Below are 117,717 nucleotides of genomic sequence, written 5' to 3'. Positions count from 1 at the left end.
AAAACATAACCCCATATTTAACAACTGTCAAACAATTATTTGACAACAAAGCCAGGGTCATTCAACATACACTTTACATAAGGAATCACTTGTTGCAAAAAAGATCCTCGCCAAGGTCAGAGTCATTCCATGAAATATTGAATGATTAAGTTATATAGCTTATACAAAACAAGGACATAACAGTGTAATTATAACAATATCCTAAGCGTAAAAAAATAAAGTCTTTGGTGGCCATTATTGTAAATTATAATCTGTATTAGCATCCCACGAAAGTTAAGAGTTAATAATCGTTCCTAGATCTTGGTACTTTTCTTCATTATCCATAAAAAAGCGGATTTAATTTGGATCATCTTGTTTTGACCACAAATCCATTACGCCTCTTATGCTAACAAACAGTTGACCATAATACTAAAAAAAGGACCCTTGGCGTTTACGGTAAAGTATGTAGAGCAGGAAAATATCTACATCAATCCGTTCCATAAGATCTCTGCACAGAAATCATAAGGCCTCGAAGCCCTGCTACGTACCTGGCAATGCCAATCGCCTTTCCAAATACTGTTGACTTCCGCGTTGTGGATGGCTGAGAGGAACTTCGGCCGGCATTTCCGTAGTGGAGGTGAATGAGAACAATGTATCGATACACGAGGTAAGCTTATCGTAATCAAGAATCACAGTGTATATCGATACACGAGGTTTGTTTACATCCATGTTCTAAAATGGCGCCCTGGACCGTAGGGGAATATGGGTAAAATGGCTTGTTCCGGGTTAACACTAAGCTGGGCCCCGTCTCTAATATCACATTATTGTTTGGCGCAAGTTGACGACGCGCATAGGGAGCCGGGAACCAGGTTAACACGACATAAGCTGGTCCCCGGCTCTCTATGCGCGTCGTCAACTTGCGCCAAGTTATATTAGAGACGAGGCCCAGCTTATACACTGAACACGATCGGTCATTTCGTCAAAACTGGCCAAATATTGAGATTGCAGCTGAGGTCATGCTGGCAGCTGAAGTGACACATTAAGGTAAGGAATATGTGAATATTACAATGATCACGTATTAAAGTAATTTACCACATGTAAGCCTGTCACATGTGACACATTAACTTTTATAGCCAACATGTAAGTAAATGTATAATTATATTTTTATATGACAAGTAGCCTGTCTATCATATGTTAGTATTTGCTTATGTATATAATGTAGAAATATGTTTACTTTAACTGGATAATTTGTATGCTAATGTGACTCACTGTATTATTTCATATACTCCCTGTACTCTGTGAGAATGATTAATAGCCTCAACATATTTTTCCAGATGTGAAGAATCAAGAACAGCTTTAATAACAGGGAAGTTTTGCATCAGAGATCATCGTGAAGTGGAAGAAAAGACATTTTAAGGGTATGAACATTTTCACTTGAACTAGTTGAACAATAACCATGATGACAACTTTATCATGGGGGAATTTTTGGTGGTGGGGTAGCCTAGCGGTTGAAGCGTTCACTCTTCGTGCTGAAGACCCAGGTTTGATTCCTGCCACATAGCTGCGATATTGCTGAGTGTGGCGTTAAACATCAAACAAAGCTAACAGCCGCATACTTACTCACGTGGGGATTCCAGGTTGAAGTTAGTCCCCATAAACATGATCAACCTATGCTAGTTGTGACAGATAACTTAATGGATCGGGTGATCAGGCTCCCTGACTTGGTTGATCCATGTCATTGTATCCCAATTGTGTGGATCGATGCTCATGATGTCAATCACTGGATAGACTGGTCCAGACTTGATTATTTACAGACCGCCGTCATATAGCTGGAATATGGCTGAGTGCAGAGTTAAACAACAAACACCAACATGATTCTACAACATGCTCTTGTGGATACCATTTTGAAGATCTTACACATAACTTCTTTTCGGGTCTTAACTATTGCAATATGTTCTACATGTGTTTTAAACATATATTTTTTTTATAGTGAACTGGATTTGCAAACAAGCCGATGGCTTATCTAAATGATGCTGAAATACAAAATAAGTATTAATAAAATACTAATTCTATACTATTGCAAACTATCAGTTGAGCAATAATGTAATCATCTGATTATAAGTAGATAATGAAGGAGAAGTCCATATTGATTAAATGTACCAGATTCTGAGATAAATGCACGTATTGATTGATTTATTTCAATGTTTTCCTGTACATAATTTTCAACAATTCCATATAAAGCTTTCTTATATCATATCCATGCTGTATCATAATACCTATTATTTCTAATAATAGCATAATTTGGACGCACAAATAAGTAATGAATGGTATTTTTATAACAGGTCCCACACATGCGGGATAGGTCATTTGACATGAATCAGTTTTATGTGAATTTAAATCACTACAAGCTGATCTGAGTCATGAAAGGATATGCCTTCGATTCTGTGAAAATGGAAATGCTAAAACATCTCCCAATATTAACCATGCTATTACAGAATCTGTTCACTTGTTTTTGTATGTAAAATATTTTTGAAAGATTACATCCATCTAATGATTGTTTGTATGTGTGATATGCCAGTAGAGGTATATGTGTACAAGCATGTGCATACACATAAAAAAAATTATGTTTGTTTGGCTAGGTACCAGTATATGAATAGGTTGTTTAGTGCGACTTGTATATAAGCATCATCATAGTTTCAACAGACAGTTTATGTATATCAAATGTTAAATGTCTTTGTAGGGAGAATTGCATATCAAAACTGTCATTATTTTATTACTTATGAGTAGAACTTTTTAAGTATCTGGCATGGTACATTTCCTTGGTCCACAGACACATGTTACCATACTTACTTACTTTGGAGATTTAACGTGCGCTTTCCGACTGATGCGTATTTCGCACACGGGCCCGGCCAGGCCATTTAATGTGTTTCCGAAAGGGGCGAAGGTGGTTACCATGTTACCAGTAAACTGGCTTGATAAGTAGCATAACAGTCAGTGTGGTTGGAAACTAATTAAGCCGTCACTACTCAATTAAGTAATTAACAGACAATTGCAAGTGATAATACCCACCTGACACTAATTGCCCTGTTAATCCCTAATCCACCATGAGTTGACATTGAGCTCATCTTGCTAATGAGCTGTTGTGAGCGTAACGTGATGATAAACATCAAAGGTGGGGCAGGCTTTGATCAAGTGTTCTGTAGAAGAGATTATGTCACTTGTTTAATGTTTATTTAGGATTAGCTACATCCCTTGATGCGACCAAGACCATACTTGAGGTTATCAGACAGTTTGTCTGGATACAGCCTGATGTCTCAACTGTACTTATTGGATTCTGCCTTGTAGCAAACTATGTGTGTGACAAGGACTTTGACCACTCTGTGCAGATGCATAACAATGCATAATGAACTTGGGGTATGATTCAATTATGTCACACAAGTCAAAGATAGGTTCCAATGTATTTAGAAACAGACGATAGATGCAATACTGTGTAACTTTATAACAATCAAATGATTTACAATTACCCTTGAAAAGTTCCAAAACCAAATAGAACTACTTAAATTATGATTACACTTGACCAATATATTTGGCAGTTTTTGCCGTTATTGTTAATCTGAATTAAAGATAGGATAAATGATAAAAATATGATAATGCATATCACACACAAGTGTGTATTAAACGCAAATAAATAAGTCTTGTATACATTGATTAATTGGAAAGGGTCCTAATTGGGATTGTTCACTAGCCAATATATTAGCAAATATTCCCATGGGCGCTTATTAGAGCGAGGCGCTTATTACGTCAAATACTTTAGTTCTGTTTTTATGTATAAGAACCTATTTTATGCAATTTGCATTGCCTTGTTTACCTTTCCTTATGTTTTGATGTAATGCAAACATTTGAGAAAAATTCAGGTGAGCCTGCCTTATGGCACTACAGGAATTGTTTTCAGAAGATCAATTACAATTTTGTATTTTCTGTACAATTTACTGTTTGCTATGGCTTTTTTACATTGGTTAACATGGTTTGGTTAACAGTTGCTTGATAAATTGTCATTACCTTACTCATTGAGAAACCAAATTTTTACCCAAGTATTGATACAGTTCCAAAATAAACTTTTAATCTCACCAGGAACAAAGGCCCAAGTGAGCACATAGCCAATGACTTTCATTTTTTTGTCAGAGTGAGTATGGTGTCATGCCACTTTATGAGCAAAATTCAAACAATATTATGATGGGTGACACCAAGCAATGTACCGATGTGGTGAATCGAATGCTTCAACCACTAGGCTAAAACAAACTGGGAATATGAAGATGATATGTAAGGATACCATCATACCAGGACTGAATGCTTTTCATTTAATACGCTGAACATCTAAATTGAAATATATATGAACTTGAAAAATGTTTTCACCAAAAGTACATGCCCATAGATCTCAACTTCAAGGGGCTATTTACAACTAAAATAACACAGAATATTACTACAGCTATCTGCTATGCCCAGGCTAACATTATTTGTTAGGAGAAAGACATCTCGAAAAATTGCATCCGGATACCTGCCGGATACCTGCCGGATACCTTCAGCAATGTTCAATTTTCATGGTTAGTTTCCAATATATTTTTAGGTGTTTCACACTTAATTGAACAAAATGCACCCCCCAAATTGTGACATGTTTTTGGAAACTCGGAATGAGGTATCCAGTGCCGGATCCCTGGACACCCAGATTGAGGTATCCGGTGAGGTATCCGGTGCCGGATACCCGGATTCCAGGTGACATACTTTCCGGTGAGGTGTCCATGCCGGATACCACAGATCTGGTATCCGGCAAGGTATCTGCCACCGGATACCCGGACGCGTTTTGGGTAAGTGTCCGGTGGTATCCGGCAGGTATCCGGATACCGGAAACTGCATTTTTTTTGCTGTGATATTTCGTGACACCGGCACTTTTTATGAAAACGCTATCCACTTTACCTATAATACTTGGTAAAACGTTCACATTTAGTGTATTATATATTCCATTGTCTACGTTTATGTTTACATTAAAGCGTTGTATCGGAAAGATATGTACCTAGTCCTGTCGTTTATACCGGTCAAGAGTCAAGCTTTCATGTTCGATAAAGACACCAAATAATGTAAACTTTTCGGCACGATATATTCGTTATGGTCTCTTTAGTTGCCGTATAGGCCTCGCCAATATTTTTCTGCCAACCTTATATGACACCGTAAACGGATGACTGATAAGCAGTGATGACACCAGGTTTTCGCAAACAAGTCACATACAGCTGTCACATGCGGGATATATGCAGCAATATCGATCATGGATCAAGTATTTTCAGAAGGATTAGAGTTATATAGAACACACCCAAACCATCAAACCAGTGACATATTTATAGTTACAGAAGATCAATAGAACTGAGACTGTATAGTAACCTCATTTATATGAATTGCGTTTGTATAAAATAATACAGTTACTATTTCAGAGAAACCTTTATTGTGAACGAGGTAAGTTATGTTTTGTTTTAGCTAGTTTTTGTTTTCTCAGTACCTTCTTAATGGTAAATGTTAGCAAGTGTGTGCAGTTGATATGTCTTGTTTTGGGATTGTAGTAAAACATTCCACACATTCAAAGTCAAGCTGAATAATAATGTGAATATGTATTGATATTGAATTTGCTTTTAAGATGAAACACAGACAGGCTAACTAGGGACTGAAAATTTAGTTGGCCCAATTAAGCGCGGATCTAATCAAGTTTACCACACAGTTATATAATTTGTTTCATGGCACTTAATGCATGCCAGTGTACATGTAGTAATATGTCTAATAGATAGACTAAATTCGTTGCACTTACACTTTCCAATAGTATAGTACTTAATAGCGGTTAATTTCGAATTCCACGTCTGACAATGGCCAATTGCACTGTAACGATAGTTCGATTATTGAGTAGACTCCATGTAGATGGACACCTGAGGTAAGTCAAGAATTTATTCTATCTGTCCATACTTTCATCACAATTTCAGGTAGATTTAAACTTAAAGAATACATCAAACTCTCACATATAATAAATATCTATCTTGTGTACATTATGTAGTACTGTATACTACGAATAACCCCATAATTCTGCCTATCAAAACTGGACACTGCTAGTCATGCTTGATAACTGACAACCGAGGTATTTTTGTGCAAATATGTGTAAACACCTTGACCGTTTTTGTTACCTGATTTTTATGTAGGGAGAGGTATTCAAATGAGCGCTGTCTTGGTTACTGATGCCAATTTTCAGTTGAAATAAAAATATGTTAAACCGTAGCTGGACATCGTTTCAGAGCACTAAATGCATACCAATGTACATGTAGTAATATGATTATGTATAGATAGATTAAATTCGTTGTACTTAAACTAAATATTCAGACGTTGTATCTGTTGATACTCCACTCCTGATGCAATGCTGCTTCCAATTGGCGTAAATCTTGTAAAGAAAGGATCTCGTGCCTGTATGCGCCGCCCAAGAATATCCCAAACATGATCAAGGGGGTTTACCTCTGGGCCCATTGCTGGCAAGGGTAGAGTTGTTTTTGCACTGACTCTCATGTAATCCACGACTGCATGCGAACGATGAGGCCTGTCATTGTCATACATGTACTGAGGTCGTGTAGCAAGAGGGTGGTTGTCAAAACGAGGAACGACGACTGGTCGCAAAACGTCCCGGATGTATTAATCTCCTGTTAAGTTGCTCCTTATGGTGACCAAATCCAAAATGCAATCATGAGAGATACACCCACAAACCATTACTGAGCCCACGCCGTATGCAACAGTCGGTTTAATGTTCCTGGGGCTGTAGGCCGTGTTCCGGTGCCTCCAAACTATTGTTTTCCTTCTTTGAGTGGCATTTAGAAGTTGGAATGGTAACTAAGACAAAATTGTTATGGCTGAGCAACTTCTTTATTACAATTGGGCGACGTTTCGGTGTAGATTCTAACACCGTTATCAAGCAAATGACGTACAAACTAGTAGTAGTATTATGGATTTTACGGAGTATTGGCCGTGCGCGTGGGAGCTGAGCTTGGGTTGGTGGCTGGTTAAACGGTCATGTTTATTATAGTATGGATATGAGCGAATTTGTCGCGCGGACGTCGGAGAAGTCGGTCCGCGCTGATAATTTGGATCCCGATCCCGATGTACAAACTAGGTATGAGCATGATATATATACATAACAATAGATAGATGTTTATATAACAGATAAGGTTGATGTACACTGATTGATAGGTGGTTATGATAAACAAGTTTATACAAGAGATAGGGTTGATGCAAGTGATTGATGGGTATGGGATTAACACAAGGATTACTAAGAAGGAATGTATGGGAAGCCAGTGGGAGATAATAGTTCAGTGTTGTTTTGGCGAACTGATGAGATCATGGTAAGCTGGAGGGATGTAGTATCCTTGGTCTCTGTTTATGGCTGGCTGAATAGAATTCCATTTGATCATTCTACTTTGTATGTGAAGGTATCTACCCTGACTACATTCCAAATAGCTGGCATTCCTAAAGAATTCCACATTTCTTCATGAAAGGGTGACATTCCGTTTGATGACGACATTTCTACTATGTATCTGAAGGAATCTACCCTGACTACATACCAAATAGCTGGCATTCCTCAGCTAAGACATTGTAACAAAGGCCGCATTCTTCACATTCTTAAAAATCCATGCATAGTGACTCTGTTCTCGGTGTGACGTCATGCAGACAGACAGACAATAGTTTATTAACGTCTCACTCCTGTACATACATAAAACAGCTTTATACAACCTGACATAGATAAAATGTACAGAACCATTCAATAGAATTATGAGAGACGAATTATCACAGAATTTATACATAAATGATATAAAGATGATATAGTAAAAAGTTATCCATATAAAAGATGTTTTCTACGATTAAGAATTAAAAAGCAGACTTTGGCAAGTATAAAACACCCACTGGAGTCACTGAAAATTAAACAAAGTTTGTCGATATCAGGTATATCTAAAACATTATAAGATTTAGCAATACATTCATTAAAAAGAGTTGCCCTGATATCATCATATAATACGCAGTGAAACAAAACATGGACCTCGTCTTCTACGCTGTCATTACAGTGAAAACATGTTCTGTTGTTGACAGGTACACCTTCGTATCGACCGGTTTCCACACGAATAGGAGCCACGCCACATCTAAACTTGGCTAGTGCCGATCTATAGTTTCTGGGCATCTTATTTGAAACATAGTATTCTGTCCCAAATACATTGTACTTGTTTGTAACATCGATACATTCTCAATTTATTAAGCCCATTTCGCCCCTCTTCCTTTCTTAACATATCACTCCAACGGGTAACATATTCATTTTTACACCATTGTTCCACCTGTGTACAAACATAAAATTTATCAATAAAACCTGTAGCGTTTAATAGATGTCCTAAATCCATATTAGTAAACTTCTTTCTTACCCTACCATTCCAATTTTTACAACCATTTACAGCGTATCTATCAGCCCAGTGAAACACGTGTTTGTTTAACTTACTAGACATATTCTTAAGGCGACACCATTGTCGTGCTACACTTTTCCACTGTCTGACAACAGGCGGTATCCATCCCATGTCCCCATTGATAGCGACGTTAGGGGCGTATTTGCCGAGTCCCAAATAAAATCTAATGGCTCTATAGTGTACAGCATTTATTGCTGACACATCATAATTACACCAGATAGCCGCCCCGTAGTCAAGAACAGACCACACCACACTATCGTACAATTTGGAATAGGTTTGGAAATGCATACCGCCTATTGTCTTAAATTTGGATATCAACAGGCCCAAGGCCCTATTAGCATAGCAGACTTCGCTGCTGCACGTGCCATTGCAGTAAAATCTAAGTGGTCTGTTAACAGTAGACCACGATAATAATACTTAGCAGCAATGTCATTTAAATCATATTTCCAACATTAAAAACATGTTTCGTCTGTATGACAGACGGATTTCTAAAATGGACAATTTTAGACTTTTCCTTATTGATCTCTATCTTATTTGTGCAACACCAAGTATGTAAAACATTTACAGTAGACTGAGATCAGCTTCATTTTCACTGCATTTAACGCCCTTGTATAATGATTGCAAGGCAGGTAACATTTTGCCTCCAATACCATGGTGAGAAAGTTTATCCCATAAAATGTTTCTATTAACACAGTCGTAAGCTTTCTTAAAACCTATGAATGCAACAAATGTAGATTTCTTTTTAACTTTTCTGTTTTCTATAATTGCTGTTAGCGTTTGGACGTGATCGATAGTAGATCTTTTTTGTCTGAATCCGTTCTGTGAATCGTGGAGTACGTCGTTAGCTTCTGTCCACAGTTGTAGTCTTCTGTTAAGGATACTACAATACAGTTTATAAATGGACGTAGTGATACCCCTGTATGAGAGGGGGTCCCTAGGGTCCAGGGTTGAGCACTTTGGAATGGGACTAATTATGCCTTTCGACCATATTTGAGGAATCTTTCCTGTATTAAAACAATTATTAAAAATATAGTGGAGCGTTTTAGCGATAGCATCAGACTTCAGCACCTCGTCGGGGATTTCGTCAATACCTGTTGCTTTTCCTGCATGAGCCTTATGGATAGCAGTCTTTACTTCAAATAGACTTATGCTGTCGTTGAAAAGAACATGGTCATTAGCGCTCTCACCGTCTCTCCTAGAAGCTAACTTCGTGTCACTGTCTCCATTTAGCAAACCGCTAAAGACATTTTTCCACCTTTCCAACATTATGTCCTTGCCCACACCCACATTCCCATCCTCCATAACTACTGCCATTGGTATTGTCTTGTGCCTCTCCGACCCTACACCTACACGTCCTATCTGTCTCCAGAACTCACTATCACGAGCCGTACATAATTCATCTAGACTGTTCACGGTCTCCTTTACATATGCACGTTTAGCCTGTTGTACACTTTTATCAAACTTCTTACGTAAAGTCACAAAGCAGTGTTTCAGAAACTGTTTATCTGACTTAGTCCTGCATTTACACCATTTCTTTTCGGCTTCACACATCTCGTTCCAAAAAGTCGTCAGTGAATCCGTCGTTTATTCGTTTACTCCATGCATGTCTATAGGCATAACACTAGGCTCAGTATTCGTGATAGGACGCCTTTCACGGAACGCTGAATATGTGCTGCAGAGAGGATCAGTTACTGAACATCAGCAGGTTGTTCAAGCAAGAGATCTCACGAAGCCCGGAGGACGCCACTTATTGCCTTGCCAGTAGTATCTGGTGAACATGTTGTGACAGCACAGTACAACGTAACGATCGATATATGTTTGCAGCAGTGTGGACACTGTACATTATCCGCTCTATTGTCTCCTCAGTGGCCTATCGTGTTTCGTGGAACATATTGTGTGTTTGTTGTATAACGACGCACTCAACACAAATTCTGTCAGTAATTAATCAATTCATCGACTTAATCATCGCATTAATCACTGCTCGATCTTCGCACTGAACACTGCATTAAATGCAGAGGAATTCAGAGGACTACACAGTCACAGATATATTGGATTATTAACGCAGGAAAAGGTGAGTCGTGCTTTGTCAGCTTGATCGATAGGATTCCACGATAACAAATTCTCGTTATATCTGGACCACACAACTGAGGTATGATGACACGTTATTAACAAAGTAACCTGGATGACCATCCGGTCAACTGGCAATATGTTAACATTGGTGGTATCTGTATAAACAGTACTATTTAACATCCGGGAGCAGTAAGTCAATAAAACATGTCTTTCTCAGTTTTGATTGATCGTGAAAATATCCACTTGCGTACAAATAAACAGAACACACGTCAAAACAAAAACAGGCAAAAATAAGTACGGTAAGAAAGGTAAAAAATATTTGTTTACCTAGCACGTTTTATACTTGTTGTTAAACCCATCATCTATGCCCCTGTATAAACAGTACTATTTAACATCCGGGAGCAGTAAGTCAATAAAAGAGAGAGAGAGAGAGAATATTGTTTATTAAAGTGTCACATGTTATATACACTTCGTAATACGATATATACAAAACAGTAAAATATAACATCCGGCCAAATATGACCTACGAGACACTATAAAACATATCAATCATAAAACTATTCAGTTGAAACAGAATAAAAAATACATACCTCGTGATGCAGGCGCGGAGCACGGCCGTGGGCGGTTTCAGTGAAGAGCGCACCAGTATGCCAGGATACAGGGCAACTGACTTCGAAAGTCCTTAGTTAAACAGTGCGCTCCCCCTTAACTCCCCCCACCGCGTTGCGCCGCCCACACACCACGTCATACATACATACATACATACATACATACATACATACATACATACATACATACATACATACATACATACATACATACATACATACATACATACAAGTCATACATACATACTTGGCTTAAAATGAAATTGCCTTCTTTTAACCATGTAAATTGATTTGGCTAAAATACATTGGAGCGATTCTTCGTTCATAATAAAAATAAACTTTTCTAAACTACTCATATAATGAAATGTTTTATCTACAGAAGTTGCTTCTTTAGCTAAGTTGTATCTTAAATCATCATAAAATGGACATTCTATTAAAAAGTGACATTCATCTTCAACATAATTTACATGATCATTAGTAGGATTGGCGTGACAATATTTACAAGTCCTATCCAACAGTGGGGTAGGTGGCTTGGCGTAGCGGCCGGTCTCAACATGTAAAGGTAAAATACCACATCGAAAGGATGCTAAAAGTCTTCGATGATCTCTAAAACGTACATGACATAAATAAGGCTCAGCAGTAGGTGATGAATAAAACATGTCTTTCTCAGTTTTCATTGATCGTGAAAATATCCACTTGCGTACAAATAAACAGAACACACGTCAAAACAAAAACAGGCAAAAATAAGTACGGGAAGAAAGGTAAAAAATATTTGTTTACCTAGCACGTTTTATACTTGTTGTTAAACCCATCATCTATGCCCCTCCCTACGCCTACCCCCCCCCCCCCCCCCACCCCCCCCCCCCCCACCCCCCACAGTTTCAGCTTTCGCCTCCTCTTTTGTTGAATGAGGTTTCACAATTGTAACAAGATCTCTCCTGTCTGTACCATCAACTTAACTGCCCCCACCCCCTGCAGTTTTCCGTCACAAGGAGGAATACGGCTGCCGTTAAGCAAGGGGAAGGGTTGCCAAACATGTTGTAACAACTTGGCAAACTTTGATATGTAAACAGCAAATATGATACAGTTTAATTTCATCTTAATATATTAGTTGAATCCCACTTGAACTGTGAAGATCCGGGTTAGAATAGGTCTTCAGCAACTGATGCGACTATGCTTGTCGAAAGAAGCGACTAAGGGGATCGGGTAGTCAGGCTCGCTGACATGGTTGATGCATGTCATCGTATCCCAATTGCGTGAATCGATGCTCGTGATATCAATCACTGGATTGTCTGGTCCAGACACTATTATTTACAGACCACCGTCATATTGCTGGAATATTGCTGCGTGCTGCGTGAGAGTAGCCTTGCAAATATCACTGTAGACTCACATTCCATAATGAAGTATTGACTGATAGACGTTTGACCGAATGATATCATTTGCTAATATAACTTCAACTTTTGATCTAATTTCCATTAATGTATGTTACATAGTTAATATGTTCATGGGCGTCTTCACTGAATACATAGTGTGAAGGACTGCTACGGTTGAGGATTAGTAACATAAATAATGATGATATTAGGATGAAATTATTGCCATTATTATTCCTTCAGATTATTCCCAAAAAGGTTATAATGTTTTCATATTGAACATAGAGAAAGCGGAATGGAGATTGTGGAGATTATTTCCTAGCATCGGCATTGTTAAGATATTATGTTCTGTTTGTTTGTTGTTTAATGCTGAACTCAGCAACATAAGGATATTACGGTTTACATATATTTAGGTTCTGTAATATTACATTTGTATTATTTTTCAAATTTTACAGAGACCAGATAAAGTGATAGAAAAATGTTAAATCGATATTTTTAAAAGTAAGCATATGATAGATTTGTCAACCAGAAATATTGCACACTAAAGGATAATCATTATATCATGACGCTATTCTACGTCGAGGTCAACGATATTGTCTATGATATTGCTACACGACTGGTTATTACACGGATACGTCATGATAAAGCGATTAGAAATTGCCATTTGAATATATAAAATAGCTACGCGATAAATCGCAAAGAACAAAGATGAAGAAAGCGTTATTTATTTCACGATAAAACATTGTTCTATCATGACGTCATTTCTGGAGATTCGAACATTCAGGTTCTATTCAGGGAGTCATCATTATTTAAGAACAGGTAAATAATATTAAAGCGTGTACCTTTAACTAATTGAACACCCTTAAAGAGGTTGTACGTTATGTTGATGTCTCATTTAATAAATAAACTAGTCGTGGTCGCTGTTTATCGTGCAACAAACAACTCTCCCACTCGCCATCTGTTTCTTAATTACATGAACATATACACTGACATTATCTCTTTTTATCAGTTAACAAAAGTGACATAAGCCTTTACATTATCATAAGAAACCCTTGACAAAAGTAGAGCCAACTGCACGATTCCGACAACACCAGGAGCATGTGTCATGATTCACCAACAAACAATGATGACACTGGGCGCTCGCAAAGAGACGTGCTCATCCCGATCCACTGGTGGCACCCGCCACAAACACATGCAAAGGCAAGCCAATGGTTCACACGAAAAGGCACGGGAACATGCGGTACATGTCAAAATAGAGCATTGCACCAGACATCATTTTGGTCATTGCTACGTCAAACCTGGAAATGCCGTCTACATGTCCAACGCAAAGCCCAAGCCAGTACCCAAATCCTTTAAGGCCGACCAAACAACCCCCTGAGCACGACGCTTGCCGAAATCCAAAGTTCTGGATAACATACATTTTCCCCTAACCTAAAGTAATCTGTACTAGTTCTGAAGTACATCGTATTTGCCCGTATGAATCGTCTTATGTCATTTATTGCTGATAAACAGAGTATGCACGTACCAAACCTATACTCTCGATATACATGTTGCTCTTACTTTAAAATTATTGGGTTAACAAGATATGTGTATTAAAGTGCCATGCTTTCCTGCTGTGCTATCATTCTAATTTGAAATAATGATATAAATAGTTACAACTCATCTTTTAATATTTTTTCAAGGTTGGGTTAATCAGAAATGTATTCAACAACTATACTTACTCATCTTTAATTTGATGACTTGATCATTTCTAAATAAAAGGCCCTGCTAATTTTTTTGAACTATTAACAAAGCTGACCCATCCCATGCATGTTTGAAAGGACATTTTTATAATTCAGCACACTTTGATCAGGACATTGTGTGAAAGATGGCTATCATTAGAAAATGTTATATGAAGAATGTGTTTCAACGAACTTTACTCAGTCATTCAACTTAAAGGCATCAGGTTTGTCTGGCATGCAGACCCAGAAACAAGAAGATCAGAGATTAGATGTTATTCTAGCATCAGATCTGTGGTACGTTCACTGCATCAGTGTTGATATTAAAATGATATTTACATATTTAAATACATACAGAGGAAATGCTTAGCATTCATCTTTAAGGGAGAGTGTAAGACTTGCTTAATACATATGTATGTGGACATATATGTATGGACATTTGGATAAATATAGATATACCTCCTTATAGATAGTGACCGTAGAAGATTGTAGAACGTGCATAAAGAAAATGGAATAATTATGAGAGCAATCGAGTCAAAACCACGTTTAGCAATATTCAGCCATATTGCGATATTGGTTTCCAACATACAAAACATAGCATGAAATCATGACTTGAATTTGGACCTGGCTTTCTAGTGTGATGTAACACCCCATAATCTCCTGTAGGAAAAGAGCTAAAAGCACAAATGAAGATCAGAAGATGAAACTGATGTATACATCTGGACATATATTTGTGTAGTATTACTACATTAATTCATCAGTATATGTGTATTTTGCGCAAAAGGATAGTGTAGCATCGACGCTGACATGCTCATATAACTATTCACCAGTGCTGTAAAACAAATAGGAGAAACTGTTGAAATTGATATTTTTAGCAAGCCGCTAGATTAACATAGACACTTTGAATTTATATTTTAAAAAAAGAGTTGTCTTTTGATTTATATCGATAGGAACATTGATATTCTGTCTGAAGAAATATAGATTGACTAAAACTAGAACTATATTTAAATTTGAAAGGAGTCCCACTGGGATGGAAATTTCAGCCTGAACCTGATGAACCTGTTTCATTTGGGGGTATAGCATTACAGTAAGGTCTTGGCGGAAGGGAAAATATTATGGTTCAGGGAATGTGAGACAAACTACTTCACGGTCTGAATCGCCGTCGTCATCTTAAGAGCTAAGAAATGTGAGCCATTTGAGACAGCGACTCGACGCCTGTTTGCACCCATCAGACACCAGCCGGTACTGTCACTACTTCTCTCTCCAAACGAAAAAAATACAATGTCGGAAGTGTATATTTTTAATCCTTCTAATGCACTATTTAGATACATGTTTTAACATGTAATCGCATTTATCTCATGTCGGAAGTGTATATTTTTAATCCTTCTAATGCACTATTTAGATACATGTTTTAACATGTAATCGCATTTATCTCATGTTCACAAATGTATCTGTGATGCTGGTACCGTTTTTGTCGCCATTGTGTAGCTTTTGTGAAGTAATTACGAAAATCAAATACATGTGTTGAAATATGGACTTGTAAAAGAGCTCACCATCGAGCCATATGCAATCTATAGCTAACCCATTTAATTGCCGTGAATGGAAATATTATCAATGTACTTATACACACTTATTCTGGACATAAATTCATTGTACCTTATTATTTAAAAAAATACCCGTGAAGATCCTTGTCAGAATAGGCCTTGAACAACCAATGCTTGTGCGGAGGCGACTTACATAATCAGGCTCGCTGACTTGGTTCATGCATGTCATCGTATCCGCATTGCGTAGATGCAACGTGTTATTGTATTGTCGTATGGTAATATAAGGTATTATTCTTTTTATATCGAAACTAGAATGATTTTGTTGCTATATTAGTATCAAAATAATTTAGATATAAGTATCAAAAATAATTTAAATGTAATGAAGACTCATTTAATCACAAATCTCCTGGTGTTTATAAATATAAGATAACTAACATAGGAAATCCTAAATGTGTCATATATACAATAAAGAATGTCACCAATTGTAAAATCATAATTAAAGTAAGCATCAGTTCTAAAAATTGGAAATAATATACATTCGAGCATAAAAAGTTTAGTATCTTCAAATGGGACTCCACATGGACAAGACGGATCGGGGAAGATTTGCCATTAGTATCGCCGTACCTTATTTCCCAATTGCAAGTCGTCTGTTAAGATACTTAAATTATATGAACTATATGATCGTTTATGATACTGTGTCATAGACTACATGAACACACAACAAATGTTAAGTAATTATATGAAGGTGATTTCATGAACATCATTTTATCCACAGCTTATTCTGTTCAGTTAGTTTAATTCCAACGGAAATGTTCATGCATCAATGTTTTATAAATATGTACAAACGTAGATTTGTACCCTTGGTAAATGCATATAGCTATCGTCCATATTTGCAAACAGACAAAACGATTACTTGTTACACCTGAAGCAGATGACATCTTTACTACCTTTGCGTTACAAAAGAAACTGAGCATATTCTTTCCCAGTAGATGGAGAAGAGGATAATCCCATTGTTGTTTGGTCAGTTAAGAGAACTGTTAAATGAGAATCATTTGCCAGACATTCTCATGCACAACAAACCAAACACGAATTTAAATATTATATTTACTTAATAATGCAGCCATTATATATGATAAATACACATAAACCACATAAAGGCATATTATTTTATTATGTCGGATACATTGCCACCAGCCTACTCTAATTGGCATTTAAAAGTCAGCCAAGCATCATCTACGTAGATTATAGTTTCATCGATCGCGACGTCGATGTTACGTTCATCTACGTAGATGATACATTTTCTTAGACCGTGGCCCTAATACGCTTCCTCAAGGTAGCAAACATGTATGAGATAAATATATCAAATCAATACCTTGCATACTTGATATGCGTGTTTTAGTGCTGACATTGATTTAATTTTGTTGATATGACTCATGTCATTTGAATTGTTAGTGCTGTAAATAAACATAGTAACAGTTTGTGGTGTTCTTTCCTTACTGGCTGACAAATGGGTGAAGAAAGGGCTGAGTCCACTTAAACCGTAGGTAACATTTTAGGCCTGTCATACAGTTCCTGAAACAAATATATCCAATACAGCCGATGCAAGTCAATCATATTTGGCAAGACTAGATTACTGCAGTTATATATTTTATTAATATAATCAAACAATTGTTTTTATTTTTGTAAAATATGTTCATTTCAGAAACTAGATGTTAGTCTAGCCAGCGGCCTAAACTGGCATTAATTTGGTTACACGTTTCATGATTTACAGTATTCGTGAAGAATATATAACAATTAGCCACAATTAGAGCCTTTGGTAGGAGTAGAGGGAATGATAAGCATAGACTTGCTAAGTATTTTATTATATTCATGCTAGCTCAAAAGAAACTTTGATTTATGTTTGTAGTACACCCCAAAAAGAGGTATTACACAAGTGATATATTAAGATGACATACAACTTATACATACTTACGTGTATAAACTACTATCAAACAGTGAGGATAACAGGTGTTTGCATAGAGGTGAGCGTATCCTGCACCACCGGTGGAACAAACACATGCAAAAGCAATTTAGTTTGTTAAACCCGAAAAACACGGAAACGTTTGGCACAAATCAAAACAGAGAATTTCATCGGACATAACTCCATTTGCTACTTCTGTGGTAGTCACCAGTCAACCCATTTTTACTTCCAAAAATAGCTTTAACCCTTTTAAAGCTTTTGAGAAATTCAACAGTATGGGTTTGGTCTGACAAAGCAAGAAGCACAAATGGGACATGTTTCGGCCAATGATTAGAGTATTCTTGCAAGTCTAAGGGTCCAACAGGAGTTATTTCTGCGACATGCTATTTCAAAACACAAAATTCAGAGTGATATTTATGAAAAGAAAAATTTAAATAATACAAATATAAATTCCTTCCAGGTGAAGGCTATCACTTGAAATCAAATTAACAAAGCAGATTTTAGTCAATGACACATCTCTTGGACTAGAAGTTCATCTCTGTCACCATTCTATGGTATTTCTGGAAAGGAAAGTTAACTTGCCAAGTTGTAATATACGTGAAAGGCTTAATGTTGCTGATTAAGCGCAAAGATATAAACTCTAACTGACTGCTCAGTAACATTCATGTAATATTAGTAATATTCAAATAAGTGTACTTGTTCTAGGTGTGTGTGTGTGACGTGGATACATATATATAAGCGTATAGAAGAAACGTCAACAAACTTGTAACTATGTATAAAATAATAAATAAGCAATGTCCTTCATATGGAACTGATCTTATACCACCAGCTGTGTCACAGAAGATCAATTATAATCTCAGAAACCGCCATGATTTTGTAGTTTCATTTGCACGGACATCTACGTTTAAAAGGTCTTATATTATAGATACATTAGGCCAATGGAATAATCTATCATCAGGAATCAGGGATAGTCCGTCAATATCTTATTTTAAAGCTGTCGCATCTGAGCAGCCTACATCACCACCTATGCACTATAATTCTACCGAGGCATATGTGAAATGAATGGCAAAAATATGATTTATGAAGGATCGACCAATTACTAATAAAATACATTGTGCTGTACAGACCTACGCAGCATGCTGTGACAGCGCACTGCATTATTGAAACGGCTGAAGAAATGCATATGTAGCCTAGTTTAGACTATGCACTTGTTTTGTGTAAATATACGACGGCGAGGTTGGGGCAACCTGACACACATGAGCATTAATAGCCATGTTTACCTGTACTACTTGAGTGCCAAGGTTCAAATCATTCATGTGTAAAAAATACTGTCGAGGCATCTGTACATCTTCTTTGTCGAATTGCATTATTAAAGTACATCAAGATGAGACATCATATACATTCATATATATTTGTTGAGCACGAAACCATGAATTGTAGCTAGGACATTTCCTCGAAACTATATGGGCGGCCATGTAGCTTCAATATCTTAATAAATTATATCACTGAACATTGGTCAAGGTGTATTCAGTAAACAAAGATCTGAAGGGCTGTATTTCCTTCATCGAACACACTATGCGTTCATCACAGATTGTGACGGATTACGGATAGGAACGAACTAGCACTTGTTTGGCAGGCAGGTTATGTTAAGATTTGTTATCTTGTTCTCTCTCTACCCTCTACTTCCTTAATTACAATTTAAATCCCAAATAGACTTTCGGGCCTAACACTGTGGCAATTTTAGACCCTCTGTTTCTCATCATCTCATAAGACTAAGTCATCAACGATGTCATAGCTGTCTGACATGTTTCTTATGAACAGTTTATGAAGTCCAAGTGACTTAAGCCAAAAATACGCGCTATCCATTTGATCGTCGTTTGTATGTGATTTTTGGGGAGAGGAGGTGCTAACTAGATTACTAATGAGATGGTGATAAGGCTCAGGTTATGAAACAATCTGAACTCACAGTCTTGAATTACTACACAATACACTGCCTGGGACCCCAGCTTCAATGGCTACAGTGTGCAAAGATTGTTTGTGAATGAGATAAGCTATATTGTTAGATTTAGTTCTCAGGATATAAGTTCTTGAAATGCATGACGTAGCAGTCCCCTTATGTACTCAATATATGCTATTTCAGTATCCAAGTATCTAAGTGGCAATAAGTATGGCACTTGTGCCCCATCCCTTTGTCTCCTTGGACAATAAAATATATTTGGAACAAATTAAAAAAATCACACACATCATACCATATTACATGTCTCTTATTCCTGTGTGTAGTATATTAGATACACTTAAAAAAACAGAACAAGTATGTGTGTAGACATATGGTCAAGTGCAGAGAGCGGATTAACAGTGACAGTGACAAGTGACAAATTCTTTATTTTTGTCTCATCGGAGATACAGGTAGTAGGCATATACATTTAAGTACACTATAAAGTATCTCTGCTTCCCACGATGTGGGTTATAAGAGACCAATGCATACATAATGCATAGTAAAACAAACTGAGTTAAAACATATAAAAAGCAGTATAAATATATATGGTGTTATTGGTAGTGAGATTTTCTTCGAACAGCCATTTTGTAGCACATACTACCTAGTGTTGAAATAATATTATAATCATTTAGAATATATACAAGCTCAATATTATCACTTAAGTTGCCATTTGTGGGGATAAATACTTGTGGAAGGTGGGTAACACGAATATCATCATAAAGTGAGCAGCGGAGAAGAAAGAGATTTGCATCTTCTACAAATCCAGGTCAATATTTACAAAAACGTTGGTTAACTGGCACAGGAGGATTAGAATAACGTCCCAATTCAATCTCGAGCTTCATAGAACCGACCTTTTATAACAGGGAAGGAGGACATAAGGCTCTGTATTAATAGCTGCTTTAAATGTTCTATAGGTTCTCATTTTCAGTCGGGGGTGATTGCATTGCATTCTTTATTATAATCACTTGAAAGTGTTGAAATCGATTTGTGCTGAGCTCAGATTGGTTTGTACGGGATGCCGCGAAGTGATTGGTAACATGCTCTCGTGCGCATAGCAGATTAGCCAACTGAGTGGATTGCACAGAGGATGAAAGCTATATCATTATTACTTAAAAGTGTTGAATTTGGTTTGTACGGTTTAATTGTACGGTATACATTGTTATAATGTAAAATCTCCGCGGAAAATCGCGTTTTTTAAAACAGTAGTCCTCGGAAAAATACATACATACATATATACATATATACATTCTGAATACCAATTATGCTCATCTAACGCTAATAACTTATATTTTAGACGGGTAAAATCGAATTGGGTTAAATGCAGACCGTCAGAGACAGTTAGATCTAAACTAATAAGCAAATCCAAATCATTGTTTACCCAGGGTTTACGGAATTTTGTAGACCATTTTCTAATCCAACAAAGAAGTCTATTTGGATCGACCGCTTGAATTCGCCGCCAAAAACGAAATATTTTAATATGCTGTTTTGTAAGTGGGCTTGTCCATCCTAATTCGCCACGGACTGATAGATTTGGAGTTTTGTTAATAACCGCAAGCAAGAAACAAGCAGCTCTGTTTTGAACAGAATTAATACAGCTGAATTGCTTGAGGCCCCTGATTGCCGAACCGTTCGAAAGTATAGGCTGAACATACAGTTTATCAAAAACTGAAGATAACATACCACCCGCTAATGTAAATTTACAGATAAGAACACCAAGAGCTCTATTTGCTGATGTTGCCAATTCCTTAACAGAATAAGTAATATCCAAATATTTTAGCCTGCACCTTGTTGCCTTTGAGAGAGTCTGTGTCTGTAGAGCTGGTTTTGTCCTTGTCTATTTGGTATTCACTCGCTGGAACACAAATATTGGATATTAGCATTGGATTGTGATTTTGAGCATCCGGGGGCATATATGACATGTAAATTTGTTTCCGATTATAGTACTTGTTGTTCATGCATATGTTCTAGCAATCATCAATTTCATAAATATTCGGTTTGCTTAATTTCTACTTTGAAAAGCTTCGTTGGTCTGTATAATTTAGCACGCGCATGGTTGGGTGCAAACCAAATTATATTTATTTCTCATAAATTAAACCACCAGCGGCGGTACTGGAGCATATATCTAATACAGAATAGTACATCAAGGATGCAATTTCCATTTGAAGATTATGTATTTCTGAAGCTTGAGTACATGAATTGGTTGAGTGGCGTATTTTACGTGATTTACATCATTAAAATATAAAAGAATCTACACATTGATACAGGTATAAATGGCGAGTTGTGATTTATTCAAGAACGAAGTCAGTAATTGGGGATTTAACTTGCGCTTTCCGACATTGTGCGTATTTCGCACACTGTTAAGAACGAATTGTAATTCATCTATTCATCTACCCGTGTCAAAGCAACATGAATACGTAATTCGTATTAAATCAAAAATTGACTTATAGGTTATAACATGAATATCATTGCGCTTTTTAGGATAAAAGTGCAACTTTTGTTTTGGGATGAAAGTACCCCAAAAATACCCTTAAAAAGACATGATTAAAGAATTTAAGAATCAACTGTATTTATGCACGACTTCAAACAAACTGAAAAAGTATACATATGTTTATAAAGCTATATTTACATGCATGGCACAAAGATTAACATGAAATAATAATGTTGGTCATGTTTGTTAATTTCTACATTTCATTGTTATTGGTATTCCTAGGATGTTGTAATTATACAAGGGTTCTGGTCTTCTTTGACGTAGAATACATGAACTGGTTGAGTGACTTCTGCCATCAACTTGAGAGGATTACCAACACATATAATCACAATCCTTTGACAAAGAGAAAAAAAGGGACATAAATCGTACAGATATCATATCTACCTGGTACTAAAAGTTCACTATCCATCTCCTCTGATAACAAACTGTTACATTTTATATCCCCAAGCACCAATACTCAGTATGCTCATGGAGTAATTGTCAAAATCAGAAACCTGAATGAAATCCTGTTTACATGGTCACACCCGGAGATAGTTAAGATCTACAGATCTACTCAGACAACATGGCAGTCTGTATTCATTCATCCCAAAAGTCCCCCACCAAACTTCCTCTTATTAATTCTTACAAAAACTAAAAAGAGGTATTTTGGGAGATGTCCTACTGTGAATGGGAAATTGTTCATGCTTTTAACATATTTTGTATTCAGTAAATGAATCGGGATTGCTAAAAACTGCCCCAGAAACAAAATTATATTTATCAAGTAATATTGATATGTGTTGGTTAATAATATATATACATACATATTATAAAACATAATACATATATACATTAAAACAGAACACAAACGAGTGGCCAACAGTTTGGTGCGGTTGATGGAAAAATATTCAATTATTAAGAAAAGCTATTTAAGTCTTTAATACTTAGTACATATCTTAAAATATGAATTAATTCTTAAGAACGTAGGACTGAATTCAAACTCTAACCTTTCGAATAGAAAGATGAATCGTTTCTTAAAATATTGTAGATAGGGCATGTGAAAAAATGCAGTATATGGGATAGCCACAAGAGCATGCATGATGCGTTATCTGAGATGTGTCTTTCAAGCCGATGGAAGTTTATCACTACAACCGAGTCCGGGGCGATAAATGATTATGTGACAAAATCTGGTATAACTGAATATAAGTAACATTGTCCAATTATAATAATAGTTTAATAATCCTCTATATCAGGTGACTATTCCAATTATTAATGGTATCAGGAAGGAATGACTTTGCATAGCATTCTGTTCAGCAACTTGTAGCCTGTAAATTGGTTCGATTTCTTTAAAAGTAATCACTTACAGAACAGATGTTTTAAATCTTGTGAAATAGTGTTTTCTTTTGGCTATGTTAGTTTCTCTGTAAAGTTCCTCATGACTTGTACCCCTTGTCGCCCCACAAATAGTCCGTAATGAATCTAAGTGTAAACTTTCTAGGATTGATTCTTCTTCTTTGGTACAATTATCCCAGATATGGGAGCAAACACATGGGCAATATATGCTTGTACATAACTTCTAACGACTTTAACTTGAAACTGAATAGTTTCTGTTTCCTTTGGATTAAATTTTACTTGCTTTAATCCAATTGGTAATTTTCTCCAAATTGGCATTACTATTTTACGCAGTAGTATTTTGAGTTGTCCATTTGGGGAATTGTCTGGACCCCATCGCAAACACAGTAAACATAAATTCTAAGGGTGAAAATATATACAATAGTTTGTTGGCTCGACATGCTAAGCTCCATCGTTTTAGTTATAATGTAAAAATAATAGTGATTTTGAATTATATTAAAACTTTTTAAACATTTATGTATTTGAGGTGAGAGGGATAGCGACACACATATATAAACATGCCCTATTTTATGATAATGATTGTACAATTTGGATTCCTTTTAATCTGTTTCGTCAAACAAATATAGGATTTGATGTTGTCATATCGTGAATCAATTTTTTTAATATTCACTTGATGACTTTGTTGTGTACTTGTCTTGTAAGTAAATTTCATTTCTTCCAAATGTTCTATTGCGAACACATATAGAGTCAGCGCTCATGATTGTCATATCTATTGCACGAATGAATGAACATATCATCATTAATAAACTTCACTGTGTGTTCTGAAGTCAAATCTCTGTAAGGCATCCTGCACTGCTTCGTTCATGTTTACCCTCAAATGTACGATAGAAAAATCTGTGTGTCTTTCGCGCGTCAATCTTCTGCTGTCACAATCGTTATATCAAACTTATGTTTGAGGTCTTGGTGAAATTAAATCAAAATGCAATTAAATCAAGCGTATCAGAAGAGAAATGTCGATCGTTTAGTGACACCATTAACGACTGTAAGTGATCAATCACATATACTTACTAGATAATATCGAAGTAAGGATAAGAATTTATGGATGAACAACTTCTTAATTACAATTAAGAGCGACGTTTCGATGTAGGTTCTAACACCGTTATCAAGCAAGTGATTTAAGAATGGATGTATTTGTTCTCAAGGTTGTTGAGTCGGTTGATGGTTGAGATTGCCACGTCTCCATGAAGACGACGAATAACTTCTTTGATAGGCATTTAGAAGTTGGAGTACTAAGTAAGGATAAGAATTTATGGATGAACAACTTTTTTATTACAATTAAGAGCGAATTTTCGGTGTAGGTTCTAACACCGTTATCAAGCAAGTGATTTAAGAATGGATGTATTTGTTCTCAAGGTTGTTGAGTCGGTTGATGGTTGAGATTGCCACGTCTCCATGAAGACGACGAATATCTTCTTTGCCTATCAAAGCAAGTGATTTAACCTATCGGTTAAATGTGAGCCATAATTCTTGGGAACAATCGACGCGAATAGCTAGACGATTGTTGGTGCGGCGTTAAACAACAATCACTCAATCACTCAAAAGAAATAGATATGTTTCATTTTGTAACACCCTAAACAATACAAATATAAACCATGTCATAATTACTTATAAGCACCGCGCCAGGAAAAGCACCAGACGCCTCAATCTCTTACCCGTCAATATCATTGCGAGGAGAGAAAGGACTCCCGCTAACAGTGAGGAGTACTAATTAAACATTCCAGTAATGTTACACGCCACTATATCAGTTTTATTTGTAACTTGCTAATAATTTTGATCGGCTTTTTGCACATACAAAACAATTAAAGAATAATACATAGCAATATCCCCCTTTACCAACATTTACAAAGCAACACAGTACTCAACTTAAAACTCTTCATTTTGCACATATACAATAATTATACACGAATACATAACAATTATCTCCCTTTACTGATGTATATACAAAGAAAAACAATTTTGGATACATCATATATACAAAATTGTATATTTTTGTATATCTCATCATTCCAAACTTGTATATGCTTTGGATATATCATCTTTCCAAAGCATATACAAGCTTGTATATGTGGATTTTTTTTGCAGTGATCGATGCTTTTGATGTCAATAACTGGATTGTCTGGTCCAGACTCGATTATTTACAAACCACCCTCATATAGCTGGTATATAGCTGCGTGCGACTTTTAATGACAAACAATCAAACAAAAACTATTATTAAACACCTTCCAACCATGAGAAATTAAACTTTTATTTTCTATCTATTTAGTTTTATTTATAAAATAATTGGATTAATAATTTAATCATTGTATTGCCTTCTTGTCTGTCATGCAATGCACATGTTCAAACCCCTAAACTTTGAATATTTGATTTTTCACAAATTTTATTGTTAGTGAGTTGCCTCGATCTCTGGTTACCTACTCACATGAACAGGTCATAAGGATTTGGTTGTACTATCATGCTATGATATTTCAGTTGATTTAATTCATAATAAAAAATAAATAATTCACTTATCACAGTAAGAATCATATATTCGTTTATATCACTATCTGATGTTAAGGTTTTATTTCAGAAATGATAATGAATTCAAAATGCAGAAAGATGCACAATTTGCCATTATTTTAAATGCAATATTTCTCAATTTTTATAATGTACATAGTATAATATAATGATTAGAATGCATGTAACGGGCAGTATTAAAGAAAGAAATATTTGTCAATTAGTCCTATTTTTCAGAAATGCGCTTCAGTAGTATTATTGTATCTCCAGAAAGATGTTTACATTAAAGATCTCATTATTTGTGGATAATTCAAAAAGCAACAAAAAAAATATATATTTAACCATGACGAAAGAAAACAGAGTATACAATAACTTGCAATTGTTCAAAAAAAGATTACAAATCACAATAACATATCTGATATAAACAGACTTGTGTGAGGTGGTAATGCTTTAATCTCAACATTGTACCCTTGTTCGTGAACCCTTGTTCTATTTACCAAACACCCCAAACCCGAAACTCCACAATATATCCTATTACACTGATCCAGGATGGCCCTAGCAGGATTCTCCGTACACGTCAGTTCGCCATGCGATCCTGACACCCTTCTATGTCTCCAAGACCATAGAGAACAAACTTGTCACCTCACTTCTATCCCTGAAAGTAAGCATCGTTCTGTGCTCCTTTACATTATAATTTGTAGCTACATAGTTTTAACTACGTAAATTTTACTGACAACAGTACTGCCCCTGTTGAAGCTATGTATAGCTGGAATAAGAATGTCGAATTGTCGTCCATTGTTCGATGTCAATACTTCGATGACAAGTGACGAGATCATATAGTATTCGTTGATGCCGTGCAACACTATAATATCAATTATAATATCAAGTTGACTAGTATGTACATTACTACAGTGAACATGTACATGATCATTCACTTCGTAATATCAAATACTTATATCATATTGTGTGATAAATTCAACTGGATCAGTTATTAATGTATTATTAATGTTCCATCAATTTCTTGCCTGGTTGGTCTATCCATGTATACAAAAAAAAAAAATTTTAAATTAAAAAGGAGCACAGACCAATTTATTAATTTCAGGCTAGAACTGTGGGAACCTAGACTTTCCCAAACATTGTAGACTTGAGTTGGTCTCCTTTGTTACTTCTCTTGGGTCTACGTCACAGCTCATACCACACAATAACAAGATCAGTTTGCCCCGCCGGAGCTCCTTGATTTTAGTTATGTCATCTAACATGGCCAACTCTGCTCTTAAGTAAACAAGAACCTAATAAAGTGAGGGGTCCTTAATCATCCCTATTTGACTGCTTATACAAATCTGATATCTCTCCTCCCAGCTAAATAATATATATTTCTGCTAAATATTCGAAACAGAGTGAGTGAGTTGGTACTACATTTGTATATGGTCCTATTTTAAATGATTGCAGCGCTCCAATATGAAAACAAATTGTGTGTGTTGTTTAACGCCATTCTCGGAAGTATTCCAGTGATATATGACGGTGGTCTGTTATATACGAAATAAATGCAACTTGAATCTTTCATCACATGCAGTACACGGTATATCAATTGCAATATACAGTACACAACATGCAGTTTACAGTGTGTCGCGAGCTCTCCGCTGAGCATGCAGGAGCACACGTTTCTACAACTACATGTTTGGAACTGTGAGTTGAACAGTATACAGAATATGGCACTATAAATGTACATTTCTTTTTCATAAGGAAAATTACATGGTATCATTCAAAGACTAAGTTAGGACCATCGCGTCAGTTCGAATAAAAAAAAAACATATTTGGTTCGCAAAAAGAATAGTGGTGTATGTGAAATTTTCTTGTTATGTGTTATGTTTTCGATATTTGTTTTAGTCGAAATTTAACTTTAGATCTCACCCCTTTTCTCAATGCTTTTGAGATTTGTGTTTGTTTTGGGATTCAGACAGGCAACGAGACTCGTGTCCCGGAGGGCGGAAGGTCTGGGGCTCGAGCCCCGGCCGTTTCATACCAACAGACGTTAAAATATGGTACTTGTTGTTACCCTGTCTGGCGCTCGGCATTAAGGGGCTAAAACAAGGACTGGTCGGCTGGGAGTCAGTATACTGTGTCTGAGTGGGGTATTCATGTTAAACTGTGGCATGCTGATATCTCGGTGAGCTAGCACTATGAATCGACATCAGTCCGGACTAGTACAAGCAGCCATACACACGACCACGTGCATGCACGTCGCTATGTAAGTGCAATAAAATTGCGACGTTAAACCCAATTTCACCTCACCTCACCTGTTGAAGTACGCATGTGTAGTGTGGGAGTATGTGCATGGTGTAGTAGAAGAGCGATATACCCTGTGTTTGTGCGTATGGAATGCGCCATTATATATCTGGCTTGTCTGCTTGTTATGTTTTCCTCAAGGCTTAAACTCATGTTCGATCACAGGTCCTATCCCTGATTGAAAGATCGGAAAAGACAGGTAACCAAGCGGGAAAAGTATGGAGTATTTCATGAGAAATAGGAACAAACAGATATTTGCGGGTAGGTCCTTCTCTTTTGGTTTCTAAATCATCTTACCTAACCTAAAAACTGATATTTTAACATTTGTCATTATATGCCCCCTGTCCTTCTCATTTTTTCATATATTTGAATACAACTCCTCATTTATTCAAAACTCTGTTTACAATATTTTTTCTTATCAAATAAGGCTCGGTTTAAACAGGGTCTGTTTATGCTGACGTATTATCATTAACCACATGGCTGAGGTTTCAACCCCTTTGTTACTGACACGACAGAACTTGTAAATATCGAAAATGCACCCAGCGTTGTTACGTTGTCAGGTATTGTCATGCAGTCCAACGATGTGTACACACAGCGATATTGGCATCATACTGGCTGTGCAACACTGAGACATGTTCAGTGTCGATGTACTGGGCTCCATCTCAGTCAGCTGAAAATCAAGCAATATACACGTTCCATCCTTAGTTTCCAAAATTCCTCAACGTGAGTGAGTGAGTATGGTTTTACGCCGCTTTTAGCAATATTCCAGCAATATCACGGCGGGGACACCAATATGGGTTTCACACATTGTACCCATTTCGGGAATCGAACCCGGGTCTTCGGCGTGACGAGCGAACGCTTTAACCACTAGTCAGGGCATTTTGAGCGGATGCCTTTGCAACAAAAATCATTCACATGTGAAATACTTAATGGACAACACATGTAAAAGTCCTCTACTTTTCAAAATCACAAAACTTGCTGCTAAAAATCACATTCATATTTTGTCCAGGATCATTTTTATGTTTCTTTGATCAGGTTATGATAAAACGTCGGATTGTCTTCACCATCAGAAATGTAAAACAGTTTGAGAAGAAAGGACAATTTTAAATGTGGATATATTTTTGCACCAATTCACATGAAAGCGGCATCACACGAACAGAATTTATCGTACGATTCCGACTATACCATACGGATGCGGTTATGGAACACTGTTGATGATACCAGGTGTTCATCGATAAATGGCTCATGAAGCAGCGTGTGTTTATGTAAAAGAAACACGTAAACTGTATCTTTATTGTAGATCCGTTTGGTACATAATCAAATATGTTTCAAAGGCAAACGACACTGTCTATGTATTGATGTATTGTTGACTGACATGGTCGTATGATGCCGCTTTCAGGTAAATTGGTGCAAAAATATATCCACATTTAAAATTGTTGTACATTTTTTATGATGAAGACAATCAGACGTTTCATCATAACCTACCCTAAGAAACATAAAAATGAGCCTAGACAAAATACTAATGTTATTGTTTATATATGTTTTGAATCTTTAAAAAAAACACGGGTTCCCTATTCAGCCCGAGGGGACATCAGGTGAAGGAGTAAGCATATACTCCGAAACATTGTGTTGTTTATCATAAAGAAGTTGACATCCATACATTCTCTTCCTTATGCGTTTCACTTCTAAATGCCTAATGTGCTTGCCGTTGAAAATAACACTATGTAACTAATACTTTGACAGCATATTGAAGGTACATACATATAAAACATTTTAATTACTTATATTAAAGCAACACAATTGTCTTCATTTTAGTCTACGGTCTACAGTGTTCAAGGAATCATCTAGGTCCTTTTTTTGGTAGCTTCACTGTTGTTTTTGAGAGAATGAACAGTAAAGGCAGTAATGTTGCAGGTGCCGTTATTTTAACGGTGTGTCTGATCCTGGGAGTTACAGTCAAATGGGGTTCACGTGAAGGAGTGCCAGAAAGTAAGTGATACTGTAATATGATTCTCTTACATCACTGTAATATACATGGCATCAGTGTAAAATAACTGACAGTGTCAAGTAACTGACATCAGTGTAAAGTAACTGACAGTGTAAAGTAACTGACAGTGTACAGTAACTGACATCGGTACAATTTAACTGACATCAGTGTAAAGTAACTGACAGTATAAAGTAACTGACATCGGTGTAAAGTAACTGACAGTGTGAAGTAACTGACATCAGTGTAAAGTAACTGACAGTGTAAAGTAAATGACAATGTACAGTAACTGACATCAGTGTAAAGCAGCTGACATCATTGTAAAGTAACTGACAGTGTAAAATAATTGACAGTGTAATGTAACTGACATCAGTGTAAAGTAACCGACAGTGTAAAGTAACTGACAGTTTACAATAACTGACAGTGTAAAGTAACTGACATCAGTGTAAAGTAACTGACATCGGTGTAAAGAAACTGACAGTATACAGTAACTCACAGTGTAAAGTAACTGACAGTGTGAAGTAACTGACATCAGTGTAAAGTAACTGATATCAGTGTAAAGTAACTGACATCAGTGTAAAGTAACCGACAATGTAAAGTAACTGACATCGGTGTAAAGTAACTGACAGTGTAAAGTAACTGACAGTGTAAAGTAACTGACAGTGTGGAGTAACTGACATCAGTGGAAAGTAGATGACATCGGTGTAATGTAACTGACAGTGTAAAGTAACTGACATCAGTGTAAAGTAACTTACATCGGTGTAAGGTAACTGACAGTATACAGTAACTCACAGTGTAAAGTAACTGACAGTGTGAAGTAACTGACATCATTGTAAAGTACCTGATATCAGTGTAAAGTAACTGACATCAGTGTAAAGTAACCGACAGCGTAAAGTAACTGACATCGGTGTAAAGTAACTGAGAGTGTAAAGTAACTGACATCAGTGTAAAGTAACTGATATCAGTGTAAAGTAACCGACAGTGTAAAGTAACTGACATCAGTGTAAAGTAACTGATATCAGTGTAAAGTAACCGACAGTGTAAAGTAACTGATATCAGTGTAAAGTAACTGACATCAATGTGAAGTAACTGACATCAGTATAAAGTAACTGACATCAGTGTAAAGTAACTGATATCAGTGTAAAGTAACCGACAGTGTAAAGTAACTGATATGAGTGTAAAGTAACTGACATCAATGTGAAGTAACTGACATCAGTATAAAGTAACTGACATCGGTGTAAAGTAACTGACAGTGTAAAGTAGCTGACATCAGTGTGAAGTAACTAACATCAGTGTTAAGAAAATGACATTAGTGTAAAGTAACTGACAGTGTACAGTAACTGACATCAGTGTGATGTAACTAACAGTGTACAGTAACTGACATCAGTGTGACGTAACTGACAGTGTTAAGTAACTGACATCAGTGTGACGTAACTTACATCAGTGGGAGGTAACTGACAGTGTACAGTAACTGACATCAGTGTAATGTAACTGATATGAGTGTAAAGTTACTGACATCAGTGTGACGTTACTTACATCAGTGGGAGGTAACTGACGGTGTAAAGTAACTGACATCAGTGTAAAGTAACTGACAGTGTGAAGTAACTGACATCAGTGTAAAGTAACTGACAGTGTAAAGTAGCTGACATCAGTGTAAAGTAACTGACAGTATAAAGTAACTGACATCAGTGTGAATTCACTGACAGTGTAAAGTAACTGACATCAGTGTGAAGTATCTGACATCGGTGTGAAGTAACTGAAACTAGTGTGAAGTATGTAGCATTGACGTTAAGTCACTGACGGTATAAAGTAACCTCAGTGTAGAGTAACCTCGGAGTAAAGTAACTGACATCGGTGTTCAGTAAGTAACATCGGTGTAATGTAAGCAACACCAGTTTGATGTAAATGACATCAGTGTACAGTAACTGATACCAATGTATGGCTAGTGATGCATGTAGGCATATTAAAAGATATATTGCAAGAACTACTGTAATTTTGACTATCTATATTTGTGTCTATGTTGAAACCAGATCATACCCATTTGCAGACACATTCCTTATTACCAAGAATCATACCGCACTCTATGCAGCAGATAGTCTTGGTTGTCCTCAACGGTGTATTGAAATGATCGTACTGTGGATGTGGGTAAGAGAACCGGTTAGGCAGCTTCGCGTCAAGATCAATGAAAAAAGGGACCTTGGTCCCTGAGAATACATGTGATATTCATCAAACAAGTGCAATTATTTTCTCTGCACTCAGATTTCCCACGATCCCCTTAGTCGCCTCTTACGGCAAGCATAGGTAGGTAGCTGAAGACCTATTTTACCCGGGATCTTCACGTGTCTAATGTAGCAATGAGGCACACACTATTAACACTATGGGAACACTACAATCTTCATGATATCATACTTGCGATCAATGACACTACTGACACTATGGAAACACTACATTATATAAAGTGCTCTTTTTATAAACACCTCTGATCGTTGACACTATTGGAAAACTACATTCTGCAAAATGTTTCATGTGTAAACACCTGTGACCGGGAACATTTCTGACACTATGGAAACACTACATTGTACACAATGTCCTCTGTGTAAACACCTGTGACCGGTGACATTACTGACACTATGGAAACACTGCATTGTACACAATGTCCTCTGTATAAACACCTGTGACCGGTGACATTACTGACACTATGGAAACACTGCATTGTACACAATGTCCTCTGTGTAAACACCTGTAACCGGTGACATTACTGACACTATGGAAACACTGCATTGTACACAATGTCCTCTGTGTAAACACCTGTAACCGGTGACATTACTGACACTATGGAAACACTACTTTCTCTACAACATCATGTGTGACCACTGTTGGACCAGTGGTGCATATACGTTTCAGTTACACAGTACTGACAACAGAAACTAAACATTTAAAACAGATGAACAATGACAATATCAGAAGTCCTTAGAGATTATTAATAAACACTATTATCGTGTTAACATACACGGGTGGCCATGTCGTCTAAGGCACCGCGATTCGCTGTGCAGAGTGGCGTCCCTTGGAACGCCAGAAACCTATGATTGTGGGTTCGAATCCCGGTTCGCCCCCGATTATGTTTCTAGGTTTGTCAGCACCATACCCGTGCTCGTGGGTTTCACCGAAGTGATAAACGTCTGAGACCTGCATCACTTCGGGCTTTCGTCCCACACTAAACTGACATGTCGTGATATAACTGGAATACTGTTAAAAGTGGCCTTAAACCCAACTCACTCACTCACGTTAATATACACTATTATACCAATAATTAAATTACCATCTCTAGCTAACTCAGATTACAAACGTCAGTGGGATAGAACTAAGTAATCTAAATAATCTACAAAGGCCAAGAATGACTTGCTGGTCAACTCAACTTGAGATGTATTCGCAGGGGCAGGTGGTGACTTCGGAACCCATTTCTATCAGAAGAGGACTATTTCAGGACGATTCTTTCAGTCCTTTGCTTTTCTGTTTGTCATTAAATCCTTTAAGCTTTTTGCTAGGCAAAGAGGAAGGTTATCATCCTGGACCTCCTCAGGAGAGATCCCCAACACCCTTCACCTCGTTTACATTGATGACCTTGAACTTTTTGCCAATGGAGGATCCACACTCAGAAAACAGATTCTCCTTGTCGAGTCCTTTTCTAATGATATCGGCATGTCCTTTAGACTCTACAAATGCAACATTCTTCATCTGAAACGTGGCAGGGTAGAAGAGGGAGGATCAGTCAGTTTACTTGGAGGAGGAATTATTGACCATCTCGTGGAAGGTCAGGCCTATACGTACTTAGGGATGCAGATAAGGGGACAACTCCAGAATGCCCATATCAAGGAAAACCTTCGAGCAGAGTACAAATGCAGCCTTAAGAAAATCTGGAGTTTAGATCTGAACGCTCGCCAACGAGGAAAAAGCCACAAATAGTTATGCTGTACCCGTCCTTTCATATTCTTTTGGTGTTGTTGATTGGACGAAACAAGAAATTCAGGGTATTGACACCCTCACACGAAGAATGATGTCAGACAAGAGATATCACCACCCTCGCTCTTCCCTCAATCGCTTATATTTACCAATTATGATGGGAGGGCGTGGTTTGATTAATCTGGAGGCTCTCCATGATAGAATTGTTTTGTTCACTTCTGCACACTTTTATTTGTCTGATGATCCTCTTGTGAAGCATGTCAACACTCATGATGAAAACAAGGCATTCCACAGTTTTCTAAAACGAGGTAAGGATGTGGGACATAATCCCAATGTCAGTATTGATTTTGTTGATGGTTCTGCAATGCTGGACGGTACAGAAATAAGTGTCAACCAAGCGAAGTGCCATATGAAGTCGGCCCAGACTCAGTTTTTCAAGAAGAGGCTTTCTGAACGACCACTGCATCGAGTTTATGTGCAGTGTGTTGAGAACATCAGCAGTTCTGCAGAGTCGTCTGGCCTGAAAAGTGAAACAGAAGGCATTCTGTTCGCTGCCCAGGACCAGTCATTTCCCACTCGAAACCGTCAATGTGTGATTTTGCATCAAAATGTAAATATGAAATGTAGATTATGTAATGAATTTAATGAGACTGTTCAACACATTGTCAGTGGATGCTCAGCTTTAGAACAAACACTGTATCTTAAGCGACATAAGGGAGTGGGTCGATCATTTTATTACCGTCTTCGCCATTCTTGTGGTTTTGACACACATGTCGATCGATGGTACGACCCAGAATATGTAGAGGGCGTCATGGAAAATTATAAATACAAAATTCTTTGGAACAGGCCCGTATTCAGCCTCATTCGTATCCAGCCCAACAAACCTGATCGTGTCCTATTTGATAAATCCAATGAAATCTTTTAAATTATTGAATTTTTTGTCCCTTTTGACACAAACGTGATTGACAAGCTTCAGCAAACATGGCAAATATGCAGATCCCGCTTTCGAAATGTCACGCTTGCATCCCAGGTGCCAAGTTGTCCGACTCCCCATTGTTCTTAGTGCCTTAATTAGGTTTGGTACCTCCCAATCTGTTGACTGAGATTGGGAGAGTACCCGGATTTGCTACCAAGATTACAGCCCTTCTGACAATCTGGGTAATGCAGAAGACATTGGGGAGTCTTCACATTCTCCGAAAAGTTCTGGGTGGGTTTGACCAGGCAGCGCTTCCTGGGAGAAGTCCCATTTGCCGTCTGGGCTGCGTGTAGAGGTGGCAAGGGGCCTTAGCTGATGATGAGCCTTACCAGCCTGACTGTGCCTAACTGATCAACCAAACTCTTGCTGCATTGTTTATTTTTAATCTGTACATAACAATAATAACAATAATGATACTAGGTGAGGAGAAATGGTGTTTAACTATTGCATTTATACAGTGACGTACATGCACGTGTGTGTGTATGTATGTGTGTGGCTGCTTTTTGTTAATGCCGATTTCATACTGCTGGCCCATTGAGATACCATGCCACTGTTGAAAATGTATACTGACTCCGAGCCGACCAATTCTTATTTTTACCCCTTAAGGACGAGCGCCAGGCAGGATAACAAGTACCATCTGTGAACGTCTTTTGGTATGACGTGGCCGGGGATCACGGGCGCTCTATCACTGGACCACTGAGGCAGTGTAATAATAATAATGACAGTAATAATGACTGCTCTCATACATTTACAATTAATTTTGAACTTTGCATACACGTTTCCAGCGCAAGAGACGGGTCCCAAGGTTACGCTGCTACAAGACTTCAAGGCGAAAATAAAAGGTACATTTTCAAACTCCATATACTTGATAAACGTAGAGTTATACACTTGGCAGAGTGGTGTTCGACAAAACAGGTTTACTGTTATTGCGAGCTGCAGTGTTTGTTGACAAGTGATGGTTCCTATGACCATGTTTTGAATATAAATCACCGAGAAAAAAAATATCGAGAGTGCTTACAAATACAACGAAATGATTTGTATTCGGATCCAGACCTGTTTCGTCACTGCTTAACTTTACGATGGGCCTTACGCCATAACAATGTTTCTATAATCCGGACCTTAAGTATCCGGACGATTTGACTGTGAAAGGAGGTGAAACGAGGCTGCACTGTTTTCCTACATTACAGACAAATTAACTGAAAATGAACGCGTATATTGTCTTTATCAGTCAAATAATTTGTGTTAATGATTCTACTAATGATAATGATAACGACGACGACGAAGACGATCACGACGATGCTGCTGCTGACGATGATGACACCTGCCCCTCATATATTTACAATTTATTTTGAACTTTGCATACATGTTTCCAGCACAAGAGACGGGTCCCAAGGTTACGCTGCTACAAGACTTCAAGGCGAAAATAAAAGGTACATTTTCAAACTCCATATGTTTGATATACGTTGGGTTATACACTTGGCAGAGAGGTTTTCGACAAAACAAGATTACTGTTATTGCGAGCTGCAGTGTTTATTGACAAGTGATGATTCCTATGACCATGTCTTGAATATAAATCACCGAGAAAAAAAATATCGAGAGTGCTTACAAATACAACGAAATGATTTGTATTCGGATCCGGACCTGTTTCGTCACTGCTTAATTTTACGATGGGCCTTACGCCATAACAATGTTTCTATAATCCGGACCTTAAGTATCCGGACGATTTGACTGTGAAAGGAGGTGAAACGAGGCTGCACTGTTTTCCTACATTACAGACAAATTAACTGAAAATGAACGCGTATATTGTCTTTATCAGTCAAATGATTTGTGTTAATGATTCTACTAATGATAATGATAACGACGACGACGAAGACGATCACGACGATGCTGCTGCTGACGATGATGACACCTGCCCCTCATATATTTACAATTTATTTTGAACTTTGCATACATGTTTCCAGCACAAGAGACGGGTCCCAAGGTTACGCTGCTACAAGACTTCAAGGCGAAAATAAAAGGTACATTTTCAAACTCCATATGTTTGATAAACGTAGGGTGATACACTTGGCAGAGAGGTTTTCGACAAAACAAGATTACTGTTATTGCGAGCTGCAGTGTTTATTGACAATTGATGGTTCCTATGACCATGTCTTGAATATAAATCACCGAGAAAAAAAATATCGAGAGTGCTTACAAATACAACGAAATGATTTGTATTCGGATCCGGACCTGTTTCGTCACTGCTTAATTTTACGATGGGCCTTACGCTATAACAATGTTTCTATAATCCGGACCTTAAGTATCCGGACGATTTGACTGTGAAAGGAGGTGAAACGAGGCTGCACTGTTTTCCTACATTACAGACAAGTTAACCGAAAATGAACACGTATATTGTCTTTATCAGTCAAACAATTTGTGTGTAGTGTATGTTTAAATGTGTTGCTCTAGAATTGGTTTCTAGAGTGAGTGAGTGAGTGAGTTAAAATTTAACGTCATATTGACAATATTACAGCCATATCGTGGTATTTAGATCATTGATGATGCATACATTGTGCTTGCATCAGAATGAAACGTTAATTTAGATATCATGTTCGTGAGTTATCAATGCACTTTTATAAGAATTAAAGTCAATTCTGTTTTGTTAATTGTGTCCTAAAACTGATGATTAAATATTGTATTGATTAGTTTCATTACTGATGGCCTAACTGACTGACTAGCAATTGCCTGGTGTACAATATAGCCAAACGCCTCATCGTTACTATTCCTAATTAGAGTCTTGACAAGTGTTTCGAGTGTCAGCTGCAACAAGTAGAGCAGACACCCGGTGTCGTGTTCATTGATCCATTTCATGGCTTGTCCGCCTTTTACGGCCAATGGAATCTGTTTTGACGAATAATTGAGATTGGTTATTCACTGTTGTTTACCTTTGGTATATATTGTGTAGTACAAGTAACGTACATAGAAGTAGTACATGAGGCATCTGGGGTGTCTTGTCCATTGTGGCATGCATTATTAAAAGTATTGAAGATTCATGGTTACAGTTTTGCCTTTCAGAATATGTCACATATTTAGGTATCGAGGAGAGGATTAAGGACACATATAGCTAGGAAATATTTACACAGTGTCTATGGTGTCATACTCAATGCGCTTAATCGATAAACCCCAGTGACATGTTGATGTCAGCAGTGTGTCATCATTGCCAGGCAACGTCGAAACTTCCTTCAACATAAATCATTAACACATCAAGGAAACGTGTGCTTTATTAGATATTGTTGAGTTTACATTACATGTCACAGTCATACTAATGTCATTGAAAAAGCTATCTTTTAACATCCAAAGTCAGGTATTTAAGTGCTTTTGTCCATAATTGTAAAACATAAAGCAATATTTTCCTGATTTATTCAGCTTTTCAAACTGCAGGGTTTTGGAAACCCAACCCGCCTCTGAAGTCCTGCAGCGAGACACCAGGATGTAAGTTAATCATTTCTACTTTTCTGTTGCTGCTGTGTTCCACGTATTCTCTTGCTGTTCAAAATTCATCTTGTCAACGTGACATTTTTTTATGTGGATACATCGTTTTGTTGACGCAAATTGGTTGCTTCGCTCGAATCATTATCGTACTAGCGTCTGATACAGGCACTCCGATTGTCTTGAACTTTGGAAACGCCTTCGGGGTGATGCCAGGTATGGCTAGTTATCTAGGTATGGCTATACTTTCGTATGGCAAGAATACTGCTGCTCGGTGTGATTCAACTAAGAAATACTTACTTCTTGTGTGCAGTTATAACGTTATGTTAAGTGTTTTCTGTTTGTGTGGCGGGTGTAACCAGTTGGCAGAACAAGCATCCCCTTTTAGCTAACACCTGGTGTCATTACTGTCTGTGTGTGATCCATTCATAATATTCCACCACTATTTTGCTTTTTACGCCCAATGCAATCTGTTATGGCAGATAACCGAGACTATGTGATCTCTGGCCTTGGCGTTAATCACTCGGATCTTGCGTCCCTCTAAATTAGGTTCAAACAATGTTTCCCATTTTATTTTTTCTCGTATTGCAGCCACTCCATGCTACGACACAAAGTGCAGCAACAGGACTGCTCAGGGATTTGAGGAAAGATTACAGAGTGTCATGCAGCTTACAGAAACTGTCAATACAACTCTGAGGGATCACATCATGGAGGTGATGAAAGTCCGGCATTCTGGCACGCGGGTTCTTATAGTAACAGGCGCGTCGTCCGATCACTTCCTTGAATCCCAGGGCTTGGTTCAGAGCCTTCACCAGAACGTGTTCCCTGAGCTGGATAACTACACCTTTGTTTACTACGATCTTGGGCTGGATTCAAAGCAGAGAGAACAGGTAAATAAGTAAATTTATCTTTCTTAACACATGTCGGATTCTAATTGTCGGAGACCAATTATACTTTTTTTCAATGTATCTCGCTAAAATGTAAGGTATATTTCTTACGTCCCCCTCTCGTATTGCCGAACTGTTGGCGTTACATTTGAAACATATTAATCGGAATTTAGCATCACGAATAAATGATGTAAGACGCCATTCCCCGCATATTCACGTTGTTTCCGAATAAAAGAGATCTAAGAGTAATAACTCGAAATTTGTATTCTATCATCTGCCATTGGATGAATGTGAAAACGATCGAAGTTGATAAATGCCTAACTGTGGTATTCTTACCGAATCGGAACATAGCATGCATGATGACTAAGATAACTGCAATATAATTAGGTGTTCATTAAGATACATCCGTAGTCCCACTCGGGAACGGTGGACAACTTGTACGATCTCATTCTGAAAACGTAGCCCCATGCGTCCCTAGGGCTTGGATGTTTGACAGAGTCACGGAGAGCTTTCCTCAAAATGTGAGATGACACGACCATCAATAGAAACACTGCTCAAAGGGCTAAAGGTGACATATTCTTTGTTTCTGCAAGACTGAGGACACGGACTGACATCTTTAATTTATGACCAAATAATATCACCAAACCAGACAATGTGTCCGATCACAATTCCACATAATTCATTATAGAATGTCAACGCAAGAGAATATCCAGTCCCGATTATCCGCTTGAAAAGGTTCTAGCTATAGTGCGCGTCAAATGCGAAATATTGGTGACTACTGCAGAAATGGATCACTGAAATCGGTGACCACACGGACAAGCATGGCTTGCCCTACCGGTAGCACTCGTCACTCGCACAATTTGCATAACAGGTGTTTGTTTGTTGCCTGGCCCCTCACAGCAGTACCCCTGGCCTGCCACGGTGGCCTGTAAACAAACAAGACATTCCTGATTTAGAGAGAATGCTCTCGCGTAAAGTAAAATGACGGTTATAAGACATGATTTGTCATCCAACACTGAAATCCAAACTATCTCAGAGACCCATTCTCCGCCTCAAAGTTTCACAATACAATGGATAAAGATAAAATCAGTAATTCATCATTGACAGTCCATCAGAACCTACGGCAAAGGCAGTATCCAAATCTTCCATATGTTCATGTTATCGGGACAATTGAAGGTCCTAGCAAACTTAAAGTCAAGTCTCTTCACTTTTAATATCTGTTATCTCTTACCACATGCAGTTTATCAATATAGCTCTGACGTGATTACTAAGAAAATCTATCCTAGTTTTATACATCCTAGCCATGGAGTGGAATAGAATCCACCACAGATGACAGTAAGCTGGTCTGAGTTTGTGTTCAGCGAGCAGCTTGCACTGCCGAGTATTGGGGGTCCCTTCACGACATATTTTTGTTCAAAAAATTTAAAATACCTTTTTTACAGAAAAGTCACATTATGTGAATACAGATGCAACGGACATTTTTTAGGAACGTCTTGTCCGCCGTGTGTTTAATTCCTAGCAGCCTGAGGGAACTGTCCACATTTTGACGGAAAAAAGCACGGTTCATACGTGCCATAAATTCATGGATACAAATCTACTGGATATGTTGAACAACACATGCGCACATACACCTGCACATCGAATAGAATCATGCGAGACCAATTGTCATGAACAAAGCACATTCCTGTTTTAAGTATGGACACTCAAGACAAATGTATATCCACAGTACATATTGACCTGTCATGACTGTGAATACTACATTGTGTAAACTCTGCTCTCTACATACAGCCCACAGCCTACAGTATTAAATATCATTAACATGCAAAATAATTGTTATTCGTATGTATGATAATTACGATACGGACGCAGAATGATAAAAATTGGTGATAATATATGTCTATCGTATTATGCCATTCTAAAAACAATCGAAGTTTCTAGATTTATTTCCATTCACGAACGCTGAGGTGGTACATATATCTACCCCAGGTACGTTTTTGTATTTACAAATATTCAAACTCGTGTTGTCCGCGGGAATTTCCTTTCTAAATGATCGCGACCTCGCCCTCGATAATATTTACGATGTTTCAACACAAACTAAATTTTGAGATATCAAAGTAAATTTGTTTGTGAGCCCTACAAGCGAAAAAGAGAGACCACATGACATAGAACTGTATACTGACTGTATGATGACTATATACACAACATTCTTGGCTTTACTGGAAAGGAATCGATGCTTAAAAGGCTTAAAGAATAAACAAACTTTATATTTACATTTTGACATAAATATAACTTACATAAATTGACCATCAGTGAACCTGAATCAAGTAATCAAGTAAAAGAAGTAGTCAATAGTGAAATCAATTAGGTCAGTCAGGTAATAGTTGCTTACATAAGTTGACCTTCAGTGAACCTGGATCAAGTAATCAAGTAAAAGTAGTGGTCAACAGTGAAATCAATTAGGTCAGTCAGGTAAATGCTGCTTACATAAGTTAACCTTCAGTGAACCTGAATTAGGTTATCAAGTAAAAGTAGTGGTCAACAGTGAAATCAATTAGGTCAGTCAGGTAAAGCTGCTTACATAAGTTGACCTTCAGTGAACCTGAATCAAGTAATCAAGTAAAAGTAGTGGTCAACAGTGAAATCAATTAGGTCAGTCAGGTAATAGTTGCTTACATAAGTTGACCTTCAGTGAACCTGGATCAAGTAATCAAGTAAAAGTAGTGGTCAACAGTGAAATCAATATGGTCAGTCAGGTAAATGCTGCTTACATAAGTTAACCTTCAGTGACCCTGAATTAGGTTATCAAGTAAAAGTAGTGGTCAACAGTGAAATCAATTAGGTCAGTCAGGTAAAGCTGCTTACATAAGTTGACCTTCAGTGAACCTGAATCAAGTAATCAAGTAAAAGTAGTGGTCAACAGTGAAATCAATTAGGTCAGTCAGGTAATAGTTGCTTACATAAGTTGACCTTCAGTGAACCTGGATCAAGTAATCAAGTTAAAGTAGTGGTCAACAGTGAAATCAATTAGGTCAGTCAGGTAATAGTTGCTTACATAAGTTGACCTTTAGTGAACCTTAATCAAGTAATCAAGTAAAAGTAGTGGTCAACAGTGAAATCAATTAGGTCAGTCAGGTAATAGTTGCTTACATAAGTTGACCTTCAGTGAACCTGGATCAAGTAATCAAGTTAAAGTAGTGGTCAACAGTGAAATCAATTAGGTCAGTCAGGTAATAGTTGCTTACATAAGTTGACCTTCAGTGAACCTTAATCAAGTAATCAAGTAAAAGTAGTGGTCAACAGTGAAATCAATTAGGTCAGTCAGGTAATAGTTGCTTAGATAAGTTGACCTTCAGTGAACCTGAATCAAGTAATCAAGTTAAAGTAGTGGTCAACAGTGAAATCAGTTAGGTCAGGCAGGTAATAGTTGCTTAAATAAGTGATAAGTTATACATTTATGATAACTTTTCCTGGTAACCGTGACAATAAGAATACATCAACGATATTTGGACTTGAATGAGTTCGAGATGAGATATTTTTGCTGTAGACATTGGGACAACCAGATCTCCATATTAGACGCGTCTTGCGACAAACACAATTGTGAAAGCAACGATAATAACGACACATTCATGATCATATTTCAGTTGAAGAAACATTGCCGGTGCGAGGTACGACGGTATCCTGTTGAGAAAATGCCACACATGCACCAAAAACTAAGATGTTACACGTGGAAACCATTCATTATTGAGGTAACATTTTTTATGGTTAAATCCGTACTATGATTAATTGTATCTAGTCGGTGATGCCGATAATGAGTAAGTAAGTGGGTTTGACGCATCTTTGAACAGTATTCCAGTTTAATGTGGGAGGTAAGCCCGAAATAAATGCAGGTTTCAGACGTTTTCCTCTTTGGTGAAACCAACAAGCACGGGTAATGGAAACATGGAAACAAGATCGGGGCGAACCGGTTTTGTGATGTATAACATGATATACTTTGTATTATATTACTTTCAGGCAAACATTCGCTCCACGGACATTTTGATTTGGGCCGATGCATCCGTAAGATTCCAAAAGTCCACAATTGGACCACTCATCAAAGAAGCCAACACGAAAGGCGTCATCATGCCAGTGGACCCTCCACAATATGCAATCTCAGATCACGTACAAAAAATAACATTTGATTATTTCAGTGAACAGACATGTCATTTTGCTCAGGTGGGCGAGATGGCAGCGACTTTTCTAGTTTTTAAGAATGAGCGTTTCATCAGGGAGGCGATACTCAAGCCCTGGATCGCATGTGCATTGGATTCCAGATGCATGTGCCCTTCCGGCCCAGAGAAGCTTATAGTGTGTTATACACACGTCAGAAAATATAACAAATGTCACAGGTTTGACCAAGCAGCTCTGAATGTACTTCTAGCCAAATTGTTCTGGGGCAATGAGCAATCATTTACTCCGTCTAGAAAATACATTAACATACAGAAAGAGGATAAAGTACACTATTTTGATCACTTAGGAATATGATGTTCACTGAAATGCCCTTGCACTTGTTAAGCTTTAAGTTTTTTTCTGAAATTGTGCCTAGAGTGAGTGAGTGAGATTATGCTATACGTCACATCGGCAATATTTGAGCCATATCGTGACGAATGCCTAAAGCAGTAATGGTAGAAGTAACAGTAATAACCTGATGACATTGGTCACACTGGGGTTTAATTAGGAGGTTATTGAAAACAATCACATATTGATAGCCTTGACGTTATACAAGTAAAGTGAAATGTGGTTTAATGTTGCGCTTAAGATTATTGCATTCATGTTGTGACGTGCATGCGCAAAGTGTGTGTGTGTGTGTGTGTGTGTGTGTGTGTGTGTGTTTGTGTGTGTGTGTGTCTTTTGCTATGGCACGGCTAGGGGAACGAATATCGAATCTTCTGCTTTCCTGGCAGATGCTCTATCCACCTCACCACAGAGGTGGTTCAGATCTAATACCGTATTCGACGTAATAAGCGCCCACGGCGATATTTGCTAATATATTGGCTAGTGAACAATCTCAATTAGCACCCCTTCCGATTGATCAATGTACACAAGACGTATTTTTTCGCGTATAATAAGCACTCGTGTGTTATATGCACCTTTAATTATGGGCAATTAAATTCTGGAGAAAATATATCTGTCGTATATAAACGTTTCAGGCTGTCAGCATAAACCACGAAATTTATCCTTTAACTCTGTTTTTTTTCAACCAAATTCCCCCTATTTCTAATCTTGAGAGGGCCCCTGGCGCGTATTACGTCGAATACGGTATATAGATTCGATACTCGTTAAAGAGGAAGTTGGCTGCTCCTTTGCACAGATATTCCCGCTAATGTTTACACATAGCCAGCAATGAATATGAACTCTAATTAAACCCTTTGTCTTTCTAACTCAAGCCTATTGAATGAAATATTATGTTGAAGTCGTCAGACGATGTTTGGAGTTTTAATGAGTTCTATGATTGAAAACTGTATCTGCCTGAAAATCAGACTGAAATATCAGAGCACCGCCAACGTTTAGAACTGGAAAACATTACTTTTTCTTCGTAAACTTCCGGTGGATGTCAATCATACTTACATAAACTTGTAACAGTTTGGTTTTCTTCTGATTGGGTGAGCAAGTGAGTGAATATGTTTTGTACGCCGCCTTTAGCAATATACCATCAAAGTCACGGCGGGGGAACCACTAGGCTTCCCCACCGCCCCAATTTTCCTCTGAAACATTACTAACCGGTTAAAAAGTCCAACTGCACACCACACACAACATGTCAAGGAAAGACATCGTGACTGGTGTGTTAAATCATAAATGAAATCCAAACCATTCATATAAATTCGAAGTTTTATGTTACCTTGTTTCTCACACCACATCATATTCAACAGAGCACCACAGAGCTGTGTTAAATGCTCCGGCTACAACCAAGCCGTTGTGACTGTGTGACAATGAAGGTCATACTGATGTTCTTTTGTAGATATATAATGTACGGGACTGGTGATCCGCAACAATCTGGCAGATGCACACCAGGGCCCATAGCCTCAAACATATATTGAGGACTGTTGCAATGTAGTTCTTCCAATGGTGTTATGGTGAGCTCCGCCAGATACATTATGAGGCAACATGCAGACACTATCCCTTCAGTAGACATATTTATACATGGATAGTTCTTTTGTACTCTGTTGTAATACCTTTTCAGTATTTGGTACGTATTTAGTACACAATTCGCCTGGTTAAATACTTGACTGTAGACAAATTGCCTTCGACTACACACACGTATGGATATGTGAAATGCATATTTAGCTTGACACTGAAATATTTGTGAGGGTAGACTATTCTATTGATGCGTTTTGACAACAAAATATATACAGCCCATAAACAATAAGGGAAATAAAGAGTTGAATGTAGCTATCGTTGACTTGTATTTTTACATACCGTGTAATTTCTCGACTGTGGGACAAGTACCGTCAAACGGGTGGGGTTGCAATGAGACCTGGTTGTGGCAGGCCCAACGAAACGACACAAAGACAAGATCGTCTGATTACATTAATTGCACTACGAAGTAAATTCAAATCTGCTCCTGTTATCAGTAGAAGGCACATTTCAACATTTATGCAGTCCGTTTTAATGCAATGCGTCCTATGACGGATGTGACGCAATGGGCAGTTGCACAGATTGGGTGCAGCAAATATATAATATCTTGTCCATAAACATGACATTGGACACTGGCTTATTTTTAGATACTATGTTAGCCATAAGGGTTTATTTTAGAAAACACAATCCTCACAGTCAGAAAATGTCTGTGTTTGCCATATTTCTGAAAATTTGCCTTTTCACATCACCTTACTGTTTTTTTGCTTTACATGAACCTTATTTGAGTGATCACTAATATAATATCCCGTGAGTTATGCGGGCTTTGGATTTGACGCCAATTTTACCTATATGTCGGTCATACTACTATCAAGACAGGACACCGGATATACTCTTCAAAAAGCTCACCCATTTCCGGAATTGAACGTGTGTCTTCAGTGTGAGTAGCCCGCTAGGCTTACCAAACCACCCTCACATGATGTAGACACCACCTGCGTATATTTTGTAACCTCGACATGAATTGTCTCCTGTGTGCATCGTGTTTTCCTTGCGATGTACCTTCCACAGTAAATGTATTTAGACAAGGCTCATTGTGACGGCATACCTTCACCTCACCTCACCTCACCTCACCTCACCTCACCTCACCTCACCTCACCTCACCACACCACAGACCCTCAACCCTTGACAGTCCATTGGTGCAACAATCGGCAAACAACTAGACCCAAACAAAAGATCAACCTCCAAAATAGTGAGTGTAGTCTCACTCGAAGGCTAGGGTTAGATCCCCACATGGGCACAATGTGTGAAGCCCATTTCTGATGTCCCCTGCCGTGATATTGCTGTAATATTGCTAAAATCAGCGAAAAACCACACTTACTCACTCACTCCAGTACACTGATTGGTCATATTATGAATTTTTAGGGGCGGTGGGGTAGCCTGGTGGCTAAAGCGTTCGCTCGTCACGCCGAAGACCCGGTTTCGATTTCCCACATCAGTACAATGTGTTAACCTCATTTCTGGTGTCCCCTGCCGTGATATTGCGGGAATATTGATGAAAGCGGCGTAAAACTCACTCACTCACTTTTGTGAATCTTGGCCACTGAAATATGAATTGTCAATGCAAGAGAACAACCAGTCTAGGTTATCCGCCGAAACATAAAAAATTAGCGTTAAGGTCAAAATATCTGTTAAAATTTTATGAATGGACCACTGAAATTCATTAACACAGACATGTGCCAGTTATATTTGGAATGAACTGCGTGTGAAATGTATTATTACAGCTTAAACGAAAATTATGAACGTAATAAATCTTAGTGTGAAGGTTATTGTCAAAGTGGAACAATGAAAGTACAAACTAAATATTCTTGCCTCCAATTTTTTAAATGTCAATGAATCATGTAACGTGCTTCAATTTGCCTTCTGCATTGACAGTTAGTCTGTTCTGTGCAACGATATTCAAAGACAACACACGAAGTCCAGTATTGCTAATGGTAGCGGACGGTATATGTCTTATTACCTCTACACTAAGCTAGTATACAAACTGAATGTGTTATGGGAATGTAGGATTTTCAGGAGTATTGTGCTCCTGTCTACGTTTTTAAAGATGTTAATTGGCTAGTTCGAACATAACATTAGATATCAAGTTCAACCTGCAGCAGGGAGAGACATGTGAAATGAATAAGAAATATTTGCATTATATAAGGTCGGGATTATTATCAGCTATTGGTAGGGGAAGGGATATATAGTATACCCCATTACCTCTACAGTGAGTGAGTGAGTATGGTTTTACGCCGCTTTTAGCAATATTCCAGCAATATCATGGCGGGCGAACACCAGAAATGGGCTTCACCCATTGTACCCATGTGGGGAATCGAACCCAGGTCTTCGGTGTGACGAGCGAACGCTTTAACCTCTAGACTACCCCACCGCCCCACCCGTACCTCTACAGTGCGGGTATAGTAACGCTGTATGCGAGAAGCGCATGTCTGGTTATTTGGTTACATCAGTCACGTCATCTTGACACCGCACGTATTGTTTACACTTGTTGTGTTCGCGTCTACGTTTTTGTAAGCCCGATTCTCAACTATTTCTGTTTTTTGTTGGCTTGAATGGTTTTGATTGCATTGTTTTACTATGCATAGCTGCCTTTATTGTGAAGTCGTCTTGTCACATGCTCAAGCAATGTAACTCTACCTTCACAAGGGGGTCCGTATTGAAATGTAGATAAAGGGAACAGTTTCATGATTGTCCAATGGGTGTTTTGTTTCTATGTAGCATAGGACAAAAAGGGCAATAAGTGTCTTTCTGGAATATAGAGTTCTGTATTCATCACACGATCACAGGATGGTAAATACATGTATAGCATGGCGCCACACAACACTACTCCTTTCATTCGACGATTGCCTGTTGACGAACCAGACAATCAAGTGGACAATGAACCGGAAAAGCCAGTGACACGTTAACATATCCACTGACTCCTTTCAAAGCGATGAAAAAGATATGTTAATTTAGACTTTCGTCTGCTGTGAACACATGCAGAGATGTTGGTGCTTTTAGGTAATATGAACTCTATTTATCTATCATCGTCAGTTTGTTCCTATCCCATTAGCCTCATCAATCAAATACTAGTATCCAATGATATTTACAATCACGTTGTCGCCCATAGAGACTACAGCAGGTTTGTGACAAGTAAAATCTGAACTGACGACCTTGTAAAAGAACATAGGAAACCCGGAACGGATATCAAATTTTAATCATTAAATTTTCGTTGTGTTCGTTGAAATTCCTGCATTCTAATCAGCTGAATTGGTCATGTGATATTGCATTCATTTCCCAATGAATGTAAAAAATTAAGCCACGCCCACCGAGGCGCACTACTTTTATTACTGCGGAATGTCGGGGAATCTCAATATTACAGTCGAGGGAATTCCCTTTCTGCTCACGTGTATCGTCATGCACAGGACATTCAGCGACATTCATCAATATTCATTGTCCAAACTACCCTTTGAAGACCGCCTCCGTGGTCTAGTGGTAGAGCGTCCGCCCGGAGAACGGAAGGTCCGGGGTTCGATCCCCGGCCGCGTCATACCAAAAGACGTTAAAAGTTGGTACTTGTTGTTACCCTGTCTGGCGCTCGGCATAAAGGGGCTAAAACAAGGACTGGTCGGCTCGGAGTCAGTATACTGTGTCTGAGTGGGGTATTCATGTTAAACTGCGGCATGGTATCTCAGTGGGCTAGCACTATAAATCGGCATCAGTCCGGACTAGTACAAGCAGCCACACAAACACACACACGTACATGCACGTCGCTATATAAGTGCAATAATCTTGGACGCGACGTTAAACCCCATTTCACCTCACCTCACCTACCCTTTGAAACTGAAGGCCGAGAATGAATGAAACAGCAAACGTGCAGGCTCGATCGCCTGTTTTTTTTCTCGTTCGCCTCGGTTTACCTCGGCCATTTCTAAAAGCATTTTTCCAACTGTGTTTTCCCGTTTTCAGGGAAGTAATGTTTGAATCTGGCGGTAATTGACCATGTCATTTGAAACAGCCGCCTTCTCCCGGACATATTTCCTCCGGTTCGTTACTGTCTGACTGTTGCAGTTCTTCTCGCCTCTTGCCTTAATTGACAAGTCCTATGAGCATTGTTTTGATCCTATGCTCCGTTGATTGGCTAATGACTGTGTAGTCGTGCCAAGTTATGTGCATAAATTAAACGATCAACTGATTCATGCCACGCCACTGTATGTATTCATACACGTGGAATGTTAATCAATCTCATCATTATTGTCTGCTTTGATATATACAACTGTTTTGGGTTACACTATTGCAGATAAAACATGTTTTACGTTGTCAAATTCAATTATAAGCATTGACTGTGTATTGTTTTCGCTTCATTGAGGTATGAATCGAAAAACCGATGTGTAAACTGTATAAATCCGCGTACCTCAATGAACCGAAAAAAAATACACAGTCAATGCTCATAAATAAACTTTACCCATCATTCCTTCTTATTTTTTCGGGCAGTATAGCAGGTATTATGTTGACTGAGAAGATACAACCTAATGGACCTATTTTACAATTACATGTTGTCGCCTTATGTTTTGGCAGTCACCCATTAATCTATTCAACTTTCGGATGAGACAGAAATGTATATTTCTACTTTTTCGTCTGCAAGGAACTGAAAAATGTCTACATTGTTTGATTGACATGGAGACGGTTACTGTTGCCATGGCTCCCCGTAGAGCCTCTTCACGTTCTCATCCAGACTGATTTGGTCTGTCTTCATATCTTCCGAATGCATCTATCACACTGCCCTTTGTCCTGACTGTAGACACTTTCTGGTCATGGTCTGTGGCATCCGTCACAGAGTGCTTATGCAGGTGGACCTGACTAGATTGTAAGTTGTGCATGTCAGGTTGATTGGTATGTTAAACCTTCTGGAGTTATCTCCCTTGTACCAAAGCAGATGTTTTGAGTGAGACATAGTAAAGGGTATTTGATGGAGACCTGTCGGAGTCATTGATGCATCATGACCCTCATGATCCTTCTTCGAGCCCCACTCACAAATGGTTTGCCTGGTGAGGTACATTTGTACTTCCCACGCAAGGTACAAGTGTCAAATCTACCTGGGAGCTCGAGGGAGAACTGGTCAAGCTGCGCGACTTGGTTTCTCATTCTGTTTACTCAAGCCCTCTGAGAGGCGGAGCTTTGTTTTGGTTATAGCGCTGGGCTTTGCGAGACATTGCATTACAACCTGTATAAGATCCGCGAGTTATCTGTTAGCGTGACGTCATGAAGGCTTTATCCGACGCGGTTTAAATGAGTAGGTTCCCACCAATAATTGGGTTAATTTGATGTTAAATATCCATTTTTTTCTTCATCCCCTAATGATTCTAGAACCATATGGTTGAACTGTATGTGAATTATTACAACACTAACATATACATAGAAAACTACACAAAGGAGCATACTGGTATTCCTTGTGACCTCACTATTCTTGGCATATGTATGTTCATGTTCTACATTTCTACCTTGCACAGTGTTCCTTGATTGTTTTCCTGTTTTGACACATACAGCGATGCCAAAAACGAGAATTATCAGAATGAGTGGGACAACGTCCTCTGAAATAATAATGGGTGTTTGATTCATCCGCTCGTTCCATTGCCACTTGTGTCTGCTTTTCCATTGACATTGACTGAAGTGTATGATAAGGCGTCACAATTGGGGTGATTCGAGCCGCGATGTCTTTGAATCACACTCAATCCCCACAGGTAGATAATGGACGATGCGAATGTGTTAATGATGACGCTGGCTCAAAACAGAGGGGCCAAATGAATCAAATTCCAACAAAGAAACTGTACCCGGAATTGATGTTGCAGGGTATGCCCATATTGCTGGCGACATGTCCAGGTTAGGTTCAGTTGACACAAGGAATGGACCAAAAGGAGAATCGATGTCTTCTGATCACAAACATGCCACACAGGTAGACGACGGATGTTATGCATGTATTAAGGATGACACTGGCTCACAAAAGAGGGGCCAAAATGAATCAAATTCCCATAATGAAATCGTACCCAGAATAGATGCGGCAGGGTAACCTTATATCGGGGGTGTTAGGAACAGGTCAGGTTCAATGGATAAAGGATGGATCTTAACAGAATATCATTGCACTTTATGCCAGTGTGAATAAGAATGGAAAGAGGCAGACGGTGAGTGTGGCAAGATAGACAGTATGTTATAACCATGTCATGTATGGAATATACTGTACACACAATCTGTACACATTTTATACAAAAACAGAAATGCCACATATTGATATTCCTTGTAATTGTCTAACTTGTGTGCATTATGTTGTTTCTTTGTTGTTTAACGCCAAATTCAGCAATATTCCAGCTACACGTATATGTCCCCTGATGGCGGAACCCTGGGGAACCCTATCCTAATTATTGTTCAATTGTCATTACCAAACACCCTAGCACCTCATAACCCAGGGTAACCATCAATGAGCAACTCCCCTCCCTGCCTCTGTCTGTAAGCTGTCGAATACCACCCGGCAAGCCGGTAAATAAAGTATTAATAATTGTGATAACTATATTTTCAAATTATGTCAGGGGGCACGGGTGGCCCAGTCGTCTAAGGCGCCGCGATTCGCTGTGCAGAGTTGCGTCCCTTGGGCACGCCAGAAACCTATGATTGTGGGTTCGAATCCCGGTTCGCCCCGATTATGTTTCTAGGTTTGTCAGCACCATACCCGTGCTCGTGGGTTTTACCGAAGAGGTAAACGTCTGAGACCTGCATCACTTCGGGCTTTCCTCCCACATTAAGCTGACACGCCGCGATATAACTGGAATACTGTTAAAAGCGGCGTTAAACCCAACTCACTCACTCACTTAAATTATGTCAGGCCCAACAGACATTGCGTCAAACTGAGCACTCCATACATGCACACATCCTGGTGGGAATATTAAATATCTCCCGCTGTCCGCCCATATCTCCCAGCGATAATTTTACTTTCCTATGTTTAACAGCTGCAAACACGGACATTCTTTCAGGCTTCTATTGTGCCCAAACCTTTTATTGGTGGTTATGTATTGACCAGGGTTGAATGGATTGATATGACAACTGCACGAAAGCAATGAACAGATCACAAACATTTGACAGGAAAACTATATAAAAAACAAGTACAAATGAACAGATGAGTGGGTATTTCGAAACACTGAGCTTACATTCAGACAAGATTAGCTGCAACATTTATGTTATTAGACGTACAGGTGTCACAAGCTGTCGTGTGACGAGTGCTGGTGCCGGGGTCAAGTTGAAAGCTATCAACAAGTATAAAACGCATCCTAAGTACAATCATATGAAATCTATCAAATGCTAGTGGTAAATGTAAAGCTAATTTCAATGGAACGATGAACACATTAATTATTGCAATTACACATCTTTGAAGCAAGTAATAACCATACATCATAATGTATTTTATAACTGTAGACGTAGATTTAGATCGTAAGGTATATCGTCTGTGTTCTACATCTTTGAGACACATAGTCCTTTTGAAAGTTGCTAATGCGTTACATTTCGTAACTTAAACGGCAAAGGTGAGACCAGTACAAGCATCCAACTTTATTCATCAACAGCACGTTTGCCTTTACTCACATTTCGTTACTGGTGGACGTATCTCGACAGAACTCCAGATTAACGCTTCCAAAAGTATACTCATGTCGGGACTCGAACATATATATTCACAGTTTGACACTTAACCCGCTAGCTTACCAAACGCATTATGTTTCGTTCGTTTGTTTGTTTAATTTGTTTGTTGTTGAACGCCGCACTCCGCAATATCTTAGCTATGTGAGGCGGTCTGTAAATAATCGACTCTGGGCCAGACAATCGAGTGATTGACATCATGAGCATCGATCCACGCAACTGGGACACGATCAACCAAATCAGCGAGGCCGACTACCCTATCCCGTTACTCGCCTATAATTCTACCCCACTTACATGACTTAGGCACCACCTGCGTGCTATGGTGTAACCTCGACATGCCAATGACCTCGACATGAATTGCCGTTTCGGATGTATCTTGAATTGCCGTTTCGGATGCATCTCGAATTGCCGTTTCGGATATCTTCCACAGTAAATGTATTTAAACAAGCTCGACTGGCATACCTTCACCTCATCTCACCACACACCCTCAACTCTTAACGCTCCACTGGCGCAAACGTCGGTAAACAACCAGAACAGAAGGAAAGAGTTGTTCTTTAGACATTTCATGATAACACAAGACCTATTTAGGAGCTTTGATTTAGAATGGATTGGACTCAACCAATAGAGAGAAAAGACTGCACGTCATTCAAGTTCTCGATGTTTTCCACCTTATCGCCTGTGTCCATTGTCAATACACTATCGTGCCCAATGTAATGTGTTATTGAACTGATTCAATGTATTTTTCATAAATACGGTCAACATTGATATCGTTTTGAATACTAATACATGCAAACACAAAAGGTTTAAATATACATCACACGTCAGAGAGTCACACGAGGAAATATGTGCATATGATTCATTGTGATTCAAATTATCCTTCCCTAAAGGCCCGTTCTCGAGAAATTGTTCATTTGGCCATTACATTAATGTTCGGTAGTATTCACTACTTGTCGTTATTTCCAGCAAATGTACCACGAAAACTTTGATTCTTAAGATTGAGCATATTCCTTCAAGTCCAATTCTGTACAAGCATTTGATTTCTCTACTTTTTTTATACGTTATCCCACATTTCAAATTAACAGAAAACCCTAATTACCTCACCCATTGGCATTGGTCCCGTGGTGACCACAGATAAAGTTACATCTTTCAAGACAATTTGTTGAAAATGAAGCAAATATTTAATTATGTTTACTAGAAAACAAAATGTGAAATGCTGGACCTACATCCAGAATAGTAGATGGTAGACATGTGGGTGAAATTTTCAAATGTGATGCATCAGTGGCACAAAGTTATGTCTGATGCATTTCTTTACTTCAGACGGAGATGTAAAATGGACTCTTACAAATTTCTTATGAAAATTGTTAGGCTTTTCGTTGTACATTTTAGCTAACCTTCTGCCAATTGATGGTGGGTCTAATGGGTCTCATTTCTTCTCGGAATGGTCGGATGGATGGACATGTATAGTTCCATTTGATATAAGGGTATCGATTAAAGCGTTTCCCGAATGCAAAGAACTTGTGAAAAACATTGTGAAAAAGTGAAATATGTTATGATGGACATTACATGATGTGTAACAAGCAGCGTTCAACGTGCAGGACTGTGACAGTGAAAACATTCTGGGCATTCGTAATAGGTGTTGTGTTTGATAATATCTATACTGCTGCATGTAGGATTAGGTGTGCATTTCTCCACACAGGTAAAATGTGCAATGTGCAATGAGAATGCTATTATCAACGTGTTCCTGTGTTTTCATGGAAAGATCCCATGTGAATTCAACCGTGAACACTAAAACTACATTGATACATACATTATCTATTATGCAGGTCCGTCAATGCATCCTGTGAGAGGTCGGTGTTGGTGTCGATTATTAATAGAACTCCGTCAGGACAAAGTTGGAAATTACGCCATTAAGATCAATACAATGTTATACAACCATGCGAGGTACAAAAGAGTATCACGACCTGAATAAGTGATAATATTAATTCCGTCTCATGTATTATGGCTGGGTATATAGTCAGCTTGTGGCAGCTACTGTAACGACAGTAGGAATACCAGTTAGAGTTTGTATATTCACTGGTGGGCAGGAAAGAAAATATTATTTAACAAAAGAAACCGTGTTTACGTTTAGATCCTGACCCTGATCATTTTCATATAAATTGCCGACGCAAGATCAGGGTAGTGTCGCCCATGGCCTGATTGTTCAGTGAATGTACATTTGAGACTCGCTGTTACATTACAAATAGTTATAGAATGTATTTTCTAAAGCGTCTGTTGTCAAATACATGAATAGCTTCTAACATTCCATCATTGTGAAGACTGTCAGTCAGATCGAGACGCACTGTCCTGTTCGAGTTTACTTTTGTGAATGTGGTAAGGCTTATTTTGTTTGAGCTATAATTTTTATCATGATTTTCTCACCATCTTCTTACTGGTAAATGTTAGCAAGTATCTGTAGTTGATGTCCTCATTTGGGACAGTGGTAGAACATTCCATTCATTCAAATTCAGGCGAAATGATTGATTGGTGGAATATAGATTGAATTTGCCTTTACGAATAAAACACGGACGGGCTAACCATTTAAAAATATCATTTCTTAATCAACAACAATTACGATGATAAACTGAGATAATAGTTTATGCTACAGTCAACAGTCTTCAAGGTCAGACCATAGTTGAATCGAAATCTGTCAAACAGTGGTTGTTCTTAATGATATTGGACCCCTTGTTAGGCATTGTTATGATAGGAAGGCCCGACTTCCTGTTAGTGTTGTTATTGAAATAATAGAAGCTTAATAGGAAGGACCAAACGACCAAGCAGTTGAACACAATGTTCAATAATCGAACCCAAACTGTTTTGCCTGTTTTGATTCTCTCTCAACTGTTCTACTTTATTTTATGAATATTAATTCTCAACGTACTAGGGCTTAGTACTTGGAGAAAATATGTGAGAACGAGTGAAACCAGGGTCTTGTTTGAAATGTTTCGTGAAAGTCAGTATATGTGTTTGTGTTAGTTAGGTGTAATCAAATGATGATAATCAAGGAATGATCGGTTGAAACTGTAACCAGTCCGTACAACACAGTCGTATCCTTCACATTACTGTTATAAATAATGAACTAATTATGTACGTATGTATATATGAGCGCAGTGGTGTTTCGTCACAATGTTTCAGTAAGGCTATAAACGTAGAGTGTGCACTTTGGCATACGGAAAAGTGTGGACACACAGTTTAACGTACGCTTGTTTTTTTCCAGATGCACGTAGTTTCACACACAAGTGGAAGTACATGATGTTTTCCTGACTTTAATGTATATGATCAGTTATATTTAAAAAGATGGTTCTGAACAGAGACATATATAAACTTCATACTGTGTAAGGGGGTGGGGGAGATTGGAACTCAGTATCAGTTTCGGTAAACATGTGGCACTAATCTATTATCGATATTGTTTTCCTTTTCAGTCCTTTTTATTGAAAATCACGTCGAGACAGGATCAACATGAGTGAATGAGTGAGTATGACGCTTTTAGCAATATTCCAGCAATATCACAGCGGGGCACACCAGAAATGGGCTTCACACATTGTACCCATGTCGGGAATCGAACCCGGGTCTTCGGCGTGACGAGCGAACGCTTTAACCACTAGGCTACCCAACCGACCCTGATCAACATGACGTAAACAGATATACTTTGTGATGTCATTGATTAATTTTATGATGTTACTAAATAATTCGTCAACATTGTACATAATACCAAGCACTGTTTTGTCTGGTGCAGTGCGGCTGCAAACAAACAAGATGCTATAAATCTTGAGGTTTGAAAAAGTTTGACTTTCTTTTCTTAAACCACATGAAAAGGAAAACAGTTATATTTCAACTCATTATCTTGCTTACCTTGACCCATATGCATAACCAAGATTACCCTCATTCTACAGATGGAGTTCACTGGAAGAAGAAACAGTCTCGGAGTACGCATCCTCCTTGGTATACTTTTGAATCAAGTTTCGAAAAGTACGTAGAAAAGAAAAACAATTATATTTCGACTCATTGCATCAAATACCTGTTCGGAATAAACATTGTTTTGTGTGATAGGTAGTTTACGTGCAGTAAGCGATATTCCAGCTATAGCACGGCGACCTGTGTACAATCATTGTTGTCATGGGCAAGTCTAACGCTGTCGGGGTAAGATCACACACAATCAGCAAGGTCGCCGATATTCCCCCAAGGTCGCCCCTTTCAACAGAATGACTCTTAATGTTAATGTTCCAGGTGCTACAGAGCTTGTGTGTCCACAGATAGGATTTTTGGACTCGCCGGTAAACCTGAGCTGTATTGGCAATGGAAGTACACACTCCTACATCCAGCCATCAGGGGGCGTTGTGACCTTATGTAACATGACCACTGCCAAATGCCTACCTGAGGCGATGGTGACTGTACCGAACTCTTCCTAGGGTAAACCAGTCACACGCAGGAAACTGGACTTTCTCAATTGGGGATTCTGTGTCAAGTTGTCTAATGGCAGTTGCAAGTAAGTATGTTTTGGATAAACAAAAATGTTGAATGTCAGTCTCCGACTTTGCAATATTGTTTTGAACTTGATCCACAACTTTATAAATCATCTAGCTTTAGCTGCGGAAAGATTTAATTATATATCGCGTATCTAATGACGAAACGTACCTTTGGAAACGTTTCTGATAATTATCAAGGATATATCATACTCGACATAATAAGCGCCCAGGGCGCTCTCAAAGTATGAAATAGGGGGCTCTTATTAAAATATTATTTTGGTGAAAAACAACAGGGTTGAAAGATCGTAATATCTTTGGTTTATGCTGACAGCCTGAAATGTTTAAATACGACAGATATATATTTTCCTGAATCTAATTTCCTATAATTAAGGATACATATAACACACGTATTATACACGAATAAATAAGTCTTGTGTACATTGATCAATCGGAAGGGGTGCTAATTGGGATTGTTCATTAGCCAATACATTAGCAAATATCGACGTGGGCGCTTATTACGTCGAATACGGTAATGACTGTTAAAATATATATATTGCAAATGGAAATGATAGTATTGCAAAGCTGGAAAGAAAATGGCGCTCACGGTTTTCACCAGCGCACAGACACAAAACCTCTATGTGAACTAAAAATAGAAACTGTTGCAGGGAAATGAAAAACGAAAAGAAAAACAAGATGTTACTGTTGCTTGAACATGACACCGTTAGTGAAAGTGAAACATTTTGGGTTGTACAATACTTTGCATGGCAGCGTATAATCTAGACAAAATATTTCTGAATTATTGGTATGACATGGTATCATGTATTTTAGGAATGTACATGTATACATATACATGTATGTATGTATGTAAACGGCAGTTGTTTTGTGTGTGTGTTTTGGGACAAAATAATACTCTTGTTGAATGATGTATTTCAGAACTTCCGTCTTGTACTATTTTGAGTAAACGGACTGCAGAGGAAGTGACAATACGTGTACAAGACTACCATTGTCCTGATTCCATTAAACTTTATATGGACACTGGAAATTTGACAAGAAGACTATTGAATACATCATCTACTAGCATTACTGGCGGCATGTTTGAAACCACAGTCAATGAAACAACATCGTTTGAACAGACAAAGAAGTTGGTCTATGTCTGTGGAGACAAGAGTTCGGAAATTGCTTGCGAAGGTACTAAGCATGCATTCATGCATGTACAATACATTGGGTTGAGGATGATGAGTGCATGGGTGATGTAAAGACACATTAACGTTATAATACCTTTTTCAACAAATTCATCGAACAAAATTTGTTTTGTTTGTAATTATACTCACTGAGAGAGAAGTAAACGCACCAGTCTCTTTGGATGACGACGGTGTTCGCAATGCCAATTCTCGTCTCTAGATATATAAAAATCCGGTTATCACTGGCTTGGTTTGTCCTTTTTTCACAATCAAGCTGACACGCCATGACATAACTGAAATAAGCCTAATTTACTATGTCACTTTTATTATAGTTAGTAGTTACCACAAGTAAGGCGATCTTGTATACCATCACACACATGTAAGGGTTGAAACCTACATCGTATCGATCAGACAAACATCATCCCAAATGTAATTATCTCGGTCAATTGAAGCATTCGGTGCACCACAATTTCTTTCTTTAAATTCAATTTAGAACGAAAATCAGATATGAGTATTTAAGGTTGTCCATGTTGCTAATAACGATATAGTGTTCACGTGTATCTGTGGCTTCCTATGTGTTTTTTCTCAGTGTCTTATTTTTTCTTTATCTTGTAGTAATAGTCAATGTAAAATAGAAATATGCTTCACTACAGTAACAAGGGGGAAGGCATGAAAGTATGTTGACTTGTAGACATGTACAAAATATCAACTGAAATTCAAAAGCATGTGATTTATTAATATATAACAGAGTCCAGTGTTTTAACGATCACCGCATATGTGTCAACAGAGCCCCACATTTCAAAAGAAAATGATAGATCGGCGACTGGTCGATTTCTTAATAAGTATTGAATTATACTGAAAATAAATATTTCTTTATAGATAGAGCACCACCGATACAGAAGGTCCCCAATAGTAATATCGTCATCCCAGTAGTTGTGCAAGTTGTGTTCCTTATCGTCATATACGTCATCGCCATCATCATCTTCATCCTCCGAAAAAGGAAGAACAAGAATCAAAAGGCTAAAAATCCCGACCCGCAACTACCTTTGTATTATGCCGACGCCTGTGTGCACTATGCAACTGTTGATGACTTGAGTGTCCCAGAAACAAAGACAATGAAACAGGTCTTAAATTTAGAAATGGTCGGGGGGGTATATTCACTTGTTGCTGACAGACGTGCTGCCGACAAAGGCACACAGGGAGATGACACAGCTACAACCCAAGACACAGGCTACTCTGAAACTGTTGAGGACCAACAAGTGCAACAACACCTAGGGTAATGCAGGGAGACCTCCCTCTCCAAATTGATGCTGCAGGATATTCAACTGTTGCTGACAGACAAGCTGCAGAAACTAGAGAGAAGACACAGCTAAACCTTTGGACACGGGCTACTCGGAAACTGTTGAGGACCAAAATGGAGCCGAACCTAGTATAAGACAAGGAGACATATATGCAACTGTTAACAGGAAGAAAGTCACGCATCTACCACCAGCATAGTGCAAACCTTACATGACAACCGGGTGGAATCGTATTAGAATTTAGAATTTGAAGATTTTGATTACTTGGTGTCATTATCAGGAACTCAATTTAACTGTTATTGGTATGTGTAAGCAATGCATAAATGCCATTGCTCGAAAAAGCAATGATACTGTTTGTATAATATTTGCTGGACGTGATAATATGTGTAATGCAAATATTATTACATCTATCTCTTTTTTTATCTTAACCCTAATAGCTTTGTTTTGTTAATCTATATCATAGTATCTCGCATTTGTACTTTATTTTATCTTCCAGCAGTGGAATTGTGTCCTGACAATATGTAAAATGTATACAATTCAAAACATGACAAGTGATTGTATTATACTTATATAGCATATAAATAATCAACAGATGACAATCGATTGTTTATTTGCACACATCATTCTCATTGATCCAGGTTCTATTTGGTGCACATGGAACAGTAGATTTTCAAGATGAAGGTCATTGGTGCTCAATATCTTGTATGTCCACCATTAGAGTTCAAACCCGACTGGTATCGTCGTCCCATGGAAGCAATAGGATTCCGATTTGTGGCCTGGGAGATGTTCACACACTCTTCTGGAGAGCTGTGTGGTTGTTGTTGACGTGTTTGCAGTGATTGATTCCGTGCATCACATAAATGTTCGATTGTGTCTAAATCTGGAGACCTGGATTGCCATGGTTGTTGTGAGTCTTGCCTTGTAAAGTCGGGCGTTGTTGGAAAATGACGTTCGTTTGCACCAAGTCTCTTCTACCAGTGTTGGAGATGACAGCCCACATCGTCACACTGCCACCACTAATATGTGTGCAGGTTCGGGCATAACTTTCCTTGCGCCGTCACCCATCGGCACGTTATCATTGGATCCAAAAACACTATCTTCACGATTGCCTGATAACAGTTCCATATTCACAGCAGAAGCAAACGTCATTTTAACAGCACTAAAATGTATCAATAACCAATCTGAACAAAAACAATTTATTCTTTATCACTTTCATGCCTCCAGGATATTAAAAATATGTCATGTAAACATCAATTTTTAATCCAAATTGTTGAATTATTAAATGATATCGCAACTGGCCAATATGACATAGTCTTTTGTTGGTTACCCAGCCACGTTGGTATCATAGGTAACACAATGGCCGATGCTGCTACAAAAGCAGCTTTAAACAAATCTGTGACACCACTTCTTATCTCATACATTGATTATAAACCTGAAATTAGATGTTACATCCGAGATCTTATGCAAAGGAGGTGGAACACCCAAGTAGGTATAAATAAATTACGTGAAATGAAACCAAATATCGGCTACACCTACGTGGGGTGTTTGGGCATGGCTGGGCCATATTTGAAGAGGTCATTTTACGACGATGTCATATTGTCCATTCGAGATATACCCATGAATATTTATTAAAAAGGTGAGGATCCACTATTTTGTATCCCTTGTGATGAAAGAATCACAGTCAAGCATGGCCTGCTTGACTGTATTGATATTTCCATTATTAAATATTGTAGACTCATTTCTCTTCAGATGTAATCTGATATTATCATGAGAAAATATGATGACATGACTGGAAAGGAGAGATAACAAAATTGAATGGTTTGAACTGTGCAAAGATACAATAATGCTCTGATTGTGGCAAGCTGTACTCAATAAGTATTATTACATTTGGATGATTAGGGTACAGGTAAACACACACATACATACATACACACATACATACATACGTACATATCCAATGCAAACTACATCGAATTGATGTCAGTCATTGGCCATATAATGATTACATAATGTTTGAATTTCAGATTTTGCACCTTGTAATCCCGAATTTAAATCATACCCTGTCAGTATAAAGGATATTTGTAGGTTGTCAAATGTGCACAGGAAACTCCATACACATATTCACAGTCAAAATGTGACGCACACAAGGAAATATATTATCTGCTGATACGATTGTCAAACTGGGGTCAATAAAGTTTGAACTACCTGTGTATAATTCAAACAACAATAAAAAATAGAAGCATTGACAAATGTCAATGAACCATGCATTCGTTCCAATCACCCTGGTAATAACAAAACAATGCAAGGTAGGACTTGTATAATGGAAGAATGGATGCAGTATAGTTGAGGAACACAACATACACCAGATGGAACATATATACCTGTGTGTTGGAAGGGGTGGTAACGGTGAACACGGAACGGTTATGTTTGAGAGGTAGAACCTGATTCCAAATAAATCCTAGGCTGTGTTTATTGTTATATACATTAACCCCCTACACACACACACACACACACCCTCCGCTCTCTCTCTCTCTCTCTCTCTCTCTCTCTCTCTCTCTCTCTCTCTCTCTCTCTCTCTCTCTCTCTCTCTCTCTCTCTCTCTCAAACGACGATATTAAGTATTTGTAAGCAGGATGACATTTGTGGCCAGTTAAAATCATTCCTGTTCACTGTCATCTACCTAGAAGGGCATTGTATGTGTATACATACAGAAACATACACACAGACATACACACACACACATACACTAAACACATACATAAACCTACACTCACGCAGACACACAGAAACACAAATATACTCACACACACACATACACTAACACACATACGCAAACATACACACAGACACACATACACCAACAAACATGCATAAACATACATTGGGAATCTGGTTTTCCTTGTGAAAAACCTTCCACACTAAATGTATTTAGATAAGCTCGATTGTGACGGCATACCTTCACCTCATCTCACCACACACCTCAATCCTAACGCTCCACTGGCGCAGCCGTCGGCAAACAACTAGGACAGGGTGTTGTTCTATATACAGTTTATGATAATAGCAAACTTATTTAGGAGCTTTGATCTAGAATGGATTGGACTCAACCAACTGAGAGAAAACGCTTCACGTCATTCAAGCTCTTGGTGCTTTTCACCTTATCGTCTGTGCCCGTTGTCCATACATTATGGTACCCAATGTAATGTGTTATTGAACTGATTTAATGCATTTTTCATAAATACGTTCCACATTGATATCGTTTTGAATACTCATACATGCAAACACAAAAGGTTTAAATATACACCACCGTCAGAGAGTCACATGAGGAAATATGTGCATATGATTCATTGTGATTCACGTACAGTATGTTTTATGACAATTTGAATCAGGGTAGATGAGATAAGAAATAGCACGTTCCTTCCCTATGTGGGCACATGCACCCGATTGTAAAACTCGATCGTCCAACGGCTTTAGAAATTAAACTTCCCTAAAGCCGCTTTCCTGGACATTCTCGAGAATTGTCGGTAGTATTCACTGCTTGTCGTTATTTCCAGCAAATGTACCACGAAAACCTTGATTCCAACATTTAGCATAATCCTAACCACATTCATGGAAATCAAGGAAGAACGTTCTTCGTATTCACAAAAGGGATTTGAGACAAGTGGGAATAATAATACTATTTATTAAAGGATTTGCTTTAATGTTTCAATCTTTAAAGGGAACAAAGTTTAATATTGTATAAACATTTGATTTTTTCTCCTTTTTATACACCTTATCCCACATTTCAAATTAAAAGGAAAAACGTAATTACTTCATTTGTCACGTGGTGACCACATATACAGTTACATCTCAATCAGATAAGTAGAATGTAACACCAGTTAGGCTTTGTATATTCACTGTTAGACAGGAAGAAAATATTATCTAACAAAAGAAACCCGATCATTTTCATATAAAGCGTTGACGCAAGATCAGGGTAGTATCGCCCATGGAGTGATCGTTCAGTGAATGAACATTTGACATTCGCTGTTTTGTACATTACACACAGTTAGAGAACGTATTTTCTAAAGCGTCTGTTGCCAAATACATGAATAGTCTATAACATTCCATCATTGTGAAGACTGTCAGCAAGATCGGGACGCACTGTCCTGTATGAGTTTACTTTTGTGAATGTGGTAGATTTTGTTTTGTTTTAGCTACTTAAAATCGTCATTATTGTCTCAGCATGTTCGTAATGGTAAATGTAAGCAAGAATGTGCAGTTCATGTCTTCATTTGGGACAGTAGTAGTAGTAGTAGTAGTAGTAACATTCCATTCATTTCTTAATCAACAACAATTACGATGAACAACTGAGATTGGCTACTGTGGGCGTGTGCATAAATTAAAAAATTACATGATCCATGTCACGTCACAGTATGTATTCCTACACCTGGAATGTTCATCAATATCGTCATTTTTGTCTGCTTTGTTATAAACAAGTGTTTTAGATTACACTATTGTATGTTTTCGCTGTCGAAGTTAATTAGAAGCATTGACTGTGTATTTTTTCGGTTCATTGAGGTATGTATCCTTACATACATAAATATATGTAATGTAAATATAAATAAGTGTGTTTGGGTATGCATATACACACAATTATATAATATTTAGAAAAGAAATGTGTAGGACACTCAGCATGGATACATACCGACACTATTCTTATTGTCGCGTTTGTGTAACCACAGATGGCTTCTTGGACTCGCCAGCAAATCTGACCTGCATTGGCACAGGAAGCACACACTCTTACAGGCAGCCATCGGGGGGCGTTGTGACTACATGTAACTTGACCACTCCAAAATGTCTACCTGACGTGATGGTGACTTTACTTAACTCTTCCTACAGTGTTCTGACACTACCAAGGGTAAAACTAAAATTAGGTGTAGTGAAACATTTAGGGTTGCACAATAGTTTGCATGGAATGCGTATTGAGACAAAATATTTCTGACTTATAGGTATGACATGATATCATGTGTTTTGGAAATGTACATGTATACACAGATATACACGTATATATGTAAGCGGCAGTCATTTCTGTACTACTTTGTTTTTTTAACAAAATATTACTCTAGTTGTATGTTCATTATTTTAAGTAAAAGGACTGCAGAGGAAGTGAAAATACGTGTACAAGGCTATCATTGTTCTGATTCCATTGAGCTGTATTTGAAACTTGAACTGTACTTGGAATTTGAACTACTGGAAACTACAAGAAGACAATTGAAAACATCACGTATTAATATTAATGTTGGCATGTTAGATACCACAGTAAATGCAACAACATCCCTCGAAGAGACAAAGAAATTGGTCTTTGTCTGTGGTAATATGAGTTGGGAAATTGCTTGCAAAGGTACTAAGCATGCATTTATGAATGTACATCACATTGAGTTGAGGATGATGAGTGCATGGATGATGTGAAAACATTAACGTTATAATGCGCTTTTTCACAACATTCACCGACCAAAATGTGAGAGAACTGAATGTATCATTCTCTTTGGATGGCCCAAGAGTCGAAGGCGCCGGTGTTCACAAGGCCAATTTGCAAATATAAGGCATGTATAAGACCGATCATCATTGACTTGGTTTGTTTTGCCTTCCACATCAAGCTGACACGCCATGACATAACTAAAATAAACAAAACTAACTATGTCACTATTATTATTGTTAATACTTTTCCTGTACAATGTTACCACAAGTAAGGCGATCGTGTTTACTAACACACACATGTAAGGATGGGAACCTACAAAGTATCGATCAGACAAACATCAGCCCAAATGTAATTATCTCGGTTAATAGAAGCATTTAGTACACCACAATTTATTTCTTTGAATTCAATTGAGAACGAAAATCAAAGACACATAGGCGTAATTTAATGACGATATAGTGTTGTGGCTTTCCAGTCTGTTCTTCTCGGTACTTTACTGTAGTAACAAGGAGGAAGGCATGATATCTGACAACATCTATGCTTGTTGACTTGGAGACATGTGATAATAACTGGAATTTAAATGCATGTATGTATAAGTCACAAAGTTGGATTTGAATTCAATATCATTTATGAAAATAGAACGCGTTTTGAATTTTCTTTTACGAAAAGTAATAATGAATACAGTTGGGTTCAAAAGAAAACTGTTTTTCAACTCTACTGAACTTTTTGTTTATTCTTTTAAGAATAAAACTTGCCTATTCATTGAATTGGGTAGTGTTCGTGATTTCCCGAAGAACCACCCAGGGACTGCAATCTTAACCATTCGTCGCAGTAGTCCCGTCTGCAAGATAGTAGAGACACCTTTACTATATATTGGTCTGAACAAATTTTAATTTGCCTGGACAAGTAATGGAAATTTGCTTGTTTCTACACTATACACTTTTTCAGTGACGGTGGACAAAGATGCAAGCATCAGCACAAGCATTACCACCGTGGCTATCGTTGCCGGAAGCGTGGCTGTCACAATCATAGTTGTGCTGGTGATCTTTCTGGTGAGGATTAAACAGTCAAAACGGACACAGCAGCCACAAAAACACAGTGAGGAAAATGTGTACGATTCCCCTTATGACGTTGTTGGACAAACGGATGAAACATCTGGACATGAGTACAACACTTTGTACCTGATTCCTGTTCAGGGAGACAAATCCTTCTGTGATGTCATATCCAGTTAACTACACTGTGTAAATACACACGTATATTAATACCGTGACGGTATTATGCTGTTGTCTCAAAAGTTCAGGTGATAATAAGCTGGTCGGGTAGCTTTTTAAGCATTCGCACGGGGTTCGTTTTCCTAAAACGAAGCACATTGTGAGAAGCCCATTTTTTGTACTCATTCTAAGTACCCACAATACGTATTAAAATATGTCTGATTAATTTCAAAATAATTTTTCAACATTCCGGGATTAGGCTTTGGCCGGTCAGTCAACAGTCCCTGCAATTTGATTAATTAATTCCGCCAACTCTCTTTGCAAATCAGGCATAATTCATTGCACAAAGAGACTACCTTAGTTTGGCAAATGTCATAACACAGTATCATCCTGGAGTGATAGTAGGCATCCGTTTGTGGAACATGTATATAACCACCTACCCTGATGCTTTGGGGAACTTGTAACAATGCAATCAACTCTATCAATAAAACGAATGGCATTAAGCATTAAAGCATACATGAAATTCTTAACATTTACTTCAGTAAACAACATCAATTGTGTATCATAATCTTCCTGTTGGTATTTGTTAAAAGGTATGTTGATCAGTATGCCAATTCATAATATGTGGTAAAAAATGTACTTGTTCTACTGAACATGAAACAAACAGTTTCGTTAGTTAGTTTTCGTTAGTTGATCCAACAAGTTCCCAATTGTGCTAAGATCTGGATTTCGTGTGTTGGCATGTTGTGAACGTCATCAGATGAGGCGATGCTCACATCACCATTGACACTGACTAAAAAGTACTGGTCAGCTAATAAATGTTTTATTGAGGTGTACGTGGAAATGAATATTACATGTTACATACTAAAACTGTTTATAAATTATATATTTAAACATGGTTATTTAATATTTAAGTATGGGTCAATCTTTCCTGGGTGTAGGGTTAATAGAAGTGTAGGGGTATTGGATGTAGAGGTAATAGAAGTATGGGGGTATTGGGTGTAGGGTTAATAGACGTGTAGGGGTATTCGGTGTAGGGGTAATAGCAGTGTGGGGGTATTGGGTGTAGGGGTAATCGAAGTCTGGGGGTATTGGTTGTAGAGGTAATAGCAGTGTGGGGGTATTGGTTGTAGAGGTAATATCAGTGTGGGGGTATTGTTTGTAGGGGTAATAGCAGTGTGAGGGTATTGGTTGTAGAGGTAATAGCAGTGTGGGGGTATTGGTTGTAGAGGTAATAGCAGTGTGGGGGTATTGGTTGTAGAGGTAATAACAGTGTGGGGGTATTGGGTGTAGGGGTAATAGCAGTGTGGGGGTATTGGTTTTAGAGGTAATAGCAGTGTGGGGGTATTCGTTGTAGGGGTAATAGCAGTGTGGGGGTATAGGTTGTAGGGGTAATAGCAGTGTGGGGGTATTGGTTGTAGACGTAATAGCAGTGTAGGGTATTGGTTGTAGAGGTAATAACAGTGTGGGGGTATTAGGTGTTGGGGTAACAGCAGTGTGGGGGTATTGGTTGTAGAGGTAATAGCAGTCAGGGGGTATTGGGCGTAGGGGTAATAACAGTGTGGTGGTATTGGTTTTAGGGGTAGTAGCAGTGTGGGAGTATTGGGTGCAGAGGTAGTCGAAGTCTGGGGGTATTGGGTGTAGGGGTAATAGCAGTGTGGGGGTATTGGGTGTAGGGGTTATAGCAGAGTGGGGGTATTGGGTGTAGAGGTAAAAGAGAGTGTAGGGGTATTGGGTTCAAGATTAGTGAGAGTGAAGGAGTCTTGTCGTCGAAATATACTCTTCAAAGAAAGATATGCAACACAAATATTTTTAGCCATAAAAGCTAATATAGAGGATCAAGAGGTGTAAAATGAAGAGGTTCACTGTGTTAAAGTGTCAATGACAATTTTCCGGGATCAAAATGATCACAACAAGGACATGCAAACAATTAGTCAGGAAAAACGTACGATCAGGAAAAACGCACCCAGTGCATAAACAAAAGGGTCATGGAGCTGCACAAACTGTACCTGTAGCAGCACTTTGAACGATATTAAAGTGCAGGGTTTGTCATTGCTTGGCATCTGCGTCAATCGAACAGTGACAGTTCAACAATAAGCCAATATTAACAGAAGTGCAAAGGAACAACGTCGATGGCCAATGCAGGCGGGGGAATCCCGATCAGCTGTAGCCAGGGTTTTCAATGTAGCGCCCAGCGGCAAATGGCAATGGTGTTTTCCAGCAGGACAACGCTCGACCGCAATCAGCACGGATCTACTGTCTACACAGCAACAACGTTGGCCCTCCAGATTTGAACCCAATAGAACACCTGTGGGATGAATTGGATAGACGGCTACGCCGACGTCAACCACAAACCCAGACGTTGCAGCAGTTGGCTTTTGCACTGCAGGCCTAGCATACTCGTGTCTTCCAAGTGCAGGAGATGTCAGTCTGCTATGGATTCCAACAGGGGGCATACGCGTTATAGATGGTAGCTGACCTTCACCTTTGACTTTTCCTATGTACCGTTAACTGAGAAGACCAAGTCTTTTCTCAACAACATTTTGGCTTCATACCTTCAATACCTTCCTCGTACAAATGTTGTTTTCTTACCTCACACAAATCTGGCTTTGCGTTTCTTTTTTACAATAACTGTTCAGGTCAAAACTATACTTCATTAAACTACACCTGTTGGTTCAGAAAACTATATCTTTGACATGAATACCATTTCTCAACTCTTTGATGCAATGCTGTATTACTGATGTGATATGTTTAAGAGGGCGTCAACTTGAGAATTCAAAAGAATTAAGAACAGATCAACACACATGTTCTATAGATAAAATCTTATCAAATAAATAAGGGTGTAGGTATCCAAATCTACACAACAGGTAGGTAATGGAGGGAATGTGGGCGGTGGGGTAGCCTACAGGTTAAGGTATTCGCTCGTCACGCCGAACGGCTGGTTTCTCTTACCCATGGGAACAAAGTGTGAAGCACATTTCTGATGTCCCCCACCGTGATATTGTTTGAATGTTGCGAAGAGCAGTGTAAAATCTAACTCACTTCCTACTGTGACGTTCTAACCTGAGATATTCACTCCAAAATATTGATGCAGTGGTGGTCAGCTTTTGAAACTCGGCCACTGAAAACACGTTCAAGTTATATTCGGAATCAACTGCGCGTTAAAATGTTTTATTACAGATTTGATGACAGAAAATAAGTTATAAATCGTATTGTTAACGCTATTGTCTTAAACATGCACAGTGTTTTCTATGCAGTGATCGTCATAGACATCTTGATTGGGGAAGGTATATATGGTGCACCCCATTACCTCTACACTAAGCTGGTATAGAAACTGCAGGGTTCTGATAATGTAAGGCTATGAGGTGACATCAGTCGTGACAGCTTCACAACGCGCAGTTTGTTTACACGTGTTGTGTTCGTATCTAAGTTTCTGTAAGCCCTATGTTTACATCTCAGCTGTGTCTGTGCACAGCGCCAGATATCATGTCCCTCTTGAAGCAGGGAGACACCATCAAACTGCAGGAGGCATATATCCCTTAGGTAAGGATACTTCAGTTAATGCTGTCTTGCATACCCACTGGATTGACAAAGTACTCCATTGTGGTAGATTAAACTATGATCTGCCTCTTTAGGATTAACGTGAATATACTTATGCTGCAATGACTCGCTACATACTTACTAGACTATTTACCAGGGTAACCTAGTATCCCCGTAAAAGACCCGGAGCAGAACTGGTCTTAAGTAACCCAGACTTGTAAAATGCGATTAACGGGATAGGGTCGTTAGGCTCACTCTCGTGGTTGATACATGTCATCTTCCCCCAACAAAGTAGATCGATGTCAATGGTGGACGTGCGACTGTCCAGGCTCGATTATTTACAGACTGATTGCATTGTTACCATGCACAGCAGCATTCATTATCTAGTCGTTGCGTTACATGCTCAAGTAATGTAACTCTACCTTCACAAAGGGGTCCCTATTGAAATGTTGGCAAAGTATCAAAGGAACATAGACTCAAGAACGTTCGGTCGATTTTTTTTCTCTGCAGCACAGGGCCCCAATGCGCAAATAATCCAAGGCGTGCCTTTCCAGGATTCAAGTTCTGTATTCATCACACGACATATTCCTAAGGCTTCAACATAATAGTGTTTCAAATACTATTTCAAATAGCAGATTGTATGCTTGACATTTCATGAGCGATCTTAATGTTTGGTAAGTTAACGTGATTCAGCCTGTTCCAGAATCATAAGAGTCTATGGTACGATTCCGCCTATATCACAGGCGTATGTTAATGAATCGCATTCAGACAGTGAGGCTACCAGGTCTTTTCCCTACATTTTACCAAAGAATCGAAATTAATAACTAACCAGGGCAGGTTGGCACTAATCAAGATTGGCATACATCAGAATGATATTTTCAGTCATATTTTTAACACGCAGTTAATGCCAAATAAAACTGGAACGTGTTTTCAGCGGCAGACCTTCACCAGCTGACCCACTGCAACAATATTTTGGAGTGAATGTATCGGTTTGAAACATCACGACCTCTTTGCAATTAGGATACGATGACGCGCCTCAACCAAGTCAGTCAGAGGGCCTGACTACTGAACTACTTAGAAAGCTTAAGCATATTCAGAATGCAGCAGCGAGATTTATTGATGGATGTACCACAGGGAATAAAAACTGTCCTCATCTTTCCAAGCTTTCAAGTCAAACGTCAAGACGCATCTATTCAAACCAATGTATTGTGAATACACTCACAAATGGACTATTATTATTGTTATATGGAAGTGAAATCTATTGTAAAACAATGATTTAATTGTGTCACATTGGTTCTGTTAAGATTCAGTAGACGTCCATTGTATTTTGTTTTGACAATGATTATTTATCAGGAATGTAAGCACTGGTGTGGACGTTACAATATTTAAGATGCTTTAGGAGACAAGTATGTTCTAGAATATTCTTGGACAAATAGACTTATCCAGCACTGTATGGTATTTAGACTATAAAAGTGGGCAAGTGATTTCACAGGGTCACAAATCAGGAAAGGATAATTCATTCTCTCCTAGATCTAGTTCTAACACGTCTGGTTCTGAGTTTGTTGTCAAAAGGTTAAGTTCTACTTGTTTATAAATATACTTCTGGATCTTCGTTGGCGCCAACTAGTGGATATTAGGGTAAACCAGGGTCTATAATTTCTGAGTGAAGAAAGCTCACTTCTGCTTCTGCGTTTTGTGAATGTCAGGTCACAGCCTTTTTGTGATTCGGCTAAAAAGGACTAAAGCTTTTGAAGACTAGTCGTCAAAGGCCATTGGTGTAACAGAGGAGTACTTACCTTTTGTTATATATACAGGTGTGGGGGTTATATGGGTAGAAGGGTATCACTTTATCACATTCTCTAGTGGTTAAAGCGTTCGCTCGTCACGCCGAAGACCCGGGATCGATTCCCGACATGGGTACAATGTGTGAAGCCCATTTCTGGTGTCCCCCGCCGTGATATTGCTGGAATATTGACTAAAAGCGGCGTAAAACCACACTCCCTCACTCACTCAATCGCCTTATCACATACACGGGTGTGTAGGTTATATGGATAGGAGGGTATCACTTGAACACATACACGGGTGTGGAGGTTATATCAGTAGGAGGCTATCACTTTATCAGAAACACGGGTGTGGAGGTTATATGGGTAGGAGGTTATGACTTTATCACATACACAAATGTCGGGGTTATATGGGTTGGAGGGTATCACTTTATCACATACACGGGTTTGGAGGTTATATGGGTAGGAGGGTATCACTTTATCACATACACAGGTGTAGGGGTTATATGGGTAGGAGGGTATCACTTTATCGCATACACGGGTGTGGAGGTTATATTTGTGGGAGGGTATGACTTTATCACGTGCACGGGTGTGGAGGTTATATGGGTAGGAGGGTATCACTTTATCACATACACAGGTGTGGAGGTTATATGGGTTTTAGCGTATCACTTTATCGCATACACGGGTGTGGAGGTTATATGGGTAGGAGCGTATCACTTTATCACATACATGGGTGTGGAGGTTATATGGGTAGGAGGGTATCACTTTATCACATACACAGGTGTGGAGGTTATATGGGTTTTAGCGTATCACTTTATCACATACACGGGTGTGGAGGTTATATGGGTAGGAGGGTATCACTTTATCACATACACAGGTGTCGGGGTTATATGGGTAGGAGGGTATCACTTTATCGCATACACGGGTGTGGAGGTTATATTTGTGGGAGGGTATCACATTATCACGTGCACGGGTGTGGAGGTTATATGGGTAGGAGGGTATCACTTTATCACATACACGGGTGTGGGGGTTATATGGGTAGGAGGGTATCACTTTATCATATACACGGGTGTGGAGGTTATATGGGTAGGAGGGTATCACGTTATCACATACACAGGTGTGGGAGTTATATTGGTAGGAGGGTATCACTTTATCACATACACGGGAGTGGAGGTTGTGTGGGTAGGAGGGTATCACTTTATCACATACACAGGTGTAGGGGTTATATGGGTAGGAGGATATCACTTTATCAGATAAACGGGTGTGGAGGTCATATGAGTAGGAGGGTATCACCTTATCACATACACGGGTGCGGAGGTTATATGGGTAGGAGGGTATCACTTTATCAGATAAACGGGTGTGGAGGTTATATGGGTAGGAGCGTATCACTTTATCACGTGCACGGGTGTGGAGGTTATATGGGTAGGAGGGTATCACTTTATCACATACACGGACGTGGAGGTTATATGGGTAGGAGGGTATCACTTTATCACATACACAGGTGCGGGGGTTATATGGGTAGGAGGGTATCACTTTATCACATACACAGGTGTGGAGTTTATATGGGTAGGAGGGTATCACTTTATCACATACACAGGTGTGGGGGTTATATGGGTAGGAGGGTATCACTTTATAACATTCACGGGTTTGGAGGTTGTATGGGTAGGAGGGTATCACTTTATCACATACACGGGTGTGGAGGTTTTAAGGGAAGGAGGGTATCACCTTATCACATACACAGATGTGGAGGTTATATGGGTAGGAGGGTATCACTTTAACACATACACGGGTGTGGAGGTTATATGGGTAGGAGGGTATCACTTTATCACATACACAGGTGTGGAGGTTATATGGGTTTTAGCGTATCACTTTATCACATACACGGGTGTGGAGGTTATATGGGTAGGAGGGTATCACTTTATCACATACACAGGTATCGGGGTTATATGGGTAGGAGGGTATCACTTTATCAGATAAACGGGTGTGGAGGTCATATGAGTAGGAGGGTATCACCTTATCACATACACGGGTGCGGAGGTTATATGGGTAGGAGGGTATCACTTTATCAGATAAACGGGTGTGGAGGTTATATGGGTAGGAGCGTATCACTTTATCACGTGCACGGGTGTGGAGGTTATATGGGTAGGAGGGTATCACTTTATCACATACACGGGTGTGGAGGTTATATGGGTAGGAGGGTATCACTTTATCACATACACAGGTGCGGGGGTTATATGGGTAGGAGGGTATCACTTTATCACATACACAGGTGTGGAGTTTATATGGGTAGGAGGGTATCACTTTATCACATACACAGGTGTGGGGGTTATATGGGTAGGAGGGTATCACTTTATAACATTCACGGGTTTGGAGGTTGTATGGGTAGGAGGGTATCACTTTATCACATACACGGGTGTGGAGGTTTTAAGGGAAGGAGGGTATCACCTTATCACATACACAGATGTGGAGGTTATATGGGTAGGAGGGTATCACTTTAACACATACACGGGTGTGGAGGTTATATGGGTAGGAGGGTATCACTTTATCACGTACACGGGTTTGGAGGTTATATGGATAGGATGGTATCACTTTATCAAATACAACGGTGTCGAGGTTATATGGGTAGGAGGGTATCACCTTATCGAATACAAATGTGTGGAGGTTATATTGGTAGGAGGGTATCACTTTATCACATACACAGGTGTTGGGGTTATATGTTTAGAAGGGTATCACTTTATCACATACACAGGTGTGGGGGTTATATGGGTAGGGGGTGTGACTTTATCACATGCACAATTAGAAAAGGTTTTGTGTCAGTTAAGGTGACAGGTCCAAGAGCAAGCCAATTACCGCTTTGTGTGATGGGCTTCAAATTCTGCTTTTGGTAATTTGCCACTTTCTGAGATTTGGTGTCTAGGTTGGTTTAGGTGGGGAATGTAGAAACTCTCCCGGTATATGTGTAGACTTGTTTATTGGGAATGACTTGGCCGGGGAAAGATGTTTGGCTGATCCTGTTGTTTGCCATGAGCCTAGCACTTTAGAAAATATTGAAAATGTTGAAAAAGAAATTCAAGGTATTTTTCCTTCTTGTGTTGCTACTCAGCAAATTTGTACCTGAGGGTGATTCCAGTTACCTTTTGGCTGACACTTTTATTGATCATTCTCTTGACCTGTCTAAGAGAGAGTGCTCTTGGCTGTTGAGGAACCGGTTCTGGGAAGGGAGGAGCTCAAGAAATTATCAAGGCGTTGGTAAAGTTCGTCACTATAGTTGGTTTGCAGAGGACTATTCAGTCAGATCAGGATCAGTCAGATTTCATGCCAGGTGTTTTCCAACAGTCTATGCACCAGTTAGGCATAACTAAGGTTAAGTCTGGGGCATATCATCCTGCATCTCAGGGAGCTGTAGAGAGGTTTCACCAAGGCTGTTATGAGACTGAAATGATTGGGATGAAAGCATTAATTTCTTGTTGTCTGCTGCGGGGGAGTCATTTTAGGACTCTTTAGATTTTAATCCTTTTGACCTTGCCTTAGACGAAACTGTTCATGAACCTTTAAAGCAGTTGAATGAGAGTTGGCTTAATGATGTGAAATGAGTTTGTTGGAATATGTTTTAACATTTGGGGCTAGGTTTTCTAAAGTTTGTGAAGTTACAAGGGATATTTTTAATGATTTTCAGGAAAAAATGAAAGTACGCTATGACCAAATGTCTCAAGAGAAAATGTCGGTCCAGCAGTAATGTGTTTTGATTTAAAACCCCAGTTATTTATAAGATACAATTCCTACATGTATACCATTTTCTTGTTGTTTGAGAGTTTTACAATATATTATTTTGTGTACAGATTTCTGAGTTAACTTATTTTAACAACTTGGAAGTCATCACGTAACATTATAACAGTTGTATAATTAATACCCAATTCCTTTAGCATGGGTTTCTAAATATCAAATTCTAAGCTGGATATTGTGGTTTCTTTTAAAGTTTAAATTTAAGTTTAAGTTAAACTTAATATGAATACAAGACATGATCAGATAATCAGATCTCTTAAAGTGATACATGTATATCAATAATAGAACCATATGACAATACACATTAAACATTGATCCCGTTTGCTCTGTTTGCAGTGACCCACATTGATGTGGATGTACACACTACCTATATGTCTTTATATTGACAGATGATGCAGTCAATCAACAGAACAACCTTCATTATCATAGTCTCCCTTGCACAGACAGCGCTCAGTAAGTGTCTAAGAGTTGACGCATAGACAACAATGAACAATTTGAAGGAACCAATTACAATTGAACTGGCATTCTATCATATATATGGTAAACTACATACATAAAATACTATTGCTAAGAGACCTATATTAGTCGGTATTTGTTTGTGTATGTGAATCACTGGTTTATGTACTTGCATTTGTTGTATTCCTGAAAGGTACACCTCAACTATCTTGCCCTGACATATCTTACCCTGGTGTGTTTGCTCGACTGACATGCTACACGACTACCCACTACTCCATTCTCCAATACTCTGGGCCAGACGGAATAATTGCCCCACAGTGTGTAGCAAACTGGTCTTCATGTACCAACGTGGAAGGATATAATGCAAGCATTATCAACACGACCCATACTGAGCTGGGAATATTGAGTATAAATCCAACACATACAGGGCTTTGGACATGTGCTGCTCCTGGAGATGACGGCAATTCATCTTGCGAACTTCATGTCAAAAGTAGGTTGAATCTTAACATGATAAGGTCAGGGATCATATCTTTGTATAACGCGAAAATCTATATCAAACAGATCAGAATACACATAATTTAACTTAACACGTGCAAGCACACAGTGATAAAAAAAGTTATAAACTTGGAACATATACTATTGAAGACATACTTAAAATTAGAATGATCTGTCTGTTTTGTTTGCAAACCTTCAAAGTAGAAAGCCTTTCATGATCATTTCATTAAACTTGCCTTGCGAGCCAATTTCAAGTTTGTCACGTTTGACGTATCTGGAGGTCCCATACTTGATATTCGATGGAACTGTTTATCATATAACAGTTACATGATTACTATTTTGTTACACTTCAGTCAATGGAAACAGACGCAAATGGGAATGGAACTACCTGGATTATTATTTAAGGAGTTGTTGCCCTTTGATGATCGTCCTTGTTGTCATTGTTTTCTATGTCCTTAAAATAAAACGGCAGAAGAACACCTTACACACGCCAAACCAGTATTATAATGACGAACCTACAGCTACTTATGATGAGATTGTGGGCACATTGTGCCTACAAAAGGGAGCCCCGCTGTCTCCGAATCGCAACCGAGCCAGAGTAGACGAAGGAGGGTATGCATGTATTCATAAAGTCGGAAACGAAGTATCAATTTCCAACCATGTAGACATACCTGGAATAGATCATGCCATAAAGAAGCCAGGTGCGATGGAGAAAGATGAATCGGAAAAGAAAGTTGTTGATATTTAATGTTGTAATGTGAAGTTGCTTGTTTCTACACTATACACTTTTTCAGTGACGGCGGACAAAGATGCAAGCATCAGCACAAGCATTACCACCGTGGCTATCGTTGCCGGAAGCGTGGCTGTCGCAATCATTGTTGTGCTGGTGATCTTTCTGGTGAGGATGAAACAGTCAAAACGGACAGAGCAGCCAGAAAAACACAGTGATGAAAATGTGTACGATTCCCCTTATGACGTTGTTGGACAAACGGATGAAACATCTGGACATGAGAACAACACTTTGTACCTGACACCTGTTCAGGGAGACAAATCCTTCTGTGATGTCATATCCAGTTAATTACACTGTGTAAATACACACGTATTTTGATACCGTGACGGTATTATGCTGTTGCCTCAAAAGTCCAGGTGATAATAAGCTGGTCGGGTAGCTTTTTAAGCATTCGCACGGGGTTCGTTTTCCTAAACGAAGCACATTGTTAGAAGCCTATTGTTTGTACTCATTCTAAGTACCCACAATATGTATTAAAATATGTCTGATTAATTTCAGATTTAAAAAAAAAAAATAACTCTGGAGCAACAACATTCGGGGACTAGGCTTGGGCCGGTCAGTCAACAGTCCCTGCAATTTGATTAATTAATTCCGCCAACTCTCTTTGCAAATCAGGCATAATTCATTGCACAAAGAGACTACCTTAGTTTGGCAAATGTCATAACACAGTATCAACCTGGACTAATAGTAGGCATCCGTTTGTGGAACATGTATATAACCACCTACCCTGATGCTTTGGGGAACTTGTACCAATGCAATAAACTCTATCAATAAAACGAATGGCATTAACAATTAAAGCATACATGAAATTCTTAACATTTAATTCAGTAAACAACATCAATTGTGTATCATAATCTTCCTGTTGGTATTTGTTAAAAGGTATGTTGAATAATCATGCCAATTCATTATATGTGGTAAAAAATGTACATGTTCTACTAAACTTGAAACAAACAGTTTCGTTACTCAGGATCTCACACGATGATCCAGTTGATCCAACAAGTTCTCAATTGTGTTAAGATCTGGATTTCGTGGGTAGGCATGTTGTTAACGTCATCAGATGAGGAGATGCTTACATCAACATTGACAATGACGCAGAGTGTGTTGTCAAAAGGAGCGGCATCATGTTTGCGATGACTGACAGCAAATTGGATCCAACAAATTATGCATGGGACAATATATAAATTAGGTTAAATATAATAGAAAATGGAACGTTGTTTGAAGGGTTAATGAACTCAAAAGTACTGGTCACCTAATAAATGTTTTATTGAGGTGTACGTGGAAATGAATATCACATGTTACATACCAAAATTGTTTATAAATTATATACCCCCACACTGCTATTACCCCTACACCCAATAATAGCAATGTGGGGGTAAAAGCAGTCTGGGGGTATTGGGTGTAGAGGTAATAGCAGTCTGGGGGTATAGGGTGTAGGGGTAATAGCAGTGTGGGGGTATTGGATGTTGGGGTAATAGCAGTGTGGGGGTATTGGGTGTAGAGGTAAAAGAGAGTGTAGGGGTATTGGGTTCAAGATTTATGAGAGTGAAGGAGTCTTGTCGTCGAAATATGCTCTTCAAAGAATAATATGGAACGCGAATATTTTTGGCCATAAAAGCAAATATAGAGGATCCAGAGGTGTAAATTGAAGAGGTTTACTGTGTTATAGTGTCAATGACAATTTTCCGGGATCAAAATGATCACAACAAGGACATGCAAACAATTAGTCAGGAAAAACGTACGATCAGGAAAAACGCACCCAGTGCATAAACAAAATGGTCATGGAGCTGCACAAACTGTACCTGTAGCAGCACTTTGAACGATATTAAAGTGAAGGGTTTTTCATTGCTTGGCATCTGCGTCAATCGAACAGTGACAGTTCAACAATAAGCCAATATTAACAGAAGTGCAAAGGAACAACGTCGATGGCTGATGCAGGCGGGGGAGATCCCGATCAGCTATAGCCGGGGTTTCAATGTAGCGCCCAGCAGCCAATGGCAACGGTGTTTCCTAGCAGGACGACGCTCGACCGCAATCAGCACGGATCTACTGTCTACACAACAACAACGTTGATGTTCTCCCATGGCCCTCCAGATTCCCGGATTTGAACCCAATAGAACACCTGTGGGATGAATTGGATAGACGGCTACGCCGACGTCAACCACAAACCCAGACGTTGCAAGCAGTTGGCTTTTGCACTGCAGGCCTAGCATACTCGTCTCTTCCATGTGCAGGAGATGTCAGTCTGCTGAGGATTTCAACAGGGGACATACGCGTTATAATGGTAGCTGACCTTCACCTTTGTTTTTTCCTATGTACCGTTAACTGAGAAGACAAATTGTTTTCTCAACAGCATTTTGGCTCAATACCTTGAATACCTTCCTCGTACAAATGTTTTTGTCTTACCTCACACAAATCAGGCTTTGCGTTTCGTTTTTTGAAGAGTATTTTACAATAATTGTTCTGGTCAAAACTATACTTCATTAAACTATACCTGGTAGTTCAGAAAACTATATCTTTGACATGAATACCATTTCTTAACTCTTGGATGCAGTGCTGTATTACCGATGTGATATGTTTACGAGGGCATCATCTGGAGTATTCAAAATAAGTAAAACACATCAACATACATGTTCTATAGATAAAATCTTATCAAATAAATAAGTGTTTGGGTATCCAAATCTACACAACAGATAGGTAATGGAGGGAATGTGGGCGGTGGTGTAGCCTTCAGGTTAAGGTATTCGCTCGTCACGCAGAACGGCTGGTTTCTTTTACCTATGGGAACAAAGTGTGAAGCACATTTCTGATGTCCCCCACCGTGATATTGTTTGAATGTTGCGAAGAGCAGTGTAAAATCTAACTCACTTACTACTGTGACGTTTTAACATGAGATATTCACTCCAAAATATTGTTGCAGTGGTGGTCAGCTTTTGAAACTCGGCCACTGAAAACACGTTCCAGTTATATTCGGAAACAACTGCGCGTTAAAATGTTTTATTACAGCTTTGATGACAGAAAATAAGTTATAAATCGTATTGTGAACGCTATTGTCTTAAACATGCACAGTGTTTTCTGTGCAGTGATCGTCATGGACAAGTTGATTGGGGAAGGTATATATGGTGTACCCCATTACCTCAAGACTAAGCTGGTATAAAAACTGTATGGTTCTGATAATGTAGGGCCATGAGGTGACATCAGTCGTGACAGCTTCACAACGCGCAGTTTGTTTACACATGTTGTGTTCGTATCTACGTTTATGTTAGCCCTATGTTTAGATCTTAGCTGTGTCTGTGCACAGAGCCAGATATCATGTCCATCTTGATGCAGGGAGACACTGCAAACTGCAGGAGGAATATATCCCTTAGGTAAGAATACTTCAGTTAATGATGTCTTGCGTACACACAAGATCGACAAAGTACTCTGTTGTGGTCGATTAAACTATGATTTGCCTTTTTAGGATTAACGTGAATAGACTTGTGCTGCAATGACTCGCAACATACTTACAACAATATTTACCGCGGTAACCTAGTATACGGAGCAGAACTGGTCTTCAGGTACCCACACTTGTCGTAAAAGGCCACAAACGGCAACAAACGGCAACAAACGGCAACAAACAATGACTGCCGTCATGTAGTTGGAATATAGCTTAAGCAACAACACAATCCAAATTGCTATACACAATTAATGACTATCATTCAGGTGTATTGAGGTATCAAAGATATATATTGCTTTATAGGTTGTTTACATGAATTCACATATCAGTGTAAGTGCTGTTTTGATGTGGGTTTTTTTAACCTGTTTGTTATAAAAGAAACACAAAGCGAAATAATTTATATCTCAGCTTAAAGTAAATTGCACATTTGGTTTTATGTGCCTTTACGAATTAGTGAACAGATTCGAGTGTTCACGCCTTCACATCAATCAAGGATGTTACATAGTTCTTCATTATTATGTCCGTATACTTCAGAACAAGGTTTTCTTAAGAAACACCGGCACAGTTCACTTTAGGCAATAAACATAACGCATGCCAAGCTCGTTTCAATAAACACCTGTGGAGGCCTGTAATCTTTGACTCGAACACTGTTTGGATTTCTATTCCTCTTATCTGACATACAGCTGTAAGACGCAAAGTGATTTTGCTATCTGCTTGACTGGTTTTGATGGTGATTGCATTGTTACCATGGACAGCAGCATTCATTATCTAGTCGTTGCGTTACATGCTCAAGTAATGTAACTCTACCTTCACAAAGGGGTCCCTATTGAAATGTTGGCAAAGTATCAAAGGAACATAGACTCAGGAATGTTCGGTCGATTTTTTTTCTCTGCAGCACAGGGCCCCTGTGCACAAATAATCCAAGGCGTGCCTTTCCAGGATTCAAGTTCTGTATTCATCACACGACATATTCCTAAGGCTTCAACATAATAGTGTTTCAAATACTATTTCAAATAGCAGATTGTATGCTTGACATTTCATGAGCGATCTTAACATTTGGTAAGTTAACGTGACTCAACCTGTTCCAGAATCATAAGAGTCTATGGTACGATTCCGCCTATAGCACAGGCATATGTTAATGAATCGCTATCAGACAGTGAGGCTACCAGGTCTTTTCCCTACATTTTACCAAAGAATCGGAATTAATAGCTAACCAGGGCAGGTTGACACTAGTCAAGATTGGCATACATCAAAATGATATTTTCAGTCATAATTTTAACACGCAGTTAATGCCAAATAAAACTGGAACGTGTTTTCAGCGGCAGACCTGCACCAGCTGACCCACTGCAACAATATTTTGGAGTGAATGTACCGGGTTGAAACGTCACGACCTCTATGCAATTAGGATACGATGACGCACCTCAACCAAGTCAGAGGGCTTGGCAACTGAACTACTAGAAAGCTTAGCATTTTCAGAATTCAGCAGCGAGATTTATTGATGGATGTACCATAGGAAATAAAAACTGTCCTCATCTTTCAAATCAAACGTCAAGACGCATCTATTCAAACCAATGTATTGTGAATACACTCACAAATGGACTATAATTATTGTTATATGGAAGTGAAATCTATTGTTAAACAATGATTAAATTGTGTTACATTGGTTCTCTTAAGATTCAGTAGACGTCCATAGTATTTTGTTTTGACAATGATTATTTATCAGGAATGTAAGCACTGGTGTGGACGTTTCAATATTTAAGATGTTTTTTGAGACAAGTGTGTACTAGAATATTCTGGGACAGCTAGACTAATCCAGCACTGTATGGTATTTTGACTATAAAAGTGGGCAAGTGATTTCACAGGGTCACAAATCAGGAAAGGATAATTCATTCTCTCCTAGATCTAGTTCTAACACGTCAGGTTCTGAGTTTGTTGTCAAAAGGTTAAGTTCTACTTGTTTATAAATATACTTCGGGATCTTCGTCGGGGCCAACTTGTAGATCTTGGGGTAAACCAGGGTCTATAATATTTGAGTGAAGAGAGCTCACTTCTGCTTCTGCGTTTTGTGAATGTCAGGTCACAGCTTTTTTGTGATTCGGCTAAAAAGGACTAAAGCTTTTGAAGACTAGTCGTCAAAGTCTATTGTTGTGAAAGAGGAGTACTTACCTGTTGTTATATGTACAGGTGTGGGAGTTATATGGGCAGAAGGGTATCACTTTGTCACATACAGTGTTGGAGGTTATACACGTAGAAGGGTATCTCTTTATCACATACACGGGTTTGGGGGTTATATGGGTAGGAGGGTATCACTTTATCACATACACGGGTTTGGGGGTTATATGGGTAGGAGGGTATCACTTTATCATAGACACAGGTGTGGGGTTATATGGGTAAGAGGGTATCACTTTATCACATGCACAATAAGAAAAGGTTTTGTGTCAGTTAAGGTGACAGATCCATTACCGCTTTGAGGGATCGGCTTCAAATTCTGCTTTTGAGTGGTAATTTGCCACTTTCTGAAATTTGGTGTCTAGGTTGGTTGGGGTGGGGAATGTAGAAGCCCTCCCTGATAATGGTGTAGACTTGTTTATTGGGAATGATTTGGCAGGGGGAAATTGTTTGACTTATCCTGTTGATTGCCTAGCACTTTAGAAAATATTGAAATTCTGAAAAAGAAATTCAAGGTATGTTTCCTTCTTGTGTTGCTTCTCAGCAAATTTGTACCTGAGGGTGATTCCAGTTACCATTTGGCTGACACTTTTATTGCTCATTCTCTTGACCTGTCTAAGAGAGAGTGCTCTTGGCTGTTGAGGAACCAGTTCTGGGAAGGGAGGAGCTCAAGTAATTATCAAGGCGTTGGTAAAGTTCGTCACTATAGTTGGTTTGCAGAGGACTATTCAGTCAGATCAGGATCAGTCAGATTTCATGCCAGGTGTTTTCCAACAGGCTATGCACCAGTTAGGCATAACTAAGCTTAAGTCTTGGGGATATCATCCTGCATCTCAGGGAGCTGTAGAGAGGTTAACCAAGGCTGTTATGAAACTGAAATGATTGGGATGAAAGCATTAATTTCTTGTTGTCTGCTGCGGGGGAGTCATTTTAGGACTCTTTAGGTTTTAATCCTTTTGACCTTGCCTTTGACCAAACTGTTCATGAACCTTTAAAGCAGTTGAATGAGTGTTGGCTTAATGATGTGAAATGAGTTTGTTGGAATATGTTTTAACATTTGGGGCTAGGTTTTCTAAAGCTTGTGAAGTTGCAACGGATATTTTTAATGAATTTCAGGAATAAAGGAAAGTACGCTATGACGAAAAGTCTCAAGAGAAAATGTCAGTCCAGCAGTAATGTGTTTTGGTTTAATTATATGATACAATTCCTACTTTTATACCATGTACTTGTTGTTTGGGGGTTTTACAATGATTTTTTTTGGCACAAATTTCTGGGTTAACATATTGTTTCAATTTGGAAGTCATCACATAACAATATAACAGTTGTATTATTAATACCCAATTCCATTAGCATGGGTTTCTGAATATCAAATTATAAGCTGGATATTCTGGGGGTTTTTAACGTATAAATGTAAGTTAAAGTTTAACGTTATATGACTGCAAGACATGATCAGATAATCCCCGTCTCAATAATCGAAGCATATGACAATACACATTATAATTAAACATTGATCCCGTTTGTTCTGTTGACACTGGTCCCAGAATGATGTGGATGTACACACTACCTATATGTCTTTATCTTGACAGATGATGCAGTCAATCAACAGAACAACCTTCATTATCATAGTCTCCCTTGCACAGACAGCGCTCAGTAAGTGTCTTAGAGTTGACGCATAGACAACAATAAACAATTTGATTGAACTAATTACAATTGAACTGGCATTCGATCATATATATGGTAAACTACATACATATAATAATATTGCTAAGAGAACTATATTAGTCGGTATTTGTTTATGTATGTGAATCACTGGTTAATGTACTTGCATTTGTTGTATTCCTGAAAGGTACACCTCAACTATCATGCCCTGATATATCTTACCCTGGTGTGTTTGCTCGACTGACATGCTACACGACTTCCCCCTTCTCCATTCTCCAATACGCTGGGCCAGACGGAATAATTGCCCCACAGTGTATTGCAAACTGGTCTATTTGTATGCCTGTTAAAGGATATAATACAAGCATTATCAACACGACCCATACTGAGCTGAGAATATTGAGTATAAATCCAACACATGCAGGGCTTTGGACATGTGCTGCTCCTGGAGATGACGGCAATTCATCTTGCGAACTTCATGTCAAAAGTAGGTTGAATCTAAACGTCAAACACATTGATATCAGTACTGTAATGGTAAGACAGGTCTCCGAATCGCAACCAAGCCAGAGTAGACGAAGGAGGGTATGCATGTATTTATGAAGTCGGAAACGAAGTATCAATTTCCAACCATGTAGACATACCTGGAATAGATCATGCCATAAAGAAGCCAGGTGCGATGGAGAAAGATGAATCGGAAAAGAAAGTCGTTGATATTTAATGTTGTAATGTGAATTTGCTTGTTTCTACACTATACACTTTTTCAGTGACGGCGGACAAAGATGCAAGCATCAGCACAAGCATTACCACCGTGGCTATCGTTGCCGGAAGCGTGGGTGTCACAATCATAGTTGTGCTGGTGATCTTTCTGGTGAGGATGAAACTGGTGAGGATGAAACAGTCAAAACGGACACAGCAGGCTGAAAAATATGTGTACGATTCCCCTTGGGCATGAGTACAACACTTTGTACCTGACTCCTGTTCAGGGAGAAAAATCCTTCTGTGATGTCATATCCAGTTAATTACACTGTATAAATACACACGTATATGTATACCGTGACGGTATTATGCTGTTGCCTCAAAAGTCCAGGTGATAATAAGTTAGTCGGGTAGTTTTTTAAGCATTCGCACAGAGTTCGTTTTCCTAAAACGAAGCACATTGCTGAAGCCCATTTTTTGTACTCAGTCTAAGGTGATACCTTGAATATTGCTAAAAGCCTTACCCACAATATGTATTAAAATATGCCTGATTAATTTCAGAATAAATTGTGTGTTTTTTTTAACTCTGGCGCAACAACAGTGGGGGACTAGGCTTGGGCCGGTCAGTCAACAGTCCCTGCAATTTGATTAATTAATTCCGCCAACTCTCTTTGCAAATCAGGCATAATGCATTGCACAAAGAGACTACCTTAGTTTGGCAAATGTCATAACACAGTATCAACCTGGACTGATAGTAGACATCCGTTTGTGGAACATGTATATAACTACCTACCCTGATGCTTTGGGAAACTTGTAACAATGCAATAAACTCTATCAATAAAACGAATGGCATTAAGCATTAAAGCATACATGAATTTCTTAACATTTAATTCAGTAAACAACATCAATTGTGTATCATAATCTTCCTGTTGGTATTTGTTGAAAGGTATGTTGATAATCATGCCAATTCATAATATCTGGTAAAACAATGTACATGTTCTACTGAGCATGAAACAAACAGTTTCGTTACTCAGGATCTCACACGACGATCCAGTTGATCCAACAAGTTCTCAATTGTGTTAAGATCTGGATTTCGTGGGTAGGTATGTTGCTAACGTCATCAGATGAGGCGATGCTTACATCACCACTGACACTGACGCAGAGTGTGTTGTCAAAAGGATCGGCATCATGTTTGCGATGACTGACAGCAAATTGGATCCAACACATTACGCATGGGACCAAATATAAATTAGGTTAAATATAATAGAAAATGGAACGTTTTTTGAAGGGTTAATGAACTCAAAAGTACTGGTCAGCTGATAAATGTTTTATTAAGGTGTACGTAGAAATGAATATCACATGTTACATACTTGAATTGTTTATAAATTATATATTTATGGTTATTTAATAAAAGTATGGGTCATTCTTTCCTGGGTGTAGGGGTATGGGATGTAGAGGTAATAGAAGTGTGGGGGTATTGGGTGTAGGGTTAATAGACATGTAGGGGTATGGGGTGTTGGGGTAATAGAAGTGTTCGGTTATTGGGTGTAGGGGAAATAGAACTGACAGGGTATTGGGTGTAGAGGTAATAGAAGTGTGGGGGTATTGGGTGTAGGGGTAATAGAAGTGTGGGGGTATTGGGTGTATGAGTAATAAAAGTGTGGGGTTATTGGGTGAAGGGGTAACAGAAGGGTAGGAATATTGGGTGTAGGGGTAACAGAAGTGTAGGGGTGTTGGGTGTAGGGGTAACAGAAGTGTAGGAATATTGGGTGTAGGGGTAACAGAAGTGTAGGGGTGTTGGGATAATAGAAGTGTGGGGGTATTGGGTGTATGAGTAACAGAAGTGTTGGGATATTGGGTGAAGGGGTAACAGAAGTGTAGGGATATTGGGTGTAGGGGTAACAGAAGTGTAGGGATATCTGGTGTAGGGGTAATGGAAGTGATGGGGTATTTGGTGTAGATGTAATAGAAGTGTTGGGGTATTGGGTTTAGGGGTAATTGAAGTGTGGGGGTATTTGGTGAAGGGGTAATAGAAGTGTTGGGTTATTGGGTGAAGGGGTAATAGAAGTGTTGGGTTATTGGGTGTAGGGGTCATAGAAGTGTGGGGGTATTGGGTGAAGGGGTAACGGAAGTGTGGGGGTATTGGGTGAAGGGGTAATAGAAGTGTTGGGTTATCGGGTGAAGGGGTAATAGAAGTGTGGGGGTATTGGGTGTAGAGGTAATAGAAGTGTTGGGTTATTGGGTGTAGGGGTCATAGAAGTGTGGGGGCATTGGGTGAAGGGGTAACAGAAGTGTGGGGGTATTGGGTGAAGGGGTAATAGAAGTGTTGGGTTATTGGGTGAAGGGGTAACAGAAGTGTTTGGGGTATTGGTTGAAGGGGTAACAGAAGTGTAGAGATATTGGGTGTAGGGGTAATGGAAGTGATGGGGTATTGGGTGTAGAGGTAATAGAAGTGTTGGGGTATTGGGTTTAGGGGTCATTGAAGTGTGGGGGTATTTGGTGAAGGGGTAATAGAAGTGTAGGGTTATTGGGTGAAGGGGTAATAGAACTGACCAGGTATTGGGTGTAGAGGTAATAGAAGTGTGGGGGTATTGGGTGTAGGGGTCATAGAAGTGTGGGAGTATTTGGTGAAGGGGTAATAGAAGTGTTGGGTTATTGGGTGAAGGGGTAATAGAAGTGTTGGGTTATTGGGTGTAGGGGTCATAAAAGTGTAGGGGTATTGAGTGAAGGGGTAACAGAAGTGTGGGGGTATTGGGTGAAGGGGTAATAGAAGTGTTGGGTTATTGGGTGAAGGGGTAATAGAAGTGTGGGGGTATTGGGTGTAGAGGTAATAGAAGTGTTGGGTTATTGGGTGTAGGGGTCATAGAAGTGTGGGGGTATTGGGTGAAGGGGTAACAGAAGTGTGGGGGTATTGGGTGAAGGGGTAATAGAAGTGTTGGGTTATTGGGTGAAGGGGTAACAGAAGTGTTGGGGTATTGGTTGAAGGGATAAACGAAGTGTAGAGATATTGGGTGTAGGGGTAATGGAAGTGATGGGGTATTGGGTGTAGAGGTAATAGAAGTGTTGGGGTATTGGGTTTAGGGGTCATTGAAGTGTGGGGGTATTTGGTGAAGGGGTAATAGAAGTGTTGGGTTATTGGGTGAAGGGGTAATAGAACTGACCAGGTATTGGGTGTAGAGGTAATAGAAGTGTGGGGGTATTGGGTGTAGGGGTCATAGAAGTGTGGGAGTATTTGGTGAAGGGGTAATAGAAGTGTTGGGTTATTGGGTGAAGGGGTAAGAGAACTGACCAGGTATTGGGTGTAGTGGTAATAGAAGTGTGGGGGTATTGGGTGAAGGGGTAACAGAAGTGTGCGGGTATTGGGTGTAGGGGAAATTGAAGTGATGGGGTATTGGGTGTAGAGGTAATAGAAGTGTTGGGGTATTGGGTTTAGGGGTAATTGAAGTGTGGTGGTATTGGGTGAAGGGGTAACAGAAGTGTAGGGATATTGGGTGTAGGGGTAATGGAAGTGATGGGGTATTGGATGTAGAGGTAATAGAAGTGTTGGGGTATTGGGTTTAGGGGTAATTGAAGTGTGGTGGTATTGGGTGAAGGGGTAACAGAAGTGTAGGGATATTGGGTGTAGGGGTAATGGAAGTGATGGGGTATTGGGTGTAGGGGTAATAGCAGTGTGGGGTATTAGATGCAGGGGTAATAGCAGTGTGCGGGTATTGGGTGTAGAGGTAATAGAAGTGATGGGGTATTGGGTGTAGGGGTAATAGAAGTCTGGGGGTTTTGGGTGTAGGGGTATTGGGTGTAGGGGTATTGGATGTAGGGGTAATAGCAGTTTAGGGTATTGGGTGTAGGGGTAATAGAAGTGTTGGGATATTGGGTGTAGAGGTAATAGAAGTGTGGGGGTATTGGGTGTAGGGGTAACAGAAGTGTTGGGATATTGTTTGAAGGGGTAACAGAAGTGTACAGATATTGGGTGTAGGGGTAATGGAAGTGATGGGGTATTGGATGTAGAGGTAATAGAAGTGTTGGGGTATTGGGTTTAGGGGTAATTCAAGTGTGGTGGTATTCGATGAAGGGGTAACAGAAGTGTAGGGATATTGGGTGTAGGGGTAATGGAAGTGATGGGGTATTGGGTGTAGGGGTAATAGCAGTGTGGGGTATTGGGTGTAGGGGTAATAGAAGTCTGGGGTATTGGATGCAGGGGTAATAGCAGTGTGCGGGTATTGGGTGTATTGGTAGTAGAAGTGATGGGGTATTGGGTGTAGGGGTAATAGAAGTCTGGGGGTATTGGGTGTAAGGGTATTGGGTGTAGGGGTATTGGATGTAGGGGTAATAGCAGTTTAGAGTATTGGGTGTAGGGGTAATAGAAGTGTTGGGATATTGGGTGTAGAGGTAATAGAAGTGTGGGGGTATTGGGTGTAGGGGTAACAGAAGTGCTGGGATATTGCTTGAAGGGGTAAAAGAAGTGTACAGATATTGGGTGTAGGGGTAATGGAAGTGATGGGGTATTGGGTGTAGAGGTAATAGAAGTGTTGGGGTGTTGGGTTTAGGGGTAATTGAAGTGTGGGGGTATTTGGTGAAGGAGTAATAAAAGTGTTGGGTTATTGGGTGAAGGGGTAATAGAACTGACCAGGTATTGGGTGTAGAGGTAATAGAAGTGTGGGGGTATTGGGTGTAGGGGTAATAGAAGTGTGGGGGTATTGGGTGTATGAGTAATAGAAGTGTAGGGGTATTGGGTGAAGGGGTAACAGAAGTGTTGGGGTATTGGGTGAAGGGGTAACAGAAGTGTAGGGATATTGGGTGTAGGGGTAATGGAAGTGATGGGGTATTCGGTGTAGAGGTAATAGAAGTGTTGGGGGTATATGGTTTAGGGGTAATTGAAGTGTGGTGGTAGTGGGTGAAGGGGTAACAGAAGTGTAGGGATATTGGGTGTAGGGGTAATGGAACTGATGGGGTATTGGGTGTAGAGGTAATAGAAGTGTTGGGGTATTGGGTTTAGGGGTAATTGAAGTGTGGTGGTAGTTGGTGAAGGGGTAACAGAAGAGTAGGGATATTGGGTGTAGGGGTAATGGAAGTGATGGGGTATTGGGTGTAGGGGTAATATAAGTCTGGGGTATTGGATGTAGGGGTAATGGCAGTGTGCGGGTATTGGGTGTAGAGGTAATAGAAGTGTTGGGGTGTTGGGTTTAGGGGTAATTGAAGTGTGGGGGTATTTGGTGAAGGAGTAATAGAAGTGTTGGGTTATTGGGTGAAGGGGTAATAGAACTGACCAGGTATTGGGTGTAGAGGTAATAGAAGTGTGGGGGTATTGGGTGTAGGGGTAATAGAAGTGTGGGGGTATTGGGTGTATGAGTAATAGAAGTGTAGGGGTATTGGGTGAAGGGGTAACAGAAGTGTTGGGGTATTGGGTGAAGGGGTAACAGAAGTGTAGGGATATTGGGTGTAGGGGTAATGGAAGTGATGGGGTATTCGGTGTAGAGGTAATAGAAGTGTTGGGGGTATATGGTTTAGGGGTAATTGAAGTGTGGTGGTAGTGGGTGAAGGGGTAACAGAAGTGTAGGGATATTGGGTGTAGGGGTAATGGAACTGATGGGGTATTGGGTGTAGAGGTAATAGAAGTGTTGGGGTATTGGGTTTAGGGGTAATTGAAGTGTGGTGGTAGTGGGTGAAGGGGTAACAGAAGAGTAGGGATATTGGGTGTAGGGGTAATGGAAGTGATGGGGTATTCGGTGTAGAGGTAATAGAAGTGTTGGGGGTATATGGTTTAGGGGTAATTGAAGTGTGGTGGTAGTGGGTGAAGGGGTAACAGAAGTGTAGGGATATTGGGTGTAGGGGTAATGGAACTGATGGGGTATTGGGTGTAGAGGTAATAGAAGTGTTGGGGTATTGGGTTTAGGGGTAATTGAAGTGTGGTGGTAGTGGGTGAAGGGGTAACAGAAGAGTAGGGATATTGGGTGTAGGGGTAATGGAAGTGATGGGGTATTGGGTGTAGGGGTAATATAAGTCTGGGGTATTGGATGTAGGGTTAATGGCAGTGTGCGGGTATTGGGTGTAGGGGTAATAGAAGTGATGGGGTATTGGGTGTAGGGGTAATAGCAGTCTGGGGGTATTGGGTGTAGGGGTATTGGGTGTAGGGGCATTGGATGTAGGGGTAATAGCAGTGTGGGGTATTGGGTGTAGGGGTAATAGAAGTCTGGGGGTATTGGATGTAGGGTTAATAGCAGTGTGCGGGTATTGGGTGTAGGGGTAATAGAAGTGATGGGGTATTGGGTGTAGGGGTATTGGGTGTAGGGGTAATAGAAGTCTGGGGGTATTGGGTGTAGGGGTAATGGCAGTGTGGGGTATTGGGTGTAGGGGTAATATAAGTCTGGGGGTATTGGGTGTAGGGGTAACAGAAGTGTAGGGGTATTGGATATAGAAGTTATAGAAGTGTGGGGGTATTGGGTGTAGGGGTAACAGAAGTGTAGGGGTATTGGATATAGGAGTTATAGAAGTGTTGGGGTATCGGGTGTAGGGGTATTGGGTGTAGGGGTAATAGAAGTCTGGGGGTATTGGATGTAGGAGTAATAGCAGTGTGGGGTATTGGGTGTAGGGGTAATAGAAGTCTGGGAGTATTGGGTGTAGGGGTAACAGAAGTGTAGGGGTATTGCATATAGGAGTTATAGAAGTGTGGGGGTATTGGATTTAGGGGTAATAGAAGTTTGGGGGTATTTGGTGTAGGGGTAATAGCAGTGTGGGGTATTGGGTGTAGGGGTCATAGAAGTGTAGGGGTATTGGATATAGGAGTTATAGAAGTGTGGGGGTATTGGATGTAGGGATAATAGAAGTTTGGGGGTATTGAGTGTAGGGGTAATAGCAGTGTTGGGTATTGGGTGTAGGGGTCAGAGAAGTGTAGGGGTATTGGATATAGGAGTTATAGAAGTGTGGGGGTATTGGATGTAGGGAAAATAGAAGTTTGGGGGTATTGGGTGTAGGGGTAATTGCAGTGTGGGGTATCGGGTGTAGGGGTAACAGAAGTGTAGGGGTATTGGATATGGGAGTAATAGAAGTGTGGGGGTATTGGATGTAGGAGTAATAGAAGTCTGGGGGTATCGGGTGTAGGGGTAACAGAAGTGTAGGGGTAACATAAGTGTAGGAGTAATAGAAGTGTAGGGGTATTGGGTGTAGGGGTAACAGAAGTGTAGGGGTAACAGAAGTGTAGGGGTATTGGGTAAAGAGGTAAAAGAGAGTGTAGGGGTTTTGGGTTCAGGATTAATGAGAGCGCAGGAGTCTTGTCGTCGAAATATACTCTTGAAAGAAAGATATGCAACACGGATATGTTTGGCCATAAACGCAAATATAGAGGATCAAGAAGTGTAAAATGAAGAGGTTTACTGTGTTATAGTGTCAATGACAAATTTCCGGGATCAAAATGATCACAACAAGGACATGCAAACCATTAGTCGGGAAACACGTTCGATTTGGTAAAAAGCACCCAGTGCATAACCAAAAGGGTCATGGAGCTGCACATGCTATACCTGCAGCAGCACTATGAACGGTAATAAAGTGCAGGGTTTTTCATTGCTTGGCATCTGCGTCAATTGAACAGTGACAGTTCAACAATAAGCCAATATTAACAGAAATGCAAAGGAACAACGTCGTTGGCCGATGCAGGCAGGTGGATCCCGATCAGCTATAGCCAGGGTTTTCAATGTAGCGCCCAGCAGCCAATGACAACGCTCGACCGCATACAGCACGGATCACAAAAAACTGTGTACACAACAACAACGTTGATGTTCTCCCTTGGCACTCCAGATTCCCGGATTTGAACCCAATAGAACACCTGTAGGATGAATTGGATAGACGGCTACGCCGACGTCAACCACAAACCCAGACGTTGCAGCAGTTGGCTTTTGCACTGCAGGCCTAGCATACTCTTATCAACAACATTTTGGCTCAATACCTTGAATACCTTCCTCGTACAAATGTGTTTTCTTTCCTCACACAAATCTGGCTTTTCGTTTCGTTTTTTGAAGAGTATTTTACAATAATTGTTCACGTCAAAACTATACTTAATTAAACTACATATGGTGGTTAAGGAAGCTGTATCTTTGACATGAATATTATGTCTCATCACATGGATGCAATACAGTATTACCGATGTGATATGCTTAAGATGGCATCATCTGGAGAATTCAAAAGAATTAAGAACACATCAACATACATGTACTATAGATCAAATCTTATCAAATAAATAAGGGTTTGGGTATCCAAATCTACACAACAGATAGGTAATGGAGGGAATTTGGGCGTTGGGGTAGCCTTCAGGTTAAGGCATTCGCTCCTCACGCCGAAAGGCTGGTTTCTTTTACCCATGGGAACAAAGTGTGAGGCACATTTCTGATGTACCCCACCGTGATATTGCTTGAATGTTGCGAAGAGCAGTGTAAAATCTAACTCACTTACTACTGTGACATATAACCTGAGATATTCACTCCAAAATATTGTTTTAGTGGTGGTCAGCTTGTGAAACTCGGCCACTGAAAACACGTTCCAGTTATATACGGAATCAACTGCGCGTTAAAATGTTTTTATTACAGCTTTGGTGACAGAAAATAAGTTATGAATCGTATTGTGAACGCTATTGTCTTAAACATGCACAGTGGGGAAGATTTAAATGGAGCACCCCATTACCTCTACACTAAGCTGGTATAAAAACTGTATGGTTCTGATAATGTAGGGCTATGAGATGACATCAGTCGTGCAGCTTCACAACGCGCAGTTTGTTTACACGTGTTGTGTTCGTATCTACGTTTTTGCAAGCTCTTTGTTTAGATTTTAGCTGTGTCTGTGCACAGCGCCAGATATCATGTCCATCTTGAAGGAAGGAGACACCATCAAACTGCAGGAGGAATATATCCCTTAGGTAAGGATACTTCAGTTAATGCTGTCTTGCATACACACTGTATCGACAAAGTACTCCAATGTGGTAGATTTAACTATGATCTGCCTCTTTAGGATTAACGTGAATATACTTATCCTGCAATGACTTGCTACATACTTACTATACTATTCCCGTAAAAGACCCGGAGCAGAACTGGTCTTCAGTAACCCCTACTTGGAAAACGCGACTAACGGGATAGAATCGTTAGGCTCACTCACGTGGTTGATGCAAGTCATCTTCTCCCAACAAAGTAGATCGATGTTCATGGTGGAAGTGCGACTGTCCAGACTGCCGACATGTTGTTGGAATAAAGCTTAAGCAACAACACAATCAAAATTGCTATATACAATTAATGACTATCATTCAGGTGTATTTAAGTATCAAAGATTGTGCTCGTTCTTGTGACTATATTGCTTTATAGGTTGTTTACCTGAATTCACATATCAGAGTAAGTGCTGTTTTGATGGGGTTTTTAACCTGTGTCTTATAAAAGAAACACAAAGCGAAATATTGTATATCTCAGCTTAAAATAAACTGCACATTTGGTTTCATGTGCCCATACGTTTTAGTCAACAGATTCGAGTATTCACGCCTTCACATCAATCAAGGCTGTTACATAGATTTCATTGTCATGTCCGTGTACTTTAGAACAAGGTTTTCTTAAGAAACACCGGCACAGTTCATTTTAGGCAATAAACATAACGCATGTCAAGCTCGTTTCAATAAACACCTGTGGAGGCCTGTAATCTTTGACTCGAACACTGTTTGGATTTCTATTCCTCTTATCTGACATAAAGCTGCAAGACGCAAAGTGATTTTGCTATTTGCTTGACTGGTTTTGATGGTGATTGCATTGTTACCATGCACATCAGCATTCATTATTTAGTCGTTGCGTTACATACTCAAGTAGAAGAAGAAGAGAGAGGAGAAGAACTTTTATTTACATGAAGGCCTCGAGCCAATATGCAATTACAGTTCACAATATACCAATTGTTCACAGATGCAATGGTAAAGTAACGTGACACATGACTTATGTCATAATTTAATTGTACTACTTGTTCGTTTTGCATAAGCGTAATATAGGAAACGTGATAAACTGTATAAGACTGCTTCATTCTTATTACACATAATAGATTTGAAATTGTTCAAGCTAGGATATCGGCACAGTTTTTCCGGTAAGTATTCCTTTCTGAGATCATTTTAACATGAACAAATGAGTAAAAAATTAAATTCATCATCTATACCATTGTTACAGACTGGACATATTCGAAAAGACTTTTCTTTCAACAGATACCTGCCTTCATTATTCTTCAATTTTAAAAGACCTGCTCTAAATCTTACAATTATGTTTCTAAATTTTCTTTCATACAAAACTGAAAGATATTTTTCAGGTTCTAAAAGACTTTTAAACTCTGTAGATAAATGATATCTTGAACCAGAGTTTAAAACTGATCTCCAGTTTTGGTAAAACATGTTTATACAAGTATCCTTAAAAAGTCATAGAAATGAAAGCTGGTTCCCAACTGTTTGCGATATCCATACAAAACCAAAGCCATGAGAAAAAAGAAGTAAACGAATGTTAGAAGCCCATGTATGGCGTCCACAGTTATCTAAATACAATAACATATCATAAGACTTTTTTAGCCATCTGTCTTCATTCATATGATTTAATTTAAGACAAAACTTAAGTGTCCTAACATAGGTGTTGATGTACAGTGGAAAGCGACCCGTTTCCCGTAGATTATAGCATTTGGGGTTTGTTGTCCTACTTGCAGGAATTTCTTACAGGCTAATAGATGAACTTTTTCCAATTTGTCATATTGCTGAAATCCCCACACTTCAGAGCCATATAAAAGTATAGGTTGTATTTGCGAATCAAATATATTAAAGAACACTGACTTTGAAATAAGATCATTTTTACTTAAAGTTGCAATCAATTCGACCAAAGCTCTTTTCGCTCTTAGTGCTAGATCAAATTTACTATTACGGAATTTGACACTACCTAAACCTCAACTTATCACGGTTAACAAAATCAAGAGCATGGCCAAACAAAAGCGTGACATTGTTTTGTTTGTAGACAATTGCCCCGCGCACTCTGCTGTTTCCTATCTGACAAACATTAAACTTGTGTTTCTACCACCAAACACAACATCAAAGATCCAGCCGATGGACCAGGGGATTATCGCTAATCTGAAGCAAGCGACAGATGATGACGAGCATGATATCAAGTTTTGAGAAGAAACAAGACCACACGATAAGCATTCTGAATGCAATCGAGATGGTACATCGAGCGTCAATGCAACATCGATAAAGAACTGTTTCAGGCAAGGTGGCTTCGTATTGACGGGTGGTGTAGCTGAATCCGACAGGGAATCGGATGACATTCCCTTATCAGACTTGCGGGATGTATGGGCCGAATTAAAGAATGTCACAGACATTCCATCCGAAGTGACTTTCCAAGAATTCATAGACGCCGACCGAGATATTCTTGTTGCCGAACGTCCGAGCGATGACGCCATTATCCAGACATTTAATTTAAATATTTATGTGAATATCTAAATGCTTGTTTTTGACTTTGGTGTGATGCTACTATTAACGGACATTATCGAAGGGGATTGCCTAAAAGTCGGGCCGGGCCGGGCCAAGACGGGCCAAAGTGTTATTGGCTAATTACTTAATTATCGGCGATCATATCTACATATTATTGATGCAACATACACACATGACACTACTGAACAATCACCAATCCAAAACGTGCAGCATAATTAAGTAATTCGGAGTAAATCACTTAAAAACTAGAAAGTGGAGCTGTGTGTTAGCGTCGCTGATCTAGGTAACATGTAAAAGAGCAATCGTTAAACGAAATAGGATTTGACACGTATCAAATACTTCTAGCTATCGTCATACGAATTTCCATCTGTCGGCATAGCGTTTATATTATAGGAACGTACTATATCTAAGTAAATACCACTTTATAACGTCACTGTTCATCGTATTTAAAGCAGACACGTTGGTTAAAGTAGACCTCTTCTCCCTCTACTCTCGACAGTCACACAGTTCGCTCCGACTTGGCCCGGGCTGTCAAAATCAACTTTAAACAGACAGATTTATCTTCAAATGTGATTACCTCTATAGATTAGTGTTATATCTTTATAATGTCACAGATTGCAGTATTTATAGACAACAAGGGGCTCGAAAGTGAAGCCCTTTTCCCTCTACATTCTCAACATAGTCTCTATCAGAAGTGTTTGGCTTGTGTTGGGTCCGACTTGGCCCGGGCGGTCAAAATCAACTTTAAACACACAGATGTATCTTCAAATGTGATTAAATCTATAGATTAGTGTTATATCTACCTATACACCAATTTATAATGTCCAGGTGTATCGCATTTAAAGAAATCTGCGCCCTTAAAGTGAAGCATTTTTACTGTATTTTCTTTAAAAAATCCAAGTCAGAAATGTTCGGTCCGACCTGGCCCGGGCTGTTAAAATCAACTTAAACCTCACAGATGTATCATCAAATGGATTCACATCTATAGATTAGTATCATAACTACCTATAAACCACTTTATAATGTCACAGATTGCAGTATTTATAGACAACAAGGGGCTCGAAAGTGAAGCCCTTTTCCCTCTACATTCTCAACATAGTCTCTATCAGAAGTGTTTGGCTTGTGTTGGGTCCGACTTGGCCCGGGCGGTCAAAATCAACTTTAAACACACAGATGTATCTTCAAATGTGATTAAATCTATAGATTAGTGTTATATCTACCTATACACCAATTTATAATGTCCAGGTGTATCGCATTTAAAGAAATCTGCGCCCTTAAAGTGAAGCATTTTTACTGTATTTTCTTTAAAAAATCCAAGTCAGAAATGTTCGGTCCGACCTGGCCCGGGCTGTTAAAATCAACTTAAACCTCACAGATGTATCATCAAATGGATTCACATCTATAGATTAGTATTATATCTACCTATACATCACTTTATAATGTCACAGATTGCAGTATTTATAGACAACAAGGGGCTCGAAAGTGAAGCCCTTTTCCCTCTACATTCTCAACATAGTCTCTATCAGAAGTGTTTGGCTTGTGTTGGGTCCGACTTGGCCCGGGCGGTCAAAATCAACTTTAAACACACAGATGTATCTACAAATGTGATTAAATCTATAGATTAGTATTATATCTACCTATACACCAATTTATAATGTCCAGGTGTATCGCATTTAAAGAAATCTGCGCCCTTAAAGTGAAGCATTTTTACTGTATTTTCTTTAAAAAATCCAAGTCAGAAATGTTCGGTCCGACCTGGCCCGGGCTGTTAAAATCAACTTAAACCTCACAGATGTATCATCAAATGGATTCACATCTATAGATTAGTATTATATCTACCTATAAACCACTTTATAATGTCACAGATTGCAGTATTTATAGACAACAAGGGGCTCGAAAGTGAAGCCCTTTTCCCTCTACATTCTCAACATAGTCTCTATCAGAAGTGTTTGGCTTGTGTTGGGTCCGACTTGGCCCGGGCGGTCAAAATCAACTTTAAACACACAGATGTAACTTCAAATGTGATTAAATCTATAGATTAGTGTTATATCTACCTATACACCAATTTATAATGTTCAGGTGTATCGCATTAAAAGAAATCTGCGCCGTTAAAGTGAAGCAATTTTACTGTATTTTCTTTAAAAAATCCAAGTCAGAAATGTTCGGTCCGACCTGGCCCGGGCTGTTAAAATCAACTTTAAACACACAGATGTATCTTCAAATGTGATTAAATCTATAGATTAGTGTTATATCTACCTATACACCAATTTATAATGTCCAGGTGTATCGCATTTAAAGAAATCTGCGCCCTTAAAGTGAAGCATTTTTACTTTATTTTCTTAAAAAAATCCAATTCAGAAATGTTCGGTCCGACCTGGCCCGGGCTGTTAAAATCAACTTAAACCTCACAGATGTATCAAATGTATTAACATGTATACAAAGTGAAGCATTGTTTCGCCTGAGCCAAAATTCACCACAACCTTATAGATTTAAACGTTGTATATGTCATTTTAACTGTAACCTTTTGATTGAAATCCTATTCTTTTGAAAAGGAAAATAACTTACACGTTTAGAGGCCTCCCAATCGTAAATCCTTGGTAGAAAACGATTGACAAGGTAGACGTTACCCATAAAGTTGTGTCTACCTTGTCATCCGTGAACTTCAACAAAGAGAAACAAATGTTTCAACTGTTAGATGCATGGACGTAACACATCCTTCGATCATTGTAGTGGTCAGTTTACTGACCCGGTGTGTTGACATTTGTCATCAGCAGGTTGTCAGTTACTGACCATACCAAACCACACCACGTGTTTGTGTCTACGTAAACATACCAATTGTGTTTTTTAGATCACAGACCCCTACGTATGAAATGAGTCCTTTATAATTGAAAGAAACGCCGGAAAGGATTATTCCAAATAATTAGAAACTGGCAGGCTGCGTAGACGGGGCGTAGTTGTTGGCATCTAATTGTGTCACTATTAGTACGATGCATGTACTACATGCCATTCCACTTCCCGTTATTAGTTATACAATATTTATAATTCCAAAATAAGTGAGTAAATGCTTTTGACTTCCCCATTCTCGAGATTAATCTAAGCTTGTATACCTTGTTTGATCCCACAGTTGCAGTTTGTACTCCAAGCGAGCAACACCTCTCAAAGCCTCCAGAGCCTCCTCAAGCCCACGCACAGCACCGCTGATAGCAAGCCCAGGGAGAACTTCAAAGGTAATTATATAACCACTCACCCATCCATTCACAACAACCTACACCTCCTAATCAACGCTCACACCCAAGCCCAAACCTTAAACTACACTCACAAAGCCCACCTAAACAAACTCAAACACTTCAAATTAAAACACAAGCCCTCTAATTAATCTCTTAAAGCTTTAAACAACTCAGAAACCCAAAACAACCAAAACACCGCAAACACTACTCACCCCTTCCAAAACACTCCATCCACAACCCCTCACCTCAAACACCACAACAACACACACTCATCCTATACACCCAATCCCAGTATGGCAGACCAAAGACAAATCGAGATAAGCGAAATCTCTGGCATTACATCCCCTACACCTGCGGAGGCGCACAACACCTCCGACAGGGCAACACCCTCACTCATTCCCACAGGCTACGGCGATGAAGACCCTCAAGCCTCCTACATGGAAACTCAACCCAGCACCCCACCTCCCCAAGCATGCAACACAAAAAAACGCAAACTAGACGCATCGGCATCACCTACCTCACACACCCTCTCACCCGCAGCCCTCATCACCACGTGGGCCCTCTACTTCTTTTCGGCCACCCCCTCAGTACAACTAGCTCCAACACTAACCATAAATAAACTAGGCATGTGGCTAAGGCAACAAAAAATCAATTACCTAAACATCAAACGTAGCTTCAAAGGATATCAGATAATCTTCCCAAATCAGGAATCCTACATAGCAGCAACTAAAATTAAACAAATATTCCAATTCACCGTAAATAGCTCTAAACCTAACTGGCAAATATACACTAGGGGAGTTATTCGAGTGCACCCAAGGGAAACCGACGAGGACCTCGACATATACGCCCAAGAAGCTAACACTATCCAAACCCAACCACAAATAACTAGCCTCCGCAGGATTAAATCAAACAGAAACGGGAAAACCACCCCGACACCTATTGTAATAATAAACTTCAAAAAAACAGCTAAACACCCTGAAGCCCCCAAACATATCACTTTCGGCGCTAACCATAACTTAGAGGTCAAACCATACATCAAGCAAGTAAAGCAATGTTCCAATTGCCTACAATATAATCACGCCGCTAACCAATGTACTTTCAAAAAAACTAAATGCAAAAACTGTGCCCAAACGGACTGTCCAGGCATATGCACACCCTGGTGCATCCACTGCAAATCCATAAAACACTCATCACTCTCGAACCAATGCCCCCACAGACTATCACTCACCCAACAGGCCAACAGACATATAGACATAAACACGGCCAAAATCCAAACCAAAAAACCCACACCGCAAGCATACAAACAACTACTACCAACACCACCCCCAAACAACAACACTAACGCACGCAAAACAGTATACCCAATCTCCGTATGGGACCAAAATCAGCGAGACGCATACATCGCAAATGAAACAAACACCCCACACATCCCACAAACTCACACTCTCACCCTCCCCGCCTCTCACCCTACAATTACCACATCTACACCAGCAAGCAAAACCCAACGCACAACGACCACCACACAACCAGCACAAACACAAGCCATCACAGCCACAAGGGCAACAACACTCCAAAACCTACAGGCACCCCCCGAACACCCAGTCAACAGGGAAACTACAGAAACCACTCAGACTCTCACACCCAAACCCAGCATGCAACCCACCACCGAAGAGAGTGACCAAACTAAAGATAACTTAACCGAAGAGGACGAGTACACATCCTCAGAGGAAATAAACGATCTCACCTTGTCAGCCCCCAAAACCAAAAGCTATAGAAAAAAACTCACCCAAAACGTAGCAAGCAAAAAACTAAACAACTTAGTCCTCCTACTAGCTTACATGTTAAAGCAGTCTAATCCAGAAGCCAGCTCCAAAGCCTTCTTTGGTGTAGCACATAAACTAAAACTCGTCACCACCTCTTTCGACCGTTTCAGCAGCAACCTTAATAACCTACTAAAGTAAATACCTAAACCAAGCCTAAACCAAACATAAATCCACCCAGTTTCCCAATGGAAGGCCTAAACATTTTTCAATGGAATGCCAATGGCCTCGCCGGCCATGGTTCTGAACTTAAAGCTAATTTCAAAATAGATAAAGGTCCCCATGTAGCTTGTATTCAAGAAACCAAATTCTCACATAAAACTAAATTCAACCTACCAAATTATAACGCAGTAAGAACCGACAGGTCCAAAACCATCCCAGGCAGAACAGGAGGAGGTCTAATCATCTACGTTAGGGAGGATATTAACTACGAGGAAGTTAAAGTAAACACTCCTAATCTAGAAGCTAATGGAATCCAAGTCACCATCAATAACCAAAAAATAAAAATCATTAACATCTATCACTCAACACTAAAACCAATTAAAGATACAGACCTAGACATCCTTTACCAATTAGGAAATAAATCAACAATCTTCCTAGGAGACTTCAATGCCCATCATCCTACCTGGGGCATTGCAGATAAACTAGACAACCATGGACAACTAATATCAGAGTGGATCGAAAAAAATGACCTAATACTATTAAACAATAACCAACCAACTAGATACGACAAAATCCACCACACCATGTCGGCTATCGACTTAACAATATGTACGCCAGACTTAGCACAAAGTCTGATGTGGGACGTCCACCCAGTACCTCTAGGCAGCGACCACTTTCCCATAAATATAACCCTAGGAAATATAAAAATACCAAATCAAACCCCTAAACAGGAACCTAAATTTCAGTACAAAAACGCCAACTGGGACCAATTCCAAGAATTATGCAACGAAGCTAATCTAAACGATTTAGAAACAACAGACCCCGAAACATTCTGTCAAAACCTAACTAACTTCATAATCAACGCAGCCAAATCCGCAATCCCCTTCAAATCATCCAACCCAGGAAAACCCACTGTCCCTTGGTGGAATGAGGAAATAGAGCTAACTAGACTAAAACGCAAATCAGCTTTCAACAGAGCTAAACGAGACCCCTCTCATCTCAAAACAGCTCATGAACTAAACCACCAAGTCCAAAACCTAGTTAAAACTGCTAAAACCAAAAACTGGAAAAAATTCTGTGAGGAGCTAAACCACCACACCAACGCTAGGAAGGTGTGGCGCAAAATTCACGCCATCCGAGGCATCAAACGGCACAAAAAAAGCCCCAATATAAACAACTCAACTAACCCCAACCAAAAGGCCAACAACCTAGCCAAACACTTCTCTAAAGTTAGTAGCAACAGTAACTTCAGTAAGAAATTCCAAGATAAACTAAATAAAGAAATAAAATTCTCCAAAGAAATCAGACAAGACAACCTAGAAATAAATCAACCTTATACCATAGAAGAACTAAATCACGTACTAAACAATAGAAAAAAAGGAACAGCCCCTGGCCTAGACCTCACCTCTTACCAAATAATCAAACACTTACCTACCAAACTACTCCAAACTTTACTTAAACTATACAACCTAGTTTACCTAAACGGACAGGTCCCATCCTCATGGAAGGAAGCTCTAGTAATCCCAATACCTAAACCAAATAAACCAGCAGATCAGGCAAACTCCTATAGGCCCATATCCCTAACCTCAAATCTCTGCAAAATAATGGAACTTATGACTAAAAATAGGCTACAGCACTACCTAGACCAAAACAACATCATAAACCCCGACCAAAGCGGCTTCACTCCTGGCCGATCAACTCTCGATAACCTCGCCCGACTAGAACAGGATATAAAAACAGGACAGCTAAACAAGCAATACACCATAGGCATATTCCTCGACTTCTCTAAAGCTTTCGATATGGTATGGCACCACGGGCTAATACAAAAACTAAAAAAAATAGGACTAAAAGGCCAAATAATAAACTTCATCCAAGATTTCCTAAACAATCGCAAAATTACCGTGGGTATAGACCATACGCTATCGGACCAGTGTCCCCTAGAAAATGGCACTCCCCAGGGCAGCATTCTCAGCCCAACCCTCTTCAATATAATGATAAATGATCTATTCGAGGGCTTATCCCCTAAACTAAACACTTCAAAATTCGCGGATGATGGAGCCCTATGGATCCGCACTAAAAGCATTAAAATGGCAGAAAACTTAATCCAAAAATCTCTAAATAAAATACAACAATGGGCAGACAAATGGGGCTTCTCCCTTAACTCAGATAAAACAACAGGAGTAGTATTCAAACATAAAAACATGAAACCTGCCTACCCAATCCTCCAGCTAAACAACCAAACAATCAAATTCCAAAAACAAACCAAATTCTTAGGACTTATTTTCGATCAACACCTCACCTGGGAGGCTCACGTCCAAAACCTAAAAACTAGATGCAGCAAAGACCTTAACACACTAAGATGTCTCACCGGCTCTAACTGGGGAGCCTCCAAAGATACCCTCCTCTCACTCTATACAGCACTAATAAGATCAAAACTAGACTACGGCTGCGCCATATTCAACACCCTAAACCACTCTCTATCTAAAAAACTTGACTCAATCCAATACCAAGCCCTTAAACTAATTACACGCACCCAACATGGCACCTCCTACACCTCACTTCAGGCCCTTACAGGAGAAATGCCACTAAATCTACGCAGGGAACATCTAAGCCTTAATTTCTGGGCCGCGTCCCAAACAAACCCTCTCATCCAAAACCTAATTAACCAAAACATTAGCCCAAGAAACCAAGCTCTAGCTCGCAAACACCCCTTACTCACCCCAATATCCCAAAGAATAACTAACTACCTCAATGAACACCAAACTCAAAATCTTAAACAAAACTGCAAAAAATCAAATATCTTCACCCCTAAACTCAAAAAACCCCAAATAGACACAACACTAACTAACCAAATAAATAAACAAACCGACCCAAACATAGCTAAAACAACCACACTTTCATACATACACGAAAATTGGCCAAATTGGTGTCACATATACACTGACGGATCTTCAGACCCGATCTCCAAACACACAGGTTTCGGAGTCCATACCACACAACCAGTTATATCCACACAATCTTACCGACTCCCAAACAACCAATCTATATTCACGGCCGAACTTATGGGCATGGCCTCAGCCCTGCATAACCAACAATCAAAAAACCACAAAAAAATCCTAATTCTCACTGACTCGCTTAGTGGACTACAAGCCCTCCAAAACAAAAATACCAAAAAACGACCTAAATTAATAAACCAAATACTTAAAAGCTCCAACGACCTAACAAAAGCAGGCAAACAAATAACCTTCTTGTGGATCCCCGCCCACGTAGGAATTTACGGCAACGAAAGCGCCGATAAAGCAGCTAAATTATCTCTCAAAATCCCAGAAATAAGCCTAAACCTACCCATCTCAAAATCAGAAATTAAAAGTGTAAACAAACAAAAAATAACCAAAAAATGGCATAATCAATATCAAAACTCAAATAGCCAAATCAAAAAAGTGCTCAGAAAACCACTAGCCAAACCTAAAATCCTTCACCCCTCTAAAAAAATTGACAGATTAATTACAAAACTCCAAACAGGACACACGAACCTAAATAACCACCTAAAACAACTTAAAAGACACACCACAGGCAACTGCCCCCACTGCAAACAACCCGAAACCACAGAACACGCACTCATCCACTGCACCCACTACCAAACACACAGAACCACACTACAAACCAACCTCAATCTAAATAAGGTTCCTACTCTAGATGAAATACTAAACCCTCAAAATAAACTAGAAAACTTCAAGGCCCTAGGCGTATTCCTAATCAAAACAGGCCTAATTAAGCGCATCTAAAAACTAATTAATCTACCAACCCAAAATCCAATAAACATACAAATACCCACCTCACCCAGCTCCCTTAGTTCCCTCCTCCATCCACCTCGGCATTTATTCCAAATTTTAAAATTTCAAAAATCGATATAAGCAACCCCTAAAAGCCCCCTCTTGTGTTGCACACACCACTTTCACCCTTCTCGGAATACACTAAATGGTCTGGCCAGGCCCGTGTGCGAAATACGCTGCAGTCGGAAAGCGCACGTTAAATCTTCTATATCAGTCAGTCAGTCAGTTGTTTGATCTCATTGTAGAGTAAGTTTTGCAGCTATGTTGCTGAATAAATTGTAACCTAAGCTGTTTATTCCAACAACAGATAACGCGTGTTGAAGTCTTGGCATGTTTATATGGTGTCATAAGCTATGATCTTTAGTCAAACGTGTTTTGAATTTATAAGAAATGTAAAAAAACACTATCTCAAGACTCACACTTGTTCCTTTTTTATGCTGATTCAGAAAACGCAACATTCATATTCATATTTATTGTAATGTGAATTTTAAACATGTGTTTTAACTTTCTCAATTATGTTTTGCCATTTTACGCAATATTTGTTCTTACATCAGGTGTAGACACTTACGGTTTCTTTCCCGAACGCAAACTAAACTGTAATTAGAAATATACCGATGCGGGTTGAGAATGCATTTACAAAACTGATTCACATGTACTCATAAAACATACGCATAATATTTCCAATTGAGAATTATTCGTAACGTACTACTGGTTAACACATGTGAACACATCTCAATGTTGAAGATTATCGTGAACTGTTAGTATTTGTACTTACATCTGAGGTACCACTTAGGGACCAGGTTTTCGTACCTATATGCACATGTACATCTTTTTTTGCAAGAAAAACACTTCCTGCACCCGAACTTGAGTTGATAACATTAATGTTTGGTTTCACAGTTCAAGCATCGTCTCACAATGCGCTAATTTGATTATTCGATTATACTGGAGAAACGTTTTTGCCTTACTTCAAGTCTTGTGTCTCATCGATCCTTCTCATTGCGTCCGTATATGCACGTTAAGTGTGGAATTAATCCAAATTACACCTGTACCCAGCTTGCTTAATTGCCCCTTGCTTAATTGCAATCAAGTAGGTGTTGCGTAATCAATCAACCATTTGCCCTTAATTAGCTGTCTTGAGCTGTAGTTAATAGCAGACCGTTTCATTGATAACTTATGCATTTGGTGAGGCTAATTAACAAAACCCATTTATTTTCTTTTGAACTTACGTTAACATGTTTGTCCTAAAATGCTTCCAGAATACTTTTGTAAGCTATGATAGTGTCGTGTCCCTCGCAAGTACGAAATAAAGTTATAACATATCACCATATTGGTATGAAAGATACTATTCCATAAAACATACTATCACTGGCCACTGACAAACATTAGCAGTATTAGAATAAGTTAGTGAGTGAGTGAGTACGGTTTTACGCCGCTTTCAGCAATATTCCAGCAATATCACGGCGGGGGACACCAGAAATGGGCTTCACACATTGTACCCATGTTGGGAATCGAACCCGGGTCTTCGGCGTGACGAGCGAACGCTTTAACAACTAGGCGACATTTGAAGATACATCTGTGTGTTTAAAGTTGATTTTGACCGCCCGGGCCAAGTCGGACCCAATACAAGCCAAACACTTCTGATAGAGACTATGTTGAGAATGTAGAGGGAAAAGGGCTTCACTTTCGAGCCCCTTGTTGTCTATAAATACTGCAATCTGTGACATTATAAAGTGGTGTATAGGTAGATATAATACTAATCTATAGATGTGAATCCATTTGATGATACATCTGTGAGGTTTAAGTTGATTTTAACAGCCCGGGCCAGGTCGGACCGAACATTTCTGACTTGGATTTTTTAAAGAAAATACAGTAAAAATGCTTCACTATAAGGGCGCAGATTTCTTTAAATGCGATACACCTGGACATTATAAATTGGTGTATAGGTAGATATAACACTAATCTATAGATTTAATCACATTTGAAGATACATCTGTGTGTTTAAAGTTGATTTTGACCGCCCGGGCCAAGTCGGACCCAACACAAGCCAAACACTTCTGATAGAGACTATGTTGAGAATGTAGAGGGAAAAGGGCTTCACTTTAAGCCCCATGTCTTCTATAAATACTGCGATCTGTGACATTATAAATTGGTGTATAGGTAGATATAACACTAATCTATAGATTTAATCACATTTGAAGTTACATCTGTGTGTTTAAAGTTGATTTTGACCGCCCGGGCCAAGTCGGACCCAACACAAGCCAAACACTTCTGATAGAGACTATGTTGAGAATGTAGAGGGAAAAGGGCTTCACTTTCGAGCCCCTTGTTGTCTATAAATACTGCAATCTGTGACATTATAAAGTGGTGTATAGGTAGATATAATACTAATCTATAGATGTGAATCCACTTGATGATACATCTGTGAGGTTTAAGTTGATTTTAATAGCCCGGGCCAGGTCGGACCGAACATTTCTGACTTGGAATTTTTAAAGAAAATACAGTAAAAATGCTTCACTTTAAGGGCGCAGATTTCTTTAAATGCGATACATCTGGACATTATAAATTGGTGTATAGGTAGATATAACACTAATCTATAGATTTAATCACATTTGAAGTTACATCTGTGTGTTTAAAGTTGATTTTGACCGCCCGGGCCAAGTCGGACCCAACACAAGCCAAACACTTCTGATAGAGACTATGTTGAGAATGTAGAGGGAAAAGGGCTTCACTTTAAGCCCCATGTCTTCTATAAATACTGCGATCTGTGACATTATAAATTGGTGTATAGGTAGATATAACACTAATCTATAGATTTAGTCACATTTGAAGATACATCTGTGTGTTTAAAGTTGATTTTGACCGCCCGGGCCAAGTCGGACCCAACACAAGCCAAACACTTCTGATAGAGACTGTGTTGAGAATGTAGAGGGAAAAGGGCTTCACTTTGAGCCCCTTGTTTTCTATAAAGACTGCAATCTGTGACATTATAAAGTGGTGTATAAGTAGATATAATACTAATCTATAGATGTGAATCCATTTGATGATACATCTGTGAGGTTTAAGTTGATTTTAACAGCCCGGGCCAGGTCGGACCGAACATTTCTGACTTGGATTTTTTAAAGAAAATACAGTAAAAATGCTTCACTTTAAGGGCGCAGATTTCTTTAAATGCGATACACCTGGACATTATAAATTGGTGTATAGGTAGATATAACACTAATCTATAGATTTAATCACATTTGAAGTTACATCTGTGTGTTTAAAGTTGATTTTGACCGCCCGGGCCAAGTCGGACCCAACACAAGCCAAACACTTCTGATAGAGACTATGTTGAGAATGTAGAGGGAAAAGGGCTTCACTTTGAGTTCTGTGTTTTCTTTAACTACTGAAATATGAGACAATAAAGTGGTAAATAATTAGATAAAATACTAGTGTTTAGATATAAATAATGTTAGGAACTTTAGAAGTGCTTGGACAGTTATTAACACGTGTCGTGTCAGTCTTTTGACATTCGAGAATATCCATTTCCAGAAAACATCCTGTGTTGGTTTAACACGAATTAGTAAAGGTTAATTACCTAAACACGTTAATTAATGAAAGAAGAGTAGTCAAAACACTGTCGTTTCCTGCCCAGGACATCACACCCCTACACGCTAAGGTCGGTGAGAAGCATTCTAATCAAAGAATACACAGTCAAGACGCTGACTTTTCTACGAGACTCACGGTATGTAGTCATAATCATCAGTTAATTACATTGTTGAAGGTGCATTTTTATTCAAACTCAATTAAATGAGCAAAACTATACGTTTGTGGACATTTGAGATCTGCCTAGATATGCGCGTTTCGTTTTATTATTCTGCAATCCATTTTTAGTATTACCCGCTGGCCCGGCCCGGCCCGACTTTTCTTGGCCCGACTTTTAGGCAATCCCTTATCGAAGGCTCTGGCCAGGAGGTTAAAGTACGGTAAAACTATTGGCCCCCCTGTGTGACACGTAATCCTATCATAATCTATGTAACTATCATCAACCAGTGTTTTTAAGCCAACTCATTGATGAGTATTTTTTTAATATCGGCTAGCATTGTGCACAACCACCAGTGACTAAAGTGATGACGTAAATCCTGCTGGGTTATCATGCTGGGGTAAGTCCCCATGATCCCCAGCGAGGTGGCTTAGCTTTGGTTACTGGTGGCCTATAGCCCGTGTTTTAAAACTATATATAATATTGTTATGCTCAAATATGTTTCATGAATTGTTTCTAAATAGAGTATGCTCAAATATGTTTTACAACTTGTTTTTAAACAAACCTTTGCATTAATGACTAAATTGTAAATATATTTACTTGGTCTCGTCGCTATATGGCTGCAATAATGCCGATGCGACGTTAAATTTTAACTCACTCACTCACTTCGTGAAGTGCAACTTCAAAATACTTTGGAAAATACTGTTGACGCCGAGTTGGGGGTTTAACTGCTTTGCATCATATGATGGGTAGGTCCCGGCAGGATAAAGCAAATGGATAAAAGCGATATCGGTTGGGGTCATATGCGGATAGAGATAGAGATAGCGATTCAAATGTAGGAACTACTTTCAGTGTCATTCCGCGATTGAATCAGACTTAACCATCAGGAATCTTGAAAAACTGCTGGAATCATTATCATAAAAACATAGTATAATGGACTGGACGTAGCTAAGGCATTATACAAGGTAAGGTAACTTTGGAGATATTAATTGCGAAACAATTCAGCCAGGATACTAGCTTAACAGGGTCAGTTTCCGAATATGTCGTTGTAGACTTATGCGACATGGAACCATTTCCCCAAATTAAAATATGTCCGAAATACCTTGTTTCGTTTTGCCGCTGTGTGTACGTCTGACTACACTCCGTAATGACAGGACAGGCAGACTCCAAACAAACGTGACGTCGCATAGACTAGGGTTAGAGGAGCTTCCCTTCTCGCTCTCTCACTCTCACTCTCTCTTCATCTCTCTCTCTCTCTCTCTCTCTCTCTCTCGCTCTCTCTCTCTCACACAGGCGACGGGTATAAATCCTAAGGAGGGACGTGTGCGTGGTATAAAATCTAACGTGAAACGCATAATACCCCTTGACCGCGAGTGATCCTGCTGCAACGAATTTATCTTACCGACATGTTTTTAAATGACATTGTAAAAGAAATCAAACATATTCAAAATTGATAAAAACACAGCTGTTCGATTGAGCTGATGTTAGCTTGCGCTATGTCACGTGACTTCCATTGATTCGGAAAATAACGTGCAGGTTTTTGCTTTGAAGCGGGGTATAAGGGATTTATTCTGCCTCTTTATTTCTGAACTCTTATTGCAAACAAAATCCCTGCAGACATATCCTGCAGATTGAGCAGTCTATATACACCCAAATCCTTGTGAAAATAGCTCACTTTGCCCGCCCTTGTCTACAAGCACAACACGCTACTAAACAAGGAAAATATGTTACTCTATAAATATGTATAACATACAAGCACAACCGGCTTGCAGTTAGCAGCGAACAAGGATACATTTCATACCACTATTGTAGCAAAGGGAAGATAAATTGATTACATTGTGAGGTACAAATCAACGGATGATTATGTATTCATCAACATTGAATTTCACATTCTGGAAGTAACACCTGCACGGTTTGTCACAGTACGCATTGGTGTTACACGAGCTGTCGTGGAACGAGTGCTTGTGTCCTGGTCAGGTTAAAAGCTCTCAACAAGTGTGCAACGTAAGTATAATTCCCATATATGAAATCTATCAAATGGAAATGTTATTTCAATTTTCGATGGAATCAAAAGCATATTGGCTAGAACATATCACATTCTAAAATACCAGTCAAACAGTTAACATGTTCATTATTTTACCTAGAGTATATATCTTTATAACAAGTAATTAGCTATACGACTCATTAAACATTTGTGAATGGATATGCACATGCACCTACACATTTTCATATCAAGCGTTGCTCTACTGATTTGAGACATTCCTCTGTTATAATGGAAAGTGTGCTAGGGTCTGTTACTGAACCATTACCGTGTCGTTGTTGATGGAGCGTCTGCCATGAGAGCGGAAGGTCGGTAGTTCGATCTCCTGCACGGGTAATACTAAAATACGTTTCTTTTTGTAACCAGTCTTGTTATCATCAGTACAAGCATTAAACAAGGCCTGTTGGCTGGGAATCAGTACAAATTGTCTGAGAGGGGTGTACTGTGACATCACACCCAAATTGTTCTAACAGTACAAAAGAAAGTATAAGTCCGGACTGTCAGTCACCCACACTCGTCGTTTTTCAACAATCTATAACAACGTTAAATTGTGGCTTTAAATAACAAACAAGGAAACACACAAATACAATGTCCTTTCTAAATATCCAATTCGGAGAAATATATTATATATGGAGTCAATACATATGAAACTAACTGATACATTAACCTTGCACAGGGCTCCAGATAATTTGTTCAGCATCAGGAGAAAGAACTCCTTATTATTTCAATATAGGAGTACTGGCAATACTAAAGAGTACACTTTGAGTACAGAATATTATGGAATTTAATGGATCAATCTTGTATTTCATTTTAGATGTGCTTCACTGCATTGCTACTCTCGTGTGAACAGGTCACTCTCAAGCAATGATACTTATTTCGTTCTACATGTCTAATTTCATAATGCAGGTGTATGTAGGGAATACATGTGTATAACTTTTAGACCTTTATGTTCATTTGTTTTGATTTTCGTTACATATATCCGCAGATGAAACAGTCAACCATCAGATCGCTATCGACCTACGTTCTGCTTTTGATCGGCACAGCGCATTCCGCACAAGGTACGTTTTGTATTACGAAAGATAATATGCATGTCAGATGATATATGCACCACATAAAATATATTAGGCCATCAAACAATAGAGAGGTCGCTCATTTGGTGGCTTATGAGTATCACAGATCCGTCAGAAAGCTTATGTACCTCATCCGATTATAAACATCAAAGAAACCAACGGGATATACCGAGAATGACCTCGAATGACATCTCAGAATGCACACTGCAATACGTATACAGATAAAAGTGAATGCGATGATAATTTGCCACAGCCATAAATATTTTTTATATATGCCATCGAAATACGTTGAGGATTAGGATCATTAATGTTTTCAATTTATTTACCACAGGTACGACTTCAATCAACTGCCCTGGCATTGCCTACCTTGGTGATTCCGCACACATTACCTGCACTACGTCTGTTCCCTTCACCACTCTTCAATATTCGAGGCCAATCGGAGGTGTGTTCCCGCAATGTAGTGGTTCCTTATCACGCTGTGCACCTGTGGCTGGATATTATGCAAGCAAAACCAACAACACTCACACTGACTTTAAGATACTCAGTGTACAACGAACACATGCAGGGTCGTGGACATGTGCTGATGCAGGAAGCAATTCTAAAGAATCCTGTGATCTTTCTATTACAAGTGAGTTGAACTTAAAATTACTCAAAAGTCTATCAGATGTATATGAGTAGTCTATTAAAGGGTTAAGTAGAAATCCACGCTCAAGACACATATATTTTGTGTCGATAATAATTGAAAAAATATGTGACAAACCTGGAAAAAAATGGATTGGGATACAATTGTGCTGTGACGTCAAATTACTTCAGTGAAGATCGCCATTTATCATATACTTCAGTGTGAAAGGCTGGGTTTTCTAAAGTTGAGAAAAGTGATTTTTTCACTGCAGTGAACATAACACTTGATATTTCGTTGCAGTGAATATAACACATTATATTTTACTGCAGTGAACAAAAATATAGAATTCTAAACTCGCTTCCTTGTAATACCAATTTTTTAAACGAGGGAATAGTTCTGGTATTTGACTGGCGAAAGATACCAGAACTATTCACGAGATTCATAAAATTGGTATGACACGGGAGCGAGTTTAGTATTTTATTTGGTACTTTTTTTAGAATTTCACTGTCGTGTATGAATAGGCAGACAGCTACACGACCCACAACGTAAATCACTTGAGTTTAACAAAATAGTACTTCAAACACGTCAAACGCTGACACATATGAATTCAATACCATACGACAGCCCACCTTTAGAATTATATCGTCAGTTCCACAAAATTGTCGTAGGGCTAAGGTTATCGTAATTCACATACTTTAACAGAAACAACTGTCGTTGCGCTTCAACGTGATTTGTGGAATTTTGTTGCAAGATCCAGCGGCGAAACAATGCCATGTGATGTCAGCCTAGCAACGGGGTTGCTGGAGTCATTGAGTGCGCATAAGCTTCTCTCAGTTATCTATCATCTCCTCCCTCAATGTCGTTGACTAAACCAAGTGATGTTGAGACCTTTTAATGTTTGTTAGTGTAACTTGTTCCCGCAGTGCAATAGCACGCGCTTTGGTATTACACACTGTGTATGCTGTACAGCTCTATGCTTATTAAACAGGTGATCTCTTCACGGGCAAGTAATAAACTTGAAACTTAACTGCTGTGAACATAACGCTTCATATTTCACGGCAGTGAACATAACATTTTGACGGAACTATTGTCATACAAGAGTTACCTTCCCGCAAACTGTGTCCCTTTTTCGTAAGTGTCTTGCCTCTTCTCCCTTACTGTTGACTTCCTGTTTACGTTAGTTCCACATTGACAAGGCAACATAATGACAGATGGTCATTTATGGAGGTAATATGGGTATGTGATTCTTTGAAAATGTTTCCCTAAAAAATTGTAAATTTCTCAATTTACTGTCAATCGAGACTGTTCGTTTCGCAAAGCGCCACTCGTAAAATATTATCTCTTTTTACTCTTCTCTCGATGAGAGACCCATGATATTTCATCGACACATTAAAAAATATCCTATATGTGTGCGGAATGCATAAACAGCATCTTAGTTTTCCTCGTTAGATCGTCATGTAAATTTAAAAAATATTTCAAAACCTTTCAGAAACATGTCTATTTTTAATTCATCAGACATCACGTCTAAACCTCCAATTATTTAATTACAGTTATAAGTTGGAAAATGAGTCCCAATGTTTGAAGTCATGCAGCTCTGTAATAAAATATGAATTGAAGCTTGCGAATGGTATTTTTTTATCTTCCGGAGATATTGAAGGTCTAAAATATACTGAACAACAAAAGTTCCTATGACATTGAATAAGATTTAATGTGAAGTTATGTTTTTTACCAAATCTGAAACAATTTCGGTTTGCAACGGATAAAAGACTCATGTTAGTGTTCAAATGGTTCAATTTGCCATACTGACTTCAGAAAATGCGTAATTTCATAAAAAAAACGAAACATGAACATGCCAAAATATCAATTCACAAATCAATAGCGTGTGTGTCCACCTCTGGTTGCGATGCAAGCAACACATCTTCGTCTCATGGAATGGACCAGGCGTCGCACAAAGTCCTTTGGGATATCTTGCCATATCTGCTGGAGCATGTTTGGAAGTTCCTGGAGTGTCTGTGGAACACGTGGTTGACGTCTAAGGCGCCGATCCATCTCATCCCACATGTGCTCGATTGGTGTGAGATCAGGGGAGCGAGCCGGCCAGGGGATGACATTCACGTTGTTTTGTTGACGTGAATCCTGAACAAGTCGAGCAATATGAGGCCGGGCGTTGTCATGTTGAAAGGTAAAGCCTGGGCCATGACGACGGAAAACGGTAGAACAACAGGGTCGATGATCTCGTCGAGGTAGCACTGTCGATTGAGATTTCCCTCTACCACTATCACACGGGTCCTCCGTCTTGCTGTAATCCCACCCCATACCATAACGCTGCCGCCCCCGAACCGATCTTCTTCCATGACACAATGATTGACGTAACGTTCACCTCGACGTCGGTACACTCGAATACGTCCATCGCTGTGGCTGAGGTCAAAACGAGACTCATCAGTGAATAGAACTTGTCCCCACTGCATGGCCGTCCAGCGTAGACGCTGTCTGCACCACTGTGGACGTGCTTGACGGTGGTTTCCTGTCTAAATGGGACGTCTGGCGGGTCTTCTGGCGACAATCCCTGCACATATGAGGCGATGACGTACGGTTTGTGAAGATACTCGTCGAAGGCCAGGGATGCTTCTTGCAGTCACTGTTGCTGGCTGGAATCGATTATGTAGTTGTGTTGTTCGAATCCAGTTGTCTTGTCGATTATTGGTTACGCGTGGCCTGCCACTCCAAGGATGGTCTCTGACTGCATAAGTATGTTGCCAACGTTGCCATAAACACCAAATGGTGTTTCTGTGGACGTTAAATTGTCTTGCAACATCACGTTGAATCGATCCTGCTTCAAGCATACCGATGACTCGCATACGCTCATTTTCGGACAGGCGTGGCATTACGTAATGTTGAATAGTTGCGTAATTTTGTTGTTTTTCTGAGTGGTTGTTTGTCAGAACGATGCTAAACAATGCATATGGAATCCCGTTAACGCACGTGTTTTTATACCCATTCTTTTGTAGTTAAATGCATTGGGTTTGCATTAAAGTAAACGTTTGCAAGGAATGCATGCTTTTCTGTAGCAGTTGCGTTTTTGTGACTTGATTCCATACATGTACTACAATATTGAAAACCAAACTTTACTTGTTTGAAAAATACACTAAAATATTGGTGTCACAGGAACCTTTGTTGTTGAGTATATTATGAAAAGTCAAAATGATATTTTTCATCCAAAAGATCACTTACCTCATGGTTGGATATAAGATTCGAAAAAAATGTTGATGTATCCTTCTCAATATACATTATTCATCTTTCTGATATACTCTATTTCTAGTATTAGAAATAATTAATAAAGTACTTAGAGAGATATAGAAATGTTTAACGCTTTTTCTTAAATAATCGCTATATCAATGAAAGCGTGTTTGCTGGTTGTTTAACTCAGCAATATTTCAGCTTTATGATACGTTCTGTAAATAATCAAATATGGACCAGACAATCCAATGATTGACATCATGAGCATCGATCTACGCAATTGGGATACGATGACATGCTTCAACCAACTCAGCGAGCCTGACCTCCCGATGCCATTGCATAGTCGCCTGTTACGGCAATCATGGGTTACTGAATATCTGTTCTCTACCCGGTCTCTCTAAGTACGTTATTAATTGTATCCTGTTACTAAAAGCAAAGTACAGTAGACTCCTGGTTATCCAATACTGCTCGGGGCCAGGGGGGGAAGTTGTCGGAACAGATAGAATTTTATGCCTGTGGGTGGCCAGTCACTCCAGC

General features: G+C 39.1%; 4 protein-coding genes and 2 long non-coding RNA genes across 9 annotated transcripts in view; all 6 read left to right on the top strand.

Annotated features, from left to right (window-relative positions):
• Positions 1-10,183: 10,183 nt before the first annotated feature.
• LOC124149689 lies at positions 10,184-46,120 on the top strand. Of its 4 annotated transcripts, none has more exons than XM_046521428.2 (10): positions 10,185-10,569; positions 28,586-28,681; positions 30,335-30,409; positions 36,126-36,182; positions 36,714-36,770; positions 37,302-37,358; positions 38,761-38,811; positions 39,400-39,698; positions 43,337-43,441; positions 43,707-46,120. In XM_046521428.2, the coding sequence occupies exons 2-10, from the start codon at positions 28,639-28,641 to the stop codon at positions 44,214-44,216; spliced, it is 1,254 nt and encodes a 417-aa protein (XP_046377384.2). In that variant the 5' UTR covers positions 10,185-10,569; positions 28,586-28,638; the 3' UTR covers positions 44,217-46,120. The 4 variants fall into 4 exon arrangements, with proteins under 4 accessions (XP_048254112.1, XP_046377385.2, XP_046377384.2 ...); XM_046521427.2 differs by having other exon boundaries at positions 38,746-38,811; XM_048398155.1 differs by lacking the exon at positions 30,335-30,409 and having other exon boundaries at positions 10,184-10,569; positions 38,746-38,811.
• A 9,705-nt stretch (positions 46,121-55,825) lies between these two features.
• Positions 55,826-57,626, top strand: LOC124149699. Its single transcript, XR_006863137.2, has 3 exons — positions 55,826-55,886; positions 56,975-57,023; positions 57,446-57,626. It is a non-coding gene; the product is annotated as an uncharacterized LOC124149699 (long non-coding RNA).
• A 1,329-nt stretch (positions 57,627-58,955) lies between these two features.
• On the top strand, positions 58,956-61,740 carry LOC124149692. Its single transcript, XM_046521432.2, has 2 exons — positions 58,956-59,206; positions 60,079-61,740. Exons 1-2 carry the CDS (start codon positions 59,047-59,049, stop codon positions 60,477-60,479), a joined length of 561 nt encoding a protein of 186 aa, XP_046377388.2. The 5' UTR covers positions 58,956-59,046; the 3' UTR covers positions 60,480-61,740.
• An 8,885-nt stretch (positions 61,741-70,625) lies between these two features.
• Positions 70,626-78,781, top strand: LOC124149694. Its single transcript, XM_046521434.2, has 4 exons — positions 70,626-70,703; positions 76,654-76,717; positions 76,914-77,210; positions 78,010-78,781. Exons 2-4 carry the CDS (start codon positions 76,654-76,656, stop codon positions 78,291-78,293), a joined length of 645 nt encoding a protein of 214 aa, XP_046377390.2. The 5' UTR covers positions 70,626-70,703; the 3' UTR covers positions 78,294-78,781.
• A 1,868-nt stretch (positions 78,782-80,649) lies between these two features.
• On the top strand, positions 80,650-86,872 carry LOC124149695. Its single transcript, XR_007221832.1, has 3 exons — positions 80,650-81,370; positions 85,194-85,750; positions 86,028-86,872. It is a non-coding gene; the product is annotated as an uncharacterized LOC124149695 (long non-coding RNA).
• Positions 86,873-112,128: 25,256 nt separating this feature from the next.
• LOC124149690 overlaps positions 112,129-117,717 on the top strand; it is a 10,713-nt gene continuing 5,124 nt past the window's right edge. Inside the window, exons 1-3 of the mRNA XM_048398154.1 lie at positions 112,129-112,214; positions 113,237-113,309; positions 113,653-113,949. Of these exons, the coding sequence (XP_048254111.1) occupies positions 113,237-113,309; positions 113,653-113,949 (370 nt within the window). The 5' untranslated portion in view covers positions 112,129-112,214. The remainder of the gene's footprint in view (positions 112,215-113,236; positions 113,310-113,652; positions 113,950-117,717) is intronic.

Source organism: Haliotis rufescens, unplaced genomic scaffold (genome assembly GCF_023055435.1).
Source record: "Haliotis rufescens isolate VD_foot unplaced genomic scaffold, xgHalRufe1.0.p SCAF_18, whole genome shotgun sequence".
NCBI classification, from domain to species: domain Eukaryota; kingdom Metazoa; phylum Mollusca; class Gastropoda; order Lepetellida; family Haliotidae; genus Haliotis; species Haliotis rufescens.
The sequence above is the reverse complement of the archived record's forward strand: the minus strand, read 5'-3'. Positions and strand labels throughout refer to the sequence as shown.

Coding starts and splice junctions, on each gene's coding strand:
- LOC124149692 (XM_046521432.2), top strand. CDS start 59,047: ATGGACACTGGAAATTTGACAAGAAGACTATTGAATACATCATCTACT. Junction 59,207..60,078: donor TTCGGAAATTGCTTGCGAAG/GTACTAAGCATG, acceptor ATTTCTTTATAG/ATAGAGCACCACCGATACAG.
- LOC124149689 (XM_046521427.2), top strand. CDS start 28,639: ATGGAGTATTTCATGAGAAATAGGAACAAACAGATATTTGCGG. Junction 36,771..37,301: donor CTTCAAGGCGAAAATAAAAG/GTACATTTTCAA, acceptor ACATGTTTCCAG/CACAAGAGACGGGTCCCAAG. Junction 38,812..39,399: donor CTGCAGCGAGACACCAGGAT/GTAAGTTAATCA, acceptor CTCGTATTGCAG/CCACTCCATGCTACGACACA.
- LOC124149694 (XM_046521434.2), top strand. CDS start 76,654: ATGATGCAGTCAATCAACAGAACAACCTTCATTATCATAGTCTCCCTT. Junction 76,718..76,913: donor CCTTGCACAGACAGCGCTCA/GTAAGTGTCTAA, acceptor TATTCCTGAAAG/GTACACCTCAACTATCTTGC. Junction 77,211..78,009: donor TTGCGAACTTCATGTCAAAA/GTAGGTTGAATC, acceptor ACACTTTTTCAG/TGACGGCGGACAAAGATGCA.